A 144,179-nucleotide genomic window follows, 5' to 3' on the forward strand; every position below is an offset into this window, starting at 1 on the left:
AGAACACCATTGGCCGAGTCTCATTTTTAAGCTTTTTGCCCTAAAACAATGACTGGAATTGTTATGCCATATTTTCTCATCGGAAAGACACTGACTCATATTCCATAACAGGAAATCTTATTGCTACGTGAAGTATGTCTGAACTCATTATTTTTATCTGTAAAAGGCACATATTAAATGAAGGGTATTGAAATTACTTTCTATAAGGTGGACTCCATAGATGCAAGCATACATACACACAAGGTTAATACAAGAGGAAAAACTTCTCTTCACGCAAGCCTTTGAAAGTACAATGCAGAAGAGCATTTCCCCAAAATGGTAGCTGGCCAGATAAAACTCCATTTGGCATTTTATCACTATTATAGCTACAATATTCTGGGAAATGGAATTACTTTGTATTGGATTGCCACATTAACAATAATTCCTACTTTATTCCAGGAAATTGAATCTGATGTGGATGGTGGTTGGAAGAGGTTGGACGTCAGAAAAGAGGCATTATCAAAACCCTCATGGATCGTGCCAATCGGATCTGTGAAACCAATTCCTAAACTCTGAACTTAACCACCTTAATTGGGTCCTACAAGCGAATGGCTACTCCAAGAATGAAATAAAAAGAGCCATCAAACCAAGAAAACAACATGCGACTGAAGAAGAAAAACAGCCACCCACCAACAAAGTATTTCTGCCTTACATCAAAGGGGTCACAGACCGCATGGGAAAACTGATGTTAAAACACAATTTCCAAACAATCTTCAGACCCACCAGAAAAGTACAAGAAGTGCTAAAATCAGCAAAAGACAAAAGAGATCCCCTCACCGCCACAGGAGTATACCGCATACCATGCAGCTGCGGGCAAGTACACATTGGGACCACAAAACGCAGCATCCATACCAGGATAAAAGAACATGAAAGACACTGCAGACTACAGCAACCAGAAAAATCTGCAGTAGCTGAACATGCTCTCAAGCACACTGGACACAAAATCCTTTTCGAAAACACAGAGATACACCAACAGCCACTATACCAGGCTATACCGGGAAGCCACTGAGATTCACAAACACAAGCACAGTTTCAATAAAAAAGAGGAAAGTCTAAAAATCAACAAAACCTGGCTACCAATCCTGAAAAATACAGCCTGCAAAAGGTCAACGAACTCAGCTCAACCACCAGGACATGTGAACAGTTCACGCAATGAACTTGCTAATCACCCCCAGCAGCCCCTCGTTAACAATTCAATAGAAGAAAAAACCCTGCCTAATCTCCAGGAAGATACCCAGATTCTGACACCAAAACAAGCAGCCACTCAGTAACCCCCCCAACCCCCCCTCACCCCCCTCAGATCTCTATAAATACCCACAAAAGGGCCACATCACCCTGGGCACAGAGAGAACTGCTCCTGTCTGTGCTCCTAACTCTGAAGATGCCGGTCACAGGTGCTGGCGAAACGTTAGGAAACAAAACTTCCAGAACACGGCCACACAGCCCGGAAGACCCACACCAGCCATCGTATGCCGGCCGTGAAAGCCTTCAACAACCCCTTTGGATCATTTGCTAATATCAAATCATCGAACAATTTTTGTTTGCTTACCCTACAGCTTTAATTTCTCCATTGTAATTTACATTTTCTTTGATTTGAGCGATATGAAAAGGCTTCTCCAATGTTAAAAATAATATCACAATCCTCACAATTATTTTTAGAATTGAAGTTGCACTTACCTGCATATGTGTCGGCCTTGTTCAGAAGCTCCGTGCACGCATGCACACCAGCAAATGCCCGAATGCCCAAGCAGTTGACAGGATGAAGCTGAGTTTCCAGGAAATCACAGCCCCTTTCCTTTGCATCCTGCAGCTGCAACAAACCATCCGCTGGGAGCAGTACCTGCAACAACCGGAACAAGGGGCTTCAGTGTCATCAGCCAGAAAGGGAAGGAACATCCACCTCACCTTGATGCACAGGTTTAGGCGGGCAGAGACTCAATAACTGACGGGGGCCTGCATTCTAAAATCATGGAGTGATTTTGAAAGCCATTTCTAAGTCCAAGAAGGCCTGTATTTGGGTTAACTTCTTTTATAACTAACAGGTAAATCCACACTATGCCTCTACCTTAATTCTGTTAGATTCTAGCTTTAGAATCTTAGCTGGTTTCTAGGCTGCATTTTGAGAAATGAATCTTGGCTCAAGGTATTGGGATATATGTGATATCCACGCACATGGGCTTTGCTCCTCTGACATTTCTTCATTCCAGCAAGCCGGGAATCAGTCTAGGAAGTTGCTTGCATACCATACTTAAAACTTATCAAATACGGTTAGTATTTGGAAGCCATGTTGAAGTTATAGTTCCAAATCTTACCTTGAACGGAATAATTCATTGTGCAGTGCTTGCAAAAACTGCAGTGGTTTTCCCAGGAACGCCCATTGCCACTTGAGAAACCAACTCAGCAACATTTTTTCCTAAGTATATCTTAGGTGCTATATGAATTGCTTCAGGCCTCAGATGTTCCTTCAAAACTAGTGCGTCTTGTTGCACAATCATAAGTTGTTCTCAATTTTCTCTACAGCACAATAGTCGTTTATTATGGGATGTGAAGAGAATATGATTATGCATGGATCTAATGCTTGTGACCTACTGTCATACGAGGCCAAGAAGGTCTCGTTGTTTACCTTTTCTTCAGTCAAAACAAGATAATGGGATTTAAAAGTTGGACATTAAGGGGGAGCTAGAGGATAACAAGAGAATGGAAGAAACTATTCTAACAGTGACCTGTTTGATGGAAAACTATGAGAATTTATGACAAATAGTCTTTGAAACTCTCAGGAATGATGGATAGATGGACAGTTAAAGATGCAGCGGAAGAAGGACAAGATACTCTGGGTAAGTTTGAAATTAATCTTAAAGTGGGTATAAATGTGGTAAATAATGAGAAGGATGCAGAAAAGGATGTACTGGACTTTCAAATGAAACAGGATGATGCTTCAATGCCTAACGGAGATATACAGGTAGTCCTTGCTTAATGACCACAATTGGGAACAGAATTTAGGTTGCTAAGTGATGTGGTCATTAAGTTTGGGATACCTGTACAATGATCAAACCTGAAAAGGGAGGGAGGGAGGGAGGGAGGGAGGGAGGGAGGACTTCCTTCCTTCCTTCCTTCCTTCCTTCCTTCCTTCCTTCCTTCCTTCCTTCCTTCCTTCCTTCCTTCCTTCCTTCCTTCCCTCTTCCTCCTTCATAAAAGAAGTGCTCCTTAGCTAAAAATAGCTGTAGCGAGAAGTCCTCTTAAACGCTAGTACAAGGCATAATAGATATGAAATCAAGAAGACCAAGAGAGTATATTCTAATCACATGGATCAGGATCCCAACAGATTCTAAGCAACCAGCTATTAGAAACCTAATAAGGTTGAGAAAGGAGTGGAAATATTAATTTTAGACTTGCTTGTTAGCATAGATTTTACCTGGTGGGTGCTACTTGTTTGTTTGTTTGTATTGTTTTGAAGATGTGTTATTACTGAGCTAATTTTATGTTTTCATGTTCTACTTGAACTTGTAAACTACTGTCGACACTACATGCATAACACAGCATGGGTACTTTTAGACAAGGTCTTGCACGATCACGCTGCCTTATGAAGGATCCAGATGATGTCCTCTATCCATGAGCTGCCCTCGTTGCATAACATTTCCTCTGTCTAGTCTGCAGCCTCGTTCCAACTGAATTGAGTCTGCAACCTTTCGCCATTTTGGTTGGGAATCCTGGGAGTTGAAGTCTAAGTCAAGGACTTCTCCAGGATGGGGAAGGGACATGAGTGTTACCACCCGAAAGGCATTCTGCCCTTATTAACAGATCTTTTTCTTCTGAAAAGGAAAAGAGAGAAATCGAAGGCTGTTTCATCCAATCCATTCATAAAATCTGGTAGGTGAAAGGCAGTACTATTCTAAATTAAAGCCTCATCTGTAAACACCATCTGTATATGTGCTGCCAGCTAGACATGTATGCAGTCAGTGAACAAAAGTTTATTCTTGCTTCCAACCTTATAATGATGATGGCTATCAGCATTATGCAATAACTGAGCGAGTTCTTCCTACCTGAAGTTCCGAGCACACAAACAGATCCTTAAATTGGTTCATGGAGATGTAAATATAGGTAGTCCTTGCTTGACGACTGTTCATTTAATGACAATTCATAACTACAATGGCTTCAGAAAGGGTGCTTTATATGACCTATAAAGCAGTTCTGGCCAGCATAAAACATTGCGCCTTCCCCCCCCCCCGCCCCCCACTATCACATGGCCTCATTTCAGATATTTGGCAACAAGCTTGTATTTTTGAAGCACATTTTGAAGCACATGAACACATAATTTTAAAGCGCATGAACACATATGAGTGTTTCCCAAGATCACTGACTTTTATTCCGTCACATAGTACCAATTAGTGGTTCAAAACATCTGAACAGTAATGAGGCAGATGATTACACTCCCATTCTAATTGCAGATTAGAAGTGATTCAAAATGTTGGCCCGCTTTGAAGAGCCCTCGTGTTCTAACTCACACCACAGAGAATGCAGATTTGAAGGAAACAGGGGGGAGGTATGGCATCATTTCCCATTTACATGACTCAGGAATAGCTGACTAGGTGTGAAGCAACTGTTGCCGGAACCAACACTTTTTTCCCGAAACCCCAAATTCTCGTTGATCCATTTTTAAACAGACATACGTAAAATAATATAAAATAAAATAAAAAAATTACCATACCCAAGAACAAAAGGAAACAAAGTCAAGACTGTACCAACAACTTATGAGAGCCAGTCTGATCTAGTGGTTAAGGCATCAGGCTAGAAACCACGAGACGGTGAGTTCGAGTCCTGCCTTAGGCATGAAAGAATGGCTGGGTGACTTTGGGCCAGTCACTCTCCCTCAGCCCAACTCACCTCACAGGGTTGTTGTTGTGGGGAAAATAGGAGGAGGGAGGAGTACTGTATTGGTATGTTTGCTGCCTTGAATTGTACGTGAAAAAGAAAGGCGGGATAAAAATATTAAAAAAAAGAAAAAAAAGTTTGTCTTGTATGTTTAGATTTAGCTGCCTGAATATGTACTCCTGCCAGCACTTCTGTTAGAGAAATTCTACTTACAGTAAATTTGTAAGTAGGTTGTAATTTTCTAGGTTTAAAGCACTGAATCTCGCTACAATGGCATATATTGATAGGTTCTTTTTCTGCTGTTATTCCCAACATTATTGTGAACCTTAGTTGGCCTTAGCTCACATTAGTTGGCAACTGAAATGATGGTTCCTCACTGGGCTATCTTTACAGTTGCCTCAGCATTTATTTTGCTGAAGTTCTTTCTCAGGCTTCATAAAGTTTAGGCATTTCCCCAGCATGCTCAGATCTCCCTTCTTTACAGACATAGGTGCTGCTGTGTGCTACAGAGGTAATGCCTTTCAGAACCTAATGCAGTGCTGGAAATGTGAAGAGTGATAATGCTGATGATTACAGTATAGCCTGAGTCAACAGTATGGCAACTGTGGATGGCACGAGGAGACTAAATCTGAAGAAGTATCTGCCTGGCTTCTCACTGCCCTGTTTTAAAATAAAAGAGTCCTGCATCTTCCGAAATATTGAAACCTTTTGGTGGTCTCACAATGGATTTCTCAAGATGGTCGTGATTTCACTTCATGCAGTTTCTGGATGGACTGGTTAATTGTGCAATGGCGTGTAGGTCTGAACCTTCATCAAAGCAACACTATGTCCCTCATATTCTTAAAAAGTCATCACACTTATGAATAAATGAACTGCGTCTTTGTTTCTTATCCAGACACATTGACAGGTATTCCCTTTCTCTTGTCTCCGTTTTTTTTTTTTTTTTACTTTACTTAAGGGGATAAGTAAATATATCGGATCAAAGAAGCAGGCCATAAAAATGGAGTGAACGGTCATGAAAAACTCATGGCTGCATAGATCTTCCTGCTCAAAATAATAGCAAGTAAGTGTAGGTATTGCACATCTAAAGAAGGTATAGTATTTTGAATGAAAAGACCCTCGGAAGATATTCATAATAGGAATGGGGGCACTTTCCTTCCCAGAGGCTTCCAAGGTCTTGTTTTCCCCCCAGAAGGGAAAAAAATGCCCAAGACTTTTGGTGATTTTGTGATCTCAGGAATGGTAGATACACTTTTGCTTTAGCTCGGGGTGTTACCTTAGGCATTGACTGCTGATGTATAGAGCTACAAGAAGTGCTTTAGCGTTTCTGGCAATATTTTAGTTCTTATATTGGACACCTGTCTTTGGGAGGACACAAGGTTTACATTCTTACCTTTATTTAAGTTCTAGAGCAGTCCAAGTTTTGATCTAAGAAAAAACAAACAAACATCACCAAAAACGTTGCTCTCTTGGTCTGGGCAGCAACCGTGGGTGTTAGATGGATTTGGAAATTCTTAACAAATGATGCAGTCAATTAGTATGGAGTGAATGGCTAAGGCAGTAATGTTGCTTCCATGTAGCACCTGACCCAACTTTTCTTAATGACATTCTTGTCAGCAGACAATCACGTTAACTGATCATGAGTTTGCCATAGTTGTCCGTAAAGCTAGATCCTCCCTTGTGCTCTTTAGCCTGCAGAGAAAAATATATATATATATTCCTTCCTGGGTAGCAAGGTTCCATCTCTTCTGTCAAAGCAGGAGAAGTACACTCATTGTGGTAAGGATTTTGTTTTTGTCTTCCCTATGATAGCCTATCTGGGTTAGGGACCCGGTTCTTATCTGCAAGTTTTCCACCAGTTCTGCTCTTGGCAATATGGCCAGAATCAGAGGGCAATAGCAGAAGCATAATTATCAGATCCTTGAAGATGTGGTTAGGAGAGATTTGGAAAGAAACTGGGTAATTCCTCATTTTAATTAACGTGGATGGAATTTTACCGACATCAATTTAAGTATAATTCTGAAGACATCCCTGAGTTTGGAAGCCACCCCACCTCAGCTAAAGACACTTGAGAACCTGAGATACACAGCAGCAGATTTAAGGAAATTGCTGCTTTCTTAAATGAGTCCCATCTGTAGATGTTCACTGAATTATTTTGGATAGCAAGCATAATTTGAACTGCTTGTAAGTCACGTAAACCACCTATATTGCGCTCAAAGACCAGTACAAAATAAAATTAGACGGTATAGAACTGGTTACCTATAAAAAAGAACAACTAGTAAAATTAACTGGCATATCAATCACTCACCTATGCATTTGGCATACGGGGAGTCCTAGCCTAATGGCCATTCATTCAGTGACTGTTCGAAATTATGACGATGCTGAAAAAAATGGACTTTTGCCCTGTGCCTGAAGATATGGTTGTTGCAGAGCCTCTGTGGTCACGTGATCAAAATTCAGGCACTTCGCAGCCTGCCCACACTTATGACTACAGGGTCGCTGCAACTCCCCCCACCCACCTATCTCCCGCTCCATCTATGCCCTTTGGCCGCCCTGCGCAGTGGCACTTGGGGGGAGTTGCAGTGTCCCTGCTGTCATAAGTCCTGCTGGGCCAGGCTGGGCGGCTGAGGATCCCAGGGGAAGCTGTGGTGTCCACTCCCACTCACCCTGAGGCACCCCCATGCTCCTTACCTGGGACACTCCTTAACGGCCTGCAGTTCTCACTTAAGAATAGCAGCCGGGAGTGCCAGGATTGCAGTCGCTAAGTGAACTGGTCACATGACGTCTCATAACTAGCACATTGCTTAGCTACCGAAACTCGGATCCCGCTTGTGATATTTAAGCAAGGACTACCTGTATGATGTAGCAGAATTTAACTAGCTTTAGAGTTATAAAGTCATGGATATCTGAGAGTAAAAATTTCAAATAAAATTGATCAGAATGACTAGGAAATTGGTTTCAATGGGGAGTTATCAGCTCTGACCGTGTGCCGCATAAAACGGCCAATACAATAAAATGTGGGTGACGATTTCTAACTGCAGCACGATGGCCATCAAATCAAACCAAGGAAAAGGCCCTCTTATATTTAGGGAATGTAATCTGACTTTGGTATCTAGCAGGTCTGTGGAGGTGAAGAAGATGCTTTGGAGTATGTTCTTGAGAAGAGATGCCAGACCTAATTGGACATCAATGTCTTTAATCTGTGGCCTCAACGTTACTGTTGCACGCTTCTACCTAAATGTGCAGGGCTGGGTTTCTGGTTGTAAGGTGTAGTGACACAGAGGGATTCATCTCGGTGGAGTACATTGGGCTGATTCTCCTATCTACGTGAGTAAACAGAAACAAAACAAAAAAACACAATACAAATTACATAAAACAAAAATAAAGCCTAAAAGTGTGTGTGGGGAGAGAGATAATGAGGCTTGCAGTGGCATCCTGCCATCTTGGGAAAAAATCTGTAAGAATAAATGAACACACGTAGTTTAAAACCTTAAGGCAACTCTTGCAAGGAAATGCAGTTCCCCAACCAATCTTGTTGTACTCAAATTTAGATTTTTCCTTCATTTGATTTCATTTGTGTAAATAAAACATTTTCCCCTAGAAGCCCCTTCTAGACGTATACTGTGTTAAACTGTAAATCACTTTTATTAGTAGGAAAGCAAAACAAGCTTTGAGGGAACATCAGAAGTGGAAAAGGCTGGCACTTACACACTGCTCACTGCCTCAAAGCTGCACAACTTCATTGTCTGTACTCCGCCCAATCTGTACAGCAGATGTAGATGACTTGAGGGGAAATTCTATAGCTCTCTAAAGCTAGAGTCCAGATTAAGCAGGTTCTACATATTCAGCCTTTTCCATCCTAGGTCAGGAAGCCCAAGAAGTATCCAATATAATCTAAGGAAAGTTGCTGCAGTTCCACCATGAACTTATCAAGAGAGAGTTTTGACTGTATGTGACAGACTGGAAGTTGTACATCATCATCTACGGTCTCCACTGCTGAATTTCAGTGGCCTCATTCCCTAATTATCAGCAGCTGCCATTGCGTAGTGGCAGAGAACAAAGTGGTTGCTGTGGACATGATGCTTTTTCAGTCCACGATTACTGTAACTTCCGAGAAAGCTGGTATAGATATAGATGCTCAATGTTTAAGAATACACACCTGCAACTATTAGTCAGAAATCGTTACTGGGTTTATTTTGCTTGAATAGTTATAAAAAGGAACCAGGAAATAATAGCCCAGACCTGAATATCATTTTATTTGCTGTAGAGAAAGCTTGAGAAAAATCAGCCACCACCCATAAGACAAACTATCTTAAAAATCACACCAGTCATTCACAGTTATGTACAAAACAGATTACAATAACATTCATTAAAACCAAGTAAAAATATTCTTTCTAGCAAATTAAGATGTTTTCTTCAATCTACCTTTTAACATCTAATTAGGAAATGGGATTCCCACAAGAGTTTTATTTAGTGATCCCAATGTGGCTGATCTTTTTAAACTTTAGGGTTGGCATTAATCAAAAGCAAAACAAAAACAAAAACAAAAAAGAACCCCAACCCCCCCCCCCCACCGTCATTTTATTTTTAAGGTACATCTTTTTTTTGTTTTTTTTACATAGTTTCAAGTAAATGGTCATATTTAATCTTTTCTTAAATATATAATGTATCTGATTTATGTACAGGATAGAAAAAGGACGATCATTTGGGAAATGCATCAATGAATGTTTTTTTCCTACTGGATACCCAAGCTTGGTTGTTTGTTAAAAGCTGTATTTTGCTTTGATCTGCAACATGTGTTATGTTTTCCAGTTTTAATCAAAAGTAAGACGGGAGCCATTTGCCTCTTGGATGCTCCAAATACTGTTGCAAATGGGAGATTTATTCCATCTTCTTTTTCTCTGTGCGTTCTTGTTTCTTCCCTTTCTCTGTGTGAGTGTTATACTGCGAATCAGTACCAAAGAGTTTATCCCACCATGTGAATGTTGAGGAGTAATTGCCAATGAAGTTCATATGATGGAAGTCATGAAAGCGGGCCCCAGCGTAAAAAGGCAACAAATGTAAAGGATTCAGAGGAATATCATAGCCACTAAAAAGAAAAATAATTGAATGCACATTTTAAAGATTTGAAGCCATTTCTCACATTTATGTACAGTATTTATAAATCAAATTTATACACCCCCCCATCTCACAGTATAAGTTACTCTAGGCAACTTACAAATAAAAGCCATAAAAACAGTAAGAACCTCAGGAATAACCCTCAGTTCCCGTTGAAACCCCACCAGATCCATCAGTCGCCAGAGGCAGACCAATCAAATAGGTCCTACCTCTCTGCAGAGGGGGGCAGCATAAGAGAATCTCAGGTCACCAGGGTGTGATCTGACCACAACAGAGGGGACAAAGCTATCTCCCCCCTCAGATCACTTCAGATGAATTCTAAAATTCATCTGCTTTTCTTATATTTCTTATTTCTGTACTAGTCCATTAAATAAATGTCACATATTCGAGAAAAATTAGGTGCCTATTCAAAGACTGTCACCATTATAACAGGCAGAGGAATAAAATATTGAATTCACTTCTCTTCAACTCTGGGAAGAGGTAAGGAACATATGATTACAATTTACTATGTGGTGATTATGCTCCATACACATTCGCATCCCAGTCAAGTATGAGTTTTTCTCATTCTTACTCATTTTCTCCCATAGTATCTGCCCAGCCAATCTGATCTGGCAGGGTTGGCGTGCTTCAAGTTCCATGGATTAAACTTTGCCATCTATCGGGACCCCAGCACAGTGCCTTCTCTGCACCAGCACCTGCCCTCTGGAAAGAGGTTCCCCCCAAGATTTGAATGGCCCCACCCTACTGGTGTCTCAAAGGGCCCTGAAATCCTGTCGCTTCACCCAGGCCTTTGGCCAGTGTGACTGAGCCCCCTTTTCTTTTTTTTCTTTCTTTCTTCCCACCCAGGTTTGTTTTCTGTGCCATCTTTGCTCTCTTTTGCTTTCTTTTTAACAATTTGTAAACAGCCCAGGGCTGCTGGGAGTCAGGCGGTATATAAATTTATTACTGATGGTTACACAGTTAGCCAGATATTTAGACTGAATGTGGCTTTTTAATCCACCTATTGGGTCCTTTCCAAGGCCTGGGATAATATTATATCTTATGATTATTCAATTCCACTGCAAAAATATATATTCTTGAAGCTGCTGCTGAAAGTGATGAGGCTATGCAATTGTCCTGAATGCAGAAGGTACTGACTATATTCAATTAAAGCAGCGAGAACCTTCGTGTCCAAAGAATATCTGAAAAATTTACAAGCTTGTCAGTGAGAAGTTAGTGACTCTTTCTTCAAATAGTTATGTGCAAACCAATCGTAACAATATTTAATCAAATGCAGAATCACTAATTTCAATTAAAACTTACTTCCAGGTAACTATGCATAGGATTATCAGCCTTCTATGAGGATTCCTAAAAAAAGATCATTTACAGGGAGTTCTTAATAGTTACACCTTAAGGACTGATTTAAAAAGAATTATCTTTTTAAATTATCTATACATTATTTGGTATGTGTATGTATGTACATATGTGTATGTATGTATGTATATATGTGTCTGTGTGTATATGCAATATACATATATACAGGCACATACATGTACACACAAACATTCACCCACAAACACAGAGGATTAAATCTAATAATTTTAAATTTCTGAATGTGAGCACAAAGAATCATAACTAAATTAGATTACCTGTGAACATCAATGGTCTCAATCAAACGACAAATTAACCATGCCCACAGCAAAATCAGGTGATTGCAGAAGACGATTATTCCAATGAAAAATCCAGCTCCAAGAATTAGAGTTTCTAGAGGATGTGCATATTCAGCTTGCATCCCAAATGGTGCCTGAGGAAAAGTATGTATGTATGTATGTATATATATATATATATATATAAATAAAAAAGTTTAGGTGTACGTAAGGGTGTATCCATACTGAGGAAAATATTTTATATCTATGCTTCAATATGACCATATTGTTCCAGGAGATTTTTTTCCCTCATACGTTAACCTTGGATTCTTTCAGGAAATGCGGAACTGAATAAATTGAATTCATTTCTAAATGTAAGAATATTTGCTACTGTTAACTCCAGAAAGTTCCTTAAGGCAGTGGGGCTATAGAACCATGGATACTGTATGAGTTAAAGGCACGCGAAGAAGAGTCTACAGATCAGCAAACTTATATAATGTGTATTCAGTGAAGTTTTCCGTGACATTTTAAAAAGGTCATGCTAAAGAGGTTGCTTGAAACTAAATTCTTACTCTTATTTGAGAGACACAAATCAGTTATTCAAGGAAAGCTGACAATATAATAATATTTCACAGTGTAATTTTTTGAAAAGATGAAATGTAAGATGGAACTGGGAGAGAGGATTGATCTTAATGGTCTGATTCTGCAGAAATCCTCTGACTATCTCCACTTAAAGGATCAAAAGCATCAAGTGATGGAAAAGATTTTTCTTGAGAGCCTGTGGAGTTGTTGCTCAGCAGTCTTGTCAATATTAGTCTAGTGGACAGATATAGAGGTCATAAATATAAAGAATAGAACAGAACAGAATAAGGCATATGTAAAATATATAAAATATAGTGCAGATTATTATGTTTGCTGTTTACATGACACTCATTACACACTCAGGCAAAACTTTCTGAAGTTATCAGAAATCCTCTCAGATTGCAATTTGCTTGATTTGAGGCTACTACCACTACAGAAGGAAAGATATGCCCATCTTGTGAACTGCATCTGACCTTCAATTATATTACAGTGTTTGATGAACCGAGGCTGGTTAAGATGTATCACTGCCGTTTCAAAGGCAGCGCAACTGAACACGAACCAATATAGCCCCTATTGTTGGGGCAGTGCCAGGAAGGCTAACATTCATCATGAGCTACGTTTGGTAAAGGATGCTAAGAACAAAAAGAGCTCTGTGTTCTCGATAAAGAAAAGAGACAATATACTTCTTGGTTAATAACAGGTTAGCTAAGAAAAATGCTAATAGGTAAGAAAGAAAAAAAGTGTTGGTTTACTGCGATGTTTAAGTTAAAACTCTTCCCGTTCTCTTGGAGATCACTCTGGGCTGATACAAGAAGAACAACAGTAAGGAAATCATATCAATAAATAATACGCTTACCGGTTTCTTCTCCCTATTTCCTAAAATATTAACTAACACATGCCCATTGCAGCAAAATTTTAAGGTTGCAATCATACACAAAAGCAGGTCTCAATGAACTTCATGGAACTTTCCTTCTGGTAAGTGTGTATAAGATTACAGCTTAACTATGTAATTCAAGAAAATTAAGGCAATACATACAACAAATTCATGATGTACTTTGTGGATGTATTTATATATTCTCTTATGATGAAGGAGTCGATGCACGAAATAATGCCAGGTATCCTCGATCACAGCACATCCCAAACACTGCGCAAGTATCACAAACCTTTAAAAGAAAATTAGTTTTGGAGATAGTCGCAGATTAGTAAAACCTATCCGGAGACCAAGACTAGAAACCAGAGACATTTAACTCACGCAGAACTTTTATTCAGTTTTTTTTCCTCTTGGGGTAACAAGAACAGCAAAGTAAATCATTGCTCAAGCAAGACAGGAAACATAGGAGTTACACATGGCATAGTTTACATTAGGTTTAACATAGGATTCGGTTCACATCGTGCATAACGGAAACCCGTTATAACCTATTCCATTTTCATTTGGTTTCTAGAACAAATAAAGAAATCACAAAATTTGCACAACGTTGCCACAATTTAACAGACAATTAGGAATAACACACACTGCCTCCCTGCAACTAGTCTGTTAAATTAAGGCTTCACTCTCTTGCCATTGTATTTTTAATCAGCTTGAATCTACTAAACCAGAGAGTAGAAAGCATTTTGGGTCAGAACGTCTAGAAATTTCTCCCAAAACCCAGTCCTTCATCAGCATAGTACTTACATTTTTTTTAATCTGTGAAAATACGTATTTTAACAAACAAATTAATAGTGAAAAACAACTGGATATTACTTACCATCTTGGCATGCTTTCCCAGTCATAGGGAATATTAAAATATTCTGTGAAATAATAGGTACCACATATCAGAGGCAGCTGAATAACCCAGTGATTGAACATAAGTTGTTTGAAACATTTCCATTGTCCTTCACGTGTTTCTGGTCTATCCTATAACAGCAGCAAAGAAAGAAAAATAATTAAACAATGCATATTAGAAATTAATTACATCTTTCCCACAGGCCTCTGTTCCCAACTACATGATATCAATATCACAAAACATGTATCGCAACATAGGTTTTGCACTTCTGTACTTGTGTTACAATGTCTCCTACATGTGAAGGGTGGAGGATGCACGTTTTCTCCTTGCCCCCACCCCACATGCCTATGTTCGTTCCAGTTACCGAGACGAGAGAATTACTGCCCATTCATAGGGTTCTCTTAAAAGTGCAATGCTAGGCATGTTTCCTTAGGAGTTTAACTGCCACTGTGGTCAGTGGGACTTTCTCCATGGTAAATATGCACAGGACTGCAGCAAAGCAAGTTGCTTCACTTGGGTTCCATATATTACCCTGCAAAATGTAATAAAACCGCTATAATACATATCTGTGTGTGTGTGTGTGTGTGTGTGTGTGTGTGCGCGTATGTATGGGCGTCGGTGTGTGTGTGTGTGTGTGCATGTGTGTATAAATAAAACATTACTGAATCCTTCCACAATTCCAGGTGGAAAAAAGCCATTAGGCACTGAAGGATGACAAGGGAGCTAAAGAGGAAGGAGACTGAAGCCTCTCTGAAGAAATAACAGTGGATAGCCATCCCAAATAAACTAACAGTTTAGAAGAATCCTCCACTGGTATTTTGTGTATAGTGCATTCTTGAAATGAGGCAGTTTGGGTATGAGTAAGTGAACCATTTTTTTTTTTAAATCAGGGAAATGCTCCCTGATTTTATTTGTTCTTGGCTGAGACATAGGCTAATAATTTTAGGTGAGATTTCTTGTAATGCACTTTAATCAATACAAGTATTAGTGACTGTTCAACAAATAACTCATACAATATATTTCACCAACAAGTCTAGTTAAAGCTCTGGTTTCAGTAAAGCCTTCTGTGGGCAAGAACAATGTATGTGTCTGCTTTCACTCAGAAAAAGGACTGCCCACCGTTTCAAGATGTACAGTACAGACTTTTCTTCTCTTTCTGCATCAAATATTGTCTGATTTGTAGCCACATTGGCGAGAGCTTTTTCAACAGTGACTGACTCCAAGCCTGACAGAAAAGCTCTTTGTTCTCATTATTTTTTAAAAAGTTACATTTCACTTAACTGCCAATTCCTTGGGTGTAACTACTGAAGTTTAACATTTCTTGTATGGAATGCTTCAACTTTCACATATTATTTTGTGCTTTACTGTTGTATGTTATCTAAGACACATCTTTGAATAGATCATTATAGTTAAGTGTAGCCAAATAATAGGTTAGTAGGTAAATTTAATTTAATTTAATTTAAGGACCAGAGTTTCAAGTCTGTTTTGATCATGGCTTTCAACAGTTCCAGCCAGAATTGAGATTGGATGCTAACTTTTCGCAAAAGAATCAACAGACACAATTTTGACATTAGGATGCAAAAACAAGGACAAAGTAATGTCAGAGCATTTTCATCTTCAAGGACACTCTATGGCAGTCCTCAAATTGACTATTTTGAGCAAGAGGTTGCTGAAGTGACATACACCTAAAGGTTTCAGGCAATCACAGAAAGTCTCAACAAACACAATGGTTTTTAACACACTATAATTGTGTAATCGTAATTTAATTTATATGTAATCTGCATCTGGATAACCACCATCTTTCCCCTTGCTTCACCCTTCCTCACCGCAATTTAAATGCTACATAAATCTAGTCACTCTATGGATCTGATGAAATGAGTTTTCAATGACATTTGCAAGACAGAAAAAAGAGCTATGAGACTCCTTCTGATATTTTACCAACAGAGACTAACACAGCTCTCCTCCTGCAGAGGAGGAGCACCACAAGAAGTACTATGTTCAGCCAGGTAGAACTCAAACCTTACCAAAAAATTGAAACAGGAACAAACACTTTTCTAACCAGATTAAAACAACATGGCATCATACATATTCTATTATCTATATACTACACAGACTACAGTCAAAATAATGCCATATTCTCTCCAAGAAACTCTTCAACTATCTGGTCAGCATCCTTTACCACAAACAAAAGTTAATCACCAATGTCATCTCTACCCTAAAATTTAAACCAGACCAGGACTTTGCCAGGACAAGGTGACAAACCTACAGAATACAACTCTTTTCCTACAGGAAACCTACAGATTGCAAAGCATGCCTACATGCTTCCAGTTCATCAGCAAATCTGTCATCTATAGCCAGGCTCTACACTACAACTATATGTGTTCAGACCAACTTGACACAGATTCTCAATTGATGGAACTAAACCAAGCATTCAGGAGATTGAACTACCATCCAAGAAGATGAATAGAGAAATCAATAGGGTCAGATCAATTCCTGGGGAGGAGCTATTAAAAGATAGACAACAGAAACAGACAACAGAACACCACCTTTGTCGCAGCCCAAACCACTCACCCATTATTAATAAGCTACAGCCCATATTGGGTAATATTTTGCACCAACAAAATCATGACAGGCCACAAGAAATACACACATAAGATTAGAGGTATCGTCACATGGTCTTCCTATAATGTGACTCATGCCATCATCTGCCAGTAATGTCCCTCTGGATTTTACATAGGGCAAACTTTGCACAAAAGAATCAATGGACAGAAATTTGATATCACGACTCAAAACAAGAACAAAATAGTATCATAGCATTTCAACCTCCCAGGACATTCTATGGCAGATCTCAAAGTGCCAGTTTTGGAAAAACAGGACTTTAAAACCATCACTGAATGACAGGTTACTGAACTTGAGTATATCAAAAGTTTCAGCAATCTCAGTGAGAAACGCAGAGTTTTTTTTAACCCCTACAAATGCTAACTGATAGGTACAGCCTAACTAACCTGTTTTGCCCTCCCTTACCCTGCCTCAGCCCAATTTAAATCCTACATTAGTATGATGAACTGAGTAGCAAATCATGAAAGTTTATGCATTTTGATAAGATTGGTTAATCAGATAAGGTGCTACCAAACTCCTCCTAATGTTTTGCCACTATAGTCTAACAGGGCTCTCCTCCTACAATGTCAAATTCCATCTTACCTGTTGTATTTTATATTGTTGCATGTAAGGTATAAACTGAAATAGAAATCCAGGTACACATATTAAAAAATAAAAAAGTTCATGAGCAAGAAACGACCCCCAGGTTGCAATCTGAAACCTAGTGTAGTTATTCAGCATACAGGTCCAAGCATTTTTAAATGGTTGTTGTAGCGGATTCTCAGGCAGCAAAGAGTCTATGTATTCTGCAGCAAGGTAGGCAGAATGCAGTATTTCAAAACTATCGTTATTCGCCATCATCCAGTTCTGGCACACCACACCGATAGCTTCTCAACAGAGTTTCTATGAATCTGTAAAATGTCAAATTATTGAGAGAACTCAGTAAATGAAAAGACTTAAAAAAAAACAGCAGTACAATATTAATCTTTTATCCTGTAAAACAACTCTTCAGGCAGCATATATACCCAATCAGGTAATGTGGTATCGCAGCAGACGTCCCTACTTGTACGATGAGAACGGCTGATTATGCCGCGTTAAAAAACGGGGAGAGGCGCAGATCCGCAAAGCCACGGACTCGCACTAAAGCGATGCCTGCTTCACTTACCCAGCAAAGGCCAGCTCTCTCCGCAGAGATCCCCGCAAAAAGGCCGCGGATTCGTCCTCAGCGGGGGCTCTTCAATGATACTGTCTTGAAAGCCGAAAGGCTGCGCTGCTCTGATTGGCTAAAACGGGACGAAGCGTCACGATCAGGCGTGCGTTCGCTCGACAACACGGGAAGTCCGCGGACTACTATTGGAGGAGGGAATGGAGTGAAGATGGGCAGATTTCTATGCATAGGCTATATTGAGGGTCACGTGACCAACGTCGATAGGCGGCATGCTATAGGGTGGGAAGGTACCATGGAAACCGCAAAAGCTTTCCTCCTTTCTGTTCTTTCGCTTAAATGAAATCGATATTTGGTGGAAGCGGGCTAAGGAACGCAGGCTTCCACGCCAATCCTGTCGTACAATCTTCCATTCAGAAGACATAGTGAATGCAATAAAACGCATAGCTCAGGCTATCTGGGCAAACGAAGCATGTCGCTTTTCTAATGGAGAGCAAACGAGGGCTCAGTATTGCTCTTAGTACTACCGGATCTGGGCTGCAAAAGTGGCACCAAAGACTCACAAACTGGAGAAAACTGGGTTTTGCAACCCAGATATGGTCAATCAATTATTGGGTCTTACTGGCCAGGTTCTTACACCTTTGCTCCTTGAATTGGGTTTTATTCAATTAACTCAATGCCAAGATCATCTTGTGTCATATTTTCAAGGGTGTGTTTTTTTCTTTTTTTTAAGGGCTCCTCAGGTAATATTGACCAACCTGTTTTACTATCTGTTTTGGTTGACTGCAGTTAGTTGACATTTCTCAGAATGTAAACCTGCAACTTCTTTGTACCTTTTTAATGGCAGATTGATAGTCACTTAATGGAAGTATAAGAATGCCTCCTCTCCGACCAGTAAATTAACACCTAGCTTCTCAGCACATTTTTTCAGTCTTAAGGAGTACAGCCCTTCAGTGAAGTAGTCCAAAGCTTTAAACACCATATTTAGGTATTACCAAATCATGTACTAGAAATAAATAAAATCAATATATCACACTATCTGTAGTTCCATAGTCTGTTTTTAGTATTGTTTTCATGACTTGAACAGATTGAAGCTATCTGCCAATGAAAGAGTAACCAGATGTTTTATAAAAGGCAACCCCGAAACTTTGAGAAAAGCAAGTATGTAAATTTTATTAAAGAAACCAGGTCAAAATTACAATAGTTTGGGTCAAATTTAACGCAACAGTTCTCTAATATATTCCTTTTACAAATATGTTCACATATAATAGAGTAATTAATAGCAGCTAACAGTTTTAAATAGTTACACAAGAAACTTTTTAAATAGTTATATGAGAAGAGTTTTAAATGCCATGCAAATAAAACAACTCCATACATTCATTTCAACCCATAATTATTACCAGGCCCAATTACAGTTAAGATAAATACATCAAAACATAACAAAGGTCATCTTGGCAAATAAGAATCACCAATATATTAGTTAAAAACATATTAAATTGAGTTTTGTGTGGTATCAGTTTTAAAGCATTAGTAAATATCAAAATAAACACCTCTGTTAGAACGTAGCACTGGCATACTTTGGAATACCATGCCAATTCTAAACAGTATCAGCAAGACCCAAACAAGTATAAAGAAAAGGTACTTATGCTTAAACACGCACATGTTTGTAATGTAACCAAAGAGGATTTAGAAAAAGCAATCCAGGCATAAAAGCTAGTGTTCATGGATATTTCTTTTCTTTTCTTTTTCCCCAAAAATCTTTACTTTTTTACTTTCACCAGAACACATTACTTTATCTTCTACTAGGAAAAAAAAAATCCATAGTCAACCATGTGGGCGACATGATTGGCTGTTAGGAAAATGAGTTTTGTCTAGAAATCCATCAAATAAGATCCATACTGCTTTGTACATCTCCAGTAGATGCAGCTTACTGTGGAATAATGCTACCCTTTGCTTCAACCTGGAATAATCTTCATTTTCATCCTTAATTGCAGTTTCCAACATGTCTCAGTGCACAGCTACAAGTTGAGAAGTGCTTTGATGCTTAATCACTTCAACACCACTTGTTAAAGCTTGCTTTTAAGTGCATAATCAAGGGGGGGAATATCTGCACCCATTCACAATGGCTTGTCAATAACAGTAACACCTAGAGAGAGAGATGCAAGAGTTCAATTCTTTGTATTAGAACATTCCTAAACAACATTTTAGAATGTTTGTTCACAAAATGATTCATATGCATGTAATACACATAATGAGTACCACCCTGTGGAAGATGGGATACTGAAACTGAAGAAGTATAAGTTGCCCAAGTTCACTCCACACAGACTTGTGTGGAGAATCTGGTGGTTTTGTCAAAATGATGAAATATGCATTGTGATATGACAATATACATTTTGTCATTTGCCCCCTCCTTGCCTGCCCGCAACACCCATGACTCCGCAACTATTAACTTATTTTTCAGTATATGCCACAATTGGTATGACTTCAATTTAAAAAGTAAAAGTTCCTGCCCATTCTGCTGATGTCATAGCCATACCTTCTTGCAGTCCCCAGATGCTCAAAATAGTGATGATGATGATGATAAAGCAGCTCCTGAGTGAAAAAAAAATACCCACTTTTGCTCTAGAAGGGAGCGGTATCTTCTTTCAAATTTCTGTTTCATTACCTGCATAGCTCCTTCCTGTACTCATACATGATGACACAACTATCCATTTATCTGTTGTTGGGTTATAATATTCCACTGTCGCCAAGTTACAGGAGCCGTCATCTCCTCCAATTACATATAAAAGTCCATTCACAGCAGAAACCCCTAATATGAAAAAGAAAGAGAATGTTATCACGTGATTGCTCCCTAACCAGGCAATATTTGCTGGTTTGGTTTTGGAAGAAAAATTGGAGGAAAAAATAACAACAATAATAATTTATTAAATTTATATGCCACCTGACTCCAAGGCAGTGTGCAATTTTTAAAAACATGTAAAAACAAAGAATAATACAAAAGCACCAAAACAGCACAAGACAAAAGAACAATGATCGCACAGAAAACAAACCCGGAGGGGAACAAAAAAGAAGAAAGGGGTTTCAGTTGTCCTCGCCAAATAATACCCTCTGCTGTGCTGATGACACTACTTTGATAGCCAAAAGTGCAAAGGATCTGCAAGCTTTAGTAATTAAAATCAAGGAGCAAGTGAAAAAATGGGACTAAAATTAACAAAATTAAATGACAACAGGTTCAACAACCAGCCTTAGAATTAACGATCAAGAAACTGAAGTGGTAGAGAGCTTCTGCCTTTTAGGATCAACCATCAAAGCAAAGGAACAAGCAGTCAAGAAACACACCACAGACTAGCACTTGAAAGAGCAGTCATGAAAGCCTTGGAAAAGATATTAATATGCCATCATGTAGATAACAATATTGCAGGCAATGGTATCCCCGTGACCCTCAATGGAAGCAAAAGTTGGACTTTGAAGAAGGAAGCTGGGAGAGTATTGACACTTTTGAACTTTGGTTTTGGAGAAGACTCCTAAGAATGCTTTGGACAGCCAACAAACCAAACCAATGGAGCACTGAAAAAATCAACCCAGAGTTTGCACAAGAGACACTAATGACCAGGCTCAAGTTATCCTATTTCAGACACATTATGCAAAGATCTAGCTCTCTGGAGAAGGCTCTAATACTGGGAAAGGCAGAAGGAAAAAGAAGAGGAAGACTACCAGCAAGGTGGATGGACTTAGTTGCAGTGGTGATGAGTGTATCATTGGAAGATTTGAAAGACCAGGTTAGGGAGAGATCATCATGAGGAAAATCTATGTGGTTGCTAAGAATCAATACCAACTTGATGGCACATAATCAATCAGTACTTCTAGGAGATATATGGCTTTAATTTTGTGAAGAATGTATAACATTTCTTTTTCTACTTCATCAATTATTTCTAATTTATCCTTTAATTTTCATGCAATATCTGGAACGTACGTTAGGACTTGTTCAGATTCGACAGTCAATCGAGCATTCCAAGCATTCCAAACTTGCAAAATACTGAAATCTTTCTTCTGATCTCCTTACTGTCCTATTCTTTAAACAAAAAAGTGATTTTGTTTCTTTTACCCCCACACACGCACACACTAACAGGAAAAAATAGTTACCACACATGCTTCAAAAATCCCTTTCCCAAAACTTCTTTTTAGAATTCCTTTCTAAAAGAGTTCCTGAGTGGGTTTGTCAGTACATTGCATATACCTCCTAGTTGGTGGGATGTGGATATCAATACAGTCCTTGCTTAACAACTGTTTGTTTAGTGACTGTTCAAAGTTACAATGGCACTACAAAAGTTACTTATAACCAGTGCCTGATTTTACAACTGTCACAGTGTCACCGCAGTCACATGATCGCGATCTGGGCACTTGGCAACCAGCTCGCACTTACGACAGTTGCAGCGTCCCGGGGTTACATCATCGCTGTTTGTGATGTTCCCTGCCGGCTTCCAGCAAGCAGAATCAATGGGGAAACCGCGTGATTCACTTAAAAACCGCTGCAAAAAAGGTCGTAAAATCAGGTCCAGTCACGTGATGTTTCACTTAATGACCACATTGCTTAGTGACCTAATTTCCAGTCCCAATTATGGCCATTAAGTGAGGACTACTTGTATATTGACTTGTGAGTCTCTAGATTAGACATCCTATCTTACATAAAACAGCATGATCATACTTGGGGTAAAATTTGGTTTTGGTTGCATTTATGGCTAAACTGACCAGAACTATCCTTATTATTCGCAAGGAATGCTCACAAGGATATGACTATTTTATTACTAAAAAGGAGTTGTAGATTTCTTCTCATCTCTTCAGTTTCCCAACGTGCTCTCATCATATCCTACCAGAATAAATCTTACTGCTCTTTAGTCTCAATACTAAAATAATCATAAAACTAAGCAAGCATAATTTGAAGCCATGAAGTCTAAGTCTCAGTTTAAAAACTGTCTTATTATTATTACAATTATTATTATTATTATTATTATTATTATTATTATTATTATTATTATTATTCCTGTATGGGGCCAACTCCTGCCTGACTCACAGGTCATAACAAACTTCCATAACTCTATTTTCCTCAACTAAAATTCTTTAAATTGCTATATTTTTTGCTCATTTTTCAAGAAATCAATTGAACACTTCAACTTTTATGTCATTACAAATTCAAAATTGGAAGAGATTCTTAGGTGTTGTAACTGGGTTTAATTTATTTATATGCAATTATGCCCCTGTTTTAAGATCTCATTGAGTAAGACTGATATTCAGCCATTATCACAGGACTGTGTATTTTGCAAGCACCTTTGAAACTACAAAAGAAATATTAGAGACAATTCAACTGATGAAAAACTGAAAAGCCCCCAGCCTAGATGGCTGTCCTGTTGAATTGTATAAATCTTGTATAGACCTGTTGGCCCCAATATTATTAGAAGTCTATAATGAATAATTTAACTCCAGTAAATTGTCTGTATCTTTTTATGAGGCTTATATAATATTGATCTTAAAGACCCTAAATTCTGTACAAATTTTAAACTCATTTCATTAATATCAACATATTAACTGCTTTATTGGCTAAACATCTGCAGAGGGTATTACCACATGTAATTTATCCATCTCAGTGTTATAGTAAAAATAGACAATCATTTAATGATCTACATTTATTAATAGATACTTTGGATATCACTCAGTATAGATTGGATCCTGCTGTATTAATATATTTTGATGCTGAAAAAGCTTTTGATAGGATTCAGATTAATTTTTTAAAGCAAGTACTGTGTAGGTATAGATTCCCACCTTCTTTTATTAAATGGATTGTTATTTACTATTTGCAACCAAAGTAAGAGTAATAACAAATCAATTATTTCTGGACCAACTGAATTATAGTGTGGCACCCACCTTCTCGGTTGTTTTTCCAATTAATTCTCCAGCTATTAGCTATAACGTTAGACAATTTTATGACAACACTGGTATTACATCGGTGGATTCTGAGTATTGTTATATGGTGATAATGTTTTACCAATATTGAATAGCTATTCTACTTCACTGCCTAACTAATATGGCTGGTTTAACACTTTGGTAAATATTTAGGTTATCAGACTGATTGGAAAAAAAGTCTAATTCACTTCCTTTGGGACTTGATATATCAATATATCAATGTAAGATGATTGGCTTTGTAATGTGTACAACATATGTTAAATATGTAGGATTATAAAGACCAAAAATATCTCAAAATATGTGGAAATTAATATGCTAAATGCTACAGATGATAGATATTAATAGAGGGGTTGAAATTTCAATAGGTTGATGGGGTAAGATCAATGTATTAAAATTAATACTACTCCTGGCCTCAATTTATATTTTAACAGGCATTCTCATGTTAATTTCAAGTAGACATTTTATTTAGATCAATAAAATATTGAAGAAATTTATATGGGAAGATAGGCTATTAAGAATTTCATTGGCTAAACTGAGATTATCTTTCAATAAAGAATGCTTTAATTTACCAGATTATATCAAAGTTTATATTATCTATATTTATGTGAAATGAGAATTTATCTGAACCTTTATAAGCTTCATTGGAATGTTATTTCTGTTAAGATCTTGACAATACTTGGAACATATAGCAAAAAGGGCCCTTCATTTCCTACTTTGAGAGCAGCTAGATATATTTGGGCCCTACTGTGACACAGATTGGATTTTGATGCTGAGTTTCATGAATATTTGATGTTATAGAAGAATTCTACCTAAAAAATAGGTGATAAGATGTTCTATTGGAAAAAATAGGCAGAGACTGGAATAATTACTTTAAATTAATAACATTGCAATAATTATTTTAAAAAATTTCAACAACCTCAGATAGAATTTTCTTGGACCAGACAGCTGCCTCAAAAAAGCCTGAGATGCTATTATTTTTTATGGAATCTGTTTTTGAAATCAAAAACTTTATATCTATATCAGAAGTTTTAAAATATCTTTAAAGTTAAAATCATTAACATTTCTGACATATGAAATAAATTGGAATATCTAATAATGGAACATCAATAGATGCAAGTAAAAAATATTAGATCTATTTCTTTGGACTTGTGGTTGATAAATTCATCACAAGATTTTATTTCACAAGATTTTATTCCACAAGATTTTATCACATACCTCAAATAATGCATCAGAAAGGATAAACTAGATTTTCTTTGTTGCAGATATAAGAACATTTTCCATATCATTTGGTTTCATTCATTGTTCATTCTTTGGGGAATAATATTTTAAAAACAATGTGTTAATTATGTGAATACTATTTTGAATTGTGTTCCAAAATTGTGGAATTTGGGAACAGCTAAGATAATTATACTGAACTGGAAAAATACCACTACTTTGGACATCAAGGACAGTGTAAAAATGTGTAGTAGCATCAATTTTTAAAAAGGCATTTTTTCTACTAATCAAAACATGACACAGTAAGTTTCTGTTTGGCATAATTACATTATATTTTAAAGAATAGATAAATCTTTATGTGTAATTAGATATATTGTTATTAAATATGTATGTGATATATGTAGGTGATTGATATCAATTTAACAGGTTAATTTTTAGTGAGAGTTTGTCTTTTTATTTTTATTCTGTTTCTTTTGGTAATATAACTGAACAATCAGATTATCTGTTGGGCAAGTGTATATTACCTTTTTTTAATCTGCTTTGTTCATTGCTTTTTATGTATTTTTTGTAAAAAAAAATGCAATTAAAAATACCCCATGAATATATTTAAGAAGTGGCTTGAGTTCATGTTTGTAAGCATATCTGGGAGCCATTTTAGTGGAAAATGGTTAAGCAAACAGATATACATTGTTTACTTGAACAGTGTGCATATATAGATGGGCCACCCATCTCATAGACATGTCTCTGGGCAGCTAACAATTAAAACAAAATAAAAACAGAGTAGAAAATGTGACCAATTTAAATATGACCAATTCAGTCCTGGAAGAACTATATCATACTTTTCTTTTGTCTGTCTTAATGTAATGTCACATCCAGGACACAGTGAAATTGAATGTTTCATGGGAATGTTTTTGCTAATGCGGATGCGCTAATCTTGAAACAGTAGAAATCTTAGCATTCTGGTTTTAAAATTGCTAGGAACTGCTAGAATATTGTCTGAGTGTGTATCCATTAAGAAAATGAACCAATACTTTTATGCCTTTAAAATACTTTTATCCCATAAAAGCCTACTCTTAAAGTATTGCCTTGCCTTCCTTTTGATTGTATTGACAGCTTTTTAAAACTGCATGAAAACTAGTGCTTTTTCAAATAGGCTATTACAGATTCTTTATGATTTCCAGTGTTCACCTGCATTTCTCCTACACATGTTCATATCTGCAACCTGTTTCCATATATTTATGGTGGGATCATAAACTTCAACACTTTTTCGAACTAAAGGGCCATCATGTCCTCCCACTGCATACAGTAAGTTATTTAAAACCCCAACACCTGCAAAGAGAAGAAAATAAAAGCTTCAGAAATCAGAGAAAAAAGGGCATTCTTTTCTCAAATGGCATCACATTTAACAAAATTTAATAAGGGAGAGAACAGAATTGCATCAACAAGATTTTTCTTTATCCCACCTTTACTATTTTTATAAATAACTCAAGGTGGCGAACATATCTAAGACTCCTTCCTCCTCCTATTTTCCCCACAGCAACAACCCTGTGAGGTGAGCTGGGCTGAGAGAGAGTGACTGGCCCAAAGTCACCCAGCTGGGTTTCATGCTTAAGATGGGAGTAGATTCACAGTCTCCTGGTTTTAGATGCTTAAAAGTTACTGAGATCAAATGAGACAAAGTAATAAATATATTTACAGCATGGGAACCTCATTTGTGCTCCCCCCTAAAAAATCCAAAAATTGCTCCAACATTGTGATTTTAATATGAAATAAAGGGAGAATTATTAAATATATAGATCAGAAGGAGTCTGGTAATACCTTCTCAGTCTAAAAAAAAATTATTAAACGGCATAAGCTTTCGTGAGCTACAGCTCACTTCATCACATGCGTGGAGTTGCTAGATTGAAGTAGGATTTCAACTGGGATGACACCCAGCTTATCCCTTTTAACAGAAAAATGCACTGAACATTAAGCCTTTGGAACGCAAGGGGCTAGGACCCTCATCCCAGAGCTGATGTTACAGAGTCACAAACTACATTCAGAAAAGGGGTGTGTCTGTGTGCTTCCTCATTTAGTGGTTAAGGCAACGTAACACTGATGACCAATGCAGACATCTACGGAGTCACATCTTGGTTGGAGGCAGAAGGCCATTAAAAAGCGTCAAGGGAGATAAACAGGGAAGAGCCCCTGGGCAGGGATTTTTGCAAAGTGTGAAGCATGGCAGAGGTGTTTGGACTAGAAAGCTGGATGTGAGGATTGTGCATGCACTTTTCTAGAGGGTCAGGCTGGGGCTCACACTCTAAGCCGGAAGAAAGAAACCTTTGAAGGAGGTTTCTTTCTCTGGTGTTCCTGGGTGGAATTATAACAATCAGCAGGGAAGAATGGCTGTCCCTCAACTGTTATCTAGACTTTCAGGCAGAAGATGCAGAGGAGAGTGAAGAAAGCACAAAATCAGCCATCAGAGAGAAGAGCTGTGAGCAGATAATTAAAAAAGGACACTTGGCAGAATGAGCTGTAACTGTAGATTGGCTGTAATGCCTTAGCCTTCCCCAAAGAAACTGTGTCTGAACAACTGGGCTAGAAGAAAAAAAGACATTTTTGTGTTAAAAAAACAGTCATTGCTAGACATGGAGCTGACCACTTCAAAACAAGGAGCAAAATGGATTCCTGCATCAGATGCCTTAAACAAGTTAACGCAGTTTACTTTAAAAAGAAGCACACCAGGGCACATCAATCTGTCTCAATTTATTTATTCAGCTTATTTATTGGTGATTTGCAATTCTTTTTTTTCTGTTGCTGGCATCAGGCATCTGGGCTTTCATTTGTTTGACAGCTTCCCCCAGCTTGGAGTGCTTCAGCGATAGGCTGAATTGACTGGGTGTGATGGGAGTTGTAGTCTCAACCGATTGAGAGGGGATGATTACATCATAACAGTACTCTAGGCATGAGTATATACAGAGTACGTACAGTGTCTGCGTGTGTATTGATGTGGCTTGGACTGGTGGGCAAAGTGGGAAAGCAAATGGTGCAGATGAAATTTCGTAGTCTCAGAAGACGCTGCCAGATCTCTGGCAGTTTTGATCTCTGACTACCAGAGACTTAACACAGCTCTCCTCCTACAATAAATGCCTAGAGTTGAAAAGATGAATTGTAATTTCCTAATTTAAAATAAAATTTATTTTAAAATAGTCCAATTTAGTTCTTAGCCCGGGCTTACTCATAGCCAGGCAAATCAAAAGTCCATTTTCTTCAGCTGATAAATGCTGAATTGCAGAGTACTTTGGCTACTTAAATTGTATTTAACTCATCTATAATATGTAAATGTGCAGTGTGGCTTGCTAAAGGCCATTTAATGAGTTCCATGAGAGAACTTACTAAAAAGCTGGTTTGGTGCAGTGGTTAAGGCACCAGACTAGAAACCTGGAGACTGTGAGTTTTAGTCCCACCTTAGGCACAAAGCCGCTGGGTGACCTTGGGCCAGTCACCCTTTCTCAGCCCTAGAAAAAAGGCAATGGCAAACTACTTACAAAAAAACCTTGCCAAAAAAACTGTAGTGACTTGTCCAGGCGGTTGCCAGGAGTCAAAACTGAATTGAAGGCACCAAAAAAAAAAAAGAGAGAGAGAGAGAGAGGGGGAGAGAGAAATAAATACATTTTCTACTAAAAATGTGATTTAAGTTCTGATTGCTCACCTGCTCCACTACGTCTAGTGCTCATCTCTGCGACATAGGTCCATTCATTTGAATGATAGTTATAGCATTCCACTGTGCTAAGGCACTGACGCGATGCACCATCATAGCCACCAACTGCATACAGCAAACCTGGAAATAGGTTTAGGAGATAGGTGTGCATATGTGCACACAAGATTTATGTATACACACACATACATATACTATATAGTGATCATATATCCTCTCCCTAGATAGCACATTTAAAATAGAAACATTTGTATGGGAAGCTTATTTACATGGTTGATTTTAATAAAAAGGTAGATTTCTCTTTAAAAATACCTAAGCAAGGGAGCAATGAAAGTAGCACACCACAGGAATAGTGTAAAAACTATTTACAGTTCTAATCAGCATTCATAATGCTGTAGACAGTTTTAATTTTCATACAGGTTTTAGAGTTTTCATCATCTAGATTAAAGTGATGTACCATCCTTCCATACAATAGGAGCAGTGGAACCTAGTAAAAGGTTTAAGGTACAGAAACCAAGTTATTTATTTATATATTTAGTTCAGGTGGTTTTATACTGCTTCAACTGAAGGAATGTGTGGCTTACAAAAGCTATATAAGCAATAATACCAACAAAATAAATATCCATATAATATTTATTTACTCATTCATTCATTCATTCATTCATTCATTCATTCATTCATTCATTTTCATTCATTCAGTTTATATAGCCACCCATCTCACGTTCGTGATCCTGGATGGCTTACAATTAAAATGTAAACCAAAATCTAAAACAACCATACAAACAATTGTTGTTCTTTAGTCGTTAAGTCGTGTCCGACTCTTCGTGACCCCATGAACCGTATTGCGCCAGGCCTTCCTGTCCTTCACTGCCTCCCTGAGTTTGCTCAGTTTCATGCTCATTGCTTCAGGGATGCTATCTAACCATCTCATCCTCTGCCGTCCTCTTCTCCTTTTGCCTTCAATCTTTCCCAGCATCAGGGTCTTCTCCAAAGAGATCTCTCTTCGCATTAGGTGACCAAAGTATCTGAGCTTGAGCTTCATTATCGATCCTTCCAATGAGCAATCAGGGTTGATTTCCCTTAAGATTGACTGGTTTGACCTCCTAGCAGTCCAGGGGACTCTCAAGAGTCTTCTCCAGCACCACAGTTCAAAGGCATCAATTCTTCAGCGCTCAGCCTTCTTTATGGTCCAACTCTCACAGCCATACATTACTATTGGAAAAACCATAGCTTTGACTATGCGGATCTTTGTCGGCAAGGGGACGTCTCTGCTTTTTAATATGCTATCTAGGCTTGCCATAGCTTTCCTCCCAAGGAGCGTCTTTTAATTTCATGGCTGCAGTCTCCGTCTGCGGTGATCTTGGAGCCCAAATAAATGAAGTCTGTTACTGCTTCCATTTCTACCCCTTCTATTTGCCAGGAATTGATGGGTCCAGATGCCATGATCTTAGTTTTTTTAATGTAGAGTTTCAAGCCAGCTTTTGCACTCCCCTCTTTCACCCTCATCAAGAGGCTCTTTAGTTCTTCTTCACTTTCTGCTATTAGGGTGGTATCGTCTGCATATCTGAGGTTGTTGATGATTCTCCCTGCAATCTTAATTCCGGCTTGTGATTCTTCCAGCCTGGCATTTCTCATGATGTACTCTGCATATAGGTTAAATAAGCAGGGTGACAGTATACAGCCTTGTTGTACACCTTTCCCTATTTTGAACCAATAGGTTGTTCCATGACCAGTTCTAACTGTTGCTTCTTGGCCCGCATACAGATTTCTCAGGAGACAGGTAAGGTGGTCTGGTACTCCCATCTCTTTAAGAATTTGCCACAGTTTGTTGTGATCCACACAATCAAAGGCTTTTGCATAGTCAATGAAGCAGAAGTAGATATTTTTCCGGAACTCTTGTGCTTTCTCCATGATCCAGCGAATGTTGGCGATTTGATCTCTAGTTCCTCTGCCTCTTCGAAACCCAGCTTGTACATCCGGTAGTTCTCGGTTCATGTATTGCTGAAGCCTAGCTTGTAGGATTTTGAGCATAACCTTGCTAGCATGTGAAATGAGTGCAATTGTGCGATAGTTTGACTGTTCTTTGGCATTGCCCTTCTTTGGAATTGGAACATAAACTGACCTTTTCCAATCCCATGGCCACTGTTGCGTTTTCCAAACTTGCTGGCATATTGAGTGCAGCACTTTAACACCATCATCTTTTAGTATTTTAAATAACTCAGCTGGAATACTGTCATCTCCACTAGCTTTGTTGTTAGCAATGCTTCCTAAGGCCCACTTGACTTCACTCTCTAGGATGTCTGGCTCAAGGTCAGTGATCACACCAGCGTGGACATCAGGGACATTAAGATCTTTCTTGTATAGTTCTTCTGTGTATTCTTGCCACCTCTTCTTAATCTCTTCTGCTTCTGTTAGGTCCCTGCCTTTTTTGTCCTTTATCATGCCCATCTTTGCACTAAACGTTCCTTTCATATCTCCAATTTTCTTGTAGAGATCTCTAGTCTTCCCCATTCTATTGTTTTCCTCGATTTCTTTGCAGTGTTCATTTAAGAAGGCCTTCTTATCTCTCCTTGCTATTCTCTGGAAATCTGCATTCAGTTGCTTATATCTTTCCCTTTCACCCTTGCTTTTCGCATTCCTTCTTTCCACAGCTATTTGTAAAGCCTCATCAGACAGCCATTTTGCTTTCTTGCATTTCCTTTTCTTTGGGATGGTTTTAGTTGCTGCCTCCTGTACAATGTTACGGACCTCCGTCCATAGTTCTTCAGGCACTCTGTCTACCAAATCTAATCCTCTAAATCTATTCATCACCTTCACTGTGTACTCACAATGAATATGATCTAAGTCATACCTGAGTGGTCTAGTGGTTTTCCCTACATTCTTCAATTTAAGCTTAAATTTTGCAGTAAGAAGCTCATGATCTGAGCCACAGTCAGCTCCTGGTCTTGTTTTTGCTGTCTGTATAGAGCTTCTCCATCTTTGGCTGCAAAGTATATAATCAATCTGGTTTCGGTATTGACCGTCTGGTGATGTCCATGTGTAGAGTTGTCTCTTGTGTTGTTGGAAAAGAGTGTTTGCTATGACTAGCTTGTTCTCTTGACAGAACTCTATTAGCCTTTGCCCTGCTTCATTTTGTACTCCAAGGCCAAACTTGCCTGTTATTCCGATTACTCCTTGACTTCCTACTTTATCATTCCAATCCCCTATGATGAAAAGGACATCTTTTTTTGGTGCTAGTTCTAGAAGGTGTTGTAGGTCTTCATAGAAGCGGTCAACTTCAGCTTCTTCAGCATCAGTGGTTGGGGCATAGACTTGGATGACTGTGATATTGAATGGTTTGCCTTGGATACGCACTGAGATCATTTTGTCGTTTTTGAGGTTGTACCCCATTACTGCCTTTCCCACTCTCTTATTGACTATGAGTGCAACTCCATTTCTTCTAAGGGTTTCTTGCCCACAGTAGTAGATATAATGGTCACCCGAATTAAATTCACCCATTCCCGTCCATTTCAGTTCGCTCATTCCCAAGATGTCGATGTTCAATCTTGTCATCTCATGTTTGACCACATCCAGCTTGCCTTGGTTCATAGATCTTACATTCCAGGTACCTATACAATATTGTTCTTTACAGCATCGGACCTTCAATTCGCTTCCAGATACATCCACAGCTGAACGTCCTTTCGGCTTTGGCCCAGCCGCTTCACTCTTTCTGGAGCTACTTGGAATTGCCCTCCGCTCTTCCCCAGTAGCATATTGGACACCTTCCGACCTGAGGGGCTCATCTTCCGGCATCATATCTTTTAGCCTTTTGACATTGTCCATGGGGTTTTCTTGGCAAGGATACTGGAGTGGGTTGCCATTTCCTTCTCCAGTGGACCACATTTTGTCAGAACTCTCTGTCATGACCTGTCCGTCTTGGGTGGCCCTGCACGGTATAGCTCTTGGCTTCACTGAGTTACGCAAGCCCCTTCGCCACGACAAGGCAGTGATCCATGAAGGGGATACGAATACAAAATGTTAAAATAATTAAAAACAATTAAAAACCATACAGTACAGTCACCAGGAGAGCACAGTCATTCAGGAACAGTACAGCCAGTTTATACTCTCCACAGCACTCTCTGATCCCCAGGACAGATGGCAAAGCCAGGTCTTCAGGCCCTTCAGGAAAGCCATCAAGGTCAGGGCCAGCCTGATCTCAGGGGGAATGATCTTCCATAGGGTGCAGCAGCAGAATATACAGTCAAACATCAGCAACAATAATAAAGCCAACACTTTTTTTGTCCTGGTCTCATACACTTCATGAAGTGCATGACCCCAGCGTGCCTGTCTGCAAGACTGGGGGATTCTCCATAACTGATTTGTAAAACAGATGAGTAGCTGCATTTTCTACCAGCTGAAATTTCCAGGTGGCCTTTTGGCAGTCCTGCGTAGAACAAATTAGGTTATCCCAATTGAAAAGATGATGAGGACATAAGTGAGTGTTCCCAGTGCCTCTTGTTCCTGGAAAAGCCACAACTAGTGCCCCCAGCTGGAGTTGGGCAAAGGCTTTCTGGGCCACAGCTTTTACTTGTTATTCCACCACTAGTTTTGAACTAAGGCTAACCCCTAGTTTGTGGACCAGCTCCTTCTGGGGAACCACAACCCGATCTGCAGCTAATGTCAGAACTATCCTGGAATCAGTTGGCTTCTGATTAACAGCCATTCAGTTTCAGCCTTACTTTACTTTACAGGCAACAGGTCAAGGCTTCTAGTGTATATTTCATTGGATCTGATGTAAAGTGGTACAACTGGGTTACGTTTTATTGCTTTTTTTTTTAAGGGGGAGCATAGCATTTTCCTTATTATTTACTGAATTCTTTTTGTGCTTCTTGTTATGCAATGTTTCCCAGGTGATATACAACATTAAATAAATACAGCTAATCCTTCAATAAGATGAAGCACATCAAATACAATAAGAAAGCTGATGAGATTAACAAAGGAGGAATGGCTTTGCTAGTTGAGGTGGTGTGATGGGAAGGCATGTAAAGAAAATGGGATTCCTCCCTGTAATAAATAGATAACAAAAGCTCTCTATACTCTATGCCAAGAAAATACTGGCAGAACAGCAGCACAAGAAAGGATGGGAGAGAAGGATGGCAAACAAGAGGGGAAGAGTGAAGATAGAATTCCTGGGCCTTCCGTTCAGAATGGAGTTGTACTCTGCCTTCATAAAACTCTTCACATGCTTTAAAAGGTATATTTTTTTGAATAGGCAGGGCCTTTAGGATTAAATGTGTTAAAAGTTGAGTCATGCAGAGAGCAGACTCAACTTAGGCTAAGAGATCTTACCACCAACTACACCTACTCCAACGCTACTTCTCCTTGTGTTCATCGGAGCTACATGAAACCATTCATTAGTCTTCACATTATATGCTTCTACGGAGGATAAACCTGTAATAAAGTACAAAGAAACCTAATCAAAATGAAGTATTACTGAATCTAGGGCTTTTTTTTTCAGTAAGCAATACGTGTAATATATTTACCCTTATTCATAAAGGCATATCATTTTGCTACCAACAGAGATAACTACAATACTGCATTGGTGATATTAGTCAGCTAAAATATTCTGCATAAATAAAATTTCATAGGCATATCCATGCAACAGTACTGAACTGGTTTACCACTGCCTTCTTCTAGGATGATTTCTTGACTTCCCAATTTAGCCTGAAGCCCTGGAATTCCCCCAATGGTCTCCCATCCACATTTTAACCCAGGTCTGACCTTGCTTAGCTTTGAAGCCCAGACTAAGTCAGTCAGTGATGCCACCTGCTGAGGCAGCACACCTAGAAAGTGTGTGCATGCATGCGTGCCCCTCCCCCCCATGCAGATTAGGCTCCAATATGATTTTTCAAATGAAAATATAGAGGAGACACATGGAAAACAGGATATACAGTGGTACCTCGGTTCACAAACTTAATTCGTTCTGCAACTTTGGTCGCGACCCAAATTGGTCGCGACCCGAATCAAATTTTCCCATAAGGTTCAATGTAAATACGGTTAATCCATTCTGACCCCTACGAATTTGGTCTCGACCCGATTTTGGTCGCGTCACATATCAAATTTTCCCGTAAGGTTCAATGTAATTACGGTTAATCCGTTCTGAACCATATGTTTGTTTGTTTGTTTTAACCACAAAAATATGACACAAAGTACAGTACGAAGAGAGAGAACGCTAACCTTGCTCGACGCGACTTCTGGCGTGGAGGACAGGAAGGCGGGTGGGGAGGTGGTTATTGCTTGGAGGGAGAGTCCCCCTCCCTACAGGAAGCCATGACCATGTGTCACGGGAGGAAAAATGGCCGCGGATCCTGTTCGTCACCCGATCCAGTGTTCGCAAATGGAAGCAAAATTTTGCAAACGGAGCTGTTCATGACCCGAATTGGTTGTGAACAGAAGCGTTCGTGACCCGAGGTACCACTGTACTATAGAAAATAAACTTTCAAAAGCTTTTTAAATATCATACTTCTGTGTTCGATAATGGGGTTTTCCATTTTGAATTAAAAAAAAGATGCCCAAATGTGTTTCAGAGAAAATAGGATTACACTCCACAATCTAGATGCCTTATACAAAGAAGGGCCATATGGTGATTTCACTGTAATAAGATTATATACCTGTACTCCCATCAAATCCTCCTACAGCATACAGAAGCCCATTTAATACAGCTGCGCCCAAAGTGCTTCTTCTGTCTTGCATGTTAGCAACGCTGGTCCACTGGTCTTTTACTGGATCATAAGAATCCACGGTACGAACCCTCAAAGAGCCATTGAAGCCACCAACAGCAAAGACAAGACCATTCATGTATACAACTCCTGGGGGGGAAAAAAAAGTGGTCCACCTCATCTAAGGTGTTGATGTCTATAAATTATCTTCTAAAATCCTCATATTAGGAAACTCTTTTCATAAATTATGAATGTGAGACTATCTTTTTAAAAAGGAAATAGTTGGCATAGATTTAAGCTTGCATGCAGGAAACTTCCATTTAAAATGTCTAGGTACCTGCCCTGCATCTTCTGGAAGGCAGCTCAGCAACTTGGTGCCAACGTTCTTCTTTAAAATCGTAACACTCCACACTGCGGATAGCTTTTGGCGCTTGCCCTCCTACCACTACCATCAGCTTTAACAGAAGCAACATTCACAAAGTCAGATTCTCAAATGGAAAATTAATTAAATTAAATTAAATTAAATTAAATTAAATTAAATTAAATTAAATTAAATTAAATCAAGTCAGATTCTCATTAAATGAAAAAAATATCAAGCAGCCACTGACAATGAACAACAAAAAAGACTATCTACAGTACTATTCCATTGCTCGGAATGACATATCCACAATAAAATGAGCAAGGATTCAAAAGGTCCAAGGAAAGCCCTGCAGATATGAATATGCTGCAGCCCTAATTGACTTGCCCATGTAAACAAGTAAAAAGCGGAAGGAAAAATTCCTCCTGTACTTCCTTATCTTTTGAGACCATTTTGTTGGAGAACATCTTTGGAGACTAAATTCTACCCAGAGAATTCCCACTAATGAAAAACTGAGAGGTTAGCTTCCTTTTCCTATAAAGCAATTATCTTAGTTAAGAGAGGATTTTCTTTATGAATTACAACTCTATTATTTGAATCTGTCTGATACCACATAATGGCTTCCAAATTTTCTTAAACAAAAGGTAAAGCCCCACATTCTGAAGGGCATTAACTCTAGAACATTGCAATGCTCTTCCCACAGCAGTTATGGAGGGCTGATTCAAAAAAGTTCCTTATGAGCTGAGATTATGCCCCTGTGGACAAGGGGCTATTGAAACTACAGCTCATGTCCTGCTATACTGTACCTTCTGTAAGGACTCACGAACCCATTTTATAATTCCCTATTTGATAAAATACCCGGGGAAATTCTGATCTTTTTTATGTATAGTTGTTGCTATCTGATCAGTATGATTTAGTTTCTTTGAATGTAGCTAAATTTTGTTATACTGTCTGTAAAATTAGGCAGACTTTGATACCCCACTGATGATCCTACCATTAATATTATCATGTTTTGTTTTATTTCATTTTAATGCATTTTTATTTGTATTTGTACAAATTTGTATTTTATTTGTAACTCTGGTCTGTGACTAGAATAAAATACTGATTGAAGGTAAAGCCCTATGTTAATAAGAATGTAGACATACTCAACAACATTTTGTATGCAGCTGGATACTGAAAATACCTCTCTGGCTGCTTTATTAATTTCACTAGATAGGTTTAAGTAGAGGCTAGACCATTGGATATGCTTTAATTGTATGCTACACTGGAAATTAGAATTAATGACATAAATGACCTCTTCCAATTCTATGATTTTATATTTTATTTCAATTATTCCCTGAATTTATATGTTTTTAAAATAAAAAGACCCCTGACTTAAATCACATACCGTACCTCCATGACGTGTTTTAACTTTTTTTCATATAACCCAAGGCAATACAAAAAGGAAGCTCATGTAAGTGACAGGCTTACTTTTGGAAGACAGGCAGGTGTTCTCAACCTTGTTCGTGTGGTCTTCATCAGAGCTCTTTGCTCAAGTGGCAACAAATGATACTTCATTGCTTCAATTAGGTAATCTTTACATGCACTGCTGTTTTTAACAAGTATCTCTTCTTCAACTCTCTGTGAATTAGACATATTGATGCAGTCTTAACAAGAAAGAACACGCTGACTAATTTGCATGAATGTAATTTTCATTTAATCATTAGTCTTGAATTGATTCAGTGAGAACTTTAAAACAATTGTTTTTCCAACAATTATTGCCAAATAAAAACAAGCTGGTTGAAAGCCAGAGGTAATAATAACCTAGTAGCCAGGATATAGAATAGAAACGACACCTACACAACATGTAAAGTATGATGATAAATTATATATCTATTTTTATTTGTGAAGTACTCCTTGAAATATTCTCCTATAATAATAATACAGAATTCTTCATTGATATAGATCAGTGTTTCTCTACCTGGGCAACTTCTAGATGTGCTAATTTCAGTTTCCAGAATTCTCACCTTGAGAGACCAGGGAATTCTGAAAGTTGAAGTTTGTGTGTCTGAAGTTGCCCAGATTGGGGGACTCTGATTCAGACTTTGTTTTTATATTCCTCTAATTTAACCTTCCTGTGCATGATGCCCTCAGTTGATATAATCCTCAAACCTACAAGCCCAATGTGATTGTGCAAGTTGGTCCAACCCTTCTAGAAAGCACCAGTTTGTGGAATTTTGTTATGTTTACTCAAATTACACCAGCTTTTATCTTGCACTATAAAAGAATAAAAGACCAAGAATGAAATGCTTCCTGCTAATTACCTGGACCAAATATTCCTTTGAGAGCAAAGGTAATCGAACATGTTCCATCAGACGTGCCATGAGTTCTTGCCTCACATCTTTGTCATAGTTAACCCAAGCTATCACTGCTTCAAATACCTTGTGTAAAATAAAGACAGATTATGAGTTCTGCATATGGTTTGCTTGACAGATGTATATAGAACTCTGTTATTCTGCCCATTTTAGAATTCAGATTGAAAGAGACATTTCCAACAGGAGCCAGTACAGATACAGTAAGAGGCAGCTAGAAGTGCCTCATCTATTTTTCCATTCTCTCCACCCATTCATCTCTTAAAAATGAGAGCACACAGCTCATATAAAGTTTTGACATAGCTAGACCAAATTAATGTGTTTTAAATGGTAACAATAACTTACTAAAATCGGCATTACAAAGAATGACACATCTAATTTCCCTTCTCCCTAAGCATTCTTCTTTTTCTGGCTCTTCTCTAAGCAACAGAGGGGTCTTCTCCATTATCTCCAACTACTAATAAGCCAGCTCTAAGGACAACATCCATCTGCTCAAGGAAAAACAATTGTCAAAAAAGGGGGTTCTTGGAATTTCACTTGTCTGATGGTAAAAGGCAAAACATAGGCTGCACATGTAGGCAAAGCATCCTGCAACTACTGGAAGAGCCTACTTCCCTGTTTTGAAAAATAATTAATGTAGATGGAATTTAAAGGTTATGTATAAACCCTCATCCTGTTAGCTTTCATAACTGGGTTTTAGTATTAGAAAGAAAACTCAACATATATTTTCTGTAACTTGTATTTCAGTTCACACTCAGACCCATATTATTTAGCCCTATGTGACCATGTGTATCTAATACCATCTCTGCATACTGTGTTTTTTTTCTTTATGTAAATTTGATTTATTGTTAAAACATTTATCCATACCAAAGCTACGTGGTGGTGGTGGTGATTTATTTATTTAAATTTATTGGCCACCCAACTCCAATGGAGTTATGTTGACATAACTCCACTGGCTAACAGTCTACTTCCAAGCGCAGTTCAAAATGCTGGTGCTTATAAAGCCCTGTATTATTTTAAATCTTTGGCAAAAGGGCATAGGAATATGGACTGATGCATACTATGATCAAAACACTTTTTCAGATGCTCCTATTACCTAGGCGGGTAGCAACAAAATACAAAACCTTGCCTCTTATGGCAGCCCCAATATGGAATATGAAACTACCTCCTCAAATAAGTTCATTTTGTGGTGGTGAAATGTGGCCCTTCAAATGTTGCTGGACTCTCATTCTCTGCATCTCATTCCACTGTCATGCTGGCAGGAGCTACCAGGAGTTACAGCTCAGCAACAACTAAAGGGCTACAGGCCGCAACTCCAGAGGAGTCAGACTGACATCAGGAGCCCCAGCCCATTTCTATATCTGCTGCAATGGTACATGCATAGCTGAAAGGATCAGAGTTTGTGGCACAATGTTGCAACACCACTTTCATCATTCTGAGAAAAGCAGCAACTTTCTGTTTACGCTGCTGGCTACAGATACATTATCTGTGGCCCATACTAATACCAATTTCATGTCAGAGAAGTATAGGTAGGTCTCAATTAGTATGGTTAATGAATCCCACGAAATGGTCACATTATGTGAATTTGTACTATGCAAAGTGATATTTCTATGGAAAACATGGTAATTGGTTCTCGATGGAAATAGGCAATGAAATGTTTAAACATAATTTTTATATGTATATTAATACTACAGTCGGATAAAAAGGATATACTTACAATATAAATTTATTGTTAAAAAGTCACAGTTATAGAAAGAAAAACAAAAAAATAACAAAAAACTTCTAAATATCAGTCCTAAAGATAAGCTTATATTGATGAAAGCATCTTTATTGTCTCTCATTCTCCTTGAAGATGTTTGCAAACCATAAAAAGCTGATGAAACTTTACTTTTTTTTAATTTGCCCTGCATGTTTTATAATATTGCATACCATAATCTTATCCCACTTTAGTGTTGCTATGACTACATGTTGTTCAGTTACATCAATTTTTTACACTAATATAATTACGAACTCTTCTTTTTTAAACTTGTACTATTTTCCTTGGGCAGAATCTTCCTTTTCTCCACTTGCACACATGAAGATGAGTAGCATCTAAAACCCCAACTGAAACTCCACATGTGCTAGTCTCAATTGCTCTTGCATTAACTGAATTTTGGATTGCATTAAACATAATCTGGCCTCAATTTACCATTCACACTAAATCAAATATTACATTATTCCAACTCGCACTAATTGTGACCTACCTGTATCCAAAAGCTCTAAAATTATCCAATTTCATTATGGCTTTTACTCTGCTAATGTATGGGTACTTAATGAAGTGGTGTGATTGTCTTATTGAAAGCAGAGCAGTATGCAAACCGAGTAATGAATACAACTCTTATCAGAGTTACCTCAACTAGTTTCTATAGATGTGGTGCTATTATAGTTAACACTGCTTCTAGCTACATTCAACTGGTTTGTCAAATATTCCAAAGTTATTGGGCTGATCTTTATCTTATTCCATCAAAGTATCATTTCTCATCAGTTAATGCAGAGTTCCCAATCAAGAATAGAAATAACCAGCAGACAAAATACTTGTCTAAACTAGGAAGACCACATATGGTCAGGTTCAGACGAAAAACATGCAAACTCCAGTCCCTGCTTAGTCATGATGCTCATCTAGCAAGCCATAAATACCCACCCTAATCTGTTTCACAAGGCCGTTATTAGAATAAACTGGAGGAACTATGCATACACAATCTTCAAAAACTCAGTGGAGTGGCAGAAATAAGCATATTCCACAACTTCCCCCATTTTTCATAAGAATCCAAGTAGCTAATCAACAACTATTTTAATTGGATGATCTCTGATGTGGGTAAATGGAAGTTGTGCATCCATTCTTGCCGTACATGACCTCTCAGCAGCTTCTGATACCATTGACTATGGTATCCTTCTGGATCGGCTTAGGGGACTGTGGGTGGGTAGCACGATGCTGTGCTGATTTGCCTCCTTTCTCCATAGTCAATTCCAGTCAGTGATAACTGGGGAGGAGAGGTCCCACCCTCAGCCCCTGCTATGTGGGGTGCTGCAGGGTTCGGTGCTCTTCCCTCTCCTATTTAATATCTACATGAGATCGCTGGGTGACCTCATCTGCTGCCATGGGGTGAGGGTTCATCATATCATCATTCAAAATTAGAAAGTTCTGACCTTACTGGAATTGTTTTGCTCTTGGAATATTTCTGGCAAAAAAGGGACAGCATCTGACCAATCTAGTCAAGTCAGAACAGAACAGCTCATTTCAAACTCACACTTGCATCTGAAACATTTTGCACACTGCTACATGATTTCATATCATTATGTCCAAATTAGGAGGATATTACCTTACCTTTTCCTCTGATGCTATTGTTAGTTTGTCACTGGATATTAAGCTGCACACCTGTTCTACACCAAGACTAAGAAATTCCTCACCCAGTACAACCTCAGTAAAGTGCTGTTCTGTTTCAAGGGGAAAAAAAAGTAAACATATACATTGCAGCAATATAGGAGGCATTTCATCCTTATAGAGATTTAGGAAACACACAATAGTTTCCTTCCAGTTATGACTGCGGGAGCACACAGCTCACGTCTATGAAAGAAGAATGTCATTTAAAATGTGGAAATCTCCTTCATAAAACCAGTTAGAGTTTGTGTGCAACTACAGACATAATTACTAAGGTAAGGCCACTACATTTAGAAGATAAGACTGACAATAAGATCTTCATTTGGAAACCTGTATTAGGTAATAAGGTTCAAAAACTGAAATTATGGCAGTGACTGGAGAAACCCTATTTCATATACAGGGTGTCCCAAAGTCTTAGTGCAGAACTTAGAACTGCACTAAGACTTTTAGGACACCCTGTGTATACTTTGTTTGTTGAATACACTTGAAGCAGGTTACAAAGCACTCATACACTATCAGCATACACAAACAAACATAAGTAAGTATAATAGATGAGCTGTGCTCTAATTGATGGTGAGTGGGGTTAACAGTTTATCCTTGGGTGCTGGGGGGGGGTCACGTTTGGTGGGTTTGTTTGAATTTTGTAAGCCTCCCAGAATCACTTGTATGAGGTAGACAGCTATAAAATCATATAAATAAATAAAATAAATGAATAAGGCAACATTAGAACATGAGACAGAAAAATAAATGTATCCATTTAAAAACAGATCTTCCAATTCTGTAAAAACAAAGAAAAAATCTGATCACAATCAGTGGTGCTTAAAAACTCTGGATCAATTTCCTCAGTAAATGAACAAGTTTCAGTACTTGTGTGGAGAACTGATCACATTTTAGATCATATTTGCTATATTCTTATGTGATTTATCTTACTAGTTGTTACTATCTTATTGTAAATATTTGCTTCATTTCACTTTGGTTTTGTCCTTTTCAATTTTAAATTTTGCTGGTCATTGACATAATAAAAATGATTGGTCATATTTATGCAGAAATATTGAAAATTCAAAAGAGCTCACAAGCTTATAAGCACCGTTGTATTGGTTGCCAGTTGATACACAAAGTTTCAAAGCACTGTCTTAAACCCAGAAAGGGAAGGAGCTTGGCAGATTTCCAGTGGAAAAGAATTCCACAATTCCATCCATCTCTGGTGTTTGGGCATATGTGCCAAAAATTATATAGCCAAAATGGTAGTGCTTGCATGCATGTTGGAGGTAATGGCAGGAGACACAGTGGAATTGTGGGCAAAAATATCTGGGGACAAACACATTCTAAGAAGGAAGAATGGAATAGGCTGATTGTTAGGGAGAAAAGCTGAACTCCATGCGGGAAAAAGCACTGGGAAGGTATTTTGCTAATTATCATCATTTCCTGCACCTTCTAGTTCAAGGAAATAGACACCCATGAAGGCAGGTGACTGTGCAGGTACTCACCCACAACTCGCTCCCAACAATCTGTTTGTGTTGCTTGAACTGGGCCACTGCAACCCCCCATTGCTGCAGGACTAGAGGCTTGCCCAAAGATCACTTATGTGCCCTAATTGCATAGATTAGTGGGGAAAACCTACATTAGGAGAGAACACCATTGGCCGAGTCTCATTTTTAAGCTCTTGGCCCTAAAATAATGACTGGAATTCTTATGCAGTATTTTCTCAATGGAAAGACACTGTCTCCCAATTCATAACTGGAAATCTTATTACTATGTGAAGTATGTCTGAACTCACTATTTTTATCTGTAAAAGTAACATAGGAAATGAAGGGTATTGAAATTATTTTCTATAAGGTGGACTCCATAGATGCAAGCATACATATACACAAGATTAATACAAGAGGAAAAACTCTTCACACAAGCCTTTGAAAGTACAGTGGAGAAGAGCATTTCCCCAAAATGGTAGCTGGCCAGATAAAACTCCAATTCCATTTGCCATTTTATCACTATTATAGCTACAGTATTCTGGGAAATGGAATTACTTTGTATTGGATTGCCACATTAACAATAATTCCTACTTTATTCTGGCAAATTGAATCCTATCTATTGGATTACTACATTAATAATATTTTAAGAAAGGGAAAAGGGGCCAGTTTTCAAAGATTTAATACTGGTATGTACAACTTTAAAGGTCTATTTTAATCTTGAAAGTTAGGTTTTGAAATATATTCAGCCCCCCTTTGGATCGTTTACTACTATCAAATCATCAAACAATTTTTGTTTGCTTACCCTACACCTTTAATTTCTCCATTGCAATTTACATTCTCTTTGATATGAGCGATATGAAAAGGCTTCTCCAATGTTAAAAATAATATCACAATCCTCACAATTATTTTTAGAATTGAAGTTGCACTTGCCTGCGTATGTGTTGGCCTTGTTCAGAAGCTCCGTGCACGCATGCACATCAGCAAATGCCCGAATGCCCAAGCAGTTGACAGGATGAAGCTGAGTTTCCAGGAAATCACAGCAACTTTTCTTTACATCCTGCAGCTGCAACAAACCAGCCGCTGGGAGCAGTACCTGCAACAACCGGAACAAGGGGCTTCAGTGTCATCAGCAAGAAAGGGAAGAAACATCCACCTCACTCTGATGCACAGGTTTAGGTGGGCAGAGATTCAATAACTGATGGGGGGCTGCATTTTAAAATCATGGAGTGATTTTAAAAGCCATTTCTAAGTCCAAGAAGGCCTCTATTTGGGTTAACTACTTTTATAACTAACAGGTAAATCCATACTATGCCTCTACCTTTATTCTGTTAGATTCTAGCTTTAGAATCTTAGGTGGTAGTCAAGAATTGGCAGAACAGGACAGCAGTAACACTTCTAGGCTGCATTTTGAGAAATGAATCTTGGCTCAAGAGATCGGGATATATGTGATATCCACGCAGATAGGCTTTGCTCCTCTGACATTTTTTCATTCCAGCAAGCCAGGAATCAGTCTAGGAAGTTGCTTGCATACCTTACTTAAAACTTATCAAACAAGGTTTGGATTTGGAAGTCACGTTCAAGTTATAGTTCCGAATCTTACCTTGTCTGGAATAATTCATTTCGTAGTGCTTGCAAAAACCTCAATGATTTTCCCAGGAATGCACACTGCTACTTGAGAAACGTGATCAGATACATTATAATTGGACCATCAAACATCTTTCAAACAGGTAGGACTGGCTAACAAAATGTATTGGCAGATATGTGGATAGGATAGGACAGAATATAGCAACTAGAATTTAAAAAGGAAAGTCCATTGGCAGTTTATTATTTCCTTGGCTTCCCCTCCAATATTCTATAATTTCACACTCATTTTGATTTGTGGGTAGCTACTGTAATAGATGAAAAAAAGCAAGCAGCTCTCAAATTTAGCAGTTTTTTTCCCCTTAAAACAAGTAGCTATCAAATGTAATTTACCTTTGTTCAATACTGTTCTAACAACATTTTATAGCATGATACCCAGTAATATCACTGACAGCCTTTTATTACTACTCTTTATTCCTATATTTGGATCCAGCTGTTAAATTCAGAAAACATATATAACTTATTTATCCAGGGGGCTGGACAACTACAGAATCAGAAGTCCTAGCAGATTGGTGAAAGATTAACATGGCACAGCATCACACATAAGACCTTCATAATAATGGAACAATGTTATTTGCTTGCGTTAGTTTAAGACAACTTAAAGAAAAGTTTCTTCCTTGTATTAAACTCTTTATGGTTTTGTACTGTCATAAATATTCCTACACTGCATTTGAAAATTTGAACGTAACAACAAAGATTGCTAGTTTTAACATAAACACAACTGAGAGAACTTGAGCTTAATTACTAAATCAGGATTCTCATTCAGTCTTCCCTAGACAAGATTAAAAATGAATCTTTCAGATTCATTGAACTGGTACAGAGCTGCAGAGATGCCTCAAGCAGAAATACTTGCGATTACACTACTTGTCTTTGAAGAACCTATGAGTCAGGATAAACAGCTGTAATGGTGGGTGGGCGGCGCTAGAGAAAGCTAAAAATACAGATTGACATCTGTAGCATGCAGTGGAAAGCTAATACTTTACATTTCAAGCCAAAAGGCTATTAACATTCAGTTGTTTCAGATGTAAATGATTTTAGAAACAATTTGCTACAAATGTAGGGTTTACTAAAAAGTGAAATTTCAATTATTAAGGTAACATTTGACATTCAAATACAATTTACAGACATGGTAGGTAGACTTGTTTAAAATGCTCATATTATTCAGCAGCACTGTATCAGTGCACTGTATTGCTTCCAAATATGTACACAAGGGCGGTTCAATATGTCTGTATTCTAAATGTCCTAATGCCCAGAGTAACTCTACCTAAAATACACACAGAACGCTATTTAGTAATGACCCAAACTCCATTTGCTTTTTTAGGAATAAGTTGCTGTCTATAGGCATAGCCAAAAAATCAGGAGTCTGGTAGTACCTTTTCCAATTTACAAATGATATTAAGCTTTTGTGAGCTACAGCTCACTTCTTCATTTGCATAGAGTGGCTAGGCTGATGTTGATTTTAAATTGGGATGAGGTGGGGGGGGGGAAGTGCTACCAGATTCCTGTTTTTTTTTTTTTTTTTGCCACCATATACTATACTAATATAGCTCTCTTCTGCATTGGCTCTGGGGACTGGGAGTTGGGGGCACTATTTTTTGGTACAGGTAGTCCTTATAACTGCAATTGAGACCAGAATTTCCACCGCTCAGTGATGGCAATTCCTGCAGTCCTGGTTGCCATCATTAACTGAATCCCATAGTCATTAGGCGAGGCAACTACCTGCCAGCTTCCCACAACCAAAGTCAGTGGGGAAGCCGGCAGTAAGTTGCAAGTCCCATGCCAGCCGGCAGATAAGTGGCTACTGCTGGGTGGGGGAGTAATGGAGGATGGGGGAGGATCAGGGAGGGTGCACGAGGATGCACAAGAGGCACTGCATGGGTCAGGGAGGGTACAAGGGGGTGCACAAGAGATGTGGTGTGGGTCAAGGAGGTTGCATGAGGGTGCCAGGGGATATGCAAGAGGCATAGTGCAGGTCAGGGAGAGTGTGCAAGGATGCAAGGAAGTACATAAGAGGTGTGGGCTGGGTGCACAAGGGTGTGCAAGAGGCATGATGCAAGTTGGGGAGCATGTGTGAGGGTGCAAGGGAGTGCACAAGAGGCGCAAGTTGGGGATTGTGCACAAGGGCATGAGGGGTGTGCAAGAGTCACCACACAGGTCAGGGAGAGTGCACAAGGGTGTGAGGGGAGTGCGCAAGAGGCATGGTGTAGGTCGGGGATGGTGCGCAAGTGGTCGGTGTGGCGCAAGCACTAGGAGCTGGGAGATGGTGCATGGGTGGGGGAGACTTAACCCAGGAACTTACAACCTTCCCTGCCAGCCTCTCCACTGACTTTCTGGGGAAGCCAGCAGGGAAGATTACACATGGCAATCATGTGATTGTGGGGTGCTGTAACCAGTCATAAGTGTAAGTGATTGCCAAGCACCCAGATCTTGATCATGTGACTGTGGAGGTGCTGGGATGGCCGGAACTCCAAGGACCAGTCGTAAATGTTTTGTGTGTTTTTACAGTTTTTAATGTGTAATTGTTTTTATGTATTTATTTTTTAATTGTTGTACACTGCCCAGAGTCACCTTGTGTGAGATGGGCGGCTATATAAATATGATAAATAACATAAAATAAATAAATAAATGGTTGTTATTTGGGGTTTTATTTGGAGAAGAGATTGAAGACTGAGCCTTTCAAAAAGAAGAGAAAGGAATTCAAAGTGGACTTATCAGATCAAGGTTAAATTGTTCATGTTTTGATCTTGGATTGTTAATACTGAATTTTCTTTTTCTGACCAGGACTGTAAGACAATGATTTATACCTGTAAAAGTGATTTATTTGGTTTAGTTTGAAACACATATGTGATTATTATTGGTGTTTTGTATGCTTAAGGGGAGAGATCTTTTAAGTTTCACTTCTCAGAAAAAAGCTAAAATACAAAATTGACCTATTTGTTTAAGCTTAAAATTTATAGTTTATTATTGCTGGCACTCTTAATCCTTTTGCTGATTAGATTGATTGTTGAATATTTTTTATAATTCAGTTATTATTTAGGGATGAGAAAGGGGATAAAGAGGGTTGTTTTTTTTTTTTTTTTTAGTAATAATAGAGGTGTTAAGTTACTATTAATACATATACTTGTTTGGAGGGAGGGGGGAGTCTTTTACATTTCTTTCTCTTTTCTCTTTTTCTTTTTCTTTTCGTTTGTAGGTTTTTTAGTTTTGTATTAGTTTTTATATATATAAACTTTAATAAAAATATTTAAAAAACAGAAATCGGCTAATGTCTTATTAAAAGGGATATACAAATAACAAACCAAGAGAGTGACCTGGATAATTTTCCTATATTGGATGTATAAAAGAGCCTTGTTAAAGCTTTGAAGAATTTTGTGAGAAGGGACAAAAACAATGAAATCAAGTTCTAGGACATTATTTGAAGGGACTAAAGATCAAGATTAAATTCCTTCCTTTTACTTCTAATAAACTTGATTTATTTGATCAAGGTTAACATAGATATGTTGCTGTCTCTAGTAATCCTTAATGGACTTTTGCTGACATCAGGACTGAAATGATGAGACTTTAAGTATTTGTTTATAGATAAGAGATGGGATATGGGAAAAGGAAATCATTTGTACTTTAAGAGAAAGTGATAAGTTACTAAAATTGTTTATACTTGTTGTGATGAAAGAGGAAGTCATTTCTTTATATATTTTCTTTTTTTTAATATCTTATTTTTCTTTTTTTCTTTTTCTATTTTTTCTTTTCTGTACCTTCCTTTTTTTTTCTCTTTTTTAGTTTGTATTAGTCTGTATTGTTGTAACTGTAATTTCTAATAAAATTACTACTGTATATAAAAAAAAGACAGGACAAGGAACAATGGATCTAATGTTAGCTGGACATTCTAACGATAGAAGGATTCAACAATGGAACAAACTGCTGGGGAAATTTGGCTACAGGTGTTTAAAGTGAGGCTGGATAGTTATCTGTCAGGTATGGTGTAGTAATAGATTCCTGCAGGTGCTGGAAGTCCCAGAAAAATGCAATATGACTTTCCAAAAGATTGACAAAATATTTCATAAGAAAGGGAAACAAAATCAGTGTAGCTTCCTCCTGCACACACTCATTATTAGTCAGCAACTGACTACAGCTGGATATGAAAATTTTCATATCCTAGCTAAACAAACACAAAGGATTGTTTTAGCTGCCATTGTTAGTTCATGTTAGAAATTGTGGCATATTCTTATATTCTCATTTAGTACAACAGTGCCCCCTACTGTATTTGTTCAATTGTTCCATATCATGAAGCCTGAATAGACTAACTCACCTTTTCAGCAAGGTATGAATAGAAAACATACACTCTTCCATTTACATAATAATAGTTTTTTTGGTTCAATAATAGTGTTGTTTTTCAGAATGGATTGCTGACATAAGAAATGAAGGCATTGCACTATTGAATAAAATAACCTCCATTAAGAAGCTTGACTTTCAATGTCAGATTGTTATGAAATGTGATTCTACTCTCAGTCTTACTTTTTCTAACATTATCTACTCTTTCTCGGGCCATTCTCCCTGAAATGACCTGTGAACTTCTCCAGCATGTAAACAGTTCAGGTAGATTAATTTTATCTAGAAATCTGTGTATAGAATTAATGTTGTTGCTTTGTCCTCCCATTCTTCTCCAAATATTGTATTGTTTAAAAAGGGCTAGGGCTAAATATAGGATATATATGTCAGCATCTTTGTGTTTTTTGGATCTTCATAACATTTATAAAATTATGTGTTTCTCAAATTTGAGCACAAAAATCCAAAGTAATTTCTAGGAAGAAGGCTTAGAATTCCCAAGTTGGGCAGAAAGAGGTTTCTCGGTGAATATTTATTTATTTATTTATTTTTCAATTGGCATGCCACCCATCTCCCCCCAACGGGTGACTCTGGGCAGCTCACAATTAAAATCAGAAACCCCATCAACAATTAAAAATCCCCCCATAAATAGTTAAATAAATAATCCATTAAAAATCAAATCTAAACAACAAACCCTGTACATAAATACTAAAAACATTCAAGATGATTGGGGGGGGGGGGCAAGGTCAATCACCCCACAAGCCACCTCCACTGGTGTGAGCTCCCATCCAGCCCCCAGGCCTTCTAGCACAGCCAGGGTTTCACTCCTTTCCTGAAGGCCATGAGAGTGAGGGCACACTGGACCTCAGGAGGCAGATTGTTCCATAGGGCGGGGGCCACAGCAGATAAGGCCCTCTGCCTAGACCCCACCAGTCGAAATTCCTTGACCGGTGGGGTCTGCAACATGCCCCTTATGCTGGACTGAGTGGGGCGGGCTGAAATAACCAGGATGAGACGACTCCTCAGATAACCTGGTCCTGTGCCGTAAAGGGCTTTAAAGGTGATGACTAACACCTTGAATTGGACCTGGAAGCAGACTGGCAACCAATGCAGCTCGCGTAACAGCAGTGTTATATGTGCCCTTCTAGAGTCATTCAGAACTGTCCGCGCCACCCCATTCTGCACCAGCTGTAGCGTCCGGATACGCTTCAAGGGTAGAGCGTGTTACAGTAATCCAACCGGGAGGTGACCAGGGCATGAGTGGATGATGATGGTGATGATGATGATTGGTCACACAGTCAGCCAGATGTTTAGATTGGATTTGGCATGTATTACTACTACTACTATTATTATTATTATTATTATTATTATTATTATTATTCAGGAGAATCCTTAGAAAGAAAAATCCTAACAGTATGGAAATTGCTCCCTTCACAGATGTATAAAACACAGAAATATCCCTAGCTCTTCATTTTTAGTTCTGTTTACAAAGAATTTCTCATCATAAAAATATAGTTCCAAGAAAGAGCATGAATGGAATTGACTTGGTATTTCATTCTGTAAGGTATGCAAGAGTTGTGTATTGATATTTAATGTCATTAATACTTCTCTGCCTTAAATATCATTAGTAATATACCCCTATGGGAACATCTACAATTCCAGTTTATGTTGCATTCTAAAACTCAGGCTTCTAGAACTGTAACATTTGCAGTACTCATCATTTTTTAAGCTTGTAATTAGAAAGGTAATAAGATATCATTTCTAATTCAGAAGAAAACATTGTGTTTTATTTTCCTTTTCCCCATTTCTTGCTGAAACTACAAATATTTTGGGGTCAATCACTTATTGCTTTTGTGAAATGTCTATAATCCAAAGAGAGCCCATGGATAGGACCAGACTGCAAGTACAAACATAACATGGCTTAGAGGGGTTAGAAGCTCCCTTATTATTCAGTAAACAACAGGTCATAAGGCACCACATTATTTCTGGATTCACTATTAATCTCCCTGAAGCCCACTAGCAGAACTCAGTGAAAAAGGAAAGCACAGGAGATGGGGAAGCCTTGACCAGGTTAACCATATATAAGTTTGCTGTTAAATATATACACACATAGAGTTTTTCTCTTTAATTATATAGCTACCATCTATCTGTCGTAGAGCAGCATGTCAAATATTATTATTATTATTATTATTATTTTTATTATTTATTGGATTTCTCCCCCACCCATCTCCCTCACAATAGGGGACTCTGGGTGACTTACAAAAAACATCAAAACTATAAATACATCTCAAACACATAAAACATCCAAAATTTAAAATAATACTAAAGAAAGGAAGATCCAAGCAAATGGCAAATCAAGCTGCGGAGAGCTGGCCACTACGGGGCTAGCCATCCCCCTGCTTGAAGTATTCCCTCCCCACCCCAGGCCAAGTGGCAGAACCAGGTCTTCAAGGCCCTTCAGAAGGCCAGGAGTGAGGGGGCCAATCGCACCTCCGGGGGCAGAGTGTTCCAAAGAGCAGGGGCTACCGCAGAGAAGGCCCGCCTTCTGGACCCCGCTAGATGGAGTTCTTTTACTGAGAGGGTCCGAAGCATGCCCTCTCTGTGCAATCGGGTGGGACGGGTTGAAGACATAGGGGAGAGGTGGTCCCTTAGGTAACCTGGCCCCATGCCATGTAGGGCTTTAAAGGTAATAACCAACACCTTGAATTGGACCCGGAAGCAAACTGGTACCCAATGCAGCTCGCGGAGCAATGGTGTTACATGGGCCCTTCTTGGGGCTCCAAAAATAATTCTTTTCCAAACTGCTGCCTGCCAGATGTGCCAGGATTCCAACTTCCAGAATGCACTTGGAATTCTGGTAATTGCTATCTCCACACATCTGGAGATCACCATGGCACAGAAAGCTGTTATATATTATATTGATGCTCTGAGGGTTCAGAAAAAGGTTGAAACAGCATACGTTAAACTATTTTAAATAGCAATTTAACAGTTTGTGTAGGTAAGTGACTGGCAACATCATTCAGTGAAAGCTTCTGTTATGATTACACTCTGTAGTTCTTCTAGTAGCTTAATGGCCTTTGGTAGGGCTGTGCAAAGCATTCAAACAGAGCACCTCTCAAAATATGTTAGCATAAGTGAAGCACTCATCCTTGATGTGATAAAACATCGACATCCTCTGGAAGGCTTTCACACCTGCTACAAAGGAAATCACTGCTTGTCAGGCAATGCTTCCACTGAGACTGCCAACAAAACTAAGTGGCTGAGCTTACCATGAATACAACTGGAAATTCTGCTTTCACTGCAACAGTTACAGCCTGCCTGTGGTTTTATACAGATGTTTCAATATTCCTTGAAGCATTAAAAATGCAACTGTTTTAGTATTTTGATAGTCAGTGCTTTGTGAAGCACTCTTCCTGAATGTTTTACATAGTTCTAACATTGAGTACTTCAGTTGAATGTGATGACAAACAACATTTAGAACATGAAGTGTGAGTGCTGAGGAGTGTGGCTTACAAAATGCTGAGGGACGCAATCTTAAAGTGTGATGTCACATGACCACACCACTTAGTGATGGCAAATCCAACAGTCCCGGTTGCCGTCATTAACTGAGGACCATGCAGGTTGTTAAGCAAGGATCTCACGTGACTGAGACGTCTGACTTTCTGCCAGCCTCCCAATGACTTTGCTTGTGGGAAGTCAGCTAGAAAGGTCACAAATTGCAATCGTGTGACCATGGGGATGCTGCGACTGCTGGAACTCCAAGGAGCAGTCATAAATACGACTTGTTCAGTGCCATCACAAGTTTGAACAGTCACTGAACAAGTGGTTGTTAAGCGAGGCCCACCTGTAATAAGATATCAATCATATTTCTTACTTGTAGGGAAGTGGAGCTACAGAAAAAGTCAGATTTCACAGCCCTTTTTTAATAGTAACTGATAAACTCACACTGCAATTCTACTATGTTAAGATCCATTTTTGTTACAAGTACATTTTGTTGACAGAATTATGCAACAATCAATCATGATGAACATAAAGGAGCCATAGTTGACTGATTTAGCATACATTTTATATGCAAAGTTTGATCCCTGACACCTTCAACTAGTCAGGGAAAAGGAGGGTGGCGTGGGGTGTCAGCTGCTAGCAAAGTTCCCTCTGCAACCAATATTGTATTAAATAAATAGTTTGATTAGAGCTACTTCCTATTTTACTGAAGGATGAAAACAATGAATTATGAGAGAAAGAGAAGGATACTGCTTCTTTTTTGTTATATTTGGTTTTGGGAAAAATGTCAAATCTCAGGAAACTCGTACAGCAGGAACTGCCTACATGGTGTCTCCTGGCATTCCAAATAACACCTACTTACTTCAACTAATGTAAAATAAAAATATTCCAGAAATCATTAAAGCCTTGTAATATTTCAACTTCAGAGACAACTTTTTTCAAGGACACTTAAGCCAACCCACAACAGCATGTGAGATATCAGACTGCTGACAAGTTGTAGAACCTCCAAAAGTACAGTATAAAATACACATGCAGAATGATCAAAGTTCCAAGGAAAAGTGAAAAAAATCTTGTTCTGAAAAGTTTATTACTTCAGATCTCATATTAGGCATCTGTTTTCATAAAAGCATATGACAAAAGGTTAAACCAGAGTTACTATGCTGTTTGTGACCCCCTCCACATGGAATGGTATTAAAAAACTGTCATAAGGTTTTTTCCCTTATGCTTTAGCCCAACATGCAAATAGAACTTGGACTTTTGACTTATAAAGTGGTGGTGACCTGTGTAAATATTGTTTTGCAATATATTATTCCTTCTGTACTACTGTTTTATATGATCAGCAATTAACTTTTACATGCATCAATTCTGTTGTGAAGGTGTTGGTATCATTTCATTCTAAACTGTTGCTTGATAATATGGCTTTTTAAAAATTTTACTTGAGTTCTCCCACTCATTTGTACATTTTTCTCTATAACTATAATGTCCCTTGTATAAACATATTAAATGAGTATCTTAAAGACCCACCATTCATTTCCTTTACTGAGGTACATATGTTGACAATTCTCACAGAGACAGTGAAAGACAACACACTCTACTGTGTTGATTTTAATAAGATATGGTATGCTTAGCAGTGTTTGGGATATGTACTTTATACACCTTTACTTTGATTCTATAGGAAGAAAGGATTTGGACTGAGAAAGACTGCTTAACCACATACATCCTCTAAGGCAGAGAGCATTGTGTTGGGTGTGGCTTTCCAAGAGTTGTTAACAAATAACTTTTAATGTGATAAAAATGGGAAATTATTAAATATGTAATCAGAGAGTACTCACACAATTAACCTCAAATATAAAGAAATTACATTTTGTTTTTGCCTGTTCCCACCCACCAGTTTTTCAAGTGTAGCACATCGCTTTCAAAACCCAAGTATGGCCTTCAGTCTAGAAAAAGTTATGCACCCTGGTCATAGACTACGCTCCCTTGTCTTAATTCCTGACAACTCCTAACAGGATTAACTATTACTTGAAATATGATCTTTATGCCAGTTGGCTGCTCAACCAACACAGCTGTACCCATCACATTCTTTAAGTTGTAAAAGGACGGTCTGCCTAGCAACTTAAGTGGTAAAACAGAAATTGTGCTCAGAGGACTCATGATTAAAAACATACTTTTCTAGAGTCAATTAAATTCATACCTTTTGGGCTCAATGCTAAATGACAAGAAATAGCAGGTACAGCATTACATTCTTTTCTGGTTTCACAAAGGATGCACAAATATACAGATAAATGTACCTTTTACTTAGTTACTACAATATAAAACCTGTTCACTTTTGTACCAGGAAGTTCTGTCATTGTAGGTATAGGCAGAGATTTAGTATCAAATGAAGATACATTAATATGAATCCTTCAAACAATGGATTTGTTTAGCTTTTCCAGGACTTTCTGTTCCATTTGTTTGATACAATTACAGGTAGCTTGTCAAGCACTGTAACTCAGCAGGTCTTTTTAAAGTGCAAGCATGTTCAAGATGCTCACTGTTTGTTTTATGCTACAATAGTGCAAGACCACCACAGAAATATTGTTAAAAGATGCACATTTTTTCAGTTATATGCCAAAAAATAAATGTCATTACTCTCACCAGACAGAGAGCAGGTTTGCACCATCGTGTCAGATGTTATATGATAAACGAATATAATCATCCCACTCACCTGTACATTTTCTTCTGTAACCGTAATTTCCCCTGTGTAAACATATTCAATGAGCATCTTAAGGGTCCAACCATCAACTTCTTTTATTCGAACTTTCTTTGCTTGACTTTCACTCATTTCACCTGCAAAACAGATTTAATTCAGACATTGGCAAATGGAATAAACATGCTGCAATTTATCACACATGATCTTATCAGGGAGCAAAAAAAAAAAAAAAGTAATTCCATGGTCTTTAAAACATGGAATGGCAATATAGCACCCATGGGTGCTGAAGTGCCCTCTAGATCCCCACCCACTCTAGCCAAGAAGTACTCTTAAGCCCTTAAGGTTGCTAAAATTTTGCAAAACTGTGATCTTGGCATCACCAAGAGAATACTGAAAGCCTTGCAGGATTTTGACATCTTAGATAAGATTTCATAATTTTCCAACTTTGTAGCGGTAAAGTGTACAACCACAATTCAAAAGCACCAGGGACCAAAAAAGATGTTGATCTCTGTTCTTAAGGAAGAGAAATAAACTGATTCTCAAACATTATTCTACATGGATATTTCACAAGATAAATCCATTCCCAAACAATCTTGAAATACTGAATAAATTTGGAATTAAAGAGCAATAATGAAGCTTAATTTTACCTCCTGTTCAGATTACATAAATATTTTGAAAGACTGGGTGCAGAAAAGTGCCACTGTTGCTCATAAGCTGATTGTTGGAAGCTTAAACGCTGAATTGGACTTATAGGATATGATAACCATATATAGAAAAAACTAGAATTTTAATAAATATTGGAATATACACCAATTTGATCAATTCAATTTATATGTAAAGTGATTTTTAAAGAAATTTCAGAAATTACAAGCATTAATCAAGAGGATTAATATTAGCAGCAATTTGATTTTTTGTGGAATAAAACAATTTTATCTCTATGCAGATATAAGAAGACACCTTACTAACTTGTGGAGGCTGGAACAGGACTATCTGTGGTACCAGAATGGATGTTTATAAAAGAATTCAAAACAAATCTCAGATCTTTTTTCTGATGCATATCCAGTATCTATTGGTTAACAATGGAAAATGCCTACAATGGTTTTTCTATCCACTGTGTTAGAACACCAACTTGAACTACAAGCAAGTGATTGTTAATACAAAGAAAACAGATCCTTCTCTAGCTTTATAACATCAGCAGCTGGCTGATTCCCAAACTAACCAGATCTGATATCTCACTTTTTTTTCTGAGACCTTTTCTGAGTAGAGCATTAACTTCCACATCTCTCCGTGTGTGTGAGCTGCCAACACTCTGCTTGCAAGCCTCCTATGATATCAGAGCATCTCATCTACTGACAATGAAATGTAGAATTGACAGAACATAAAACTGCTGTGGTACTGATGCAGTTTTATCCTTCTCTTTCACTGCTGTTTTAATTATTTGATATATTCATTTGGTTTTCAACTATTTTTATTGTATTTTTTAATTTACTGTATATATATTTAGAAGCTGCTATGAGGACTCAAAGGGAAGCAGAGAATTATTCAGCTACATTAACCACCTGTCATAACATCCAATTACTTTTATTTATACACATTTCAGGAAAGCATAAATTACCAACCAATCCTTAACAAATAAGAGAATCTAACATTTTAATTTTTTACCTAAATCTCTATCTTTTAAGAAATACTGCAGCCAAAAATAATTACTGTTTGAAACAGAAGAATTGTTTTTTAAAAAGAGGCACTTGGTTCCGGAGATGCTATTCATACTCACCAGATGAATGAATGTTTCTTCAAATACACTGAAGGTGATTAAACTGACTGACTTAACAATCACTTGCAAACCAATTTACTTACCTATCCTGAATAAACAGCACAGTTGGTACAGAGCATGAGCAGCCAAAACCCCAATTGGCATAAAAAGCTTTATGCCAAAACATAGTCCAAGCACCTGAAGCTGGATCAAAAAAGCACTAAAATATGCCCTCCAACAATAAGATATAAAGCTATCATCCTCCACCCACACTAACTTTTTCAACTTCCAAATATTAATAGTTTCTCAATCTGTCTCCCCTCTTCCGTGTATTTTCTCTGCTGCAGTCTTTCAACTTTCTAGTTCAGCAGTTTATACACCACATTTTACTAATTAATGGTCACACCATGGATTACTAGCAAGAAAAAACATATAGTCTCCAAGGTGCAGCTTCTGCTTCTAGAAATCAGCTTCAAGAGCAAGGTTTATTCGTTAAAGCCTTTTTAAGTCCACTCTGCATATTTACATACAGCACAGTGATGTCTCAAGGAAAGCCCCATTATATGCCTTTCAAAATGGATTGTGAAATAGTTCAACTGCAAAAGACAAGAAGAAAAAACCAGGTACCTGTAAACATGGCATGGAAATAGGGACTGCAAGATGCTAATACAACTCGATGAGCTGCAATTTCCATGTCTTCAGCCACTATTGTCACATCACATAGTAAGTTTTGACTATTAAGAAGAGACAGAACAAAAATAATCTTATACCGCAGGAAGGATAATCATGGCCCAGTTTGTTACAGGCGATTGTGCAGCAACAGCAAGTTCTGGTAAAGCCCATAAATATTGCATGTTCATATCCAACAAGTTTAATAAAACAAGCAGCTGATAACCAATATATAGATTCTTATCATTCTCCTTGCTAGGAGTGCTATTGAGCCTATCTTTTTTTTTATTAAGGAAAGGGCCTGCAATTTTTTAAAAACCTGATCGGGCTTGCAAAAGCAAAGCTTAAGTGCTGTGAAAACTCACTTCAAGCTTTGGACCCCACTTTGTCTGTGCAAGCCACCAGATTTAAGAACCCCTGTGTTAGAAAGATTAAAATTTAACAATTAAAACAGGAACATTTATTTCTTGCCCAGTCTTATCCCTGATAAAAATCATTACTTTTATTCATAGGAGGGGTTGCATAAATTTATCATTATCAATAGTAGCAGAAAGCTTGAGAACGCCTGCTGCCATATACAATTCCCTTGTACACATACTACTTCATCCTAACAAGCTTACTTGTATCACAAAAGTACAGCAGACGTATAAGAACAAAAACAAGGAAAATTTCCAGCAATTAAGCAGAGTTTATTCTCTAATTCCAGGATGAGAAACTTGAATTATGACTTCCAGTATCTGTTAACAACTGGCCACGTGGAAATTGTTGTTCAATGCTATCTAAAGGCTACAGCTTCCTCCACTTTGTCATGCTACTAATAGCAGGATTTTTCACTTTATAAACAAATAGGCTTACAGTATGCCAAAAAAAGAGGTCTGCAGTACAACTTCATAGATAGCTCTTACTCCTTGATAATATAGGCTTATCCTTGAAATAATGTAGTACTAGGACCATTAAGAAACCTAATTTTCATCTTCAGTCTACAGCAAAATATTAGGTTGTGAAATCATTTTGCTAGGCTTCCTAATCATGCTCATTAGGAAAATTGTCTCTATTTAAGGAATAATTGATATGATTAAATCTTGTTATACTGAATAATCATCCAAAATGGATTATAAACAGCAAATAGCTAAGATTTAGTTTGGTCACATCTCTAATTGTAAAGCATAATGGATACAGTATGCAGTATAATGAACAAATAATACAGCTCCAGAACAGAATATCTCACCAATGTATTCTAAAAAGTTTTGTAGAGGCAGGCCTTATCAAGATTTTGTATACATCCATAACATCTGTAACTTTGATGAATGTAGGTCCTTGCTATTTTCAGCAGAAGAACAGGGAAAATATATAGATAAAATCAAAATCCCACAGATTGCTGTTTTCCTGTTCTCTAAGAAATCTGCTTCCATACATATCAGTAAAAACTAAGGCACACAAAAACATGTCCTTGAATATAACAGAAATTAAATTCTCCATAAGCTATGGCTTTAGTTCAGCCTAGTTCAATTCAAAGGTTAAGGCAACCAGATGAAAAGGGAGAAAATGTTATGATAGCATGTTTTGGAAGGTTCCATGTAACGCAGAAATCTCATGTGCCTGTAGGACTAAGATTACAGAAACAGGCTGTTGCACATGTTAACTGGAGACATTATTCTCATTTTCCAGATGTAGAAGCAAGGAAGAAAAATAGCAGAAATCACATGTACAATTAAGTAGAGTCAAAAACTAAGCACTCCAAGATATTCATCCAATGCTCTGGTTCAGGAATAACAAGTTCCCTTCAAATAGGAAGGGTTGCAATTCTCAGAAATCCCAACCAGAATGCCCAATACATTCTTAGAATATCACCTTTTGGGAGGCTGCTGTAGTTACAGAAACAAGACCATGTACTGTTTTATTACAGGCAGTCCTTGACTTACAACCACAGTTGGGACCAGAACTTCTGTCACTATGCAATGCAGTTGTTAAATGAGTTGTGCCCGATTTTACAAACTTTTTTTTCATGGTCGTTAAGTGAATCACCACAGTCATTGAGCAAATCTGGCTTCCTCCATTGACTTTGCTTGTCAGAAGCCCCCTGGGAAGGTCACAAATGGCAATCACATGACCCCAGGATGCTGCAACCATCATAAATACATGGCATTTGCCAAGCGCCCACATTTTGATCACGTGACCATGGGGATGCTGCAACGGTCATAAGTGTGAGGACTGGTTGTAAATTGAGGACTACCTGTATTTGGACTCACCTTATAAGGAAATCTGTCATGTTTCAAAGCACCACATATTACTAAGAAAGACAGCAATCACAAAAAGGCAAAATATCATTAAAATATTACAAAATATATTAAAAAAGCAAAATATCTGTGCATCATAAAAAATCATTTCATATTAGTTGCCAAGAATGTGTGTTAGGCATCTTGAGTGTGTCCACTGCATGTATCTCCTAGCTGAAGATGTGAAGGCAATAGTATTTTGGCTCATAAGATAGTCTTTAGGTCAGAGATCTTAGCTTGCCTAGAATAGTGAAAGGATATGTAGGATAAAGCAGGGCTTTTCTTGTGCCAAAACTGACCAGTACTGTCCTTACCTTTAACAGGAAATGCTGCATGTGTTATGAGTACAGACTAGCTTTGGAGACCTGCATCTGTGCCTGTCAATTGTACAGAGGAAGAATAATGGCATTCTACTGAAGAGAAAAGTAGTTAACAGTGAATGCAGAAAGTACAGGGCAATTAGTCTGTTAAGTGTGTCAGGGAAGATGTTCATTACCTCATGCACCAGTAGATCAGAATTCTGTCATTAAGCAAGACTTAGGAACTGCAGCGCAGCTTTATGCCAGGCAGTAGGTATACAGACAAGGTTTTTGCTGTCCCTGAGAAATGTATGAAGAAGAAATGTGTGTTGTGTGCTTTGCTAATTTAGACAAAGCATATGATAAAATGAAAATTCTTGAATTATGGGATGTTTGGACAAATATGGAGTTGAAAATAGATAGTGGAATGCAGTAAAAGTAGCATACAATGGAAGCAAATCATGTATAAGAATAAGTGGAATATTTAATGAATGGTTCATCACTAAGCAGGGAGTAAGACCTTGGTCCCCTTGTTTAATGCATTTATGGATAAATGTATACAAAATGCTTATGACGACATTAGAGCTTGGTTAGTTGGGGGCATGAATGTGTGTATTTTATTGTATAGTTTTATCCATACTGCTCATACTTAGCTTTCTCTTTGAAAATGTTCACATCAACACAGGAAAATCTGGTGGCCAGACCCCAACATATCAAAGCTAGCAGCTTATTGGTCATTGGCAGGAAACATTTAAAATAAATAAATGGCATAACAAAAAATTAACAATAGTTTCTTTAGTCACATGCCAAAAACAGGTGAGAGTGAAGGCAGAGGATATATGAAAGACACAACGCCTAAATTGTTCAAGCTATGAGTGCACAAGACAGTGAAGAAAAATAGGGGACCTACCCAAAATAGCAGCACCTACAAAGCAGTGGATAGGAGCACAATTAGTGGAGTAGTGACCCAATGGTGGTCTAGTAGTATCTTATCACCACTTTTGTTCCTGTAGTCCCCCACTACCCTCAGAGAAGAAAATATCATCTTTAAGACTTAGTCCCATCATTGTCTATCCACAAGTCTTATCCTCACAGGAATACTTCCATAAGAAATGTAATTTTTCAGGGCAGAGAGAATGACATGACACCCCTAATTTATAATATTTAGCCATAGTCAGCGTTTGAAGACAGATTTGTCACTAATATAGAGCTAGAATTTCTGCCATCCAGAACAGTTATATTATGCAGCTCAACTTTCCCCTTCGAAATCTTATCAACTACCTTTGGAGAGAAAAATAACCACTACATACAATACAATGACCAGACCAGCATTTCATTTAAATACTGCAACTTCATTTTCAACTTTGTATTCCAACAAAGTTGGAACACAATTCGAAAAACTATTAAAGAGACTGCATGCCTTTGAAGAACAATACCTTCTTAATTCATTCAGAACTTTAAAAGCTTTCTTCATGTGCCAAGGATTCACTGTAACAGGACAGTGTTTTTCAGTATTATCATCTTTCAAATCCAGAGGTTTCTGCTGGCATAATTTGGTACATCTGAAAATAAAAAGGATAATTTAATTGTTAGATTGGTGGCAAACTCTCATGCACTAAGTTATTATTACTGATGCTACACTGATTAGGTGTGTATGTGTGTTTTTATTGTTCCAATATATTATTGTTATATAGCTTCTATAAGTTGCTTTAGTGTGCTTAACTGAAGTGGGATAAAGGCACTTGTAATACATTCATAGTTCCTTACAGTTCTGCAACTAAGCCAAGTGAAATGTGTTTTTAGCTTTGACTATGCCTTTGAGCCTTAGAATGAACAACTCAACTCCCAAGTGAAATCCACACTAGGAACAGCCCTAAATTTAAACATCTACAATCTGATTAAAGCATTGATAAGAGATTGAAGTAGCTACCAATTAAAGACACTAAATTAAAGTTAGTGTTAACAGCATATAATGAAAAAGGCAAAGCATCATTTGTTCTTTAATCAGGTCTGAAAGAAAAAAAAAACAGTGCCATTTTCCTGCCAATGAATCACTATAACAGAAATAAATACTGTAACCCATTTTATCATATGTTAATACATGGTTTAATATCTTATAGAAGGGATGGGGAACTGTAGCTCCTAGAATACCTTTACCACTAGCTGGACTACCTGGAGCTTGCAAGCTTTTGTAGTTCAGCAATACTTGCAGGAACACAATATATCCAACCACGTCCTACAGCTTGACATTCAAACAAAGATACCACCACAGAAATGGCAAAGCTGATCAGTAAAAATATCTTATTTGATCAAAGAGAGCTGCTCTGTAACCAAAACTGTCATTTTAATAATTTATTAATAGGGAAAGAACAATTTCTCCCAACTTAATATATTCTATGCATTCAACTATAGCTTTCAGAATAGCCAGTCAGCATGACCATTGGCCATCAGGATGATGGGGAATCCTGGGAATTCTAATTCAACATGCCTGAAGGGCATGGGCTTGGTGAAGGTGTGATCGTAGCAAAAAGCAAACAAAAGCACCATTCCCAAATTTAAGCTACTACACTGACTGCTGGTATGTGATGAAAGATCCATCACGGCACCTGCAAAACTGCTTACTAATCATCAGAGCATTTCTTTGTAACCATTTTTGGAAGCCTCTACAACAAGGATTGGGTCTATTTTGCCCACGAATAATTTAAGAAAAAAAATGTTCACTTAAATCAAGATTTCTATGGACGTATCACTACATATTTTCGAAATAATAATGGCAATTGATCACTTAAACAATGGTAATTAGAAAAAAAAATCATTTCCACAATTTGATTTTTACAGGTTCATTGCATTTCATACATTTTATATGCGAGAACAATTTAGTGCTACTGGGTGACAATAAAAAGTTTGGTGGATAAAGTAGAAGTATTTCTAGAATGACTTTTTTTTCTTTTCTCCTTTAATTCATTTAGAAGAGGCATTCATTCAATCTAGAGGAATAAAAATGATAAATCGGATCTAACTATCTCAGAACATTTTAAATAAAATCCACCCTTTAATTAACCATTGATTTTCATCCACCCTTTTATCCCTCTAAAATTAGCATGCTCACATTTCCTTTAAATCTAAAAAATGGAAATACATGCTACCAAGTTGTCATACTTTAAATTTGTTAAAAGTATTCAGTTTTTTTATGGGTAAATCATTCATTTTCTTACCTAACATTTAAATGATTAAATATTTTAAATTTAAATAATTTTAGTTTAGATAGTCTGGACTATTAAAAAAATTGAAGGTACTGATAAGCTGTATAAGATTTTTAAAACATTGAGTTAAATTTTGTAAACTTGATTAAATGGAATTTTAGTCAGTTTAAGGCAGTTCTCATTTTTCCCATGTGAAGCTTTAAAAAAAACCTTGAATTCTCAAGTTTAACAGTACTGACTAAAGAAAAATGGCACATAACACACAGAGGTTTGAATTAAGACATGGATTTGGTTTCTTCCCAAACTGTTTTCCCTGTCCTCTGTCAAGAAACATTAAGAAATAAATACAAAACCACAAGAGAAAAAAGTGTTAAGAGAACAGGGAGGGAGTCAAATCATACACTGGGACAAAAGATCATCAGCCCTGACTATTTAATCATAATGAAATAATAGTCTTGATTAGCCTTCAGTTTAGGAATGGTAAACTGTTTGGAAATTCTGCAAGTTGTGGTTTCAACATACGTGAAGGGAACAAGTTGAGGAAGGCTGAACTAATATTGGTTCTTTCCAGAGACATCCCTCAGTTTAATCTCGTCAACTGTTTAAATATTTGGCATTAACTAAAGACACAATGGAGTGTACAAGTATTCAAGTTCTCCATCAGTTCAGCAAAACGTTAGAAAAAGCTGGAGAAGAATTTGAAAGCTTACACACTTCTTTTTGTCATTTTTAACTTCTTATACAAGTATCCAAACTGTAGGCTTTGAATTTTTCTGATGGATCAACACAACATTGTTTTCAAGATTATTAGATACAAGTAGGCAACCTGAAGCCCCATGGCCATATACAGCTCTTGGAGACATTCATTTATGGTCCTCAGATCTTCTCCAGCCAGGTCATTATACTTCAAACACATGGTTTCCTACCATTCTGAGGCCAGAAATGCATGAAAACTAGTCGAAGCCTTAAATAGTCTTAAGTACCGGTAGTCCTCTACTTACAATGACAATTGGGACTAGAATTTCTGTTGCTAAGCAATGCAGTTGTAAAGTGCGACATTGCTTAGTGACGGCAATCCCGGTTGCCGTCGTTAACTGAATCCTATGGTCATTAGGTGAGGCAACTTCCTGCTGGCTTCCCACAATCAGTCAGTGGGGAAAATGGCAGGAAGTTGCAAGTCCCGGGCCAGCATGTAAGTGACTGCTGCCAGTTGGGTGAGGGAGTGAGGGGATGCATGGGGATGCGCGAGAGGTCCCATGTGGGTTGGGGAGGGTGTGCAGGGGTGTGGCGCAGGTCGGATAGGGTGAGCAGGGATATGCAAGTGGCCAGCATGGCGCAAGTGCAGAGGGGATGGGGAGGATGTGTGGGTGGGGGAGACTTACCCCAGCAACATGTGATCTTCCCTGCCGGCTTCCCCACTGACTTTCTGGGGAAGGAAGGAAGGTTGCAAATGGCAATCACATGACCGTGGGGTGCTTGGCAACTGGTCATAAGTGTGAACAGATTGCCAAGGGCCCAGATCACGATCACATGACCACAGGGGTGCTGAGATGGCCATAACTCTAAGGACCAGTTATAACCACCATTCATTCAACACTGTCGTAACTTTGAATGGTCGCACGTTGAAGACTATCTGTAAAGATCCTCTGAAGTCAGGCTCAACTCTGATCACCACACATCTTTTTCTGTTGCAACATTCTGAAGGTGTTTGCCACTGCCTTGTTCCAGGATTTGTTTTTTTTTTCTGCCTAGTCCCATCCATAACACCAGGATTTCATAATGCCTTTTATCTAAGGACTAAGTCTGACTCTATTTAGCTTTTTCAAGTTGAGTCAAGACAATAGATATACCTGGGTTGCCTAAAATAGGCTTAACACATTTAAAAAAGTAAAACAAAATCCTGAACATTTGTCTGGAAAAAGAAAAAGGACATCAACTTTGCCTCATTGATTCTTTCACTGCACCTTGATTTCTCCAAAAAGGTTATTTGACCCCTGGCCCCATAATTTATCCATGCACGGTCTACAGTCACTAGAAATTAATACTTGCCCAGGGAGATCTAGTTATCCAACTGTTGCTTTCACTGTATGCATTCACAAAAGATAATTTCATAAGACAAAAGCCCTCACCAAGTAAACAATAATTCTGTATTCTATTAAAATAAAATAGTTTTCCCATCTATTAGTCTTCTCAAAACAGTTCCATGATTTTTTTTAATAAAAATGAAAAGTAGTGCATAATTGGCAACCACTTCCCTACACATCCACTATTCTAGCCTGATAAACAATTTAACACTTACGGATGGTTGTTTTTAAAATAGCCAGCATTTTATCCTGCTGATCCTCACCATGATGCTCAGAAGAAGCAATTTCCTACCAAAAAAAAAAAAGTATACTAGACTAAAAGACAGCAACTACACACTTAGCTTGTGGACATGAGAAATGTGTAAGAGCTTTAAATGCAGACATACAATTAGCTATGGGATTCCCTGTTGCTGTTCCTCCAGTTTTGGAAACACGGAGAGAGATACTGCACTAGACTGTCCAAGGCTCTAATCCAGAAAAGTTCTTCCATTCTTCTAACATTCTCCACACAATATCTTGAGTATACTTATACATAAAACACTGACATTATCATATATAACACTGCCTCTCACATTAGTAGACATTACCCAACTAACAAACAATGGGACTGTTTTATTCCAGTTTAACATTTAATTTCAAATATAATTTTTCTAACACTTTCTGCTTTCCTAGGAACTGGGAACCAAACTTGGGGAGAGTCTTAAAGCAACTTTTTAAAAAACTGAAGATCACAAAACACCTTTCTTTTTCTTACTAACATACTGTAATTTAACAATTTCAGATGACAGTTCATTAATGCCAGCTTAATTCTTCATTCCTTTCAAATGAGAAAGGAGCTTCAGTTTCTGCATCCTTTTTCTCCCATGGCACTGAAATTACCAGAACAATTCCCACTTTTTCCCAACTGAATGCCACTACAATACCCTTCATTCTATAGTCACTGGTCACACAGTCCGCATCTTATTGGGGTTACAATCTAATCCATTTGAAGGGAACTGAGTCGGGGGAGGTTTTCTTAAACTTTCTTTACAAAAATTCATGTCAGACCTGAAGCCTATGGAAAATAACACATAACCTCAAAATGTGATTAGGACTGAAGAAAAAAAAAGTTTTTGGAAAGGAGTCCATGTAGCAAGGAAATCTAGTAAATCATGGCTCTTTTATAATGCTCAATTTATCTATCACGTAAATTATATAGTTAGCTGCCCAGATGCAGAACAGTTACATGCAATTGAAAGACAAATTTGGAAGAGCACAGTGAAAGGTCTATACGCTCTAAATTTGTTTATTTTTAAAGTAGTCTACAACAAAGTAACATTAATACATTGATGGTGTGTCATTTTAGACACAAATAAGAGCAACGTACAATAACAAAACATTTAAAAGCAGCTTCAAGTTCACTGCATCATTAAAAGCCTGGGCAAATAAGGCAAACTTAGGTCAGGTGCCTAAATCTTAAACAACATGTGAGAGAATATCAAAGTTAAGGTGCCACCATGGAAAAGCTCTTTCCCTTGCCACTTGCATTCAATGTCTGTTGGCAGAGGCCCCAGGTAAAGAGCTTTTTTTGAAAAAGCTAAGCTAGAAATGACATTGCATGTGGGCAAAGAGTCCTTTAGTCATGAATCTCCACTTTTCCTAGAACTTTTTAAAACTGAAAACTTCCAATGCAGAAACAGTACCTTATAATTTACCTTCATTCTTCTATTCAGGATGATGGAAACATATCAGGTTCTTTTGGCTTATTCATCCACAGTATGATCATTTTAATGGCAAAACCAAGAATGGCAGATATTTCAGATGATAGAGTAAAAACTGCATTTCAGACCTCAATTTGTAAGTACACACTGCTAGTATTCAACTGTCATTATTAGTTATTCAAATTGTAACCAGAATGAGAAAGTAATTTATCACCATGCAAAGAAAAGCAGTGATCAAGGATTAACTGGCATTCTTCTGTGGTTGTTCTCCTGTCAGAAGGTCCCAGTTGACCCTCAGGTACATACAGATTGCTTAGCACAAGGATAACCAAAGTAAAGGCAGCCTGCCTAAAAGCTGCTCCCTCTTACCTAGAATACGCTGGCAACTTTGGTTAAAGCAACCCAAATTTTCAACTAAGCCACAATTCACTCAGAAGCTGTTTGGAATTTCAAGGCCCTGTTTTGGAATACAGTATATGAATGGCAAGAGCAGCATCTCTGGCTGCTCATTCTGTGGTTTTCTAACTTCAAGCTACCCACAGAGAGGTCCTAAAGATGGAAACAGGCAAAAACGTGGCCAAATTAGCCCAGAAATGAGCTGTTGTTTTACCATAGTTACTATAAAATATGAAATGCCCTCTGTACATGCTCAGAATACCATGGGATCACTGGGCCATAGGTTCCAGAAGCAAATTCGATATTCCAGACCGGTGATAGGGCCAAGGCCTGATGGAAGGTAATGAAATACTGCAACGAGAAAAGGAGCAATCCTCTCCAGAAACCTTACATTAGGAGAAACCCTGCCCGGTCTGCCCTTCACTTACATAACAGTCCTCTTCAATCGGGAATCCTCGAGGTGCTCTGGACTCCTACTTCCATCACCCTCAGCCAGCCTGGGGGCAATGGGATTTGAATCCAACACATCTGGAAGAGATCAAACCGGGAAAAGCCGGGCCCCGAGACTCACCCCAACGGTTGCAACAGCAGCATTTCCATCGCGGCTCCTCCGCTCGGGCTGCTCCCTCCGAAGAACGCAAGCACCGAACGCCGGGGCCAGCACCATTCCAGCCGCGAACGCTGGGACTCTCCCGGCAGAACGCCCAGGGAGCGGCAAGGCTTTCCTGGACTAGACCAGCCTAGCCTCTCCGGCGAGCGCAGCCCCAGCGCGACCTACTATAGTTTCCTTCCTCCGCTCAAGCGGAGCCAAATGTTAGCACCTACTCACTCCACAGTCTCCTCCAACCCGCTACTTCCGGGGTCTGGACAGGCTTAACCCGATTTATTCTCATCGGAGTGACGTCAACACGTAACTGGGGGGAGTAGGACGAACTCCTACGTCTTCCCCCTCCTCCTCTGCGTGCCTTAATGGGCGCGTGAGAACAAGGTTTGCAATAGAAGCAGCTGGTGTTGGGGTGGATATAGGGAGAACAGAGGAGGGGAAACACAGAAACCCTGCTGCTAAGGATGGTTCTCTGCCGGTTTGAAAATATTTAGTTGAAGGATGTGTCCTCGTCTGTCTTTCCCCCATAGCATTCATAGCTTTCTTCATACCAGGTCCCTGCATACATTTTAAACAACTTCTAGCACTCCCAATGATCAGGGATGGTGTTCCCTAAAACGTAGGGCAGCCAAGGTGGTGAAGCAGTTTAAATGTTGGAATGGCATCTGAGAAACCCAGGTTCAAGTTCACCCTCAAACATGAAAGCTCACTGGGTGAGTTTGGACCATTTGCTCTCTCAGCCAAACCTGCCTCACAGGGTTGATTATAAACTTATCTGAATTTACACTTCAGCCATTTGTGATCTAATGCCTATATGCAAAAGTGTAGGCACTCCTAGTCAAAATGTATGTTTCTGTGAATCCCTAAGTGAACAGACACAATCTCTAAATGGTACCAAGTCACTGTGCTTAGCAGTTGGCAAAAGGTTCCTCTTCACCCTTTTTCTTCATAGGTATCTTGAGTGGTTGTAAATGAATTTTTGTTTAAGTATATTTTTTTTTGCTTTATCAGTTCAAAACACTTTGTTCCAAGATGTTACAGGCATAAAAGTTTTGTTCTGCATACTTTACAAAATCTTTGTAATGAGGTCAGAGAAAAAGTTTCCTTCTGGCGAGTCTTCCATTCAGATCATTGTTATATAAGCAATGCTGTACTTGTGGACCTGTGGACAAGTATTCCAGTGTCAGCTAAACTTTTCAGCAGGTTGTTTGTTGATCTGTGGGTTCTATGTTCCATTGAGATCAACCAAAGGTTCAAATTGTTTTTAAAGGCAGCTGTCATAGGAAGCATTGTACATAGTTCAACCAGAAGCTGGACTTGAATGTCTAATTCAGGACTGAACCCATGAAGAGTAACCAAATAATAAGGTTAAATTATTTGGAAATTATTCAAAATAGAGCCAGTTTGGCCTAGTGGTTAAGGCACCAGGCTAAAAAGCAGGAGACTGTGAGTTCTAGCCCCACCTTAGGCATGAAAGCCAACTGGCTGACTTTGGGCCAGTTACTCTCTCTCAGCCCAGCTCACCTCACAGGGTTGTTGTTGTGGGGAAAATAGGAAGAGGAAGGAGTCTTAGGTATGTTCGCCACCTTGAGTTATTTATAAAAATATTAAAGGTGAGATAAAATACAATCTAAAAATAAAATACAAGATTGCCTTTCCTTCATTTCCACATTTCTTGTACTTTGACTATTTCATAAACTGTCTCCCAAAGTTTGTTTTTGAACAACAATGATCTAGGAATACTTGTTATACAATTTACCTGGGATGTTTTGATCTTTTTTTTTTTTTTCCTATTCCAATAGAGCAGAAGGGAAATACAAGTAGAACTGATGCATATGACTGGATTAAAGCTGAAAGGACATCCAGCTGTTGATGTGCCCAAAGGCAAAAAGATTCAAGGTGCTGGTCACTGGCATAGGGCCTGGTTACTTGAGGGATCGCCTATCTCCCATAGTATCTGCCCAGCCAATCCAGTCTGGCAGGGTTGGCATGCTCCGGGCTCCTTCAATTAAATAACGCCATCTATTGGGACCCTGGAAATGCACCTGTAGCAATGCCTACGCTCTGGAATGAGGTTCCCTCTGAGATTCAAACAGCCCCCATCCTACTGGTGTTTCAAAGGGCCCTGAGGACCTGGCTCTTTATCTAGCCCTTTGATGAGTGTGATTGAAGCTCCCTTTTCTTCTTTTTTCCCATCTGGGTTTCTTATCTCTGGCATTTTTTTTTTTTTAATCTGCGCTCAGTCGTTACCGACTCTGCAGTGACTGCTTGGACAGAGCCCAGCTGGCGAGCGCAGGAGGCGGGGTTTCCGTTACTTCGCGCGGTTTTTCGCGCTTACCGGCAACTGCTCCCGACTCCTTTTTTGCAAGGCGCTGCCAGCATTTTTCCTCCCACCGGAGTGAGAGTACCCATTTATCTACTCACATGAGTTTTCGAACTGTTGGGTTTACAGGAACTGGGGAGGAAACAGGAGCTCACCCTACTAACGCGAAGGCTGGACTCGAACCGCTGAAGCGTCGACCATTTCTGGCCGGCAACTTTCAGCGTCATTAAGCCGCTGCGCCACCGCGTTCTTGGTTCCTTTTATGTGGTTTTCTTGTTTTTAACTATTTTTAAAAATTTGTAAACCACTCAGGTCACTGCAGGTCAGGCACTATATAAATTTAATAAATTATTATCATCATCCTATCCTATTAACATTTATAGTAAAAGCAGCAATTGGTTACATTGTTGGAATAACATGGAGCTGATAGAATCATTATTTAATTTTCAGTGTTGTAGTTGTTGTTTAGTCGTTAAGTCGTGTCCGACTCTTCGTGACCCCATGAACCATATTGCGCCAGGCCTTCCTGTCCTTCACTGCCTCCCTGAGTTTGCTCAGTTTCATGCTCATTGCTTCAGTGATGCTATCTAACCATCTCATCCTCTGCCGTCCTCTTCTCCTTTTGCCTTCAATCTTTCCCAGCATCAGGGTCTTCTCCAAAGAGATCTCTCTTCGCATTAGGTGACCAAAATATCTGAGCTTGAGCTTCATTATCGATCCTTCCAATGAGCAATCAGGGTTGATTTCCTTTAAGATTGACTGGTTTGACCTCCTAGCAGTCCAGGGGACTCTCAAGAGTCTTCTCCAGCACCACAGTTCAAAGGCATCAATTCTTCGGCGCTCGGCCTTTTTTATGGTCCAGCTCTCACAGCCATACATTACTACTGGAAAAACCATAGCTTTGACTATGCGGATCTTTGTCGGCAAGGTGACGTCTCTGCTTTTTAATATGCTATCTAGGCTTGCCATAGCTTTCCTCCCAAGGAGCAAGCGTCTTTTAATTTCATGGCTGCAGTCTCCGTCTGCGGTGATCTTGGAGCCCAAATAAATGAAGTCTGTTACTGCTTCCATTTCTACCCCTTCTATTTGCCAGGAATTGATGGGTCCAGATGCCATGATCTTAGTTTTTTTAATGTAGAGTTTCAAGCCAGCTTTTGCACTCTCCTCTTTCACCCTCATCAAGAGGCTCTTTAGTTCTTCACTTTCTGCCATTAGGGTGGTATCGTCCGCATATCTGAGGTTGTTGATGATTCTCCCTGCAATCTTAATTCCGGCTTGTGATTCTTCCAGCCTGGCATTTCTCATGATGTACTCTGCATATAGGTTAAATAAGCAGGGTGACAGTATACAGCCTTGTCATACACCTTTCCCTATTTTGAACCAATCGGTTGTTCCATGACCAGTTCTGACTGTTGCTTCTTGGCCCGCATACAGATTTCTCAGGAGACAGGTAAGGTGGTCTGGTACTCCCATCTCTTTAAGAATTTGCCACAGTTTGTTGTGATCCACACAATCAAAGGCTTTTGCATAGTCAATGAAGCAGAAGTAGATATTTTTCTGGAACTCTCGTGCTTTCTCCATGATACAGCGAATGTTGGGGATTTGATCTCTAGTTCCTCTGCCTCTTCGAAACCCAGCTTGTACATCCGGTAGTTCTTGGTTCATGTATTGCTGAAGCCTAGCTTGTAGGATTTTGAGCATAACCTTGCTAGCATGTGAAATGAGTGCAATTGTGCGATAGTTTGAGCATTCTTTGGCATTGCCCTTCTTTGGAATTGGAACATAAACTGACCTTTTCCAATCCCGTGGCCACTGTTGCGTTTTCCAAACTTGCTGGCATATTGAGTGCAGCACTTTAACACCATCATCTTTTAGTATTTTAAAATACTGTCATCTCCACTAGCTTTGTTGTTAGCAATGCTTCCTAAGGCCCACTTGACTTCACTCTCTAGGATGTCTGGCTCAAGGTCAGTGATCACACCAGCGTGGACATCAGGGACATTAAGATCTTTCTTGTATAGTTCTTCTGTGTATTCTTGCCACCTCTTCTTAATCTCTTCTGCTTCTGTTAGGTCCCTGCCTTTTTTGTCCTTTATCATGCCCATCTTTGCACTAAACGTTCCTTTCATATCTCCAATTTTCTTGTAGAGATCTCTAGTCTTCCCCATTCTATTGTTTTCCTCGATTTCTTTGCAGTGTTCATTTAAGAAGGCCTTCTTATCTCTCCTTGCTATTCTCTGGAAATCTGCATTCAGTTGCTTATATCTTTCCCTTTCACCCTTGCTTTTCGCATTCCTTCTTTCCACAGCTATTTGTAAAGCCTCATCAGACAGCCATTTTGCTTTCTTGCATTTCTTTTTCTTTGGGATGGTTTTAGTTGCTGCCTCCTGTACAATGTTACAGACCTCCGTCCATAGTTCTTCAGGCACTCTGTCTACCAAATCTAATCCTCTAAATCTATTCATCACCTTCACTGTGTACTCACAAGGAATATGATCTAAGTCATACCTGAGTGGTCTAGTGGTTTTCCCTACATTCTTCAATTTAAGCTTAAATTTTGCAGTAAGAAGCTCATGATCTGAGCCACAGTCAGCTCCTGGTCTTGTTTTTGCTGTCTGTATAGAGCTTCTCCATCTTTGGCTGCAAAGTATATAATCAATCTGGTTTCGGTATTGACCATCTGGTGATGTCCATGTGTAGAGTCGTCTCTTGTGTTGTTGGAAAAGAGTGTTTGCTATGACTAGCTTGTTCTCTTGACAGAACTCTATTAGCCTTTGCCCTGCTTCATTTTGTGCTCCAAGGCCAAACTTGCCTGTTATTCCGATTACTCCTTCACTTCCTACTTTAGCATTCCAATCCCCTATGATGAAAAGGACATCTTATTTTGGTGCTAGTTCTAGAAGGTGTTGTAGATCTTCATAGAAGCGGTCAACTTCAGCTTCTTCAGCATCAGTGGTTGGGGCATAGACTTGGATGACTGTGATATTGAATGGTTTGCCTTGGATATGCACTGAGATCATTCTGTCGTTTTTGAGGTTGTACCCCATTACTGCCTTTCCCACTCTCTTATTGACTATGAGTGCAACTCCATTTCTTCTAAGGGTTTCTTGCCCACAGTAGTAGATATAATGGTCACCCGAATTAAATTCACCCATTCCCATCCACTTCAGTTCGCTGATTCCCAAGATGTCGATGTTCAATCTTGTCATCTCATGTTTGACCACATCCAGCTTGCCTTGGTTCATAGATCTTACATTCCAGGTACCTATACAATATTGTTCTTTACAGCATCGGACCTTCTTTTCGCTTCCAGATACATCCACAGCTGAACGTCCTTTCGGCTTTGGCCCAGCCGCTTCACTCTTTCTGGAGCTACTTGGAATTGCCCTCCGCTCTTCCCCAGTAGCATATTGGACACCTTCCGACCTGAGGGGCTCATCTTCCGGCGTCATATCTTTTAGCCTTTTAACATTGTCCATGGGGTTTTCTTGGCAAGGATACTGGAGTGGGTTGCCATTTCCTTCTCCAGTGGACCACATTTTGTCAGAACTCTCTGTCATGACCTGTCCGTCTTGGGTGGCCCTGCACGGTATAGCTCATGGCTTCACTGAGTTACGCAAGCCCCTTCGCCATGACAAGGCAGTGATCCATGAAGGGGAGTGTTGTAGTACCGGCCTTGAAAAGACAGCAAACTGCCAACTGATTTCAAGGCATTGTGCTAAGCCATTATATAGTTTGACTGGTTTGGGCTTAATGTGAACCTACCTATTAAGGTTTATAAATACTGGTTTATGGCTAAGGGCATTATGGCTTGTCTTTCATGAATTGTTACCTTGTAGTGGTGAATGAACTTGTGCATTTCAATGAAACTATGAGCTACACCATTGAAGGTATCCCAAAAGGTCACTCATGAGGATCAGCTCATACATGAGGGATCAGATGAAATATATAATCCACTGGAGAAGGAAATGGCAACCCATTTCAGTATTCTGCCAAAAACCCAAATGAATATTCACGACCAAAATAATGTCAACATGATACTGGAAGATGAGCCTCCCAGGTGGGAAGATATCCTGTGAGGGACTGGGAACAGCAGAGACCAAATACAAGTAGCATTGATGCTTATTATACAATTAGATTAAAGTTGAAAGGACATCCAGCTGTTGATGTGCCCAGAGGCAAAAAGAAAGGTCTGTATACAATTGCTATGTGGAATATGAGAATATGAATCACAGCAAGCTTGGTTCTCAGAGCGGAAATGTCAAAACTGAACAATGATATTCTAGGAATCAGGGAACTGAAATGGACTGGAAGGGATCACTTCACATCAGAGATGTATTAGATCTTTTATTGTGGATATGAAAATCATAAAAGAAATGAAGTTGCTATCAGTAACAGAACTGTATCAAAATTAATGCTCAGATATAAACCAAAAAAATGATAGAATGATCTCAGTCGAGTCTAAGACAAGCTAAACAATTACAATGTTTCAAGTCTATGCTCCAACCACAGATGTGATATATTCTGATCCTGCAAATGAAATGGATGTTGCAGAACAAGAATAGATGGGCATTTTTGTGGTATCAAATAAGTGATTAGCTATTTCCCGTTAAACCAAGATTCAGGAAGAAACAAGATCAAAGGCAATAGGGGGATCCAGCAGGAACATATTCATTGATAAATGAGGGACAAAGTATATATACCCAGCTTCCAAGAATCTGGAGCTTGACTAGCAACTTTATGACACTGACAAAACATAAAAAAAGACATCATACTAATTATAGGAGACAGGAATGCTAAAAGTGAAAGTAAAATAGCATTTGGAATAATGTGAAAAGTTCTTGGTGTATGAAATGAATCAGTGAAAAGATTAAAAGGGTTCTGCAAAGAAAAATTAAATGTTAATAGCAAATATCTTCTTCCAATAATATAAAAGGCAACTCTAAACATGGACATCAACAGATGGACAAGAGTGAAATCAAACTGAATATATTTTCTGCAGCAATGATGGAGAAGCTCTATTAAATTGCCAAAAATAAGATCCTTAACTACTACTTTTAAAATTATTACTAAAGAAAATGAATAAAATCAGACTAGCAAGAAATGACCTCATCAATATTCAGTATGATTATGCAATAGAGATAAAGAATAGATTACATGGATAGTTTGATAAATAAGGTGCCTAAAAAACTCTAAACTGAAATATGTAACACCATTAGAGATGCAGCAAACAAAAATATCCCAAAATTCAACAACAGAAGGTAGAATAGCTGTCTGCTTACACAAAAATAGCTGAAGAAAAGTAGAAAGCAAAAGGCAACAGGAAAATTTGCTCAACTAAGCACTGAGTTCCAAAGAAGAACAAGAAAAGACAAGGAGTTACAGTATATCTGAATAAGCAGTGCAAAGACATTGAGAATAATACTTTATTTGGAAGGGCAAAAGCTTCAAATTAAGGGAAACTTTATGTAAAGCTAATATGTTGGTACCCCAGTGCTAGTCAGGAACCAATAGGTTCTTTAGGATTTTGAAGGCAATAGGTTCAGACCAGAATGAAATGACAAAAAGGATTATATTGAATAAATATTAAAAGAGTTAACAAAGAAAGATATGCCAATCCATGTCCCTTCAGCATCCAGGAATCCTCCTGGGATTTTGAGTCTATGCTGAGATTCTAACTTTCTGGGGCTTTTGCCACCTTTTTATATTTTGCTACGGTAGCCATGAAAGAGGAAATTTCTGATACTTGGGAGAAAGTCTATGGCAGATCTAGACAAAATATTCAAGAGCAGAGACATCACAGTGACTTATAAAGCTATATATATTATAAAGGCCATGGTTTGCCCAGTTGTAGCATATGGCTATGAAGGGACACTAGAATAATCAGAAAGGCTGAATAAAGAAAAATTACTATTTCTGAATGGTGGTACTGGAAAAAATTGTGGAGAATATCATGGACTACAAGAAGATCTAATCATTCAATATTAGATGAAGTAACACCGATTGTTCATGGAAAGCACTAAAAATGAAGTTAAAGCTTAAATGTTTTGGACATATAATCCAAATGCAAGAGTTATTGGAGCAGACTCCGATGCTTGGAAAAATGGAAGGCAACTGAAAAAGAGTGTGCTGAAGACAAGACGGCTATTTACTATTTTTGATAAGCATCAGCTTACAAGAACTGAAAGAAGCAGTTATTGAGAGATCTTCCTGATGAAATTATGTCCATCAGGTGACAAAGAATCAGAAGTGATTGAATGACTGAACAAGAACAAAAACTGGCTTAAATAAAATGATTTCAATTTTTAACTGGTCTCTGGAGAACCAGCCTCTGGTTCAGAAAGGTGTAGATGTTTCAAAAAATACTGTCAGTGATAGGGTTGAAATTGGAATTGTGGCAACACACTTTACAGAAGGGCACGCTGAGAAAGGTGGTGCTCTTAATATCAAAGAAGGTATAAAATATAATGTATTAAAAAACATTGGAAGACTGAATTCCTCTTACAATTTTGTGTAAGAATATCCAGCCAGATATATAAATTATATCCAGGGATATGCTATTGCTCACCTGATTGAAATATTGAGGGTGATCTTGGTGAATGATATCAGGGAGCCATGCAAAGAAGCAGCTGTAATAATGGAGGGCTTCAATGATTCTCACACCAACTGGGTACCAACAGGCCACAAGAAAGAAACTGCACTTCAAAATACCCTCAATCACTGTGTCTTAGAACAATTGTCCTTGTACCTGGTCAGAGAGGAAGCAATATTGGATTTAATCTTAATGGTGCCTGTGAGCTGGTGTGAAATGTAAATGTTTGGGACTGACAGAAACCAGTGATTGCAATACTGCTATTACATTTAACATACTGTACATGCTACTAGGAAATTGTTAGCAGGGTCCAACATAGTCACATTTGACTACAAAAGGGAAAACATATCAGAAATGAGGGGACTGGTAAAAAATAGCTTGAAACGAAGTGTCAAGAGCCAAAATTTTCATAATGCCTAGAGGTTATATAAAAGCTCAGAAATTCAGACTCATCTGGACTGTATTTTATAATAGCAGAAAAGGTCAACCAGAAATGGCCAGCATGAGTATCTAGTAAGTATCCAGTAAACCAAAAAAGTTAAAGAAGGCTTCCTTTAGGAAATGGAAAACCTGTCCTTGTGAGGAAAATAAAACGTAGTACAAAATGTAGTAGTTCTGCCATGGACCTCAAATGTAGAAGTCCATGGCAGAAAAAGTGTAAGGAATGCAAAGAAAAAAGAACACAGTGTACATTAAGGGATATAATAAATTGCTGACCTCCCAGCAAGAATATTTAACTTGTCCCTCAATACAGGCTCAATGCCAGAGGACTAGAACGTAGCCAACATGATTCCTAATTTTTAAACTGGGCCTGAGAGAGATCCAGGAAATTATAGGCCAATCACTGTAATGTCTGTTCCGGGCAAATAGGTACAAATTGATTACTACTTATTACTAAGAAAAATAAGCTTAAGCACATTGAGGAACAAGCTGAAATAAAGGTAAATCCTGCTTCATTAATTTTCTAGATTTTTTTTTAGAGTGCCAGCAGGCATGTGAATAGAGGTGACTTTGGCAAGATTGTATACTTGAATTTTCAAAATGCCTTTGATAAAATTTCTCATTAAAGGCTCTTGAGTAAACTTAGTGATCATGGGATAAGAGAACCTTGCTTTTTATGGATAGCTGATTTACAAAACAGAAAGGAAAAACTAGGAATAAATGGACAGTTTTCTCAATGGAGGAAAGTAAGAAAGAAATCTCTCTAGAAAGTGTATTGGAAGTGGTGTTTTTTAACGTTAATTAAATGATCTTGTGCTGGAAATTACATAAGTAGGCAATTATGAGCCTACTTTGACCACTAGGGCAAATGACAAAGGAAAGATAAGGGAAGGATCTTCACAATCATGAACATCTATGAGCATTGACAGGTGGACTAAGTCCATACCACGCATCCAAGACAACTATATTATGAACATTTTTCTTTCAATGGGACCCTCTGTTACTTAATTATTTGATATTTTTAGCACTCTGCATAAGCTCACCAGCACATGTAACAAATGCTCCTGCTAAATTGAAATCTCCAACATTTTGACTTGGAGTAAGCAGAGAGAAGGCCAAGACTGCAAGTGAGACAAATATTCAGGGTGGTGAAAATCACAGTGATTGTGAAGAGTTGTTTGAAGTTGGGTAATGCCTAAATTGAATAAATTAAATTAAAATTAACCTAACAGCTCCAGAAGCATTTCTCTAAACGGGTAAATGGTAAAACAAAAGGCAAACGTGGTTCAGTTTAAGTAAGATGAAAGTGACAGATATTGAGACAAAAAAATCCAACTTCATTCATAGATAGATAGATGGATGGATGGGTGGATGTGGATGTTTCAGTTGCCTGAAAAAGATCTTGGGATAGTTCAGTGTGAAGAAGGCAAATTTCATGCTAGGGATTATTAGGAAAGAAACTGAAAAGAAATTTGCCACAACATTGCCATGCCCTTGTAAAATCTACAGTCATGCCTTGTAAAATCTATAGCATCTGGAATGCTATAGATATAAATGGGCTAAAGGAAGCACAGAAAAGGGCAATCAAAATTATCAGGGGGACTGGAACACCATTATGAGAAAAGGCTAGAACATTTGGGGACTTTAGCTTCAAAGGAAAAAAAAGGATAAGATTGAGGTATGTGCATGGCTTAGAAAAAGTGGACATGAAAATTTTCTCCTTTTCTGAAAATACTTGGAACAAGAGCCATACAACAGAACTGATTAGGAAATTTAGGACAGACAAAACGGAGAACTACTTCACACAGTACATAATTTATTTATGGAGTTCATTACTACATAACATATTGAGTGTCACTAGCTTCCAGGGCTTTAAAAGAGACTGAAGAAATTAATGGAGGATATGCCTATCAAGAACTATTAGTTTTATTCCTTTTCTCTTAACCCTGTGCATATTTACTTATAAGAACCCTATAATCATTCTAATTGTGTGTAATACTGATCTGTACCCTATAGGACCATTGTTACAATCAAAGCAAGATGGAATGCATATTTATTTATTCATTCATTCATTCACTGCATAAAAACAAAAACAAAACAGGAAGCATAAAATGGAATCCAAGTATTCCAAACAAAAATTCCTAACCACACAATTATACTATACCAAGCATATATTTATATAACCATCCAACAACATGCATGCAATTTATATAACCACTGGATGATTAAAAAAAATCACAAATCATGAAAAAAGCACATTAAAAAGAATAAAACATGACACATCTGAGACAACTTCAACCAATGCAAAACCACCACCAAAACAATCAAGGGAGTCATAGCGTGGGGTGCCTCAGGGCTTGGGCCTCTCCCCTCTCCTCTAACATCTACAGGAAACGGCTGGGAGAGGTCATGTGACAGTATGGGGTACGCTATCATCAGTACACTGATGATACCCAGCTATGCATCTCTACCCCTGCCAGGTAGGTGATCCTGTTGCAGTGTTGTCCAAGTGCCTGGAAAAGGATGAAATGACTTTGGCTTAACCCTGGCAAGACAGAGTGGTTCCGGGTTTTTGGCCCCCCAGGGGCTGGTGACTTGTTATTGACTCTGGACAGGGTTGCACTCCCCTGAACTGAGCTGGTGCACGCTTTGGGGGTCCTCCTGGACTCATGGTTCCTGCTTGATGAGCAGGTGGCAGCCATTGCTACCGGGACCTTTGCACAGATCCATCTTGTGCACCAATTGCGCTCTTTCCTGGACCAGGAGCCCTTGCTCACGGTCGCTCATGCCTTAGTCACCACCTGGTTGGATTATTGCAATGCGCTTTACATGGGGCTGCCCTTGAAGACCATTCAGAAGTTACAACTGGTCCAGAATGCAGTGACAGACACAGTATTGGATGCCCACAGGTTTACCCATGTTACAGCTTTATTGTGCGAGCTGCACTGGCTCCCAATATTCCTTTGGGTGCAATTCAAGGTGCTGTTTTTCACCTTTAAAGCCCTACATGGCATGGGACCTGGTTATTTGCAGGACCACCTCTCCCTAAGGATAACTGCCCATCCCTCTAGATCAGATAGGGTGGGCACACTCCAGGTCCCCTCCCTGAAATCTTGCCATCTAATGGGACATCAGAAGTGTGCGTTTTCCATGGCTGCCCTACCTTGTGGAACACCCTCCCACAGGCTATTTGACAGGCCCCCATCCTTCTAACCTTTCAGAAGGCTATTAAAACCTGGCTTTTTACTGAGGCGCTGGGATAGGATTGTATAGGTAGATAGTATGGATGGAAGATAATTGAGCCTGCTGTGGAGCATCCCAAGGGGATAATTAAAGTTCAGGGTTTTTGTTTTATTGTTTTATTGTTTTACTGGTTTTATTGTTTTATTTATTGGTTTGAATGTTGTTGTAAGCCACCCAGAGTTGTTTAAGATGGACAGCTATATAAATCTTTTAAATAAATAAATAAATAAATAAATAAATTAAATAAATAAATTAAAAAAAAAAAAACCTTCTGACCACATGCCTGGGTGAAAAGCCACCTTTAAAGAGCCTTCTAGAAAGGCAATAGGGTTGGGCCCATCCAAATCTTAAATGCCATTCCAAAGGACACGTTCAGTGACAGAGAAGGAATGTCTCCTGGATCCCACCAGATGACACTATTTACTTGACTGGACCCACCCTGCCAGATTTGATCAGATAGGCAGACGTAACTGGCGACAGATGGGTTTGGAAATAATAAGGCCCTATGCCATGAAGGATTTCATAGGTTACAACCGTCAGCTTAAGTTGCACCCAGAAGCATACTCAACAGCAGCTCAAGTAGTGCTGTTACATGGACATACTCCATAACTACCCAGTAAGATCAGATAGAATGGGCATGTTCCAGGTCCTTTCAATTAAACAATATCATCTATTGGGACCTACGAAGCGTGTCTTCTCTCTTCTAGCACCTGCCCTCTAGAGTGGCAGCCCCCTGGAGATGTGTACAGCTCCCACCCTAACAGTGTTCCGAAAGTCATTAAAAACTCGGCTTTGCTCCCAGGCTTGAGGATAGGGAGGTGGATGAGCCCCTACTGGTTTTTCTTTTGGGTAATTTTGGAGGCATTGTGTTTATCCTTACAGACATTCACGATTTTTCAGGATTTTTCTGTGTTTTTATTGTTCTATTTTGTTTTTTATTAATAATGTAAACTACCCAGAATTGTGTGGAGTCAGTGGCCTCTAAATTTAATACAATAAATAAATAAACTATTTATGCTGCTGCATTCTGTACCAGCTGTAGCTTCTGAGTGGTCTTCAATGGTAGCCCGATGTAGATCATAGCCATAATCCAAATGGAAGGTGACTAGGGCCTCCCAGTGCAGGAATGGGTGCAACTGGCACAGGATTTATGTAAAGCTCTCTGTACCATGGTTGGCACCTGTTCTTCAAGCAGGAGCCATGAGTTCAGGAGGACCCCCAAACTGCAGTACAACCCCATCTAGACCCAAAGATCAAAATTCCCTGGATCTAGGTTGTAAACAAAAATTGCTACAAAGTTTCCATTCTGTACTTAATGAATAACTGCAAATGCTATTGAGAATAATAGGTTAATTTCCATATGAATATAAGAAAAGGCTAAGGTTACTATCTTATGGTACAAATTATTGAATATTTTAATAACTTACAAATGATCTTTTTTCTATGTGCGCACTGTATAGCACCATCTCTGGGTCAGTAGATTTTAGCGTGCTTATGGCAGCCAGGATATTCTTTCAATTGTATTTTTAACATCAGATAAACATTAGATAAACAACAGATGATCAAAAGACACATGACACTTCTTTAAAAAAAATGAGAAAAATCAGACATTAATCTGTTAATTTCAATGGAACATTGGGCTCTGTGGGCAGTAGATTTGGCAAGGTGAGAAGCAAACAGCCTGAGACCAGACTGATTAATTATAACAACACTGCATAGAAGTTAACCACTCCTTCTGTCCCAAAGCACGAAACTATCTGTCCCAAAGCATGAGACTATCAGCCCAATACACAGAACTGGTGGGAGAAATGTATAAAAAGTTAACCTTACTTCTACTATAAACAGGGTTTGTATCTTAAACTTGGCAGTTGCTGGAGTTCTTCTGTTAATGGCTTTTCTACTTCTTGCAATAAACATTAAGGGCAGTTTCCTTAAGTCACTGCTGGCAGGCTTCTTGTTCTAGAATCAGAAGCTGAGATCAGTAAGGCCAGATATAAATGTAACTTATGAATCAATTAGTGATACTGACCCACAGCAATAGCCAGGTGATGTAATACATTACTATTGTAGAAATGCTTAGTGTAAAAAAGAGTGCAATCTTAAACACTAGTTGGCATAGCAACTTAAGCCACAGTGAAGTCTGCCTCAGCAACTGGCTGTACCTGGCTGATCTCGTCTGAGTTTAGAAGCTATTCAGGTCAAGCATAGTGAATCCTTGGATGGGATTCTTCCATGGAATAGGGTTTGAAGCTAGATCAGGAAGGATAGGGTTCTAAGCTAGAGCCTGATTTAAGCTAGGTCAGGAATAGAGTTCTAAACTGATCAAAAGAACATCCTGGAAGAAGAGCAAAGGAACTGTGCAAACTTTTCTGCATCCAAAGTCACCACTAACCAAGCCTCTCTTCTTTCCCAGGCGAAATAATGGAAGTCTGTTCTCATCTATCTTCAAAGCCTGTGGATAGAAACAAACAAACAGGGAGATGTAGTGACAGCTCTGAATGGGAAACTAATAGACAGGACAAAATGGCTGTAGTCCAGAACCAACAGTGATCAGAAGGGAAGGGGCAGTGCATCTCACCATTCCCAAAATTCATCTTGGATCACTAGACTTCAAGAGTTATGGGTGTCACAGACACCTGTAAGGTTGGTCAAGGGGGAACAAATGCTGAAAGCCATGTCACAACCGCCAACTGTGCTTTCATCACCTGAGGAAAGCACCAGATTCTGGGGATGTGAAGCATTAGCACATCTTATCCCCTTTTGAGGCTGGCATTCAGCTGTTGAGTGGTGTCAAAATAAGGTGAAAAGTGTTATTCTAGTACAGTTAATGTTGATTAAAGCTAACTCGTGGGCTAGATATGAGATGGAGACAAGGAGGAAAACTGCAGTCTAAGTTAAGACTGTGTCATGCTTCAGTGCACGTGAGTGGGTCTAACCCCCCCCCCCCCCGATCCAGATATATAGGACAAATAATCAGCAACAGCGTTTCACTGTCCTGTTCTCTTAGTCCTGATTCACCACAGCAGTTTTCATGCTTTCAGAAATGTTTTTCCCCCTTTCTCGAATTTATCCTTCGGTTCTCCCTCGCTTTGGGCTTCCCCTTCCTGAAACGGGAAGAAACCACCCACTGTTGTGGGCATTTTTCCTCACCTCAAACGTGGAATCAGCAGGTAAAAGAAGTTGCTCTCGCAGGTGCAACAGCAAAGCAAAAGCCTCACTAGCAGCGAAGGCAGCCCTTATTTCTCCCCTTTCTCCTCGAGGCAGCATAGGGTACTGCGCGTGGGGGGCGGGGCCCTCGAGAGAGGCGGTTATTTTGAGCGCAACGTGTCTCCAATAAGAGCGCCCGTAGAAAGTGGGAGGAGATTTGGAGTGGAGACAAAAGCCGAAGATGCGCTACGTCGTACCCGGGAATGGAGGGGGTGGGGTGTTTCCTTTAACGCAGCGGGGGGGGGGTGCGGCACCGGAAGCAGCTGCAGGAGCAGCCCACGATGGCGGGAGCTTCGGCTTCAGGAGGGCGGCAGTTGCGTGGTGTGGATAACGTGAGTTATGGCGTTGAGGTCCCTGGCATGCTGGTATTTGCAGGCTGGTACGGACACTCCTGTGAGCGGCGAGTCCGGTGTCGGGGGGGGCGGCGGTGGTGGTGGAGGGTTTGCAGCAGATTGCCTGGGGGTCCAGACTGAAAATCCGCGTGACTCCAAGGTTTAGTTTGCTTAGGCTCACCCTGGCCCCCTCGCTTGATTATTGCCCTCAACAGGGCGCTCTGGAAGGGAGCTGGACGGCAGCTGCCGTCGTCGCTAACCAGTATGGTGACCCTAGTAGCTGAGATACTGGAAGGGCTAGCCTCATGTCTGGAGAGCCCCAGCACGAAGGCGTCTCGTCATTATCATGTGATAGCGCTGACTTTCTTTCATTTCTCTTTGGAGACAGGGAGGCACAAATTTTGTTTTGCGAGACCTTGGGATGAATTTTCTGAAAAGATTTGAGCTCTTCCAATAATTTTCACACAATATAGTGAGCCAAACCCACTCCATTAATACGTGTGAACTCAGCCTGTATGTGACACACAGATAAATCGGTGTCAGGCATAGTTATAGACATGCTTAATAACAGGTGTTCAGGTTTTCCTTCTGTGTTTCCTCCCCTCCCTATTTCGGCTTGAAATCCGTGCTACACAAATGCTAAAGTTAAAGTGCCAGGAAGCACTATTAGATAAATCACATTTTGTTTCATGTTTTATCAGACTGGTCCAAAGTGCTAATATTGAGACTAGGATTGCCAACAATATGTATTTGCACAGAGTTTTAAAACTAGGGTTATCCTATAATTGAGCTGCTTATGGGATAAAGGATCGACATATCACTGGCTCCCTATTTTCTTATGCATCTTTTGTCATTAAGTGCAGTTACAGTACTGAAAATGGATCCCTGAGTGTACAAAAATGGCATTATTTGCTAGAATATATTGATGTATTTAAAACAAAGATGTAGTTTCCAATAGAATACTAGTAAGTGTATGAGGAAAATTATTGAAGTTATGCAATTAATGTTTAATATGACATTACTAAAAGTTAAACCATACCAAAGTACATTGAGTTGTTTTTGTGCTATGAAAAATATTTGCTAGAATTTCAGTGAGATCAATAATAGATTTCAAGACGAAACTAATTAAAGACAGGGTTGCTTTGTCTATCTGCCTATCTGCTGTGGCTGATTGTGGCACTGAAACATAAGTTCTGTGAGGGATGTTAACCTTCCTGTCAAATTAAGAAGGAGGGTTGCTATCCTGTGTCTTGCAGGTTTTATTTTTGAATTTAATTATGTATTTGAAAAACAATTTTGTGATTAAAAAAACTGGAATGTAATACATTAAAGAAGAGATAAATGATACGTTAGTCTCCAGCTATTATTAGAATTGACCTTCATCATTGGTCATACTGGCTAGAACTGACAGAAGAGTTGTCTGTCTTCCTTTGTCCATCAGGGATGATAATTTGGTCTCTTTCTCTGTGGAAGCTGAAACACTAGTGAAATTAAGATGTATTATATTTCAACCAATTTGGTGTAGTGGTTAAGGCATCAGGCTAGAAACTGGGAGCCCGTGAGTTCTAGTCCTGCCAAGGCACAAAGCCAGCTGGGTGACCTTGGGCCAGTCACTTTCTCTGAGCCCTAGAAAGGAGGCAGTGGCAAACTACTTCTGAAAAACTTTGCCAAAAAAACTACAGGGACTTGTCCAGGCAGTCTCTGGGAATCTCACACAATTGAACAGATTAAATAAATAAATAAATATTTCAACCCTACATATATTATATCCAATAGGATATACATTTCAATAGATTGCTAACAATGTAATCTGTAGATATCTTAAAACTGACTTCTTACTAGGACTTCTTACTACTTCCTGTTAATATTGAACTACAGAGTTCGCATATCCTTTTACAGTGGAATAGTGAAGGAAGCCCCTGAACTCCAGAGTTTTCCCAAAGAATAACTACCTTGATCCTGAAAACCATGCTGTTTCTCTTCAGCAATAATGATTGACTCACTGTATTTGAAAACATAACATCCATGTTTCCCCCAGTTCAAAATTTTGTTTGTTGTTGGTTAGAAACAAAAAGCATATTGCTACAGCACAATTAGGAAAAGATGAAGTATTAGTGAATATTTAATTCTGATCTGAAATCCTAATTTCATGGTTTTGTTTTAATAAATTTAGAAAATATCTCTCTAGCCAAGGGTATCTAAGTATCTTTTATAGTTTAAATATAATAATTATTTTACCTAGATATAAGTGAATTTACTGGGATTTATTCCCAGAAAAACTGAAGTTATACTGAGCTGTTAGTTTGACACTGCTGCTTTGATTCCTTCTGATCATGTTACATTTCAAGTTAAACAGGAAAGTTGAAGAGCAGATATTAAAGGTCTTAGTGTATTTGCTCCCATTGAATAAATATATTAATCAACAGTGAAAAGAAAAATGCTGACAATTGCTAACAGTATACAGACCTACTTTTTAGGTTTGATGTTGAAAGAAAAACACAAAAGTAGCATTTTCAGGCTTATGTGCAATTTAATGTAAAATGTACTTCTGTGCTGGCCTCTTTGTGGCCAGAGGATTACAGTATGTACTTTGTTGACAGCTGTTTTTATTAATATGTACAGTATTAGATGAATTTTTAAATTATTTTTTGTCCAGAGGTTTTTAAAAGTTAACTTTTAAAAAATGAAGTTAATTAGAAAAACTTTTTTTCCCCACTGACATTGGTGGAAAATGTCAGGAATATGTTTACAAATTTGTTCAGGAATGATCATTTTAAATCTGAATTTTTATCCTTCTAATTCTAGGCTTAAAAAGGAGTCTTGCAAAATGCAAAATAAGTACTATATCAGAAAGGATGAGAATCGAAGTTGGGAGGGAAATGTATTCTGCTAGTTCTATGTTTGAAGGATCTGAAAATAGTAAATTTATGCTTCTAAGTAAAAAGTTCCTAATGTATTAGGATAATTGTCCACACACACATGCAGATCCAAATAAATCAAATTGAGTGCTTGCTTCTCCTCACTGTCTGGCAAGAGTTGTATATGATGTAAAGATGATATGGATGGCTATCTTTTCAAAAGTGACTTTTGTATTTGTTTTCAGATCATGAGATGCCCTATGCTTATTTACTTTATAATGCACTAAAACTTTCTTTGTGATACAAGGGGGATTTTTGCTTGAGTTTATGGTCACAGGTACAGGGTTTATTGTCAAATACAGTACAGGTAGTCCCTGGTTTAAGAATGACTTCTGTTCCCAAGGTCTGTCCTTAAGTCAAATTTGTATGTAAGCTGGAACGGTATTATTGTATAATACTGTACAAGTAGTATTGTGTAATTAACTCAAATATTGTGTATTTAACCTGAATTTTGCTACAGTAGGTTCCATTCTTAACTATGGATCATCTGTAACCTGGGCATTCTTAACCCGGGGACTACATACAAATCATGTCAGTGTATACTGATATTTATGAGGTAGTACTATCTCCAAAAACAACCAAACTGAGCAATTTTACCTATGAGCAAAGAAATCTCAAGGTGGAGGAATGGGGGTCTTAGCTAAAGCATTCTTTGCTCATGAAGGTAAGGTAAATGAGAAGAAGGAACTGTTTTGGGGGTCATATGTGCATTTTTTTCAGGAAGTACTCTTGGATTTCCCCCCATATATGAAATGTATTGCTACACTCCTGTCAAACTGTCAAAATATGCTTACAAAGGCATATTTTAGATGAATGTATTAGTTGAGCATATTAAATTTCATCTGCCACTGCATTTTTCACATTTCATTTACATTCCTTGCTTTCAATTTATTTAGTCAGTCTGTTATTTCTTTTATATAGCTTCTTTCACTGAAAATAAAATGTGGTGGATGTCCCTCTTTTTATCCTCACAATAACATTCCTGTTAAGTAGATTAGGCTGAGAAACAGTGATAGGCCCAAAGTCACCTTTCATAATTAAATGTGGACTGGAACCAGGATTTCCTGGCCAGAAATGTAGGCCAGAAGATTTCCCACTTCAGACATATTTGGCAGTTTCAGAGATGGATTGATGTTTGATTTTGGGGAGATTGTTCTAAAAATTGAGGAAAAGGGATTTCAGGGTTCCCCACCCCCATCAAATAACATAGCCGCAATATGTAGATACGGATACTGAAGTGAATATTTTAATTGGATTTATACTGATTTGCATAGCAACATTTTCCTTTGGGAGGAGGAACCCATTTTCTGTCCTCAGACAGAACCTTCATTGCTGTAATCTGGTCTGCATCCCCCATATAAATTCTAAAATTATATGACAACTATAATTCTCTGTAGATGATGATAAATCCTATTACACATAATAGGAAATGCATCCAAGTAAATACATAGGATTTTGCTGAAAATGTTTTGCTTTTTGAAATGTCTAGATCTTTCTAATGTAATAAAACTTGCACAAACAAGCATAGTTGATTTCTGCATATGTAAAAGTTATTTTGACTTTCTGATTTAAAATATTTTGTCGCTGAACCTGTTTCAGGGATCCTTGGAGATAACACAGAGCATGGATGATGACCCTCTACTTGATGCACCACTTCTTCCACCCCATATGTTACATTCCAGGCTACATCCAGAGTTCCATGCTATACCTACAGTCTTCATTGCCAATGTTTTGTTGTTTTTGCATGTAAGTTAAAGAACAGACAAATGTGGAGTGATGCAAATGATCAGCTTAGCTTGCCTGCAGACCAGGTGGTAAAGTGCAGTTATTTCATTTAGCTGACTAACAAGTTAGGAATACTAATTTCTTTCTCTGGCACTTAAATTGCTCCTTCCCCAGCAGAAAGACATGTCATAAGTTTTATGACGTGGTGGCACAGCGGCTTAATGACGCTGAAAGTTGCCGGCCAGAAATGGTCGACACTTCAGCGGTTCGAGCCCAGCTCCGCGCAGCAGAGCGAGCTCCTGCTTCCCCCCCGGCTCCTGCCAACCCAGCAGCTCGAAAACTTATGTGAGTACATAAATGGGTACTCTCACCCTGGTGGGAGGAAAAATGCTGGCGGCGCCTTGCAAAGGAGATGGGACCAGTTGCCAGTAACGCGGAAGCCGCGCATGCCTGAAAAAGGCACGAAGCAACGGAAACCCCGCCTCCTGCGCTCGCCAGTTGGGCTCTGCTCTAGGAAGGAAGCAATGGCAAACCACTTCTGAAACACCTTGCCCTGAAAACTGCAGGGACTTGTCCAGGCAGTCACCGCAGAATCGGTAACGATTGAGTGCAGATAAAAACAAACAAACAAACAAACTTTATCCCAGTTTGTCCTTCTTGGTCCTTTAAAAGTGGCAGAGGCATCTAGGTCTCCTTTAAGACTTCTCCAGTCTTGCCCCATCATAATTATGTGGAATCCAGAATGCATAGTCTTGACTCATTATTAAAAATGGGCAGTTAGGCTTTATACACTGAAATAATGTGCCAAACTGTTAGTCTTATCAACTTGCAGCTTGGGGATTGATACTGTAATCTCAACTGAGAAAATTAAAAACCAACAAAATGGGATGTACAGAAGATTCCTACTTCTGGTGCCATAACCAGTAAATCTAGCTTTTGCCATTCTTCCCCAGTTCTGGGATATGAATCATCATGTCTCCTTGCTGACTATTATGCAAATGAAACAGAGCCATCAAAACAGTTTCTGTATATGCCAAGCAGTGTTGCTTGATGTAATACAGTAAAAGGGGGTTATGCTTCAGTGGTGTGTATGGGTAGAGGGTGAGGGGAGGAAGAAAGCACAACTCTAAAACCACCTTGATGGCAGAAGCAGTGACATGTATTAACACCAGGCTAAGTCACTCTCTTTGCTTTGCAAGTGAAATAACATAGTGACTATCTTCATTATGTTCAGGACAAATTAGCATAGAAGTGAAAAAAATAATAAAGCAGAAGCTATGTATTTCCCCTTTCCTTGATGAGTTCCTATTTCACTGAAGTGAAAGGATCAATAGAAACACTTCTTAGTAAGACAGTCTTGGAATTCAAAGTACAAGTTGCATGTCAGCTAGATAGACTTTTTTTGTTAAAGTGCAATGCATACTGCAAGTTGAATCTGTAAGCATCACAAAGTTCTGGTAACCACACTAGAATCTTAACTGTGAGGTTTTATTGCTAGTTTACTTGAATACTTTTTAATCCATGTCTGTATACATCTACTGGCAGTAGTGTTATGGGATATTCCTGGAATACTGATATGGTGGTTGTAATAAAGAGCTTCTTACTTTCAAAATGTACCATTAATTTACTGCTTTATGTTAGAACCTTTATATAGGAATTTTCAGAAGTCATATCATTGCCAGAAACAGGCTGATGGAAACTGATTCCATGCACACACCCAGGCTTCCTGAATTGAGAAAAGATAACTCTGGTGTCTTGGATAGTTTAATGAAATAATAGACACAGTCATAGTTAGAGAACTCCCCATAATGCCTTTGTGCTATTTAGAGAGGGCAATACCATTTAACAACCCCAGTGACTCCTTTTGATGCAAGCCAAAGTTGAATCTTATGGACTTTTCATTATCCTTCAACTGGTTATAAAGTGCCCCAAATACTATGCACAGCCGTATCTTGGATACATGTTCATATTAGAATAGTTCAGCGTTAGATGGATGGCATACTCAGAATTGGGTTATGGTGGTGCTGTTCCTGAATTGGGAGATACAAGCATTTCCAGTTGAAACAATATGATAATTCAGCTCACAATAAAAAAAATACTCTTAATATAAATAGCTTGCATGAAACCTGACTGATAATACTCACTTCTTTAGTCCATATCTTATAATTATTTAATATCTTTCTTTCTAGGTTGCTTTTGTTGTGTTGGCATTTGTGACAGGGATGGTTTGCTCTTACGCTGATTCAAGTGAAGATACGTGCCCCGAAAACTACACTTATCCCTTTAAAGTGCAGACTATTATAGTGATTGCCAAGGTAATTCTCTGGATTCTTCATCTGTTCCTGGAACGATACATTCACGTTCAACACAGCAAAGTCAGAAGCAAAGGTTACCTCCACATCTACCGAACCACAAGACATCTTAAAAGGCTTCCCCTGCTAATTCAGTCAACAGGTGAGCCAGAATGCACTTGCTTATTCATTTTAATTAATGTTTTTCCTCTAAATACAAATATTTCAGTATACAGTAATGATGTTACATATATAGGGTGAAAATACGTTCTGTTATTTTTGTAGTGATACATCTCATTTTGATCAGTTGAAACCTTCATTCTGGTAAGCCGAAACAAGTCATTATTATAGCTATGACTAATAAACAGTGTAAAATCCTGTTCAGATAAGACTTTTAAAAGTATGATTTTATTTTCCATGCATTTAATACATTTTACACTGCAGCATATTTACAAACAGAGCCACTGCTGAGTAATGGTCACATTATATTTTCAATGGTAAGAAGTGATATTGTGTTGTTTTAATTATACCAGGCCCATTATGTGGCAAATAACTCCTAGTGGCTGCTATGAATCTGTGACAAGTGGATATTTGCTTATAAGCACTTCCTAGCAGCAGGTTCTTACAATCCAGTAAGAGTACTTGAATAGTTTCCTGATACGAAACTGTTTGGAGTTGTGATAGGGATATGAACCCAAGAAAGGAGAAAGGGAAATAAAAGAACTAAGTGATGCTTGGAAAATAGATGCATGATGGTATGCAATAAATTATTATACTTATCAATACAACTATTTTCCTTGATCTTATTTTACCAAATTATTACAGTATTTTCAGTTAGGATATAGAGACTTTTAAGAAATCATCAAAATAGTCATTTTAAAAAGCTAGTGATGTATATTTAGTGGCTCAGACAATATAGATCCTCTTCATATCATAGATTCAGTCTTACTGATCTAGATTAGTTAAGCATATGAAAAAAAAATTGGCCAGTCCACATGCATATCACCTCTCTACTTGCTGCTATTTGCATGCGTAGAAAATTATATTTTGCAGTAACACCAGTGGTCACAATTCTTTAGAGAGCAAGAATGTATTCAAGGCACTTTTTCATTAGGGATTGTAAGTGCAGGAGATACTATTAATAGAGTTGGAAACTTCTATTCTGATACCTAATAAATATATGATATTGACTTGAAGCATCCCTGAAAATAGGCTTTCAGCTTTGCTTTCAAGGATGAGAGTTCATCAGCTTTTAATGTACTCTGGTCTAGTGTCAAATAGTTTATAGCATCAGGATTAATGTTTACTTGAAAGCTTTTATCTTGAGTCTGTTGGTTCAGGTCCTACCCAATATAGTTAAACAATAAATCTGCTCTATCAGTTATCACCTCTCAGTTAGTTTCATTGGCTTATAAAGATGAAATAAGCAGTACATGAAGGATGTTGATGGAAAACAGCATGCACTCTGAACATGAATCAGGTATTAAATAGGTGTTAAATTAAAAGATACGGTTTTATAAAACTGGAGAGATTATTTGCTGCTGTGGTAGTACCACTTAATTTCATTTTTCAATTTATATTTCTAACTTTGCCTATCATTGTATGATATTTCTATTCCTTGTTTCTCTAATTGTAAAACAAGACAAGAATGTTGTGGCTCCCAGTTTTCCCCTGTTGTGTGATGGTATGTGGGAATGACCTTGGGAGACAGGAGGAAGACCAGCAGCCTGGGCAACAGTCTGATAAGAGGCAGTTCAGTCCACAGGTAGAGGAAAAGCATGGGAAGGATTTCAGAAGAGACCTCCCCTAGTTTTCTGGAGACTAAAAAGAGAGGAGGGGAGAAATGCTTTCAGTCTTACAGGATTCTGTTTAACCTTATAGTAAAGATAGTGCTGATGCTGCTGGTTGTGCTTCTTGTATGGACTACCTTGAAGGGCTAACACTTGCCACTGAGCAGCTCTAAACTTACTTAATTTGGCGGAATGAGAAACCTTTTTCTAGAGATTGGAAAGTAAGTTAATCAACAAGAGAGGTAGAGTGACTGAGTCTCTTGCAGTACTAGAGAAATATGCCACTTTTTGAAAAGAAGTCTAATTTTGCTGTAATAAAAAACTTTGAAAATGAAAAATCTTATCTTTAAGTATCTGGCATTTCAGTATCTATTTTTTGTAACAACCAAACTGCAGTCTGACCCAACCAACCAACCAATTTACAGGTTGATGAATATCTGTAGTTTTGTTTTATGTGCACCACTGAAATGGGGCCACTAGATAGAGCTCTAGAGATAAAAACATTGCCAAGATGGCTCACAGCTAACTATTTAAACAGATGATGCATTTTCTTGAAGATCTAGTGCTTGTGCTATGCCCCTATGAAAAGAATTATTCTATATTGTCCCGTTACATAATGCTAATATTAGTTTCACTTGTAAGTCCTGCTATGTTATCTCATCCTTGGGGAGTGAGTGTTCCTGGGAGGGATGGCGAGGTACACCAAGAGTGTTTTTTCCCAGTATAGTCACCCAAGGTGTAAAGGTTATCCCAGCAGCCCAGCTAAAACAAGCAGGCACCTGTGCCAACACAGAACTGATACAAGAAGTTAACTGGAGTTACATAATTTCATATTACACAAAAGAAGTCAATGGTAATATACTCTTGTATTTTACTAATAAAACCACGTGGATAGCAAGTGATTGTTGAAATCATCGCACCACTGAAAGACCTAAAAGGCCAAGGTGAAGACAGATTATCCTACAGAGGATCCAGCTATGGTTGCTGAAAGTCGACATTGACTCAATGGCACTCAATCAATCTATATTAATTCTACCAAGAATAGTTTTATATATGTTCGTGGCATTACTCCTAAATCCATTGAAAGATGGTGTGACAGGTGGGAATCCAATCAAAATAAATAGCATATATTATTCCAGTAAGACCAGCCCACTACCATAAAGATTCATGCAGAACCTTTATGCAGATAATCAGTGATGACTGAATTGTTCTGGAGGCATAATGAGGGGGAGAACTGAATTCAAACTCTATCCCTGTCTCTTGCACTGCAGACAGATAATATATTTTCTGTTTGTTTCTATTTTGGGTCATTAGAGTTTAAGGATTTATTTTAATGGCCTCTTGATCAAGGTTATCTATTGGGTGCAATCTGGTTTAAAGTTACTGCAGCATTATATATGTAGAAAAGTTAATTTTCAGCTATATTTGGAAATTTCTAGACTATCCTTCACTGTCTTAGTGGCCATTACAGGTCCTTGACTTTCAGCTAATATAACTTTGTGAGGAAAGCTGACTCAGATTTCTGTTTTTAATGTGTCCTATTTGTTTTTAATAGGAAATGTGGCTTTACTGCTGATAATGTCACTGCAACATTCATTTCCTAATCACAATAAAATGTATCTCTGCTTCATCCTGGGAATCTTGGGTGTGGAATTGATATGTTCATTGATATGTCTGGTTGTCTACACAGGTGAGAATTGCAGCTTTGCTTTGATAAGGTAACTAGGCCATCCACTCTTTTTGTTTTTAAAGCATTATTAACATTAGTTTGACTTAAGGGAGCTGCTAAAAGTTTACAAGCTGTGAGCCTAAAATTAATATTGTTGGATATCATACCACCAGTCTTTTCAGTTTTATCTATATGATGTTGAGAAAAAAATATGGTATTTTAATACATTTGAAAAAAATGATTAACATCAGAAGAAGACAAAGATGTGGACATCATTGAAGCATGTCTTAACTTCTGTGGTGGTGGAGCTGCAAGCTGCAATTGTTTGCATGACACTTACATCTTTCAACTTTTATGCTGGTGTATCCCAGGGGCTTGAGGCAGTGTGTAGCACAAAAATAGAGCATACAAAATGCAGCTGTTGATAAAGAAATTCTTCCCTTGGCAGTGAGAGCCATCTTTTGTGGCAAAGCAGCTGCTTTGAGAGGCTTTTTGCCTGGCACTGATAAGCAGCTACATCTCTTCACGAATAGTTCAAGGCTCTTCATTTTTTGCTGTGCACATGGTAGCTGAGGAAGGAAAGAGGCAGAATGCATCTTGCAAGATATATTTGCACAATTCAGAGAGCATTAAAAAAACTCAGGCACAAGATGCAGGTCGTAAGAATAATAAAATTCTCTGGTCTTTTTCTTAGGATGAAAGAAGCTAAAACTATCAGAGAATGTAGCATTGACAGTAAAGCAAGATAATGTTATGAGTGTTAAACTATCACAGCAAAGGGGACAAAAATGACACCATGCTGTTATTTTTCAAGCCATGCTGGGGAATCTGCATTTTAAGGAGTTAATAAGCAGGTATATGTGAATAATCTGTAAACTGCTGTGCCAAAGGAGTCGACTTTTGTGTTTTTGAGATAGGAGAGTTCATATTATGGCTTTGTATTGGATTTGCCACTGCTTCTCTGACCCATGCAGAGCCTCTCAGTGTTTACAATTAAGAAAATAAAATTCAGAATGTAGAGCAAGGAAGTACATACTTTGTGTATAGTCTCATTTAGCAGACAGTGGCAACATAAACACATATTTTGGCTAGCTTCTAAGGCATCTTTATAAGTGATGGGAGCAAGACAGTTCTTTGAACCGGCTAAATATATACAGTGATGCTTAAAAATGTGTGAATCCTTTTGAATTTTCAATATTTCTGCATAAATATGACCTAAAACACAATCTCTTCACCACACAAGTCCTAAAACCAGATAAAGAGAACCCAATTAAACAAATGAATCAAAAACATCATACTTGTTCAGTTATTTATTGAGAAAAATGATTCTCAACATTTAGGTCATATTTATGCAGAAATATTGAAAATTCAAAAGGATTCACAAACTTTTAAGCACTGTTGTATATAGAAATGAATCTAGCATCCACCTTTTCTCTTGGTGCTAGAAGAATAGAAAATATAAAGGTTATCTTCCCTCAAAGAAAGAATATTGAAAGTCCATTATCTTATTCTTCTTTAGAAAGCAAATGTATTTTATTCTTAGCTCAGTGAAGTAGGACTTGGAAGACCCCTTTTTTCTTTGATGAGAGGAAAGTATCATTGTGATACCCATTTTAAAGATGCTTCCCTAATCTCTGAAAGAGCCCTGCTATCTGCATATGTTAGCCCATTAATTCTTAACTATTGCATCTAATAAGTCTATGCAGAGATCCAAATTCAAAGGGCAAAACAGATGAACATGTGTATGTATATAGAGCACCTTCTGGGAAAAGCCTTAAACAAAATGCATTTTTCCTCAGAAATATGTAGCAACTGCAGAGGACAATGGCTTAATGCTGAAAGAAGGCATGGCTACTTTAAGGTGTATTCAACAGGTGGTTATATGCACATCCATGCATGCATGTATCCAGATCTCTGCATAGCCATAGAATCTAGTAGCATACATGGTTCTAATACACAGTATTTTTATTTCCTTGCCTTCTTCATCATTTATAAGTTCCCTGGCTGGTATGAATATTGAGTCTCACTAGCAACATGTACGATAGCACACATATTGCTATAAATATGTATGACAGCAAATTGACTAGTCTTTTATGTACCACATAGTTCTTTGGTTCTATTAAGAACCAATGCCTTTGACAGAATGATGAAATGAGTATCATGATATTAGAATGCATGCTCTGCCCCTACATACATACAGTATGTGCAATATTACAACACAGAGATGGGGCAGAGCTTGCCTCACAATGCTTGTTTCATCTTTTGCCCCCAAACAGATGGCCACGGTTCCACTCTCTACTTCTGTTCTTGAACATTGCTATTAATAATCCTCACCTGTCTCTCCATCTGAATCACAATCATGTATTTCAGAAAAAAATAGTTACACTATTTTTTTTTGAGATGGTACAATAAAATACTTTATTTATACTTGTATTAACAAAATCATTAGCTTGTCCATCTTTTATGATTCTGCTCTACTACCCACCTTTAGACACCTGTTAAATGACAGTTGACTGGAATGTGTGCTTTGGGGTAATTGATCTGCTCTTGGATACCTGAATCATGGCAGCTTGAGAGCTAAATGCATCTAATGCTTTTTACAGCTTGTAGACACACCTGCTGTAGTTATTCCTCTGATCAGTCATGCAGCCCACTTCCTACATAGCAGGTGGCCTAGTAAAGCAATTCTAGAAGAGATAGGAAGAGTTTTCCTATTCACACAGAGCTGTTGATTGAGTAGATGAGAATGAAGCATTGTGTCAATGTGGGACCAATAAATAAAAGCAAACTTCCCCAGTATATTCTCTAATCTCTTTTTGGCTAAAGACTAGCTGTATCCAAGCATACATTCTGAATACATACTTGCAGAACAAAACTGGATGTGAAGGAAGTGACAATATTTTTATATAGTTTTTCCCAACCAGATCCTCTCTCTCCCACCCCACCCCTACATATTAGAATACATTTCCCATCAACTCAGCCAGCGTATCTGCTTTAATTCATACCACTTCAAAACAGTGAAATGTATCTTGAATGCTAAAATGCCCTCCATTTTAAAAAATTAAGGGAATTAAATAGGAGTCCAACCTCAGGGCCTTTTAAAATGATTTGGAATAGGAATGCTGCACAGACCATGCCCCCATATTTCCTAGCAATATATCCAATCACAGAAACAATCCAACTGACAAAGTTTTCTTGTCAAAAACAAGTGAATACGTTAGCCTGCTATGAAGTGTAAAAATGTCTCAGTGAAATAGCCACATGTTCTTTCCCTGTTTATTCCCATCTCCATTTTTTTCTCCTCATTGCGTTCCCTGGTCGATAATCATATATTATAGCTGTGTTCACATGACAGATTACCCAGCAGTCCCCTTGCCTCAGCCAGTTCACTCAAGCCTTATCTACCTACCTACTTACCTACCTCCCTGCCCATCTACCTACCCACTGGCACAAAGCAGGCTGAAAGACTTTGCCCACCATTCGCTCTTCCCATTTTTATTTTATTTTCTTGAACAGAGGGGAAAGATTGTGATGCTACTGTGTTTAGCATATCCAGCTCCTACCAATTACTGCTTCCTTTTTACTTGATGGAGAAGGAATGTAAAACTAAAGCAGACAGTGATGGAATGCCAAAATAGGTCCTGTTCTCATGGGGCTTTTCTAGGACCTTATCTCTGATGAGTGTTGGGAATAGGGTTAGTTAAGACAAGCACCCTATAGTCATCCAGGAGACTTAATTTAATCCCTCATCCACCCAGGCTATTTTGGACTAAATCCAATTCCCTTAAGTTTAATTGGCTGGGTAAATTATCCCAGTTTTCCAGTTCTTATGACATATCAATACCCTTTCCCTATAACTCAGTTAAGCGTGCCATGTAAAACAGGGCTACTGTTTGTATTATATAAAGAATAAAATAACAGCAGAATTGTAGAGTTTCTTCCTTGCTCTTAAGAGGACATGCTTTGACTTAAGCCAGCTATTCTTGGCCCATGGAGGGTGTGTGTGTGTGTGGTTTTTTAGAGTAAAGCCAGGAGAAAAGTCAACCTACTATCTCTCTTGTATTGGAGCATACTCTAGAATTGCTAAATTCAGTTCAAGTTGCTTCTGATTAGAGTCCTAAGCATCTGACATAAAGCTTTTTGATGAACTGTTTCCTTCCACGTGAATCTATAGCTTTGTGATTCTTTTTTCACAAGTAATTGCCTTCAGAGGCACATTTGGTGAAATATGTGCAAGGATTTTATCTTTGGTTATGCTCTATATTTATGCTACAACAATTGCAATAATTCCTTTTAAAATCAGCTTTAGATTCTGTAATATTTATTTGACTTTATTATTTGGACTCTGATTTTCTCTGAATCTGAATAATAAGCCAAATCAGTATGTATGTATGTATGTATTTATTTATTTATTGCTATTTCTTTTATACTTAAATGCTTTGAGCAGTTCCATTCTGTAGAGGAAACAGGATAGGGTTTGTTTTTCTATAAATGAAGTTTTTTTAAAAAAATATATAGTCTGATTTTAGCAGAATATACATTTCATCTTTTTTGTTTTCCAAGTGAAGGTAAGCAACTTTAATCAAGCAAAGTCAAGACCTGATATAATAGAAGAGGAGAAGATATATTCTTATCCTAATCAAGTTACCTCAGAAGTTGGATTCAGGTACTTGAATAAAACTTGCTGAACTTGCATAAATCCTTGGCACTGACTCCTGTGTTTTTTAAGCCCTGATGATTTTATATTGGACTTGATCTTGTGACTGATTATTCTAGAGGGTTAGGGTGCTGGGAAGAGCAATTCTTTTCAGATGAGTAAGATAACAAAAAATATTGTAATAAGGATGATGTATTAATTTTTTGATTTTCAGAGAAACCTCAAGTTTGGAAGAAGTAGTTGAAAAACAAGGTGATGTGATTGAATACCTTCGGCGGCACAATGCCCTGCTTAGCAAGAGACTGTTGGCATTAACATCTGAGCAGAACAGAAGCTAGAGGTGGCCAAGGCAGCAATGCAGAAGAAAAGCATCTTCAGTATTGATTTATTCTTTGAAATGCATCTTATGCAAGTTGTATTGCAAAACTCCAGTCCAGATTTTGAATAGCAGTTGGGCCACTCCTGGCTCACTGCAAAAGCTTGTTGTTGTTTAAAAGGACACATACTTTTAAGTGTTTTTTTCTCCTAAAATTTTTGCAGTGCAGGAAGCAGGCATTAGATAGGGAAAATCTCTCTCTGTCAGTTGCAGATTGTTCTTCCAAAGTGCCAAAGATTTTTATGATAGTTCAGGATTCAGTTATTTTCAAAGCCACTATAAAGTAAACATCCTCATTTAAGTGTTAGTGTTCTTTTACATCTGTATTATCAGTTGAACCACTGGATACATTTCTTGAAGAAATTAAGGACTGTTAGTAACTCTGCTTCATCAGAGGTGAATGAAGTTGCTATGAGAATAGTGAAGAATCATCTGGAAAACTGCTTAATATCTTGCGATTCCATTTGTACAAGTATGGTGATGGCACAACAGAATCTTGAATGCAGGGGAACATCTGAAAGAGGAAGATGATGATATCCTACATAAACTGGAAGGATTATGTGGGTATAATACAGGAAATAACAGTTAAGCCTTTTAAAATCACGGATATCAAAATGAGGTTAATGTTGCCTTTCTGGCTTGCTTACATGTGTGGGCCAACATCTTAGTCAAATGAACAAGAAAGGGAAAGTGTGTGTGAATGTATTTTTAAAATATGTGGGTATTAACAAGCTGCATGTAAGTCTTTATATCCTAAGGGTTAATGGTGAGTTATTGCTTATAATGTGAACAAACATTAGTATCTGGCTTTTAAGTTGTTCTTCTGAAGAGCTGCTACTTTATTTTGAAAAGTTACTTCTTTAAGCCCTGCATATGGAATGTTTAAGTGAAATCTACCCCCCTCCCCCCTTAAACTTGTCACAATTGTTGAAGATACTCAAGCCTATTATGCTTAGTGATTCCTTTTTACTCCCCCTAAAAGCTGTAGCAATCTCAGCTTTCCCAAAATATATAGATAAAAATGTGTAGATCCTATTGAACTCAGTGAAAATTAGTTGCTGGGATCTGCCGGCTATAAAGTTTTAAGTTTCTGTTTCACTGTAAACAGACAATTGCCTGCTTTGCTGCCAATGAAGACTAATTTTTGTGGGCTCTGTAGTCAGTATTTCTACAGAAAGGCAAACTTTTAAACAAATTGGATAATTCTGTGACCTTTTCTAGGGAAGAACAAAAGTACACCATCCTACTATACATTATGCAGACTAATTGTTGACCCACTGTTCACTGAAATATACGTATGTGTGTATATTGTATAAAATAACATAATATTGCAATTGGCTGCTTCTAACACTAATACATTCATGTCTTTTAGGCTGTGTATTAAGCACAGGTAGGATTTTACATGGAAGATGAGCTTTCCTTTTAAAGGATACTCAGGTTTCAATGTAGTTTGTATGTAATGTGTTCTATATTTTGTACTAAATGTGATAATAAATGCAACAAGTCCTAATCTATTGCAGTCTGTACCTAAAGATTCTTCAAACTCTGTGTTCATATGCAGACCAAATAATTGTGTCTTTATCAGATGTACTTGCCTACTCATCTTGCTGTCAGACATGATTGGTAGCAGGAAAGTACCTGGTATTAATGTCAACATGAATTCAAAAAAAAAATTCTGAATTAGAGTCTGGAATATTGGGTACTCATACAAACATTCGCACATTAATTTAAGCCATAATTAGTTAAATTGCATAGAAACAGTTACTATTATTTTTGTTATGGCTCTTTAGTTGCAGTTCTTACTGGGTTCGAAGGTTTAGAGCAGTGTTTTTCAAACTTGGCAACTTTAAGATGTGTGGACTTCAACTCCCAGAATTCCCTAGCCATTCCTCACACATGTTAAAGTTGCCAAGTTTGGAAAACATGGTTTAGAGTATAGTGGACAACTTGTAGCAGTCCAGCTGCAGTACAATACTTTGCATGGAAGTTGTGGAGCATCAGATAAATGCCAAAGATCGCAACCTCTATTTTGTTTCTGTTTTACCAACTGTAAGGCTTTCATCCTTCCAGTGCAGCTATAATTATTTTATTTCGACAGTATCCATCCTTGAATCAAGATATAATAAAAAGGTTTCCCCATTTAATTTCTTTCAGACTTTGGAAGTTTTGCCAGTTTGTGCCAGATCTATGAACTGAGGCACAACTGAATACTTTTCATCACTCTCCCTGTTTCAAGTGCTCCTTGTGTTACACTTTGAATTGCATCCTCCACCTCAAGTTTGTATTATTTTATCAAGGAGCACGTATCTTTACTGGCTTAAGGGCACCTAGTAAATTCCACTTTTGGATAAGGGTCTTAAGTGCATTACAAAATACCTTTACATTTGAAAGACTGCCTGCTTCTAGCTGAGTCCCTAGATATGTACTGAACTATAATCTCCCAGAATTACCAAAACTCCCAGGAAAAGGAATGCTGCTCTAATAAAATGCTCAAGCCATATAAGAAGTCTCATTTCTTAAAACTTAAGTGCGCCCTTTATATTCTTTCCAATCCAACAATGTTGAAAAGTACAGGTGTGCAGTATTCAGATCCAGTATGGGCATCCTCTCTCAACTTCTTGGCTACTTTGTAAAGAAGCCATGCTTTTTCCTGGGCTTGGACAGTATCACATGGCAGTTATAGGCAGTCCCCAGTTTAAGAACAAACTATGTTCCCAAGGCCTGTCCTTAAGTGGAATTTGTATGTAAACTGGAACAATATTATTGTATAATACTGTATAAGTATTGTGTATTTAACTGGAATCATTGTGTATTTAACTCAAATTTTGCTTCAGGAGGCTCCATTCTTAACTATGGGTTGTCCTTAAACTGGGCGTTCTTAACCCATGAACAACCTGTACTGCTTATCACACAGAGTGCCAATGGAAAGAAATTACAAGGAGGTTAGGATCTGCTGATCTGTCCATCAACAGAATAACACTCCAATAACTGAACCAGGGAGGGGAGAAACTGGCAAAAATATATCTGGGACTGAACCAGCTTGGATATGCAAAGAAAAAATATCCCCAATTCATCCCAGTTGGGAAATGGATCAGAGTGTTACCAACTCTTCCATTTTAAACTGCCCTCCCTTCTGATCAAATAACTCAAAGCAGACTATACATAGGGGCCCTGTGCCTTCCAGTACATATATACATACACACATATGCACAAACATGCAGATGCAGCACCAAAGGAGAGTGGAAACAGATGCAACATTTTTTTTTTTTTTACATAAAATATAGAATCACCTGTGGGGTTGAAAATAATTCCAGAAGCCATACTCTGCACACTTAGTTCTTGTTTAACTACTCTTCAGTGACTGTTCAAAGTTACAATGGTGCTGAAAGAATGGTCATTACGAACAGTCCTTGAAGTTACAGCCATTGCAATGCCCCCACGGTCACGTGATCAACATTTGGGCACTTGGCAACCAGCCTGCATTTATGACTGCAGTGTGCACTTCAATTCCCCCACCTGCTTATCTTCCCTCCCATGTCTGCCCTTTTAGTCCTCTGCACTCCACTGCTGCCTACCCCTGCCGCTCCCAACTCACCTTCGCTGTCTTCTTCCTCCTGCTGCTGGCCCAGGATCCAGGTGCTGGGCAAGGTTGCAGCCCCAGGACATGTACACCAAGCATGGCAGGGCAGCAGAGCCTCATCTGTCAAAGGGAGCTAGCTGGACCTGGCCAGGGACAAGGCAGCAGGACGGAGCCAGTGGATGAGGCTGGGTGATGGTTCCTCCCTGGGTGATGTAGCAGCTGTTGGACCTGTGCAAGGCCTCATGGACCTGCTGCCCTGCCTCCTCCATCAGCTCTGTCCTGCTGCTTCCCCAGCTGGGCCCGGCATGCTCCCTTTGGCAGACAAGGCTCCACTGCCCTGCCGTCACATCCCAGGGCCGTGCCCTTGCCCATGTCTGGATCCTGGGCCAGAGGCGGGAGGAAGAATATGGCAAAGGTCTGCAGGGAGTGGCAGGGGTAGGCGGAGGCAGCAGAGTGCAGGGCATCCAAAGGGCAGAGATGGGGCAGATGGGGGGGGAGTTGAAGCAGAGGGGAGAGCAGCAGGCTGGTGGAGCCTCGTCTGCCATAGGGAGCTCACTGGGCCCAGCTGGGGAGGAGCCCAGCAGTTCGTGCAGGGCAGGAGAAGCATGAGATCCTCACCTAACAACCGCAACCAGGACTTCCAGAACTGCCATCGCTAAGCAGTGCAGTCACATGATGTTTCACCTAATATCCGTTTCACTTAGTGATGGAAATTCTGGTCCCAATTAGGCTCATTAAGTGAGGATTACCTGTATGCTTTCCCTTCCTTGTTCTCATCTTACATTAGTATGTTCCACAGATGAATTAAATGGTTATCATGTTCACTTGCCTGGCGTTTGGGAAGATCTGTGGCTTATGTTAGGAAGCTAGCATTATTTTTTTTAAAAGCATATCCTAATTTCCTGTGTGTTAGAAAGGGATAAATTATTTGAATCAGAAATAATTTATTCCTGTGCTTCTTACCATATTGTTGATCTTCAGTAACTCAGTTGTTTCCAATTCTTTATGACCTATCAGGTCACAGTACCCCAGGACTGTCTGTCGGTAACTACTTCTTTGAGTGCATTTCATTTGGTAACAATATGGAAGCAATTCGCTACTGCTTTCTGGGATGTTTTTCTAGTTTCCCAATCTAGTCTTAAGACTTAGGCTGTTCTGGTGGTGTCCCACTCAAGATCTTCAGCTTTCTAGTGATCAGTCAAGTTCAGTTACATACTGTTACTTGCCATGACTCTCACCAAAGCATGTATTGTTAAACAAGTACTGGATGCATGAATTGTGAGCGTCAGTGACAGGCCTATAGCAGGAGTTATTAGAGTTTTAAGATGTCTTGCGTAGCCTCCATCTGATGCTGCATAAATTGACATTCTCCATCCTCTATGGACATCTCAGTTCTCGGGTTGGGAGTCCTCCCCTTCCCTTGGGGTCACAATTCAGCTTATATAGAGGAGGGTGCACATTAAGTTCTATATAGACAGTTTTATGTATAGAAGTGTGTCCACAGATGTGAATGCATAAAATTTGATACAGCCCAAACAAATATTCAGTTTCTGGAATAATCACACATACCCTAAGAACTACCTGTTCTACAAGCTGGATGATGAAGCAGACTAGCCTTCCTTCTCTGATAGCCTTCTCCACCCAGTAACTTGTGATTCCTTGAAGTAGTTTTATATTGATTTAGAATTTTCAATATTTGGTGAATGAAAATGGAAAATGAAAATAAGGGTGAACTTTTAAAAAAGTCAAGGTAAAAATATTATTTTAAACATTAAAAATACTAGAAAATTACAGGTAGTCTTCACTTACTGACCATTTGTTCAGTGACCGTTCAAAGTTACAAACATGCTGAAAAAAGTGACTTACGACCAGTACCCAAAGTTACAGCTGTTGCAGCACCCCCATGGTCATGTGATCAAAATTTGGGCACTTGGCAGCCCACCCACAATTAAAACTGCAAGGGCGCTACAATTTCCCCCACCTGCCTATCTCCCCCCATCTATGCCTTTTTGGCCCCCTGCTACCCTGTGCTTTGCTGCCTCAGCTGACTTTGCCGTCTTCTTGCTCCTGCTGCTGATGAGGCATGCCCAGCCTGGCTGCTGGGCTGGGCTGGGCTGGGTTGGCTTTCGCTGCAGAACAAGAACAAAAAATGCTAAAGGCAGACCCCCAATGGCAGCATTCAGTGGGGAAGATAGGCAGGTGGGTCTGGACTGGGGCAGCTGTGGCTTCCTGGGGCATGGTAAACAGCCCCAAAGCCACACAGTTCTGGGGCTTGTTGCTGTCCCACAAGGCAGGGTGCAGGGCAGCCAAAAGGGCAGAGATGGGGGGGAGATAGGCAGTTGGGGGGAGTTGGAGGCAGTCCCTTACCCTGAGGCTTGGGGCTAGGAGGGACCTAGCCCAGAATGGCTTGGATTGGGGTGGGTCCTTGGCTAACAACCGGTAAAATTTGCTTAATGACAGCAAGGGGAATTGCTGGGATTGTCATCACTAAGCAAAGCAGCCACATGAGGTCTTGCTTAATGACTGAATTGCTTAGCAACCTAAATTACTGTCCCAATTGTGATTGTTAAGTGAGGACTACCTGTATTCCTAATCATCATCTCTATCCATGGTGGTTAGAAATTTTTAAGAACTCCTTACACGTAGCTTTTATAATATTGATAGAATATTGTCTGTTCCTATATTGACTGGTTGAAAGGACAAAACTTAACTGAATTCTTATGTTGATGACTCAGTAGCCTAAGTACTTAAACAGTTCACAAATGAGTTGATATCATGTGGAGAAAAAATAGCACTGGGATAATTCGTGGGGAAGTGTTTCTATGATTCAAATGTTTGTCTGGTTTGGCTTAATGATTAAGGAAAATAATGAGAAAACATCCAGAGGTGATATGAAAAGCAAAGGTAATCAAGTGGGTCATAAGAAAACCATCAAAATGTATTAGAGCAATCTGTTTGCTCTAAAAGTTCACAGAATATCACACAAAAATGGCAAGCTTCTAAGATTGCTTTATATGACAAATGTTGCAAAAATGGTAGGGAAGACAAAAGAAGGAAAAAACAAAAACAGAACAAAACTCTGAGGTTTGCTTAACATTCCACCTTAAGACCATATTGAATACATGACTTGAATATTGATAAGACTTCTTTTAGTCTTGCAAATACCCTTGCAAATACCCTTGCAAATACCAAATGAAGAGATCTGGGTACCTTGCATATTTTTACTATGAAAAATAAGCAATTTAAAAGGGGAAAAAAATACTTCCAGTTCTGTATCCTTTATCAAGGATATTTATGGCTCTTTAAAAAAAAAAAAGACATGTTGAGGAGCTGAAAGTATAAGGTTTGATATATATTTTTCATGGTCTTGCTGGATTGTTTTTATTCCCTCTTTGGCTCTTATGAATTGTTGTAAGTTAAGTTACTGAATCAACTTTATCCATAAACTTTTAAGGCCGGGAAAAATATGAATGAAATGTTCATGAAGAGAGACATCTATAGAATCAGGGTCAACACCTCTTTTCACTGTGATGGGTAATTAAAGGCAAAAGCAATCTGGTTGGATAAGACTATCAACAACCTAATCCTGAGATAAGCATTTCCCATAGTGACAGGCCTTTTATGTTGACTGGTTTAAGTGTCTCTGATGCATAACAATGTGTTTGGAGACAGGACTGGGCTTCAAATTGATCTGCTGTCCCAGTGTGTAAATATGAAACAATGGGAAATCCTTAATCAGTATGCAAATGGGAGCAAATATCAACTGGCTTTTCCAATAGGTAAAGTTTTCCTTCCCACATCTGGCTGTGTAGACTGCAGTTGGGCCTAAACTACAATGTACACAGTCCCTTTGACCCCAGTTTTTCAAACACTTGTACATTAGTTGATTTACAAAGGTCACTGCACTATATAGGGAATCAGGCTAGATGAGATATACTTTTAAAAAAAAAAAAAGTAGAAGTGTCTTGAACTTTAAATATGTTTAAAGTCTTCTGTTGAACCTGAAGATGTTTTTCAGTGAGTCTGTTCCATCTTCTCAGGGAAATTCAGGCTTTCCTTCCTCCCCTCTGCTCTCCTCCCTGAAATTTATTTACTGCCTCAATCTGGAGGCGGACTTTGGGCCATATGCAGAATCCAAATATAGAATAAAACTATGGTAATGCAATTCATAATGATTAATTAATTTAATAGAAATGATATAAAATCATTCATGGTGCCAATGGCTTCACACAGAATCAACTGGAAAAGCCAGACTTTTACAAGCCTCCAGAAGGCCATGAGAACAGGAACCATCCTCAGGTGGGGAGGGGGGAGGCCATTCCAAAAGAGGGGAGCCCCTACAGGGAACACCTACCATTAAGCCCATTCTCATGGCACCACAAAATAGAGGGGACCATCAGCCACTCTCTCTAGTTTCCCAGCTTGGGCAGCAGAATCTGTCAGGGCAAAGGCAGTGTCTAGGACTCAATATCAAATATCAGACAAAGTAATGCAAACTAAAATAAAACTACATACTAATGTTTCTTGTTTGGAAAAACAGTGTTGTAGGAAGAAGCAAATCATTTGTGGACAGCGTCGGCAGCTAGCTTAGTTGCAATAAAGGTTCTGAAGCAACTTGAAGAATAAGATCTTTCACATATCATTAAGTATTTATTTGATGTATAATTTTTTTCTTAAAGGACCTCAAAGGAATGTATATGCTTCCTTCCCCCACTCCCATGCCGATTTCCTTTTGAAAGAACCTCTATATTTTAAATATTTCTACTGATGTTTAATTATTTGCACTCTTTTAAAAATACATCTCTTTAACTTATTTGAGGCCTTATTATTGTCAAAATCTGGCAAAGCAAGTATTAAAAAGTTTAAATCTCAAGTGCAACCCCATACTAATTTATCTGGGAATAATCTGCTTGCACTTTTGAACCTATAGAAGATTCCATATCTTCACGTCTTAATTCTCAGTTTGGTTCTTTATGGGTTAAATGATTTTATTTATTTCATTTAATCTAATCACATGACAAATTTTGTTTAAAACATCCAGAGAGATTATTGTATTAGGAATACAACACAGCACACTGACATTTAAAAATATTGATCTTTAATTTCAGCAGTTCTCTCCAAAGAAAGGTGGATAATTCTTATTCTGCTGGAACTGGACAGCCACAATATCTTTAATGCGCCATTATCTGATTAAATTCTATTAATAGTTTTGGTTTAAAATTGAAAAAAGAATGGTTTAATGTATAGTTTACTTAGGTAGATAGATTATTACTGTTTATATTGATCCCTTATGAAAATTAAAAAGAAATTAAGTAAAGATTTCACTTCTCTGTGAAAGTGGGTGATTTCAATATACAAAATACAAAAATGTTAAAAGATACATGAGAATTTAATGTGATAATGCTATTTGAAATACATTTTTACAACATATACAGTTACAAACATGCTTTAAGAAATTAGTGAATCACAATATATGATCCAAATAGATTGTAGTGTTAAAATGTCTACAAATATATCAAGGACTACTTTATGGCAAGACATATATTACAATGCTGATCTGTTAAGCACCTGATCATGCAAAGCCTTATTAGCACAGTGCATTTCCACTGGTATAAGTGAACTCTAAGGCTCAAACATGCTTGTGAGGTTTTTCTATTAATTTTAGTTAGTATTTAGGAATTTCCCCTTTAAAAAATAGGCAGATTATCTAATCTCCCACCCCTGCTGACATGCTATGACTATGTTGGTTGGAAATTCTGGAATTGTAGGCCAAGATAGTGTAGTATCTTGTAGGGCTGGGTTGAGAAACACTGGGCCACAATAGGAATAAAACAGATCATCCTGGTCTTCAATTAATAGTGAAACTGATTAAATAATTGTGGCTTTAAGCAGTCATGTTGTTTATCAAACACTAATTTCATTCTTGCATATTCTTAATAGGGTGTTAAAAGATACATGATTAAGAGACACTTAATACAGCAAAAGCTTTTTCGAGAACATAATTTGTCTAATATTGTAGTGTTTGCTTTCTGGTTACTAGAAACTATACTATACTGACATGCCAAGAAAAGTGGTGAGTATACTGCACTTTTGGATGGTTCTCCAGCACTTCTGGATAAGATCTTTTGGTTGATCATTGTTTTCTCCTTTCTTAAAGAATCCCCAGACTCCAGTAAAGCTTCTTCCACCAGATTTCTCATACGATTTCTGTACATTCCTGATGATGGCTTATGGAGATTATAACTGTGCCATTATCAAATGTTGTCATCTGGACTTCTGTGCTTAATTCTTTTTCTCAACAAATTTGAAGAAACTATATTATAAGGAAGAGAGAAGCAGACTGGATTTAAAATTGTCATGCTGAGCTGGTCCATAAAAATATTCTTAACAATAAATATATGGGGCTGCCAATGTAGTCAGACCATGATCATAAATAATTAAGGAAGAGTGGGATACACCTTTGGGGAAATAACAATTTTTTGTAGATTTATAAGGGGAAATTCTTTCCTTCCCCCTGAGAAAGAAGCTTAGTAATGTGGTGGAGATGAATCAATAAAAATATAGGGTCACAAAACAGAGTTTCCTAGACCATAGCAGAACTAGAAAACACCATGAGCAAATGCATTATTAAGCTGTTGAGAGGGTGAACTACAAAATCATGTTGCAGGTTCAATATTTTCACATAGCTATTGACATTTCAATGAAATTCAGGAAAGAACTAGTATTTGAGACCAGTTCAATTTCTTACAAAATCTTAATAAGTCCATTTACTTCTGGTCATGGAAAAAAAATTCTGTTTCTTGTAGAACAGATTCACCACTAAATACCTATGTGCCCTACCAAATCTGCTCAAGAGATGCTTGGGGATGCTTGGGAAAAGTGTTATCCTGGAAAAAGATGTTAGATTAGATGTTACCCCAAGTGTTCTCATCATTTTAAAGTGTTTTTTGCACAACTTTGCATTATGCAGCTTATTATGGTGTTAAGAAAATGCCTGCTGAAGAAAAAAAGTAGCCACTGTGTTGTACTGAGAGCTGGTTCCTGTGGAAATGTAGAGGAGCTATGGTCCACCTGTTTCTCTGAACCAAGTGATTAAAACTGAGTAAACAGGATACATTTGCCTCCGTATGTTTAGCCACCAGTTAAACTGGTACTTTACTCAAACAGAATTTTCTTCTTGTGGATGCTCAGAGGAGCCTACAAGTCTAGCTGTGCTTAAGTGAGAGCCTTGGAAAGATAATACTGAACAAACATGTAAATTGCAATATGTCCAAAAGACTTTGCTTGTTTGTCAGGAAGAAAAGATGCGTTTGGAGCCTTCTGTCAATCTAGCATCTTGTCACTTCTGCTCTGCCTCCATTTCCTGTCTGTAAGAAACATCATTTTTATATATGGCCAGCTAATAAAATAATATGGTATTATATAATGATAATTCAATGAGCTTCATGGAAAAAGCACTGCAAAGGAAGGTTCGGTGGAATCAGTGGAACTGTGATGATCTTCCTGCCCAATGAGCATTTAATATTATATGAATCTTGTGAACAGCAGCTTGATTATTATAGGCATATAGAGAAAATGTAGGATAGCAGATATGCAGTGGTTTGGTACAAATATAATTTATTGGCTTTCAGTTCCTTGGTGAAGGGAATCTATTTACATTAGAGTGGAGACCAGGATTTTTAAGACATGTTATGAATCTTCTACTATAGTAAAAATGTCTAGCAGAGAAACATCTTCTAAATTCTTAAAATTAGGCCAGTGCAATAACTGAATACATTAGAGCTCAGATGGTGTTTTTTTTTCCTCATTAAATCTTAAAATATTTTTCCTCAGACAGAGAATGACCAAAGTACAGTAAAAAGGCGTGCCTTACTATAAAACTAGTCTAAATCAGATTCAGTCTCAATAACTTTCATATAGACATGTAACATCTCTCTGCCCCCAAAACTCCCCTTGCATCCCTTTTATTTCTAAGTAGTTAATCAGAAGTATAGCCCAGAGCTACATGAGTTGTCATTGGAAATGGGATATTATCTATAAATATATATTAATCCTCTTAATAATCAACCTCAAACATAGGTTACTTTTGTATGGCCTCCCCTCCCCTCTTGGTTCCTGGCAGTTATGCTCAGCTACAACCTAGTCAGGGTGAGTGTTGCAGTTTCAACACATTTGGAGGGCCACAGGCTGGGAACTGGGAAAATTTGCTATAGCAGCCTTAAAAAACCATAGTGACATCTTATTGCCGGTTCTGAACCATATAAACAGATTTTGTAAATGCTAGTAGTATTCCTACAAGTGAGTCCAAATGCAGCTCGTCTTCTTGCTGTGTGTGGCCTACATACATTTTGCCAGTTTCAGTAAGAGAGAATCCAGGGGCTACCAAAATAGGGATGAGGCCATAACTAGCCCTAGAGCCTCAGGCTGCCTTTCACTGGTTTATAACCTAGAAAGTTTAGAAATAAATTGGAACTACTGACTCTATTATATCCTTCCTACACTGGATGCACCATGCATAAATTGATAGTTAAGAGCATGTGCTTCTGCTCCCTGCCTCTTGTTATAAGCAAGCAGCTCCATAAATGGAACTAGCTACAAAATAGCTTTTAGTTTTACAAATAGCTATTCTATAAGGGGGTAGGTAGGGGAGTAACAATCCACCCAAGTGCATATTGTATCACCCAGGTCTGCAACAGTAACTCACACGCATTATATTTCAAGACACATTAAAGACTTGTCTCTATAACATCAGGAAGTGCTGGATGTGCAGGAAACAGATGATGAACCACTTTTGTGGGAATGGCTCAAGGCTTCTCCTTCCATCTAAATCCCACCAAAGTGACTACATTTTATGTGGCAAGTGAACAGATGTGATTCCTTTGGCTAGATATTCTTCTGCTGACACCATCAGTCTCTTACTCTCCCATCAGTTCAATTCAACCCCAAGATAAGCCTCAGCCCTAATTGTTTTCTTTGATCTCCTATCATTTAAAACTCTAATGGTCTAACTGAACTGGATCATGGAAAAAGTAATGGACAGTGCTGAGGCAGCTTTGAAATACACTTCTTATTCCCACTAAAGAGGATGTGCAAGCATTTAAATATGAGAAATATTAATTTTTATTTAATGAGGTTTCTATATTTTACTTTCTTGGGGAGAAAACTCCCATGGGGTTTGCTTTGGAATAGAAGAAATATCCATTGCCTGCCTTAATCTAAACATTTATTTTGTATCAGTTAATAGAATGCACAAAAGATAAAGCAATTATCTAATTTGCTTGGGATGGGCCTAGTGAAACACTGATGGTGTAGCATGTTTTGTGAGCTCAGTCAACTGTGATTTTCTCAATGAACCATAGCTGAACAAACCATGGACTTAGTCAGGAGCAGGAACCAGTTCCCAGCTTCTCTCATCATGGAGAACACTGACTGGAGCTGCTGGAAACTGTAGTTCAACAACTCCTGCAGTGCCCCAGATTGCTTGCTTCTGAACCAATATGGTGCGAGAAGCAGGTTGCATTACCAGATCTGGGCTGCAATAATCCAGATAACTGCTAGCTAAAGTTTTCTGTATTGTTTTGCTGCCCTTTATTAGTCTCTGGGTTTTTACAGCCAAGATCTAGAATCTCATTTCCCTCTAAGTCAGAGATGAAACCTCTTAGACCTTCTAAATCTAAAGTGATTCACTAATGCTGCAGTACAAATAAGCAACAAACAAACAAGCAAATAAGAATGACTGCCATGTGAAGTCAGATGTATTCAGAAGGTGCCACAGCAAAGGTTTTTGCTATGCCATTTTCTCCCAACCCTGTAACAGACAGGATTCATGGGAGTGGTGGGACTGGCTGACATTCAGTGCTTGGTTTTTGTTTGGATTCAAGTGCCTAGAAAAAGCAAACATTTCTTTAAAGATAACTTAAAACCACTTTAAACTACTCAGAGGTGGGTCTTCCTAGTTCTAACAGGTGTTTAAAAGAAGTGACAGGGATTACAACTCCTGTCATTTTTAAAAATGTATTTATTACAACTAGACTATCAAAGACTATGTAGTTACCCACATATAACAAAAGAAGTTGCCAGATGCAAAGTGTCTGACCACATGTTTTATTCATCTGTAAATGAGATGCTTCCTTGAGAAAACAGCTTAGCATTCTTTTGATCTTTGCTCTAGTATGTCCTAATTCTATCCTTCTGGACTGTTTGCATTTATATGCTGTCACAGAATGCAACACTGCTTCTTTGCACTTTCCACTATTTAAGCTGCAGGACCCCAACTGAGTTCATGAGTACTACTTTAGCCTTATACATTGCTGGAATGCAATCTAAAATTTAAAGTGCTCCCACGTCCTCATGGCAACAGCTTGCCAGCGACCTCTTTGAACAAAATGCCTTATGAGCTGCTGTCACGGGCCACTTTTGTGTCCAGATCTTCTTTGCTCTGCTTTTGCTTCATAAACTAGCCTACCTAGAACTGTTACAGAAGGGCATTTTAATTCTTCCATTGTTTAGAAAAGTAAGAATGTAAAAGGCTTGACACCTAAATTAAATATACATCTATTCTGGGGATTTTTTTTTTTTTAAAGTAAGATGCTAAATTTACCACTTAGCTAAATTCCTAGCCATTTCTCTGAAACAATATCCAGATCTATAGTTTTATTGTCACTGATATTGTCATGAAATTAAAACATTGAATAGATGCAGAGTCAGTAAAGTTTGGCTGTTCTGGAATTAAAATCTGTAATGATCCAGATGCTCCTGAACTTCAAATTCCAACATCCCTCACAATTAGTCATAGTGGCTGGGAGGTGTAGTTTAACAACATCTACAGAGCAGAGATTCCTAGCCTTAAAAAAAAAAAAAAAGATTAATGTCACTTTGTTTTTGATATGCTCTGCTGCTATATAGCAATCTAGCACAAGGGAATTAATTAGATGAAGCATTTGCTATAACAGTATTTCCATTAATGTAGTCCAAGTGTTGAGGCACTTAGACCCAATTGGGAGGGCGGGGAACAACCCTAGGAAGCGGATGGAAAGAAACTCTATCAATATTGTTTTGCCTGATTTGTTAAATAACACACATATATGCTAAATTGCCATTCAACAACTAGTACAATTCTAATGACTCAGGTTTACCACTTAGCTTCTTAGGACTGGTGCATTCCAGTACAAAAGACTCCCCAAGAGAAGATTTTAAATAACGCTTTTCATCCCAAAATGTACTGTTTCTAAAAAACTGGGGGGAACAACGTAAAATAGGTACAGCAAATTTCAAATACAATTCCCTGACCAAACAGGCAAAGCAGTTTCCTTCTGCTTATCATTTTTCATTTAGAATTTGTTTAGAAACATTATTTGATAAGATTGACCTTACAAACTGCTTAGGTTGCCTGTACTACATAGCTAGAAATATTGGCTATTGTATTAGTATGGCCTGAAGATAAAGCACAGAATGATCCTGTCCTTTTCAATGACAGTCCTCTCAAGCTTTTGCATTTTTTTTTTTGCATCATATGCATTTGATCTGCATATGGTTATACAGGAATCCTGCTATAAGTGGACAGGAATCATACATTGGACCAATATCCAAGTAAACTAATGCTGTTATTTAGAAACCTTGTATGACCCAATATCTGAGAGATTTGTACTTCAGCATTAATGGCAATTAATTGCATTAATTAATGCAGTTTCATTGGAAGAGGAAATACTGGCCTTTGGCAAGTAGAAAGCTTCAGCAGGACAGCAGGGTTTCGAATGAGCTTTTTTCTCTGTACAGCTTCAGAGAGTGAAATAATTGACAGAGAGCCCAGTGCTACTCACTCATTTGGAACCATGCCCAGGGGTTCACATAAAACAAGTACTTTTATTGTTCTGTTTCTCCCTTTAGTTCATTCCCATCCCCACCCTACCCCCAGTACTCCCTCTTCCTTACTCTATTTTCAGAGCAAATAAAAACACAAAGACAGCAGCCCAAAGGAAATTGTTTGTGGTTTGGGGTCAATCAAATATCTCCTCCCCACTACCCCCCTACACACAACTGTTTGCAAATGGAAATGTAAGTTGCAAAGAGGAACATTCTGGTGATCCCATCCAGCTAGCTGCACAGTCTTTCCAAGTGGCAACATGAGAGGAGCAGCCTTTGATGGCTGCACCCTACTGGCACCTGGTTTTATTACCGTGTTATGATTGATCCTTGCCTAAATTTAGTCCCAGCCCTGGAAAATGTCTGATACCTCAAGGGAAGGGCACTCTGGAATGAAGGGGCATGCATCTCCTGTGGGAACAGTGATGTCTGTGTAGTTTTCGTCTGTTGGCCAGATTAGCTGGAAGACAGGAAAGAGAATATTGATATGTCAGGATTATGATATCAGCATTAATACAAGATAAGCAACCATGACTTCAGCTTGCTATCAGAAGTATTTTAGAAGCAGCACAGAATGTGTCTGCTTGTTCCAGGTCTTAGTCCAAGTCTAACAGACAAATTTTCTATTAAGATAATAGGCTATCTCTAGCAGGCTAACTCCCCCTTTCAAAAGAGTGTGTGTGTGTGTGTGTTTTAGAAATACTTGCACATAATAAAACCATCGGTTAGATTAGTATAATCTATAGACCCATCAGCTGTTTAAAAGTATGAGCCAGCCAACTGCAAGCAGCCTTATTGTATAAGCAATGCCTGGATACCCCAAAGTATATCCCATGGTGTTAAATGAGGCTTACTGCCACATAATTTGTACATGATGCATAACTAAAACTTTAAAGAGTAAACAGCTAGTATAATGTAATGGGATTAGCTTTAAAGGAAGCATGTATGGTTGAACTGTGTTCCTGCATAGATAAAAAGGACTGTGTGAAATAAATTCAAATGTTTTTTGAAAATATAAATGGTTTAAGTTTGCTAATTGTTTTGGCTTAGTTTTTAAACTTTAAGTTGTTCCCAGTTTGATCCCTTTCCAGGGTGCTAGACTGAAACTTGTATTACTCTCAGCCAGTATTCTGTCTGGGGAAGACAGGAGATGTATATTCCAAAATGTATTTTGGAAAGGTCCAGAATGGGAAATGCTGGATTATATCCTAAGGCATGAACAGCTTCTCATCTCAATGCAGTTGGAAAAACATTGAACAGACAGTTGTTCATTCTTTCTGCCTCAGCCTCGCATAATAATGGTCTGCCTCAGAGGGTTTTTTGTAACACATGCAAAGCATATCTGAACATTTAGGAAGGATGATTAAGAAATGCTGGTGTACCATGAGCCACTGAAAAGTAGAAAGCAAAATTCATTTCAAAGACCAGCATAGTAGCTAAAAATCTTAATTTGAAGACCGAAACTTCCTCATTTTTGCCTGGGTGCTCATAAACTGTTGCCTTCCCCTCTCTCAAGAGAATTGTGTAATTAAAATGCTTCTTTATGTTCTTTATTTAAATAACTAAGTAAACTAAGTTTCTCTTGAGTTGAACTCTACTCCCTGTAACTACACATTTTTATGTTTTTTTCTTGGCAACAATTTAGAAATGGTTTGCCATTGCTTTTTTTTTTTTTTTTGGTAGATTAGCTTACACCCTGGAATCTCCTGGAGGTCTTCCTTCCAAGGACTAACCATGTCCAACTTGCTTAGCAATTTTTAGATGGTCAAGGCCAGTTAATTGCTGCTGCCTGCTGTGCCATGTTATTCAAATCCAAATGTAATCATATTTCCAAAGCCATTGGATATACTTTCAGGAATGTAAAGATGCATGAACAATTGTTTGAACTTTTTGATAGTTTTCTATACCTGAAACTAGCCAAGAACAATTGCATCATGTCACAACCAAGCATTCTTCAAATGCTAGATGGACTGCCCAAATGGGGTGGCAATTTGGCTCAGTATCCTGTAGAACAAGGATCCACACCACATTGCTACCTTGGTCCTACCACATGCCCTGTATGTTTGTCCGGTATCCATAGTGTCTGCAGGGAAAGTGGTGTGCATAAAAAAATAGGCAGAGCTTCTATTGCACTGTGGTGGCTGCCATCTTACCTTTTTCTGACCCCATCCTGAGGACAACCTGCCTATGTCTTTGTAAGAGGCAATGACAGAGCCACCATTATCATTCTTGCCCCATCAACCCTTTGAACAGTTACAGGAGCTATGATATACTGTATATCTATATCTGTATCTACGTCTACATCTCTATACCTATAGATATATACATATGTATACACACACACACACACACACACACACACGTATTAGAATGGTCTGAGGGATCCTTTTTTCTCTTCTTCCCCATTAAGAGAACTGTTTTGCAGGATCAGACTGCCAGATGACTTATGAATAATATATTATTTCAGTTTTGTAGCATCCCAAAATCTTTTATATCTACTATTGCCTAACCTTTTGTGGACCACAGCCCACTTCATCAGATCCATGGGGAGCTACCTTAAAAGAAGAATATGTACACAGGTCTCTGCTTTTTTCTGTTGAAAAAAACAAACCTTGTTCACCTGCAGTGACATGTTTTTAACATGTGCATGAAATAGAAGGTGGGAATGTTCCTCAGTTCCTGCCTTGTTGCTGCTTTCTTCTGTCTTTCAGCCCAAGAGAACTGGAAATGAACGTTGTCACCAGCTGGCATTAAGGGAGTGCCCAAGTCTCCCTCCAGCTTCCAGGGTGCCACTTCAAGCTCTTTGTCCTAAAGTCCATGAGACCACATCAGAGTCAGCCTGCTGGGATTGTCAAACCCCCCTCTGAAAAGTCAGTTGAGGGTTGGACAGTTCTACAGTTGGAAAATCAGCTGAGGGCTAGACAGCTAGCTTCTTCAGTCAGACAATCCATACATCTGAACCATGTTCCCTTTGCTGCTTCCTTATTTCTTTGTTAAGAATAGAGCAATAGGAACCTGGGAGAGTGTCCGTGAATTGAATAAGCAAAAGAAAATAAAATGCAAGGCTCAGATTATACCACTTCTCACTGATATAGGCCAGCCTAATAGGGTTAAGCTATCATAGGAAGCTATAAAGCAGCAGTCCTGGCAGATATTACCTGAAGACTACAGGTAATTTCTAATCAATACTAAAAAGATTGCAAGGCATTAGAAACTTCATGTAAAGATATCAGTCACATAACTTTTTTAAAAAATACAATTTATATGCAACCCATTCCCTCAAGCGTTCTGGGCAGAAAATCACTTATGTATATTTGCGTTAGCATAACTAAGGTATTTTCTTAGAAGCTCCAACTTAATAGGATAGCAACCGTGCTTAAAGATGAGCCCAGGGTCTAAAATCGACCATCTGTACTTCTAGTATGAGTTTATTTTGATAAAGAAAGACACAAAATTAACCGACCTTGGCAAATCCAGCCTTTCAGACTTAAGCCCCACCACGCAGGTGCACGCCCCGAGGTGGCGGATATCCTCGCGAGGATTTCTTCATCTGCCCTCTTCCGAGGAGCAGAAAAAGCAGAGGCGGACAGTACTGCATGCGCGCTACCCCAGCCCGTGCCATGCAGAAGGAGCACCGACTCCTGCCCCAGCCTAAGCTCCCGTGACCGGGGGAAAGCAGGCAAGAAAGCCCAAGCCTTACCTGGCCTCTGCCCGTTGACAAGGAGCAGCCCCGTCAGCAGCAAAACCCAGCTCAAAAGGAGCTGCGGGAATCTCATGTCGGCGGGCGGGCGGGCGAGCGCACGCACGCAGAGGGACCCCTCTTTCAACTCACTTCGCGGCGAAGGAGCAGCTTCCCAGAAACGTGCCTGCAGTTGCCTCTGGCGCGGCTCACATTCTCCAAATGACCAGCCTTGCCAGGGAGCTGCCCCTGCTTTTCCCAGCAAGGTTAATGACCGCGGGAGACAAGGCTACTGGTTCAGCACGGTGTGGTCGGTGCCTCCCTCTGGGTCCCCCGCGGCTCAGCTCTGCCCTGCCCTGCCCTGCCCTGCCTTCTTCCTTTTATCACTCCCCCTTCGATTCCCTAAGCAAACAACAGGAAGGAAAGCCCGTGTGGAGCTGGAGATTTTTATAAGCGTCCCCTACCAACAAGGACCCAAACTTCCCTCACGATTCAGCCCAGGAAGAATAAATATATAACCCCCGCCCCGCCGCCCCGCTACTGGTTTCCTCCTCCCATTTGCAGCTGTTTACGCTTTTGCTATTTTGCTCATCTTTGTCCCATATGCAAACAAGCCAGGGAAGTGATGGAAAGTCTTGTCTTTTGTCTGGCTCTGAAAGGCCAGGCTTAAGACCCCCCAAAAAGAATTGTGGGCCCCTCCAGCACCCTCAACCCCCAATCCTGATCAACTAGCTGCAAAGTGCTGTCTATTCAAAGTGAAAAATATAAGCTGCTATATCTAACCTGTGTCTTTTGTGGCAGCAAGGACTTTTTAAGGAGCCAAAATACCTTGAGTTTAAATGTATGGTTTCTGAGACTGACAAGATTTAAAATGGGTATTGACTTCAGGGCTAGGCATAAAGTAGAAAGAACAAAGAATGCATCTTAATGCATCTTAAAGATGAATGCATTTATTAGAGCATATACATTAATGAGTCACAGTCCATTTCATCATTATTCTTAGTTTGTGCACATACATATGTGGAAAGGGTTCCAAAAATAGAGAAATGAGAATTTTCCCATTCCAAACACACATATACTGTCCAATCATGGATGTATATATTGTTGGCTTAGGATAATATACTATGCATCTAATGAAGTGGAACATAAACCACGAAAACTTCATCAGATATAGAAGGATACTCCTCCTGTCCAAATCACAGTTTTAAATGTCTATTTTTCATGTATCTATTTCTACATTGTTTTCCATGTCAAAAGACATCTCTGAATGTTTATTTCAATATTGATTTGTCACCATCAGCAAAATGAATTGGACGCATCTTGACAACTTTGTTGTGTGTTTTCATGGTTGTACTGTGGTTTGATAAGTAAGCAAAGGCTTTTTATTGGAACTCCAAGTGAAATATTTTGTCTAGGTTAGAGATGCTTATCTGGGAAGAAAATTGTGGGTCGGGTGTTTCCAGCTGTATCCATCCTTCAGGTTAGACAATTGCATCTCAGAAGCAACTTGTATGGTGTTCTGGGTGTGGCATTCCTTTCTATGTGGCAGTAATTGAGGGGCATTTGTGTGCTGTGAAATGATGGAGGTCAAGAGAGAGAAATTACCGAGAAACAGAATTGGCTATAAGAAAAGAAAAAAGCCACACTAAGACAGGTGTTGGAATTGGAAGAAAGCAAGCCAGTGTCATTGTTGGCATGGAATTTGGTGCATCAAATACTTGTGTCAAGAATCAAAGGTTTTCAAGAGAAATGGAGAAATAGTAGAAATCAAATAGTATTTTTTTTCTTAGAGTGGGTGAGATCAGCTTCCTTGTGCTGCTGTCAACAGAGAGTTACTCTGAACATTCAAGATAATTTCTGTTCTCCTCTGCAATGTTTCAGAGGGTTATCTACCATTTCCATCCCTTATTAATTGATCAAAGCACAGCTTGGATGTCTATGTGGGTCAATGGCATTCACAGCAGGTTTCTCTTTCAGCATTTTCCCCTGATCTTGATCCTGGGATGGAACAGATGCTCTGGACAGTAAGACAGTAACGGGAGACCACCAGGTCTCTCCCTCTGTTTTAAAACATATGTACTTGTTTATTTTATATATTAAAAGATATACTACAACTCCTAGACTAAGGCAATGTGAAAGGAAAAAAGTGGAAAAAGGCCAGTTAAACTTCTGAACATGATTTAGTGCTCAACACCCAGTGAGGTAATCAAACATATATCTCTGTGTGGCACATGGAGGAGCACAGTACCCGGCCATTTATTTTAACTTTTTCCCCCTGAAGGTTGCATAACAATGGGGGTGGGGGTAGGGCAAGGGCAGGGGCAGGGGAAATCACATTCTAACCATCCGTAACAATGCACAAGCTAATAGAGAAACACACACATATCAAACCCTTCATTAAATACAGCAATAATTCTTCTATTTTTACCAAGTTTAAACATAAAAACATGTATATTGCCAAGTTTATTAAACCGCAATTTGCTGAATAATCTACAATTGACTGGATTCACATATCATTTTAAACCAAAAAGCCTTGTTTACATGGGTTAACGGACGCTAAATCATAGTACAGCTAGTTACTTTACTGCTACTCCCTAGGCATATTTGTACTACTGAAATTTAACATCTGTTGTACGATCCTGACAGCAATTCCTGTGGCCACTGTCTAGAAAACCAGGGTTAGGGTTGCTCTAACGAAGTGCAATAAAGCGTTCTAATACTGTAAGATGCAACTCTCCTGTTTGAATTAAAACTAGACCTTGCTCCCTTTTGCACTTAAAACCAAGTCTGTTTTAGACAGAAGCAAGATTAATTTAGTAGATGAGAAACTGTACGTCTTCTCTACTACATAATCAAAATCTGTGCATAACCACATGAATTAAACATAGGTGACTGTGCTAGAAATCTGCAAGCAAAAGGTACAAGGGAAGCCAAGTGGAGAAATCAGACAAGGCTGCCAACTTCAACTGAAATCCTCTTTTCCCCCTAGTTTTGCAGATTATCTGAAGTGATTCTGCTGCAGCAACTGTCTTTCAAGAGAATATAATATGACCCGCAGATACTGGCTTTCTGAAGTGTGCTTCTACTCGTTTTCTATCCAAAAATTCAAGCAATCCTTTTCATGATTAAACAGACAATCAGGTACAGCTTGTTGAACTTCATAACAGCCTACCATACAATAAGAGAAGGTGGCTTGTGTATTTTGGAGTGATACATACTTCATTCACACTGCAATAGAAATTGAGGGATTAGCTCTTATCTAAATAATCATACACACAGTGACTGGGTTTCCACATACTGTAACATTCAGTCATAAAACTGATGTTTTGCAAATCATGAATCTGGGTTCTCACAACATATAAAAATAAAGCTGTTTTTATGTTGTATTAGGATGTTGATTGTTATCAATTATTAATTTTATTATTGTGTATTGTTTTAACCTTGCTTAGAAGATAGTTTGGAGTCAGCTATGACTGAAGTTGTCTACAAGCGTGCTTGTGTGCATGCATAAATAAATAAATACTGTAGACCAAATAGGAATCAGCAACGAGGGCAACACAACTGATGCCAACATCCTTTTATGCCCACTCATGGACCAGAGGATAGCACTTTAATGTTATTGACTGGTTGTTTCCATAATGTGATCACTACATCAACCAGTTCTGGGCTGCAAAATCTGTACAACCACTAAATGACAGTAAATAAAGTTTTCTGTATCTCTTTGCTTCTAGCTGTTGGTTATCAGGATTTTTGCAGCCCAGATGTGGTAGCTCTAAATATACTGCATCTGGCCCTGGTTGGGTTTGCACAATGCACTAGTGTAAAATGGTTCAAAATGTACAGTGTGAACCCAACCAGTGTGAGTAGCTTATGTTTCAGTATGTTGAACTAAACCAGGAGACTGACTTAATTAAGTAAACCATGGGGTAGTGTACTGTGTAACTACAGCCACTCTCGGCTACTTGAATTCTCTCTTTCAAATGATCGCATAGCTGTTTACTATTGAATTAAAACACCTTAGGGATGAAATGATATACATACACCCTCTAGAAAATCTTGTTCTTGGAAACTCTGCAATCAGTGTATTAATCCAGCTGAAAAGCAGCCATGATAAACAGTGTCCTGATTCTACATAATACTAATCATAATTTAGTTTATCACCTAATGCTAAACCATAGTTTATACCTCCTCTGATGTGACTACAAAAAGATATAAATCTTTTTTTTTTCCATATCTAAGTAAGCACTGTTACTCATTACAACAGAACTTGAAGCAGTGCTTAGTGTTAATTTAATGTTACATTAATTAGCTTGCTATGTTTAGTAAAACAAGATGATTGGGTATGGCTCGAAGTGGGGCTTATAAGTATGTTATTTTATAATACAAATTTAGAAGAGATTATTTAAAAATTACAAACATACAGTTCAATATCGTCCTAATATTTGCTCCTTCCAAATAATTGCAGACAATATTTAATTCTCAATAATTTTATTTTTTCTGTATTTCTATAGTTGATCATCTACAATAGGTTAGTTTTTGTAAAACAGCAGTATTTCATATTCTACCTTCTACTGAGCAATTACTATCCCCCCACCCCCCAAATGGCTGCTCTGCACGTTTTAACCTCTGTGAGTTACAACAGCTTTTGTTACTGATTCCATCAATATACTGGATTACATCTTCCATAACTGACAGTCACTATGACAGTCACTGTTATTGGCAAACCACATGAGAAATATATCAAATAATCTAATATATTTGAAAAATGCCAGGTTGAGTATGGTTTGTTTATAATAACTTCAAAGGATCATTAAACAAATCTTTACATTTGTAGAGTCAGTGTGGTGTACTGATTAAAGTACTGGACTCAAACTGGGAAGATCCAGTTCAAATTCTTCCTCAGCCATGTGAGCTCACTGGACGACTTTGGGCCACTCAACCCAATCAACCTCAAAAGGTCAGTGTTATGGGAAGAAATGAGAAGACGGATAACTATGTATGTATGCTTCAATTCCTGAAGGAAAAGGAGGACAAACATCTGGCAAACAAATTAAAAAATGCTTTATGATATTAGACATCTTATACAATCATTCAGATATTCATTTAAAAGTAATGTGTTGGTAAACAAACATAAAAAGGGGCTACATATGGAAACACTAAATGATGGTTTATTTCATTTTTATTAACGTTTGGTTTTGGTTGAGCATATTGTACAAACTCAGCTAATCATAATTTATGCAGGAGAGTTTAAACAAACCATGGCTTAATATGATAGATTAACTGAATCAATATATTTTATCATGATGTAAGAACCTAGCCTAAGAAAGTAGTATAAATGATTTTTCTCCCTGCTTCCCCCATGTCATTAGTATACAAAAGAGAAATCAGTTTTACTCCTTTCCCTTCTAATTAATTCTTTAGCAAGCATGCAACAAGGACATTAAAACACATTGCATTCCTATTTTCCTTCTGCTCCCCCTCAGCTTTATAGCTTCTATAATTCCTATCAACTAATCAGAAGGTTAAAACCCTTGCAGACTTACAAACATTGGGTCATTAACTTTAGTAGACTCTGGACCAGAATGCTTCAAGCAGAGAAAAGGTTTAGGGAAATAGGAAATTATCACCCTTTTCTGCTCATGACTAAAATATAAAATATCATGTTGTCACTGTGAAGTATGCACGAATGCAGGGAAATCTAGATGATTTATATTCTGTCTAAAAAGGAAGATTAGTGGAGTTTGCTGGGGTAATTGAAATATTTGTATAATACTCAGAATCTTTCTCAGGAAGTAAAAACTTGTTCTTTTAAGTCAAGTATATTTGTTGCTTGCTAAGAACCAGGAAATATTATCTACCGTTGTAGAATTTTATGTCTGTCAGTCTTAAGTATCAACCTTTATTGATTCTAAACCAAAATCCAACAAAACACCAACAATTACCATCCACCCTCATCCACGTGTTAAATATATTTTACATAAGAATCATTCTTTTAAGTCGATTGGAAGTGTCCTGATGGCTTTCTCTGTTGGGCCGAGCCTTCTATAAAAAGTGTCTGGGGAGAGAGGAAAGGAGCCATTTCAAGGTACCGCTGGCTCCTGTCTTTTGAGACCTACCGCTGAGTATCTCTCTGCCCAATTTGGTTTTTTTTTATCCACCCTGAATGATGCCCTTGTTACAGGAGAAACAAAAGTAAAGGCATCAGAGAGTTATAAAACTTTGATCCTCTACTAAATTCTTCTGTTTGAAAATTTGAGGGAGAACAATTCACTTGATCTAGCCATGGGGGTCACACATCACTCATTTCCTAAACTACAGCAAAATCTTACTGCTGCTAGGCATTTATATGGTGCCTCAAAATATTTCGTAGTACTTCTCATGCATTCTCATGTTTTCATCCTTACAACACCTCTGCAAAGGAGCTCTCCCAGTTTATATTAGCAGGAAATCAAGATTGCGCATGTGTGCCTAACCCAAGATTGCCTAATTTTGTCAGAAGCAAGGAGTGATTTAAGATTGCCTTATAGGTAGCTCAGTGATTTCACTACTTTAATATACCCTTTCACCCACCAGCATACCCCCCCCCGCCTTCATTCCCTCTAGGTGTTGGCTGAAAATTCTTCTAATTCTAATATATCTAGGGACCCCAAGTTGGAACAGGCTACTCGAGTGTGGTCTTTTCTAACTTCGTATCATTTAGGTGCTGGCTGGAATTCTGAGAATTGGTGTCCCATTTAGGGCACCTGCTCTACTTAATAAGGAATGGAGGGATGGAAATCAGTGATAGAGCGCATGCCTTGCATTCAGATGGTAATTGGGTTTAATATACAGTTATGCCAACTCTGTTGAACTGGCTATACTCCGAGAAAATTTACATCACAACAACCGATTGCCTATGAAATGCCATCACATTACTGGCAAGCTTTGCTGCAGCAGACCTACAAGCTTATTCCTTTGGATGTCTCATGAAGGATTCAAGTTACATTTTCTGTGGTATTAGATGTTGGTACTGTATTTCACCTGGCTTGATAGTTTAAGCATAGTATGTGCTTAATAAAGTGTTACTAATAAAAGACAAGGTATCATCAACCTTGCTTTGTATTAGATATACTTCTCTTCTTTGAACAGATATGGAGGTCATTCAAGCTTGGCTTTATAGGAATGGAATTCTGAAATAAAACCAGCCCTTTTCATTCTACTTTCTCACTCCAAAATGAAAATGCTATCCTGATTTATTTTCCATATCTGTCCCCCCTTCTTTATAGAAATTCTTGGTGTACAGGTTAGTCCTGAATGTATACAGTAACATACATTCTAATGTCTTAGCATTCAAGAGTGAAATTGTATCAGATTGTAGTTGTACTCTTCTCTCTGCCATATGGTATTGATAAAGTAAGGTTTTCCTCAAGTCACATTCTACTCCTGGTGATTTCATGGGCATGTCATGTCGTTTTATTGACCAAGATACACAACTTATTTGTCATTGCCTTCTTTGCAGTGTAGCCTGCAGCAAAGGTACTCCCTGATGATCTTGCGTTCTAACCAGGCCTGATCATGCTTAGTTTTTCAGAATCAGCCAAGACCAGATAGGTTCTGACACATAGCCAAACTTGATACTGGATACATGGGTCAAATAAAATGTCTACCTACTGCTATTAACACTAGGAGCTGGAAACATCCCAGCTTTACTTTAATTCTCAGCTACTCCAGTTTTCAGGATCAGTGCCATCCTTTATAATAAATGTATTGCAGAAAACTTAGAATAAATTATCTTAAAAGAAGTTATAAACATGTAAAAAGGAACAATAAATGCAGAAGGATATTTACATTATGTAATATGAATTTATAATTCAATCACAAGAGTTATGTAAAGTGGTCCTATTTGACAAGGTTAAAAACCCCCTCATATTTCAAATTGTGCTGGCCTAGAGTTCGAGCAAGGCATAAGTGAAAAGAATAGGGGATTTTTGGAATTAAAGCAACTTGCAAATAAGTATTTGTGTTATAGTCTCTTTAAAATAGCTCTTATGCCTTTGAATCTTTCCAGATGGCCTGTATGACTAGGACAACCTAAAGCAATTATTGTGGTGAAATGCAAACTGAAGAAATATGATAAATGCTTTTGTTCCACTTCAATGTTTTGCCAGATTTGTCTTTTCTATTTATAATTTTATTCATACCACAACATGACCAAAGATAGGAATTTGTGGATTCTGAATGGGAGGGAGCCTGGGACTTACTTAGAGACACAACTTTGGCATTCTGTTTTTATTTCCTGGTTTGTATATGCAACCAACCAACCACTTGGAAGCCAATTAGATAGGGTCTGTTTCCCATGGTAGTTCACCTGGATGAATAAATTTTCTTTACAGTTTCACAAGGGAAATACATTTTTGTTGTCAAAATGCAAGTATGATAAAAAAAAAAAAAAGAACTGCATTAGATGTCTGGAAACATAATAAGCCAGACGCCTCTTAAGAGTTGTCTTACCATGGGATATCTTAATGAAGTTGGCTTCAAGGCGCTATTCATGCAGCAGAACTCACGTATACATATTTTGAATGAATCAAGACACTCAGCATTCCTAGGCTTACAACTAGATTTTTAACAATGTGGTGCAAGATAGATTACTCCTGCCCTGGGTTCTAACCAAGTGGATAACCATGGCCTTTTTAAACTATTCCATTCCTGTTTGTTTTCTTGCCTGGTTTTCTGTTCCATGAGCACTAAGCATTCTTAACCCTATCTGCATTCCCTCCCACATACTCTTTCTTTTCCCTATAAGAATTTTTCTGTCTTTTCAAACTTTGGGTTTCTGTGCTTCTGATAATTTCTGTAGGTTACGCTTCTTTGACTACATACGGATCTTGTCTAGGCACATGGATCACAAACATGGCAATAGTACAACTCTACAGAATTTTGCAAGCTTAAGAAGAATTCATGAAAAATGCAACGGGTTCAGTGAAAGGCAACAAAGAGGATTAGGAACTAGAAATTGCTATTAATCTCAGAAAGCTGAAGGGGGATATGATAGTATTTTTTAAGTCTCTGAAAAAGTAACATTCTGAAGATGGCCCTGGCCTATTCTATGTTGTCTCAAAATGCACAACATGAAACAATAATATTAGGTTATGGAAGACAATGTAAGGAAAGATTTCATATCATTAAGAACATTTCTATTTAGAAATAAAGTATGATTTATTGACCATCACGAAACCAAGGGCAGCTTTCTAATTTTAATAAAACTGTTCCCTCTTTCACTGGCTGACTTTTTTACTGAATTCAATATATCTTAAAGGGCACTGCATCTCAGTGATATGTCTCATAGTCTTACCCAGTCTTACCCATAGTCTTCTCAGTCATCACTGAGATACTGTGCCCTTTAAAATATATTAAATTCAGTAAAACGTCAGCCAGTAAAAATGGAAACAGTTTTATTAAAATTAGAAAGCTGTCCTTGGTTTCCTGATGGTCAGTAAATCATACTTTATTTCTAAATAGAAATATTCTTAATGATATGAAGTCTTTCCTTACATTGTCTTCTATAGCCTAATATTATTGTTTCATGTTGTGCATTTTGAGACAACATAGAAAAGGCCAGGGCCATCTTCAGAGTGTTACTTTTTCAGAGACTTAAAAAATACTATCATATCCCCCCTCAGCTTTCTGAGATTAATAGCAATTTCTAGTTCCTAATCCTCTTTGTTGCCTTTCACTGAACCCATTCCATTTTTCATGAATTCTTCTTAAGCTTGCAAAATATTATATCATCTTGATGAACATATCATCAAGAGCTATTTAGGAAGGTAGTAGACTCCACTTGGCTGGATGAAGATATCCATATCCACATAAGTAGAGACTAGGCAACGAACTATGGGGGATGATTTAATTTGGATTCTTGTATGGATCAGGGGTTGGATTTGATGGCATAACAGATCCTTTCCAATTTGATATTCTATGAACAATCTTGACAGCTTAGAGTTGTTTTTAGGTTGCTTAGAGTGAAAAAAAAAATTCCCCTCTCACCCCTATGGGTGGTACATGTCTTCCTCAATCTTGGGTCCTCTACCAGAGGGCTGGGAGTTTGAGGGTTCTGCACAGTGTCTTAGCTGTTCCTAGCACTGCACTCTTCTGGATAGAGAGCTCGGATGTGGTTCCTGGGATCTGTTGGAGCCACTCTCCCAGCTTAGGATTCATGGCCCTGAGTGCTCCTACCACCACTGGGACCACTTTGGTCTTTACTTTCCCCATCCTCTCTAGTTCCTCCTTCAGGCCCTGGTACTTCTCCACCTTCTCATACTCCTTCTTCCTGATGTTGCTGTCACTTGGCGCTGCTACATCTATCACTATCGCTGTCTTCTGGTCTTTGTCTACTACCATGATGTCTGGTTGATTGGCCAGTACCTGCCTGTCTGTCTGGATCTGGAAGTCCCACAGTTGAAAAGGGATTAAAATTAGAAAATTGTAATTAATCATATTTGGAATATTATAAAGTAAAAAAATGGTTGTAGTATCCCATCAACGTATAAATGCTGTTACAACTGAATACCCTATCTTATATATTACATTATATATATATTATTAATCATAATCCATTATGATTCAGCACCCTTGTATAATAAATTGAATTACTGTTTGGCAAATGGGGTTCCATACTTGTTTTCGTTTTATCTTGCTAATTTTTATTATTCTAAGACATTAATTAGAACTCTCACATATCCACCTATATATGCTCACAATATAGCTGACAGAAGTTTTCACTCAAGTGGAGGTTCCTAAGTGTTTCAAAACTCACCATGTACAGGCAATGTTAAGATCCCAAAGGGCTCTGAATTAAGGTAAGACATTTATAATTCCAAAGAGGGAGAAAAACAGGAACTACGGGCAGAAAGCTATCAGAAATCTCACACACAGAGTAGGGCTAGAGTCCACTTTTTTCAGTTTGAGGCCCTGCTACACAGCTCAAATTACAGAGGTGACAAGGGGGGGTGGGGGTGCTTTGCTTCTCCAGCCTTTTTAGCTGTTCTTTTTATAAAACAACCAGGAGGGTACTAGTGGCTAAAATTTGGAGGGGGGGGCTCTAGACATTTGAATCTCTCCCTTTCTCACCACCCCTTCCCAACATTCACATTTTCCAGATGGTATCTATTATGTTTGCTAAATAGAATGTTATGTATAACCTTGTTTGGAGTGAGACTTGGGCCCCCAAAGAGGGTAAGACTATGAGACATATCATCACTGAGATACTCTGCCCTTTAAGATATATTGAATTCAGTAAAAAATCAGCCAGTGAAAGTAGGAACAGTTTTATTAATATTAGAAAGCTGCCCTTGGTTTCGTGACTTTCAATAAATCATACTTTATTTCTAAATAGCAGCATATGTTAATACATGCAAACATAGGTAATTCTTGTACATTGTTCAGAATAATTTAAAGGTTTGTATGAAATTAGTGCTTGCACTGTGAATCAATAAGTAATGTTAAAACATTTTTATTTATAAAGTCCTTTTGATGTTAAACTCACAAAAGCTTATATTCCATTATATATATATATATATATATATATATATATATATACACATACATACATACATACACACACACACACACACACACATACATACACACACACACACATATATTCATATTCATATTCATATTCATATTCATGATTGCAGCATTGGGCATATTTTTTCACTGGTTTTGTGGACCAAAAGAATCTGGCTTTAGTTATGAGCTGTTGGTAGCTTGATGAAAAATACTAGTGTGAGCAAGCACTCAACAACTGATCTGAACTGCATAGATATTATAATAATCATGCTGTCAGCATATTAGTGCAAAATTTCCCAATTTCTGCTATATTGAGCTCAGACTTATAGTTTGCTAAAAGGAAACATGTTTGTAGCTCACTTTGAGCAGTAAGGTGATTGGCTTGTCTAAGGTGAGTATGAGTTTGAAGCAAGAAGACCTTGCAACCATATGTTTATTCAGAAATAAATTATCTCTGATTCAGTGGGGCTAACACAAAAGATGCACAATATAGCAATCTGAATGATACACATCAGAAATGAGTGATCCACAGCCCTTGGACTGTGCATGGGCACCAACCCCATTTTGTGGTTTTCTGAGCCCTGTTGGATCATGCTGCCAGATTTCAGTGGCAAAACATGAAAATTCAGCAGTACAAGTTTTGGTATTTTAAAACCTCAAATCACTGAAAACAGATGTGTGAAGTCCCCCTAAGAAGTTTAAATATTTCCCTTCAAAATAAATTAAAATAACACAAACAAAATTCTGATATCACAGTGCTATTGTCACACCTCCTGCAACTCTCAGTAGATGATGATGATGATGATGATGATGATGATTGCATGACACTGCACATCTGAAAACCATTGCCCACCACTGTCTACTTGGACCTGATATAAGAGAATAATGAAACTAGAATTATCATACATAAAGAAATGTATTTAATATATCAGCTGCTTTGTTGATTCCCCCCGCATTATAAATATATAGTTCTTTACACTGTTAAAAATTTTTAATATTGCATTCACATAAATTAAATTGACACATGATCCTGAACAGCAATAGCTAATAAATTTGTATGTCAAATTGTCCTCTGTGTATATAAGGAATAAGTATGTGGCATTAGAACATCTTGCCAAAATGGCCTCCTTGGAGTGTCTAATTTTGTGGGCTGGGAAATAGGAATACAGTCTTCAGTCTATTCCGCAGGAATGCTTTGAATGGGCAGTGGGGTTGTTGAAAGTGGGAGATGTTAAAATTTGACAGTCAGTTGTTCTCGGAATCTGGCCACCCAAGCACTAGACAAAAACCAAATAAAAAATGACTGGGTGACCAAGACCACATTGTTGATTGTTGGCTTTAAAAATATTGGAGAGGTCTAACTCAGTGGCAGAACACATGCTTTACTTAAGGAAGTTCCCAGGTTGAAGCTCCATAGTCTTTAGATAGGGCTGGAAAAAGTCTTATCTGAAACTCTGGAGAGCTGCTTCAAGTTAGTGTCAACAATTCTGTGAGAGATGGATAAAAGGTCAAACTAAGTATGAAACAGCTTCTTGTGTTTCTAATGACTGAGATATTAGCATAATCTTACTTTTCTTAATAATAAATCCTATATTTAAATGAAATCATTTCTATCAACCCCAAAGACCTTCCAGATGTCTCATTTCTACAGAATTCCTAATTGGAAGAGAATGACTGGATTATCTTTAGCTGAATTTCAATGTATGCTTTTACAATGAGTGTTGATTAATTAAATATAAATTGGATTCTATTATACAGTATATGAGCGTGTTATTTCTATCTCATTAGACAATTTTTGCATCAAATCATGGAATACTGTAGTCTAAGTAAAAGATTTTGTCAGTTGTATTTTCATACTTAGAATAGCCCTATGGTAAAAGCTGTCTTTGCAGAAATAATTCTGAGTTTATTCCCAAGTACAAAAAATTACAATTGCAATCTTTGACTATCTTTGTTAATGACAGTGGAGACCAAAAACTGATGCTGATAAAATTGATGTGTGTCTTAAAGGTGAGGAAAATGGCTTCAGGATTAGACTGTGATGTTGTGAATTCTACATTAGTTATTTTAAGAAACTGAACGTATAGGGTGGAAAAAGCCTTAGAACAGGTCACTTGTGTCAATTTCACATATTTTTCTATTTTTTTTCCCAAGGAATCCTAATTAAATTTTGGACATATAATCATATAAAAATTTCCTTCCTTCCTTCCTTCCTTCCTTCCTTCCTTCCTTCCTTCCTTCCTTCCTTCCTTCCTTCCTTCCTTCCTTCCTTCCTTCCTTCCTTCCTGTTTGGTCCAGTGGTTAAGGCACCAGGTTACTTAGAATGCTTCAAATGTGTGTGTTATTCTTGCCAGGGTTCATGCTAATCTTTTCAGCATTGATCCGATTTAGTATATGTGCGGTTGAACTCAATCCACACTGAAGTACTGGATGATACCTTGAAAGCCTGCATCAGTTTGTCCCCTACCACAAGATATTTATCAAAGATTACTCCCTAAACACAAGCAGATATTTCCATCTTCACTTTCATCTTTGACCACAGCCCTAGCAGGTAGATTCTGATCATCACCCTACTTTGAATGAATCAGAGTACTTTTTCCACTTGTCCTTTAATTTCTGACAGTTCTTGAAGTGCTTGTGTTCATGGGGAGTAGTGAATGACAAGTCTAACTCTCCTGAGTTCATGCTGAAAACACCCATTCTTAATGCTAATTGCTCTGTCCTACTGATATGTCAAGACTGTCATCCAGGGGAATCCTTTCTGTGAGAACTGTGATTAAAATGAGCAGCAAGTAGAACCCCATTTCCAACCTCAGTTCTCCTGGGGAATTCAAAACTATGTATTTCAAATGACTACTAGCTTAGGTTGGATGGTACTGAAAGAGAAACAAAGGTGGTTTTATTTTGTGTGTTTTTTTTAAAATCTGATGTAGGCTTTAAAAAAGAAAAGAATCTCTTGCATGTGTATGTGAAGTGGGAGGATGCACCAGCTGTTGTCACATCCAAGTCTTGTACAATTCTCCCTGTATTTGTACATTTTAATTAATTCTAGCACTATCCTACTCCCCACCTACTCCCGTCATGACTGGATACTGGTGCCACATAATGCCACTTATGATGACTCAGCCGAGCTGCAGCTGGGGAAGTGCTATGGATTAGCAATACATATAAGGTGGCATAAGAACCTTATGCTAAGAATTTCAAATGTGTCTTCTGGGAACATAGCAGAAAGTGAAAGCATTGTACCTTCTTATTAGATTGATACAATTCAGCATGTAGGCTAATTTCATCAAGTATGCTGACATTTCCCAGGCTGAAAGCTACACTTGCCTTTTGTGTTTCATGCTTGGCTATAGTCCCAAAAGTAGGTTGGATCAGGACAGGGAAGTGGATGGAGGCAGGACAAAAGCCAAATATAATTTTAATTAAATCTGATTAATTAAATACTCTTAATATGATTAATTACCACATATTTAATTTTACCCCTTTATCCTATTATTAAATTGTAGTTAGGCAGCTACCATTGGAGGGACCCTCGGGTCTACATTCAAGGCTTCTAGAGGTTCCATGCAACAAGAGTTGGACATCATTGTCTTACCTGCTGGCCTTTGTTTTGTTTTTGGGTTTGTTTGTTTGTGACATTGTTTAGTTGGTTTTATTATTTGTCTGTGGCATGCTGCCCATAGTCTCACTTGACTGGAGTGGTCTATAAATATTGTGAAAAAATAAATGCGTAAATCAACAGTCAGAGGCTCTGTGCTACAGGAGCTTCCATTCAGATGCTGCTCCCTTGCAAGACACAGTGCATATTCTACAACCCAAATATGAACTTGGTTCTGCAATAGGAGAAATAATAAACATGTGATAGTGCACTGCATCTCCAGGTCATTTTAAAGTCCTACTTTACCTGGCTTTAGATTATTTGAGCAGTGTTTATTGCTGTCAACACTGTCCTTGGATGTAATCTCTACTAGGACTGGCTCCAGCCTGCCTTTTGGACTTTCTATTTTATCTCCTGCATATGCATGAACTTTCTCTCCTTGTTCTTCTCTCTTCACTTGCTCCCCACACTATCTCCCTACTGTATTACAAAATGATTTAAAGAGTTAATAAATAATAGAGGGTAAATTTTATCTCTTGGATCTCTTGCCATGTGGGGACACTAATATATTTTCAGTGTAGTCCAGATGAAAGATACTTCCTTCACTCTGTCTTTACAATGTCCATTTCTTTTGGTGTAGCTTTATTATTGCTTTTGAAGTGAATTTAGTATGATCATCTGGATTTTTTTAAAATCAGGTTTTTTTAGTTTCTTTTGTCATAACATGCAAAGAAAATCAATCAGTATTGTCTTGTTTTTACAGACAGATGAAAAGGCAAGCATTCTCTGTAGGAATGAAAAACACTTTTCTATATATCATTCATTCCCTTACTCAGAGAGACATTTGGGAATTCCAAATATTTTTTCTCTTTTTCTTCATGCCTAGGGAAGCCCATATTTACTTTTTGCAGTTCATTTTCACAATTTGATAATCTTCAAATATGTTGTATAAGTTAGTATCTGGGTATTCAGATTCAGGTTCTTTCTACCTGTGGTGATTAATTACACTCACTGCTCCACTACTCTGTTATGGCCCTATTAATTTCTAAATAACAATTTTATTTAGAAATTTATTTTTCACAATTTCTAAATAAATACACCCACTTTATAACAATGATTTAGAATCATGTTTAAAAAAAGTGGTAAGGAGGGCTGATTGGGCCACAATATTTATTTTTATTCTTTCATTAGGTTGATATACTGCTCATAGCTTTTCCTCCCTTCCTCCCTTCCTTCCTCTTAGGAAGTGTTTTTCTCTCAGCTCCCAAATAAGCCAAACATGTATGGGTTTTGGCAGGTGACAGGAAAGACAGTGACACAATATACCTCTGGACATTAAAGAAGGGGGAAAAACAAAAGAAAGCCCGGTTTCCACCAGGTTTCAAACCACCAACCTTTAGAAGGCAAGGCCATTACAGCAGTCATGATAAGGTTAGCTCTAAAAGCTATTAGTAACAGATCAGTAAGAAAGGATTAAAAAAACACTAGTTGCTGTGTCTGCATGTATATGAATTGTGATGCTATAATTTTGTATATATAAATTCAGTTTATATCTTACATGTGTATATACAAATTGTATTTATACGCCTACACCTACACACCCACATACAAAGTATATATGTCAAGAAACACCTGCTCGCAGGAAGGACAATGATTGGCAATTGCTGTCCTGGAACAGAAGCATGGAAGGCACAGCAGCAGGAGAACTGTCCAGTGAAGGATGTTGTAGCCTGCACTCAGAACTGAATATCTTACAAGTTGTTGTCAAGGTGGACAGGACTCTCTTAAGGGGGCTTAGGGTCAAGCTGTCATGACAGGAGCAATCTAAATGGTAAGCATATATGTGCCCCCCCCCCCCATCTCTTCAAAAGAACAATCCTGTAAGGTAAGCTGAGTTAAGAGATAGTAAAAGCCCAAAAGCTCTAAAGCAGAACTGATCCTGGTTCTCCCATCTGAATCTTAGATCTTAACTACTGCACTGTGTTGTCTGAATAGAGAGTCAAGGTTTCAATTTTCCCTTTGGAGAAATATAATTTTGTCATGGTGTTACTGTATGTGAATGCCCTAATAAGTTATTCATATACAGGGGCAAGATAATTGCATGATGGGCTAAATAACTGACAGTGCAATCCTACTGAGGTTTATTCAAAATAGGGGGAATAGTTGCTCTTGTTGCCTGGTCAGGAATGCAAACTGCAAGCTAAGTAGCAAGGTCTATTTATTGTGGACAAAATATGAGGTCTGTAAACTACAAAACAGACTTGAAGTGTGGAAAAAACCAAAATATCCAATGTGCTTTCTCTCACACTGTATAAATTAATGCCTTTGCAGTTGTCACTAAAGTGATCATCTACCTCCGGGAGCTTTCTATGTTGTTGCTACCCTTTATAGGTGCATGCTTGCTTTAGCTGGATAGCTGAGATGACCTTCATGTCTTGGTGACCCCGCTGAGAATATATACTCTTGACATACACTCCTAGTGTTCTTCACTCATCCCTTCCAGGAACATCCCTCCCCCACCACGATGAGGTAGAACAGCATGACTTGGGGTGGGGATGTGAACAAGTTTACCTAGTTTCTTAAAATTTATCCTGCTTTTCTTCCATCTGTTGCTGAAGGCAGCTAACTATAGCTAGTCCAATAAAATGAAATAAAACAGTGAAAATATTTTCCTTCTCCATTCTCAGAGAGAAAAGAACAGAGAGCATCAATGTGCATTTTATTGAGCTGTGGATTATCTGTAGATTGTTTTATAAAACAAAGCGTGCTTGTTATTATTCTAGGTTATAAACTGCAAAGTGAGAAAAGTACACATTATGCAAATGGTATCTGAAGCTCTCCAAGAACATTCAAAATGCTGGTCTTGGTCTCAATTTTTTTCTGATATATAAAAGATGCTCCAGCATAGAACTCAGAATATATGAGTCTGGCTAGTTTTCTGGCATTTGATCGTGATTTTTATTAAGGTTTAACTGTGATCTATCATCTAAACTGTATATTGAGGGACACATATACAGGTTATGCTGCACTTGTAAAATTACTGTTACAACTTCCCTTTCAATAGTAACTTAAATATCATTGACTGCAGCGTCTTATTCTTTCTCTGGATAAAGATGTTACAAAACATCCTTGTTTGGGTTGTTCCTCACTTCTTTGTGCCTTTCTCTCCTCAGACTTTAGTGGCTAATATGGAGCTGAAACTATCAGAAACAACAGACCATGGTCCAGCTAATCATTATTGCCTTCACTAACTGGCAGCAACTCTTTTTCCAACCTAAAGATATAGAAGACTGAACTTGGGACCTTTTGCATACCAAGCAGACGCTCTACAGTATTCTCTTTGGGGTTGCATTAATAGCTAGGGAGAAGAATGTAGAGAATGGAAACAGGAAACAAATGAATATAGGAAATGAAAACCCAGTTTACCATTACTTATTAAATTATAGAAAGAAAGGGTGCCAGATTTGAATTCAAGGGGAATATCAGTTTAGGCATCTGCCTTAATGTTCAGAAAGTGTCAACTATTTGTAATGGCTACTTTTTTTGAGTTACAAAAAAATGAGTGATAGCCTACTGCATCAAGTCTTTGGCAAGAGTAAGCGGTGGTGGTGCTTGCCAAGAATAAGCCTGACCAATATATAGCCTGGGACACACATTTGTGCAGAAAGATTACATAATTTTATCTTGACTGGCCAAACTTAGGCATAAGAAGTATGAAGAAGTTATTGTCACAATCTATGCTAATTTCTTTCAAAGCTTCCATGGGCATGCTGTTTTACTTCTTGATTGGCAGTTTTATTGTAAGTTGGATCAGCTATTATACTAAGAGGAGGGGATATCTCTTGTCACTGATACCTGGCAAAACACTCCAAATGAAAATAAGAAGTCTGGGACTAATCTTGGAATTTCCCAATGTTCTTCATCCTTCATCCATCATTTTTTCTTGAACTCAGCAGTTTATATAACCTAACTACTCTTCTGCTTAGAGAGGGTTCACAATTTGGAAGTTCTTCTAGTCTCTCAGTTCTTTCTTGAAGAGCAGGTGGCCCTTTGCAGTTACACCTTGTGCCCCAATTGTGACCATTCTTGGATGTGTAAAGCCTGCTCACAATCACCCTTGCCCTGATCACCTTCCATTTGGACTACTATAATGGCACTGCACTTGAATAACATTTGAAGCTACATCTGGTACAGAATATAGGTAGAATTATATTCAGGTAACCCCACTGCTTCGAGAACTCTACTGGTTGCTAGATGGTTTCTGGTTGCTTTGTGTCACCTTTAAGGACATGTATGGGCCCAGATCTGGCTAACTGAGCAACTAACTTTTCCTGTATTCATCTGCCTGTTCAACCAGATCAAATAGGATCAGCTCCCTCCAGGTCCCATCTTTAAAGTATTGCCACCTGAGACAGCCTCAGAAGGTAATTCAGTCAATTTCGTGTCTCTTGGGCTTTAGGAAAATTGTGAAAACTACTTCCTCTGTCTTGCATAAAAGAAGGGTACGTTGCGCTTGAAAGTGGGATCTGGGAGTACATGGCAATTCTATTTTATTGTTTTTTTATCTTTCTTATCTTTATATGTATTATATGTTTTATATTTGGGGTTCACCGGTCATTATTTTATCAGTTGACATTGTTAGCTGCCCAGCCTTTGGAAATGATCAGCATACAAGCAAAGCAAAGCTTTATCATTGTGGGGAGCAGCAAAGTATGGGGAGATAAGATGGAGGTGGGATGGTTCCTTCCCAAACCCAAATAACCCATCTAGTTTAAATTATGAACTCCCATTTCCAGTTCATAGCCAAATTATTGAGTATATGTTTAATAAATATGTGTGCAGTTGCTTAGCCAGACAAGAGCTGCTGGGGTTTTAGACTGATTAAATTCTATATTTGGCCGAGCTATGGCTACATCCACTTCTATTATGTGCAAATAAAATAGAACTACTCATGGCAGATATGCTTACACTCCAACTATAAGTACAGATCCTGTGCTTATCCATGCATAAAAATCCTTTTTGCTGTTTTGCATATTATATTGTAAGTAAACAAAAAGGATACACGGAGCCTGCATTTTTTGCATAATATCTGAAACGTGTGCATGCATGCACACATACATACAAACATAGATGAACATTTACAATTGATGTAAAGGGCTATTTTACCTGTTGCGCCTCATCAACTTTCAGAAGCAAAAGCTGGATATCAGAATTTGGCTTCTGAAAATATGCTCAGCCTGTTGGCTTTTCAAATAGGTAAAGAATCAGATATTTTGGATTGCTTGATAAAAAAAAATTGGTAGTAATTAAAATGCACTGAACACTGCCTTCTACAATGAACGTAGTATTAACAGATTAAAAATACAGGAACTGCACACAGCTGTAATTAAAATGGCATTGGAAAATTGCAGAACCATTTATTATATATTTAGGCATAAAAGATATGCCTATAAAGGTGATCTAATTAAACTCATACTTCAAAGTGTAGGCCAATTACTTTCAGGAATGAAACCAATTTATTTGCCTATGTAATTGATTTAATCTATTCCACCATTAATTTGATGTATACTAATATCAATTTTGAAGCATGTAGATTTGCTATCTTGAGAACATAGGGTTTATTTGGTCTACTTAATGAGCTTACATCTTCAAAAACTGAGGGACACACAGATGCATTAAAATTTACATTCCTAAATCTTTAGGATTTATTATGGACACTGACTTGATTACTTAAATAAACTAAAATTGTGCTGCAGCAGAAACCATAAGTGACATTAGTAGGATGTTTCTGTCAGAGGAAAGAACACAAGATCAGCATACATGAACTGCACCATGTAATCTGTTCAATAGGCTACAGTACACTTCTGTTCTTTTCTTGGTTTCAGACAGTAAGGTACAAAGGACTGTCAAATAGTCTGGTTGTGGTTAAAAAACAGACATCAGAAACACAGCAAAGCCAGTGGGCAAAAGTTTGGTCAAGCTCTGATCCATAGGCCAAGACAAAATATTCAGCCAAAGTTCAGGAGGTTGAGCAGCAAAGCATCATTAGGTTCAGAAGAAGATCTGTAAGACCAAGCAAAGCCAGGCTAACAGAAAATTTGTTCCAGCTTTTGAGAGTTTTCAAAAATTTTTATACTGGGAGTTCCCGGTCTTGACGTGAATGTGGCCAAGGCTTGGGGCCAGGTTATTTGAAGGAGCACCTTTTTTCAATTTCATCTGCCCAACCCACCAGATTGGGGAGACAGAGTATGTTACAGGTCCCCCACCCATTAAGGAGGACCATCTAGTGGGACCGAGAAGAAGGGCCTCCTCTGTGGTGGCTCCCTCCCTGTGGAATATCATCCCTGCAGAGATAAGACTTGCCTCCAGCTTGATACTCTTCCGAAAGGCCCTGAAGACATGGTTTTGCAGTGGGCCTGGAGATCCCAGGTTGATCTGGGCCCATCAAGTGGTTTGTTTGAATGTATTGCTGTTGCCAGAGGGGTGGGGGTGTAGTGGATTTGTATTTGGGATTTTATTTCTGTAAGCTGCCAGGAGTCACCGTGAGTAAGTTGGGCGGCCATATAAATTGCATAAATAAACAAACAAACAAACAAACAAACCAGAGCTGATTGCAGAAAATGAGCTCCTGAGGAAGGATATCTTTGTTTCTCTGCCCATTAACCTTCAGTACAGTGGCAGTGTTTTCCAAAATGCAGTTGCAGTTCACTAGCCAAATTGTATGGCGTGATATCCATTGTGTTTATAACATAAGCATCAGGCATACCTCGGAACTGTAGATAAAGCAGGAAGTTTAAGAGTCATGTATATGAGATGGCAGGCCATATACATTTATTAAATAAATAAATACTGGAGAGGCTACTTGTTCTGGGCAGTCATTGACACTGCTGTTTCTCCTATGGAGATGTCATGGATGTGAAAGATGGAACACACTTTATTGAAATGATTGTTGGGTTCCAACTTACAAAGGAAGAGGAACAGTGGACAGTAGAAAGGAAGAATTACAATATAAGGAGTTTGAATTGTGGGGCAGAAAATTCTAGGGCTCTGATTTACTGTTATGATCTTGGCCCCATACAGGAAAAACTGGATAATGATTGTGTAAGGAGAGCTGTTGTATTGTTAAGAAACACTGCTATTTAGAGGTGGCAGGGGTGCTGGAAATAGCCATTGTTTCTTGTTAGCAAGTGAAGAAACATTGATGGGATTAGATGACTATTACTCAGTTATTTTGTTGCAATTTCCTTTTGTTGCTTTAGTCAATCCTCATGGGCTGAATTTTGGCTGTCTCTAGTCAATTTCAGTCTGCCTTTGTTAATGGTGAGCAATACTTCTTTCTTTCCAGCAAGGAAAGGATGGGGGAGGGGGCTGTTTGGGGGCAGGAATAGTTCATTTGGGTCTGACAGGATTATGTAAAGTGGGAAGCTGAACCTGGTCCCTGCCATGTTTGCAAGGCCAGGGAGAAGTACCCTGGAAGTAAATTCTCATCCCTTTTCAGCCATTGCAGGTGTATGCATGAGTTGATTTGGTCTAATTTGGTCTGTGAATTTTCATAAGTGGAGCTCAATCCCTTTGTTCATATGCATTTTGCAAATAATAATAATAATAATAATAATAATAATAACAACAACAACAACAACAACAACAACTATTATTATTATTATTATTATTATTATTATTATTATTATTATTCATTTTAAAAGAAACTAACCCTTTTCTGTTCACCAATCTCATGGAGAATTATTGATTAGGGCACTCCTTTCTTTTTCCCTTCCCTTGGCTCTTTACTTTCCACACAGTTTTGTAACTCAAAGCTGAATTTCCATTCCTCTAGTCATGGCATAGAGTAAACTTCCTAGGGTGACTGTCAAGTAAAATGGATAATATTCAATATTTGAAATGCATTATGTTCAGAAGAACACAAAAGCCATGATTGCCTTAAAGAGCTCCTAACAGTAATTAGGGAGAAAAACTATTTTTGAGGGAAATTAGACTGAAGAGGATCATTTGGAGTGGGCACCTCAGATATTCAATTGTCTTACTGATGCAGTAAGCCTTGCAGATACATTCTTGTTAACTCCACCTAGTGAATAGGAAAGCTTGAAGTTCCCACCCTCTGAGTTGAAAAGACATTTGAAATATAGTTTCCACAATCTAAGTTCAACAACCTACTTTCTACACTAAATTAGTATTTTAATCTTGATTTTGTAGGGTTTGTAGAATCTCCCTATCTCCTTAGATGTAATGGCAATAGCAGGCTCATGCATTTCATTGGCTCTACCACAGTCATGGAGAAAATGGGCTTCCAGTTTAAGATACAGGAAGACATATGGATCTGCAGAATTTTCTCCTCTCCTGCAACCTTCTCTCCAGGCAGTTTTGTCTGAATCAGGTTTCACTAGTGAAGGTGAACCTAGTTGAGAGACGAAAACACTGGGAAGACTGTCTACAAAGAAATTGGTTGCCCTAGAACAGATGAAAAGAATCCATTATTTTTATTAAGATACATTACTGTCATGCTTAGCTTGATCTTTAGTAAACCTGAATCTCAAGGATTGCTAATTTCTCAGCTTTTCAGTCCTAATCTTTGAACTAGTGGCGTTTATATTAAAAGCAGTCCTGCTTTGTGAGAACATAGTTTCTACCCTCCCCTAACCAATGAATACATCAGAATGCAAGAAAATAGTTAAAATAAGGCTATTCATACCATAGTACATTAAAAAAAAAATGCTTTATGTAAGATTCAGATAATGAAAGAGTTGTAAACAGGGTCTGACAATGGAATCCCAAATGAATGCAATTCAAAGACTATTGTAATTGGTAAGCCAATTCATTTGCATTGGTTTGAGAATCAGCAATGCAGAACTTTTGTTTGTGTTTGTCAATACATATTGGACAGAAACTCAGTAGTATCAAATTTTAAAGACTTTTTAAAAAAGTAGATGACCCATCTATACTAGCATACCAAAAGATTATCTGGAATATAGAATTATGTAAATACATTGATAGTAGGGATATGCAAAGCTTTCCATGTAGAAACGATCCCATGCAGGAACAGCTGGCTATAGATGCGCAAACTTTTTGGCCTTTTTAAAGAAAGTTGGCTTTCAAGTTTTTCCTCCCCCCATCAGAGCTAGTTTAGGTACATGTCCCAAACTATCTGCCTTGATATGCCCTCCCCCCCAAAGGACAAAATAGGACAGGAAGAGCTAGGTCAGTCAGAGGGCTAGTCAAAGGGAGGGCAGGGGCAGGTTTGATGGTCAAGAGAAGGAAAGGGCAGTGCTGTATAGAAGTTCTTAGTATTATGCCCACTTCTCCTGAGAAAGTGGTTATGCCACCAGGTGGCATCATAGTGGGTAAGGCTGAGGAAGTGCCCAGAGCTGTTCCCCCAACATAAATAGAACTGGTAGTATTGACAATTTGGACCATTAGGCCACTCCCATTCATCTCTTCTATTAACCCAGAGACTAAAGGAAAAGGTCAAGAGAAGCTGATGTTTTCTTCTGAATTTGAGCCATAACACATGACAGAAATGATGACCCACATATGACAACTGAATACACACTACCAGTAGAGTAGGTGTGCTGCAGGCCCAAAGACAGTGTGATATGAGAGCACTCCAAGCTTGCATTTGAACACCCATGCTATTCTGTTTGTGATCACTTCAATGTACAAATCTGCAGTGGAAGAACACCAGACATATAACAACCTCAGGCATGTTTAATAATCTATTTAGGCATCATCCAGGTGTTCTTTCTAATTCTGTAAGTATTAAGCAGCCCATGTTGCCAACCAGGAACAAGGCATATGCTTTCAAGGAAAGGAAGATGCCTGCTCAGTGGTGGAAGAAGGCATCAGATAGCAAGTGACAAAGTGGTCAAAATGCATCAGACTTGATATGTGTTATCACACAGATGATGACTATGAATAATCAGCCATTCAAAATGGTGGAGGATGTGGATTTGATTGCCCTTGATTACCAGATCCTTCTACATTTGATTGCCCTTGATTACCAGATCCTCTCAAATATTATCTTCAGCTGATGGGTGAATAGCAGCAGCAGCAGCAGTTCCAGGAAGAAGGTTGGAACTGCTATAGGCAGCAGGCCCTGACACTTAGGATTCACTTTATTTCAGACATTTGGTCTATCAAGGTGGAATATATACTTCTTTTCCCTTTGTTGCTGCATACTGGTGGGCCTGGAATGAAAATGACTCCAGGCACAGGTGGTCGCTGCTTCATGATGAGGTATTAGACATCACTGTCACATGGCAGATGA

General features: G+C 38.4%; 4 protein-coding genes across 12 annotated transcripts; 1 reads left to right on the forward strand and 3 right to left on the reverse strand.

Annotated features, from left to right (window-relative positions):
• Window positions 1-9,080: 9,080 nt before the first annotated feature.
• LOC103064660 (methylsterol monooxygenase 1-like) lies at window positions 9,081-17,870 on the reverse strand. 2 transcript variants are annotated; one of them, XM_088132597.1, is made up of 7 exons: window positions 17,760-17,870; window positions 17,198-17,505; window positions 13,979-14,127; window positions 13,270-13,396; window positions 11,655-11,809; window positions 11,329-11,373; window positions 9,081-9,997 (listed from the first exon to the last, which is right to left on the reverse strand). In XM_088132597.1, exons 2-7 carry the CDS (start codon window positions 17,453-17,455, stop codon window positions 9,790-9,792), a joined length of 942 nt encoding a protein of 313 aa, XP_087988723.1. In that variant the 5' UTR covers window positions 17,456-17,505; window positions 17,760-17,870; the 3' UTR covers window positions 9,081-9,789. The 2 variants fall into 2 exon arrangements, with proteins under 2 accessions (XP_087988723.1, XP_087988726.1); XM_088132600.1 differs by lacking the exon at window positions 11,329-11,373.
• A 1,046-nt stretch (window positions 17,871-18,916) lies between these two features.
• On the reverse strand, window positions 18,917-83,958 carry KLHL2 (kelch like family member 2). 7 transcript variants are annotated; one of them, XM_088132643.1, is made up of 18 exons: window positions 83,814-83,958; window positions 83,056-83,115; window positions 61,514-61,639; window positions 60,988-61,002; window positions 57,461-57,567; window positions 55,096-55,217; window positions 43,854-44,016; window positions 41,401-41,510; window positions 37,989-38,105; window positions 37,156-37,305; window positions 35,665-35,782; window positions 35,280-35,477; window positions 33,958-34,059; window positions 28,624-28,752; window positions 26,121-26,261; window positions 20,425-20,568; window positions 20,296-20,351; window positions 18,917-19,905 (listed from the first exon to the last, which is right to left on the reverse strand). In XM_088132643.1, the coding sequence occupies exons 3-17, from the start codon at window positions 61,549-61,551 to the stop codon at window positions 20,317-20,319; spliced, it is 1,689 nt and encodes a 562-aa protein (XP_087988769.1). In that variant the 5' UTR covers window positions 61,552-61,639; window positions 83,056-83,115; window positions 83,814-83,958; the 3' UTR covers window positions 18,917-19,905; window positions 20,296-20,316. The 7 variants fall into 7 exon arrangements, with proteins under 7 accessions (XP_087988769.1, XP_087988737.1, XP_087988751.1 ...); XM_088132611.1 differs by lacking the exons at window positions 83,056-83,115; window positions 83,814-83,958 and adding an exon at window positions 68,032-68,336; XM_088132625.1 differs by lacking the exons at window positions 60,988-61,002; window positions 83,056-83,115; window positions 83,814-83,958 and adding an exon at window positions 68,032-68,336.
• A 149-nt stretch (window positions 83,959-84,107) lies between these two features.
• On the forward strand, window positions 84,108-101,138 carry TMEM192 (transmembrane protein 192). 2 transcript variants are annotated; one of them, XM_007427483.3, is made up of 6 exons: window positions 84,108-84,202; window positions 88,720-88,866; window positions 91,035-91,299; window positions 94,482-94,616; window positions 99,159-99,261; window positions 99,467-101,138. In XM_007427483.3, the coding sequence occupies exons 1-6, from the start codon at window positions 84,152-84,154 to the stop codon at window positions 99,588-99,590; spliced, it is 825 nt and encodes a 274-aa protein (XP_007427545.2). In that variant the 5' UTR covers window positions 84,108-84,151; the 3' UTR covers window positions 99,591-101,138. The 2 variants fall into 2 exon arrangements, with proteins under 2 accessions (XP_007427545.2, XP_025021985.1); XM_025166217.2 differs by having other exon boundaries at window positions 84,121-84,249.
• Window positions 101,139-107,931: 6,793 nt separating this feature from the next.
• On the reverse strand, window positions 107,932-119,223 carry APELA (apelin receptor early endogenous ligand). Its single transcript, XM_015887937.3, has 3 exons — window positions 118,771-119,223; window positions 115,441-115,530; window positions 107,932-109,521 (listed from the first exon to the last, which is right to left on the reverse strand). The coding sequence occupies exons 1-2, from the start codon at window positions 118,844-118,846 to the stop codon at window positions 115,442-115,444; spliced, it is 165 nt and encodes a 54-aa protein (XP_015743423.1). The 5' UTR covers window positions 118,847-119,223; the 3' UTR covers window positions 107,932-109,521; window position 115,441.
• Between the last annotated feature and the right edge of the window lie 24,956 nt (window positions 119,224-144,179).

Source organism: Python bivittatus, unplaced genomic scaffold (genome assembly GCF_059951505.1).
Source record: "Python bivittatus isolate LINGU-HERP-01145 unplaced genomic scaffold, Pbiv_v1 ctg000070_np1212, whole genome shotgun sequence".
Lineage (NCBI taxonomy): Eukaryota > Metazoa > Chordata > Lepidosauria > Squamata > Pythonidae > Python > Python bivittatus.

Bases quoted from the DNA above. Each gene is read 5' to 3' on its own strand.
- LOC103064660 (XM_088132597.1), bottom strand. From the start codon at position 17,455: ATGATGGCGAATAACGATAGTTTTGAAATACTGCATTCTGCCTACCTT. The intron at 11,374-11,654 runs GTAATCTAATTT...ATCTTTTTTTAG, and splicing joins GAGACCATTGATGTTCACAG to GAATCCTCATAGAAGGCTGA. The intron at 9,998-11,328 runs GTAAGTTTTAAT...TTTTCTTTTTAG, and splicing joins CTATGCATAGTTACCTGGAA to TGGCTATGATATTCCTCTGA.
- KLHL2 (XM_088132611.1), bottom strand. From the start codon at position 68,060: ATGGAAATGCTGCTGTTGCAACCGTTGGG. The intron at 61,640-68,031 runs GTGAGTCTCGGG...TTTTATTTTCAG, and splicing joins CTGCTGTTGCAACCGTTGGG to ATGTACCAAATTATGCCAGC. The intron at 20,569-26,120 runs GTGAACACTGGA...TTTTCATATTAG, and splicing joins CATGTGTAGGAGAAATGCAG to GGGTTTCTGCTGTGAATGGA.
- TMEM192 (XM_007427483.3), top strand. From the start codon at position 84,152: ATGGCGGGAGCTTCGGCTTCAGGAGGGCGGCAGTTGCGTGGTGTGGAT. The intron at 88,867-91,034 runs GTAAGTTAAAGA...CTTTCTTTCTAG, and splicing joins ATGTTTTGTTGTTTTTGCAT to GTTGCTTTTGTTGTGTTGGC. The intron at 91,300-94,481 runs GTGAGCCAGAAT...TGTTTTTAATAG, and splicing joins CCTGCTAATTCAGTCAACAG to GAAATGTGGCTTTACTGCTG.
- APELA (XM_015887937.3), bottom strand. From the start codon at position 118,846: ATGAGATTCCCGCAGCTCCTTTTGAGCTGGGTTTTGCTGCTGACGGGG. The intron at 115,531-118,770 runs GTAAGGCTTGGG...CCTGTCTTCCAG, and splicing joins TGTCAACGGGCAGAGGCCAG to CTAATCTGGCCAACAGACGA.